This window comes from Carcharodon carcharias, chromosome 10 (assembly GCF_017639515.1).
Source record: "Carcharodon carcharias isolate sCarCar2 chromosome 10, sCarCar2.pri, whole genome shotgun sequence".
NCBI classification, from domain to species: Eukaryota; Metazoa; Chordata; class Chondrichthyes; order Lamniformes; family Lamnidae; genus Carcharodon; species Carcharodon carcharias.
The window spans coordinates 140,296,214-140,439,290 of NC_054476.1; the positions used below are offsets into that span (position 1 = coordinate 140,296,214).

General features: G+C 49.4%; 2 protein-coding genes across 5 annotated transcripts; one reads left to right on the forward strand and one right to left on the reverse strand.

Annotated features, from left to right (window-relative positions):
* Positions 1 to 37,674: 37,674 nt before the first annotated feature.
* LOC121283585 (cytospin-B-like) lies at positions 37,675 to 94,853 on the reverse strand. Of its 4 annotated transcripts, none has more exons than XM_041198336.1 (8): positions 94,406 to 94,853; positions 82,132 to 82,305; positions 77,755 to 77,890; positions 53,145 to 54,631; positions 50,900 to 51,107; positions 48,043 to 48,116; positions 41,952 to 42,127; positions 37,675 to 37,913 (listed from the first exon to the last, which is right to left on the reverse strand). In XM_041198336.1, the coding sequence occupies exons 2-8, from the start codon at positions 82,285 to 82,287 to the stop codon at positions 37,895 to 37,897; spliced, it is 2,256 nt and encodes a 751-aa protein (XP_041054270.1). In that variant the 5' UTR covers positions 82,288 to 82,305; positions 94,406 to 94,853; the 3' UTR covers positions 37,675 to 37,894. The 4 variants fall into 4 exon arrangements, with proteins under 4 accessions (XP_041054270.1, XP_041054269.1, XP_041054271.1 ...); XM_041198335.1 differs by lacking the exon at positions 37,675 to 37,913 and adding an exon at positions 38,214 to 38,610; XM_041198337.1 differs by lacking the exons at positions 37,675 to 37,913; positions 82,132 to 82,305 and adding an exon at positions 38,214 to 38,610.
* A 10,813-nt stretch (positions 94,854 to 105,666) lies between these two features.
* On the forward strand, positions 105,667 to 113,132 carry timm22 (translocase of inner mitochondrial membrane 22 homolog (yeast)). The gene is made up of 4 exons (XM_041197733.1): positions 105,667 to 105,931; positions 107,729 to 107,925; positions 112,567 to 112,639; positions 112,728 to 113,132. The coding sequence occupies exons 1-4, from the start codon at positions 105,703 to 105,705 to the stop codon at positions 112,802 to 112,804; spliced, it is 576 nt and encodes a 191-aa protein (XP_041053667.1). The 5' UTR covers positions 105,667 to 105,702; the 3' UTR covers positions 112,805 to 113,132.
* The last annotated feature ends 29,945 nt before the right edge of the window (positions 113,133 to 143,077 follow it).

Genomic DNA, 143,077 nt, shown 5'->3' on the forward strand with positions numbered 1-143,077 from the left:
AGTGTGAGAGGGAGCAGTGTGGGAATGAGTGCGAGTGGGAGCAGTGTGAGAGTGAGAGTGAGTGTGAGAGTGAGCAGTGTGTGAGTCAGTCTGAGAGTGAGCAGTGTGATAGTGTGTCAGAGAGGGAGCTGTGTGAGAGTGAGTGTGAGAGCGAGCAGTGTGAGAGTGAGTGTGAGAGTGAGTGTGAGAGGGACCAGTGTGATTGTGTGTCTGAGAATGAGCAGCGAGAGACATCCTTTGGGTTTGCAGCTGACCGATTGTGTTTTAACAAAAATATTCCGGAGATCACAGGAATGATCCTGAGTGATTAATTTTTGTTTATTTTTCTCTACTCTCTCTCTTATCAAGGCTATTCGTTCAATTTCTGAATTGTAAATTATTAATATTTAGTGAGTGGTAGTACATACGGACATACAAAATCGGAGCATGAGTAAGCCTTTGGGCCCCTCAAGTAAGATCATGGTTGATCTATTTGTTTTTGAATTGCACATTCCCTTCTACCCTCAATAATCTTAGATTCTAGTTAGTCAAGGGAATCTATCTACCTCTGCAACCCCTAATTTTAAAACAGTGCCCCCTCGTTCTGGACTCAGCCACAAGAGGAAACATCCTTTCCATGTCCACCTTATCAAGGCCATTCAGGACCTTGTATACTTCAGTCAAATCACCCCTCACTCTTCTAAGCTTCAATGGAAACAAGCCCAGTTTGCCCAACCTTTCCTCATGAGATAACCCACTCATTCCAGGCGCCAATCTAGTAAACCTCCTCTGAACCACCTCCAATGCATTTACATCCTTCCTTAAATAAGGAGACCAAAACTGCACACAGTACTCAAGATGTGATCTCACCAGTGCCCAGTATAACTTCCTCACTTTTATGTTTAATTCCTCTCCTGATAAAGATAGCAATCCATTAGCCACCTTAATTAATTGCACACTAACTCCTTGTGACTCATGTACTAGAACACCTAGATCCCTCTACACCTCAGAATTTTGCAGCTGTTCTCCATTTAAGTGATACTTACCTTTTTATTCTTCCTGCCAAAGTGAACAACTTCACATTTTCCTACATTAAACTCGATCTGCCAGATCTTTGCCCAATCACTGAAGCTATCTATATCCATCTGCATCCTCCTCATGTCCTCTTCACAACATACTTTCCTATCTTTGTGTCACCTGCAAATTTAGCTGCCATGTCTTCACTACCTCTGTCTGAGTCAATGATATAAATTGTAAAAGATTGAGGCCCCAGCACAGATGCCTGTGGGAGCCCACTCATCACATCCTGCCAATCAGAAAAAGACTCATTTATGCATACTCTGTTTTCTGCCAGCCAGCCAATCTTGTATCCAGGCCAATATGTTACCCCCTACACCATGAGCTTTTATTTTGATGTAGCACCTTATCAAATGCCTTCTGGAAATCAAAGTACAGCATGTCAGAAGTGTGAGGTGATGGATTTTGGCAGGAAGAACACGGACAGACAATACAAAATAAGGGGTGGAATTTTGAAGTGGATGCAGGAGCAGAAAGACCTGGGCGTTTATGTGCAGAGAGCATTGAAGGTGGCAGGACAGGTGGAGAGAGCAGTTAATAAAGCATATACTATCCTGGGCTCCATTAATAGGGGCATAGAGTACAAGAGCAAGGAGGTTATGCTGAATTTATATAAGACACTCGTTAGACCTTGGCTGGAGTATTGCATACAGTTCTGTGTGCCACATTATAGGAGGGAATACATTGGAGAGAGTGCAGGAGAGGTTTACAGGAATGGTTCCAGGGATGAGAAACTTCAGTTACGAAGATAGATTGGAGAGGTTGGGACTGTTCTCCTTGGAGAGGAGAAGGCTGAGAAGAGACTTGATAGAAGTTTTCAAAATCATGAGGGGGCTGGACAGAGTAGATAGGGAGAAGCTGGTCCCATTCATAAAGAATCGAAATCAAGAGGGTACAGATTTAAAGTGATTTGCAAAAGAAGCAAATGTGATGTGAGAAAAAACTTTTTCACACAACGAGTGGTTTGGGTCTGGAATGCACTGCCTGGAATTGTGGTGGAGGTAGGTTCAATCGAGACAATCAAGCGGATATAGTGTGCAGGGGTACAGGGAAAAGGCAGGGCAATGGCACTAGGTCATAATGCTCATTTGGAGAGCCAGTGAAGACATGATGGGCCAAATGGCCTCCTGTGCCACTAAGATTCTGTGATATTGGCTCCCCTTTATCCACTGCACATGTTACCCCTTCAAAGAACTCTAATAAATTGGTTAAACATGATTTCCTTTTCACAAAACCATGCTGACTCTTCCCAATTACCTTGAGTTTTTCTAAATGCCCAGCTTTGGGTGTTTGAATCAATCCTTAGTGATTGATCCAAGCACCTTCTAACACCTTCCCCACTCAGACATCAAGCTAACTGGCCTATAGGTTCCTGTTTCTGCCCACCTCCCTTCTTGAATAGAGGGGTTATATTTGCTACTTTGATGAAACCATTCCAGAATATAGCGAATTTTGAAAAATTAACACCAACGCATCTACTAACTCATTAACCACCTCTTTTAAGATCCTACAATGAAGTCCATCAGGACCTGGAGACTTGTCAGACACAGCTCCATCAGTTTACTCGGTACCGTTCCCTAGTGATTGTAATTTCACCAAGTTCCCCTCTCCTCCCTCCACCTCCTGATTTACAGCTATAACTGGAATGTTTTTGTATCCTCTATAGTGAAGACAGAAGCAAAATATTTCTTCATTTCACCTGCCATTTCCTTATTATCTGCTATTAACTCCCCACTGTCACTCTCTAGAGGACCAATACTCACTTTATCCACTCTTTTCCTTTTTAAATAACGGTAGAAACTCTTGTTATCAGTTTTTACATTTCTAGCTAGCTTCCTCTCATACTCTAATTTCTTTCTCCTGATTAACCTTTTAGTCATTCTTTGCTGTTCTTTATATTCTGACCAATCATCTGACCTGCCACTCATCTTTGTGCAATTATATGCTTTTTCCTTAAGTTTGAGGCTTTCGTTAACTTCTTTAGTTAACCATGGATGGTGGGTCCTCCCTTAGCATTTTTCTTACTCTGAGTATTTTGAAATATCCCCTTAAATGTCTGCCACTGCTTCTCTATTGATCTATCCCCTAAACTTGTATCCCATTTAACTTCAGATAGCTCAGCTTTCATCCCCACATAGTTGCCCTTATTTCAGTTTAAAATACTAGCCTTAGACCCACTCTTCTCCCTTTCAAACTGGATGTAAAATTCCATGATATTGTGGTCGCTGCTACCTAGGGTGCCTTCACTCTTAGGTCATTAATTAATCCTGTCACATTTTTTTTATTCATTCACACAATGTGGGCTTCGCTGACTGGTCCAGCATTTTATTGCCCTTCCCTAATTGCCCTTGAGAAGGTGGTGGTGAGCTGCCTTCTTAAACTGCTGCAGTCCATGTGGTGTAGGTACACCCACAGTGCTGTTAGGAAGGAAGTTCCAGGATTTTGACCCAGCGACAGTGAAGGAACAGCGATATATTTCCAAGTCAGGATGGTGAGTGACTTGGAGAGGAACTTCCAGATGGTGGTGTTCCCATTTATCTGCTGCCCTTGTCCTTCTAGATGGTAGTGGTCGTGGGTTTGGAAAGTGCTGTCGAAGGAGCTTTGGTGAATTCCTGCAGTGCATCTTGTAGGCGGTACATACTGCTACTGTACATCTGTGGTGGAGGGGGTGAATGTTTGTGGATGGGGTGCCAATCAAGTGGGGCTACTTTGTCCTGTATGGTGTCAAGCTTCTTAAGTGCTGTAGGAGCTGCACTCATCTAGGCAGGTGGGGAGTATTTCATCACACTCCTGACCTGTACCTTGTAAATGGTGGACAGGCTTTGGGGAGTCAGGAGGTGAGTTACTCAGTGCAGGATTCCTAGCCTCTGACCTGCTCCTGTAGCCATAGTATTTATATGGCTAGTCCAGTTCAGTTTCTGGTCAATGGTAACCCCCAGGATGTTGATAACGGGGGATTCAGTGATGATAATGCCATTGAACATCAAGGGGCGATGGTTGAATTCTCTCTTTTTGGAGATGGCCATTGCCTTGCACTTGTGTGGCACGAATACTACTTGCCACTTGTCACCCTAAGCCTGAATATTGTCCAGGTCTTGCTGCATTTGGACATGGACTGTTTCAGTATCTGAGGATTCACGAATGGTGCTGGACATTGTGCAATCATCAGTGAACATCCCCACTCCTGACGTTATGATGGAAGGTAGGTCAATGATGAAGCAGCTGAAGATGGTTGGGCCAAGGACACAATCCTGAGGAACTCCTGCAGTGATGTCCTGGAGCTGAGATGACTGACCTCCAACAACCACAACCATCTTCCTTTGCGCTAGGTATGACTCCAACCAGCCGAGAGTTTTCCTCCTGATTCCCATTCACTCCAATTTTGCTGGGGCTCCTTGATACCACACTCTGTCAAAGGCAGCCTTGATGTCAAGGGCAGTCACTCTCACCTCACCTCAGGAGTTCAGCTTTTTGTCCATGTTTGAACCAAGGCTGTAATGAGGTCAGGGGCTGAGCAACCCTGGCGAAACCCAAACTGAGCTTCAGTGAGCTGGTTATTGCTAGGCAAGTGGCGTTTGATAACACTGTTAATGACCCCTTCCATTACTTTACTGACGATGGACAGTAGACTGATGGGGCAGTAATTGGCGGGGTTGGATTTGTCCTGCTTTTTGTGTACAGGACATACCTGGGCAATTTTCCACATAGCCGGGTAGATGCCAGTGTTGGAGCTGTACTGGAACAGCTTGGCTAGGGGCACGACAAGTTCTGAAGCACAAGTCTTCAGTACTATTGCTGGACTATTGTCAGGGCCAATAGCCTTTGCAGTGTCCAGTGCCTTCAGCCATTTCTTGATATCACGTGGAGTGAATCCAATAGACTGAAGACTGGCATCTGTGATGTTGGGGACCTTTGGAAGAGACTGAGATGCATCAACCATCGGTGCATCTGGCTGAAGATTGTAGCAAATGCTTCAGCCGTATCTTTTGCACTGATGTGCTGGGCTCATCCATCACTGAGGATAAGGATATTTGTGGAGCCTCCTCCTCCAGTGAGCTGTTCAATTGTCCACCACCATTCACGACTGGATGTGGCAGGACTGCAGAGCTTAGGTCTGATCCATTGGTTGTGGGATCGCTTAGCCCTGCCTATTACTTGTTGCTTAAGCTGTTTGGCACACAAGTAATCCTGTGTTATAGCTTCCACCAGGTTGACACCTCATTTTTAGGTATGCTTGGTGCTGCTTCTGGCATGCCCTCCTGCACTCTCCATTGAACCAGGTTTGATCCCCTGGCTTGGTTGTAATGGCAAAGTTGGGGATATGCCGGGCCATGAGGTTACAGATTGTGTTTGAGTACAATTCTGCTGCTGCTGATGGCTCACTGTGCCTCATGGATGCCCAGTCTTGAGTTGCTAGATCTGTTTGAAATCTATCCCATTTAGCACGGTGGTAGTGCCACGCAATATGATGGAGGGGCTGCTGGAGTCGCTGTGGAGTATCAGGGAGGATATTGTGTTGTGTGGCATAACTACCATGCTAAATGGGATAGATTTCAAACAGATCTAGCAACTCAAGACTGGCAACCATGAGGCGCTGTGGGCCATCAGCGGCAGCAGAATTGTACTCAAACACAATCATCCCATCAGTCTACTCTTGTTCATCAGAAAGATGGTTGTAGTTGTTGGAGGTCAATCATCCCAGCTCCAGGACATCACTGCAGGAGTTCCTCAGGGTAGTGTCCTCGGTCCAACCATCTTCAGCTGCTTTATCAGTGACCTTCCTTCCATCATAAGGTCAAAAATGGGGATGTTCGCTGATGATTACACAATGTTCAGCACCACTCGCAACTCGTCCGATACTGAAGCAGTCCATGTCCAAATGCAGCAAGACCTGGACAATATTCAGGCTTGGGCTGACAAGTGGCAAGTAACATTTGTGCCACACAAGTGTCAGACAATGACCATCTCCAACAAGAATCTAACCATTGCCCCTTGATGTTCAATGGCATTACCATAACTGAATCTCCTACTATAAAAATCCTGGGGGTCACCATTGACCAGAACTGGACTAGCCATATATATACTGTGGCTACAAGAGCAGGTCAGATGCTAGGAGTCCTGCAGTGAGTAATTCACCTCCTGACTCCCCAAAGCCTGTTCACCATCTACAAGGCACAAGTCAGGAATGTGATGGAATACTCCCCACTTGCCTGGATGAGTGCAGCTCCAACAACACTCAAGAAGTTTGACACCATCCAGGATAAAGCAGCCCGAATGATTGGCACCCCATCCACAAACATTCACCCCCTCCACCACCGATGCACAGTGGCAGCAGTGTATACCATCTGCAAGGTGCACTGCAGGAATTCACCAAGTTGCCTTAGACAGCACCTTCCAAACCCACAACCACTACTATCTAGAAGGACAAGGGTAGCAGATACATGGGAACACCACCATCTGGAAGTTCCTCACCAAGTCATTCACCATCCTGACTTGGAAATATATCACTGTTCCTTCACTGTCACTGGGTCAAAATCCTGGAACTCTCTCCCTAACAGCACTGTGGGTGTACCTACACCACATAGACTGCAGCGGTTCAAGAAGGCAGCTCACCACCACCTTCTCAAGGGCAACTAGGGATGGGGAATAAATGCTGTCCTAGCCAGCAATGCTCACATCCCATAAATGAATTTTTAAAAAAAATGTAAATAAAAAATACCTGGAAGAGTAAGAAGAGTCAGGTAGTACAGGTGTCTTTGGGATGTATGCCACAGGTACCCACTATTAGCAGCTGCAGGTAATGATGATACCCTGAAGGAGTGCAATCCTGGCCATGTCATCATGGGAAAGGAACATACTGGAGGGAACAGCAATGCATAGAAATGATGTTGTTATAGGAGATTCTATAGCGAGGGGGTCAAACTGGCACTGCTGTAACCATCACTGTGAGTCTCGCATGCTGTGCAGGTGGTGTAAGTGTTTGTGAGGGAAGATTTAATGTCCAGGTCTGTTATTGGATGTATGCGAGGGCCCTTGAGAGGGTGCGGAGGTGATTTGCCAGAATGGGTCCAGGGATGAGGGATTTTAGCTATGAGGTTAGGTTGGAAAATCTGTGCTTGTTTTCCTTGGAGCAAAGGAGATTGAGGTGCAATTTGATGCAGGTGTACAAGATTGACAGGTTTAGATAAGGTAGACAAGGAAAAGCTCTTCCTCTTAGCTGATGGTACAGGGACTAGGGAACACATTGACGTTTTTGGGCAAGAGATAGAGGGAGGGTGTGAGGATACAGCGAATGCTAATGACCTGGTACTCACTGCCCATGAGGGTGGTGAAGCAGAAACAAACAATGAAATCAGAAGGAAATTGGATGGGCAGTAGAAGGAGATAAAGCTGCAGGGAGTGAGAGACCGAGTGGGGGAAATGGGACTGAGTGGATTGTACCGTGGAGAATAGGGTTGCCAACTGTGGTTAAATATATTCCTGGAGGTTTCATCATGTGAGTTGTCCCAGCATCCCAGCCATTCATCAGCCAACAATCCATCCTTGTGACACACTGCCTTCCTACGTCAATTGGAAAGCAAAAAGATTAATTACCCAATTGGATGAGTCAGCTAAACAGTTTTATTTCCCATTTTCAATATTTTTATACCTAGTAAAGGGAAATGTTCAAAGAAAATGACAAAAAAAATATTTTTTAATTCTTCTAAGGTTGTACATAGCAGTGTCCTCATCCTCAATTCTTGGAGTGTCCAGGACAATCCTGTAGAGTTGCCAACCATAGCAGAGAACCAGCGTGGAGTTGATGGGCTCAATGACTTCCCTCTGTGCTGTATATGACCCTTTGACTCTATTACATTTCCTGTATTTGAAAGAATGAACTTGCATCTATATAGCAATCCACGCTTCATTGAAATGTTCTAAAACTAGTGTGAGATTTTCAATTTGTGTATGGTGCCAAGTTTGAGCTCTTGATTGAAAACTTCTGTGGTTTGCTTGGGATTCTGGCTGGAAAAGATCAAGCAAATCTCAAGTATCTCTTTGTGAACTTTGACTGTTGCCCTTTTTAGGTCTTCTCCCCACCCCCCCCCCCCCCCCCCCCCCCCCCCCCCCCCCCCTTAAGTGAACAGAGTGAGCTCAGAAAGCAGAAGAGTACTGGAGGCTGTCCACTTTACGCTGGACAAGATATTCTGCATTGTGAACAGGAGATAATGAGAAAACATTCAAAACCCTGCACAATGTGTCTACATAAAGAACACGCAGCCTGACTATGAGGGAGAGCTGTGCCCCTCCAGTACTCACTAATGGATTGCAATGATCACAATCACACTCAATAACATTAACGTCAACCACCACAAAAACCAGACACTTCCTGAGATTTATATTGCGAAGCTAACCAGAAACTGACTAACAGGGTTATGAAGCAAGGAAACGGGTCATAAAGACTGAGCAGATGGAAGAGTTAGTGCTACCAAGAGAGCTCTGAGACCTCAGATTATCAAAAATGCAAAATAATGAAACAAGAATGAATTTGCATTATCATAAGATGGGAGTTGAACTGAAGGAATCCAAAACGAATTCACAGTTACAGAACTTGTGGGAAATAGCTGGGCATAACTGAGAGCAGAGCTTTTAATGGGGCAACAATCAGTCTGAGATCACAGGGAGAGGCAAACATCAGACTGATCGCATGATGTCAGCAGTGGTGGCATCAGCAATTAGAGTGAATGAGCATTGGAGAGTGTTGTGTGCATACAATCATTGGGCTTCTAACCAGCGATGATGGAACAACAGCCACATATATTTCTATGAGTGTCCCTGTTATCAGCTCTCAAGCCATCTCTCTCTATCTCACTGCAGCTGTGTAAGGTTCTCTTGGTCTTCATCCGTTCACATTTGACTCTGTTTATCTTTATTTTGTCCATCAATGACGCTCTATTTCCATCTCTATATCTATTTTGCTGGCTGATGCCTGTTCGTCTGCCAATCTAACTGTTTGTCTCTGTCTATCTATCTCTGTCTATATGCACTCTAGTCGGACCCAGTTCTATTTTTCCATTACTTCTTCAGTTTATCCAACATTCAGTCTTGAATGAGCCATAACTTCCCCCAGTGAAACAATAGGAAGACCAAAGCCATTGTCTCTGACCTCAGTCACAAACTCCATTCCCTATCCACTGATTCCATCCTAGTTTGGGCAGCAGCCTTCCGTCTCGTAAGATGGTTTGCACAGTGGCGGTCAACTCTGTGTTAACCATCAGCTGGTGTGGCTCAGGAACCCCATTCTGACATGGTAACCTCTGTCATATTTACTACAGAGGAAGATAGTGGGTTGAGAAGGTGCATGATTCACCGGCCTCTGTTTATCTGGGCTGTCTCTCGGCCGGCTAAACTTTTCATTTCTCCGCCCCTTCCAAAGTCCTTCCAAACATTCAGACTCTAGAAGTCATAGCCGTCAGTGGCTGTCTCCAGTTGTCATTGTCAGCATCTACCAACTTCATATCTCACTTGCAGATATCCTTGTAACAAAGGTATGGACATGCAGAAGGTAGTGACCCAGTGGCCAGTTCACCATACAGAAGATAATTGGATATACAGCCGTGATCTATCTGATCAACAAGGTTGAGCCAGTACAGATATCATTGACTTATTTGAGTGTATGCTGATGGTGTTAGCACGCTCCAGGACGTCTGAGTTGGTGACCTTGTCCTGCCAAGATATGCCTGAGATAGCCAAGGTGGAAACTATTCAGCCTTTTCTCCTGCCTAGCATATGTTATCCAGGTCTCACTGTTGTAGAGGAGTGCGCTGAGGACACAGGTTTGGTAGACTCACAGTTTGGTGATCTCAGTCAGGTTGCTGTTGTTCCACACCCTCTTACTCAGCTTAGACTTAACAGCTGCAGCTTTTGTCCTGCGTGTGTTGATTTCAGCATCAAGTGACTGATTGCTGGTGAACGGAGAACCTAGATATGGAAAACTATCAACAACCTCCAGCTTCACATTGTCAATGCTGATAGATAGCGGTATGACAACATCCTGGACCATGACATTTGTCTTCCTGACGCTGATGGTCAAATCAACTCTCTACATCTGTGTCTGTCCATTTGCTGTTGCAGGCGTTCCTCAGTATGGAATGTTAGTGCAGCATCATCAGCGAGAGAAAAGCTCTGATGCCAACTTGGCCTACTTTTGACTTGGATCTCAGGTGAGCAAGGCTGAGCAGCTTTCCATCAGTTCTGGTATGTAAGTAGAGACTCCCTGTAGATGACCTGAAGGAGTATGACAGTAGCAAAGGGAAGAATATGCCAAAGAGTGCCAGTGCCAGAACACAGACCTGTTTGACCCCACTGTGGATCTCAAAGGGTTAATGTTGTCCCGTCATGGCTGACCTTACCCATCATGTTGTCATGGAAAGAGGAGACCACACTGAGCAACTTGAGCAGGCAGCCAGTTTTCTCCAGCAGCTTAAAAAGACCATCTCTGCTCACAAGGGTTGAGTGCCTTGGTGAGATCAGTGAAAGTAACATATAGTGGTCTCCTTTGTTCACAGCATTGTTCTTGCAGCTTCAGGACTGAGAAGATCAGGTCAATTGTAGATCTTCCAGTTCTGAAACCACACGTTCAGCCAGGATCTGCAGTCTGACCAGGGCAACACAGGCAAATACATTTCCCCCAATGTTCAGCAGGGAGCTGCCTCGATAGTTGCTGCAATCTCTGTGGTTGCCCTTGTTCTTGTACAGGGTTAAAAACTTCACATCACTCATATCCTGAATACTGCCCCCTCCAGCAGAGGCAGAGAAGTTTATACTAATGCTGTAGGAGTGCTCGATGAGTTCAGGCAATAAGGTGTCAGCACATGGAGCTTTGCCAATGGTAAGTGAGTCAATAGCTTTGCTAAGCTCCTCCACTGTGGGTTTGACATCCAACTCTGCCCTATCAGCCAGGCTTTCTATGGTATCTAAAGCTACCTCTGAAAGTGTCCTCTGTACAAAACAACTTAAGGTAATGTTCCACCCATTTCTCCAACTGTTTATTGTGGTTGATGACACCCCTAGCCTTTATTTCAAACTGAGCCGATTTCTTTTTGATGGACCTATTGCGTGATGATCCTGATTCCATCACCCCTTGACATTCAATGGCATTACTATCACTAAATCCCCCATTATCATCTAGGGGTTACCATTGACCAAAAATTGAACTGGACCAGCCAAATAAATACTACAAGATCAGGTCAGAGGCTAGGAATCCTGCACTGAGTAACTCACCTCCTGACTCCCCAAAGCCTGTCCACCATCTCTAAGGCACAAGTCAGGAATGTGATGGAATACTCTCCACTTGCCTGGATGAATGCAGCTCCAACAACATTTTAGAAGCTTGATATCATCCATCAGCTACTTGATTGGCACCACATCCACCACCTTCAACATTTACAGAATCGCAGAATTGCTATGGTGTAGAAGGAGGCCATTTGGTCCATCATGTCTGCACCAGCCCTTTCAGCATTTTAACTTGGTACCAGTCAATCTCCTACCTTTTCCCCATAACCCTGCACATCGTTTCTATTTAGATAATCGCCCTCTTGAATGTCTCATTTGAACCTGTCTCCACCACACTTCCAGGCAATGCATTCCAGACCCTAACTACTCACTGCGTGAAAAAGATTTTCCCTCACCTCACATTTGCTTCTTCTGCAAAACACGTTAAATCTGTGCCCTCTGGTTCTCGATCCATATACAAGCGGGAACAGTTTCTCACCATCTACTCTGTCCAGACCGCTCATGATTTTGAAACTTTCTATCAAGTCTCCTCTTAGCCTTCTCCTCTCAAAGGAAAACAGTCCCAACTTCTCCAATTTTTCCTCATAACTGAGTGTCTCATCCCTGGAACCATTCTCGTAAATCTCTTCTGCACTCTCTCCAATGCGTTCACATCCTTCCTATAGTGTGGTGCCTAGAACTGTATGCAATATTCCAGCTATGGTTTAACCAGTATCTTATATAAGTTCATTGTAACCTCCATATGCACTATGCCACTATTAATGAAATCTAGAATACTGTATGCTTTAGAAACAGCTCTCTCTACCTGTCTTTCCACCTTTAATGACTTACATACATATACACCCAGGTCTCTCTGCTCCTGCACACTGTTTAGAATAGTATCCTTTATTTTATACTGTCTCTCCATGTTCTTTGTACCAAAGTGTATCACCCCACACGTCTCCACATTGAACTTCATCTGCCACCTACCTGCCCAATTCACCAATGTGTCAATGTCCTTTTGAAGTTCCACACTGTCCCCCTCACGGTTTACAATTCTCCCAAGATTTGTCTGCAAACTTTGAAATTGTCCCCTGCACACCAAGATCATTTATATATATATCAGGAAAAGCAAAAGTCCCAATACCGACGTCTGGGGAACTCCACTACAAACCTTCTTCCAGCCCGAAAAATACCCATTAACCAGTATTCTCTGTTTCCTATCCCTCAGCCAATTTTGTATCCATGTTGCTACTGTCCCTTTTATTTCATGACCTATAACTTTCCTCACAAGTCTGTTGTGTGGCACTGTATCAAACACCTTTTGGAAATCTACATACACCACATCAACAGCCTTGCCCTCATCAACCATCTCGGTTACCTCTTCACAAAACTCCAGCAAGTTAGTTAGACATGATTTTCCTTTAACAAATCCGTGCTGACTATTAATTCAATCCTAAATAATTGTTTCCAGAAGTTTCTCCATCATCAAAGTTAAACTGACTGGTTTGTAATTGCAGGGCAGATCTTTACAACCTTTTTTGAACAAGGGCATAATGTTTGCAATTCTCCAGTCCCCCAGCACCTCCCCTGAATCCAGGGAACATTGAAAGATTATTGCCAGTGCCTCTGCAATTTCCACTCTCACTTCCTTCAATATTCTTAGATGCATCTTGTCTGTTTCCGGTGACTTATCAACTTTAAGTACCGACAGCTTATCCAATACCTCCTCCTTATCAATGTTAAACCCCTCTAGTGACTGAATTTCCTCCTCTGTCAACATGGCCTGGGCAGCATCTACCTCGTAGGTAAAGACAGATGCAAAGTATTCATTTAACACCTCAGCCATGCCTCTTGCCTCTATGTGTAAATCCCCTTTTTGGTCCCTAATCGGCCCTACTCTTCCTTTTACCACCCTTTTACTATTGATGTGCTTATAGAATACTTTGGTATTTCCTTTTATGTTAGTTGCCAGTCTTTTCTCATAATCCCTCTTTGCTTCTTGTATTTGCTTTTTCACATCCCTTCTGTACCTTCTGTATTCAGCTTGGTTCTCAATTGTATTTTACTACCTGACACCTGCCATAAGCACACTTTTTCTTCTTTAACTTAATTTCTATCACCGTTGTCATCCAGGGAGCTCTGGATTTGTTTGTCTAACCCTTCCCTTTTGAGGGAACATACCGTGACTGTGCCCAAACCATCTCCTCTTTGAAGGTAGCGCATTGTTCAGCTACTGTTTTTCCCACCTACTGGGTTCCAGTCTATATGGCCCAGCTTCATTCTTGACCCATTGAAGTCCACTCTGTGCCAGTTGATTATTCTTACTGGATTGACCAATGTCATTTTCCACCATCATCCTAAACCTTATGATACAATGATCACTGTCTCCTAAATGTTCCCCCACTGTCACTTGATCTACTTGGTCCACTTCATTCCCAAGAAATAGGTCTAGCAGAATCACACAGTGCAGAAGAGGCCCTTCGGCCCATCGAGTCTGCACCGACACGTGAGAGACACCTGACCTACCTACCTAATCCCATTTACCAGCACTTGGCCCATAGCTTTGAATGTTATGACGTGCCAAGTGCTCATCCAGGTACTTTATAAAGGATGTGAGGCAACCTGCCTCCACCACCCCCCCAGGCAGTGCATTCCAGACCGTCACCACCCTCTGGGTAAAAAAGTTTTTCCTCACATCCCCCTAAACCTCCTGCCTCTCACCTTGAACTTATGACCTCTTGTGACAGATGCTTCAACTAAGGGGAACAGCTGCTCCCTATCCACCCTGTCCATGCCCCTCATAATCTTGTACACCTCGATCAGGATGCCCCTCAGTCTTCTCTGCTCCAACGAAAACAACCCAAGTGCCTCCTTTCTTGTTGGACTGGACACAATCTGTAGGGAATTCTCCTGAAGACAATCTGGGAACGCTTGTCCCTCATTGCCCCCTTACAATACAACTATCCCAGTCTATAAACAGGTAATTAAAGTCCCCCATTATAACTACTCTATGATGTTTACACCTCTCTGTAATTATCCTTCCTACTAGCTGGTGGTGTATATATTACACTGAGCAATATAATTGCACCCTTCTTATTCCTTAGCTCTAGCCAATTTGATTCTGTCTTTGAATCCTCTGACACATCCTTTTTCTCCAGTACTGCAATACTCTCCTTAACCATAAACGCCACCCCTCCTCCTGTTTTCCCTTTCCCATCTTTTCTGAACACCTTGTAACCAGGAATATTTAACACCCAGATCAGCCCTTCCTTAAGCCAGGTCTCATTATCGCCACAACAGCATAATTCCACAAGGCAATCTGTGCCTGTAACTCCCTAATTTTATTAACTATACTCTGTGCATTCACATATGTGCAGTATAACCCTGATTTAGACTTCATTACTTGCTCCCTTACTCTGACTCCATCTGTTAACTTACTATTCTCTATTTTAGTGCTATCTGCCTCTCCCAGCATTCTGTGCACCCTAGTATTACTTTCTAATATTCTCTCCTGGTTCCCACACCCCTGTTGAGTTAGATTAAAGTCTCCCCAACAGCACCAGCAAAACGACCCGCAAGGAACTCAGTCCCTGTTCTGTTCACATGCAATCCGTCCGGCTTGTGCAGGTGCCATCTCCCCCAGAGCCAGTCCCAGTGTCCCAGGAATCTAAAACCCTTCCTCCTTCGCCATATTTCCAGCCACACATTCATCTGTCTAATCTTCCTATTTCTGTACTTACTTGCACGTGGCACTAGGCGCAATCCAGAGATTATTAGTTTGGAGGTCCTGCTTGCTAATTTTCTACCTAGTTCCCTAAATTCAGATTGCAGGACCACATTCCCCTTCCTGCCTATGTTGTTAGAACCAATGTGGACCACAACCTCTGGCTGTTCGCCCTCCCCCACAGGAATGTCCTGCAGCCGTTCTGTGACATCCTTGACCCTAGCACGAGGGAGGCAACAAACCATCCTGGAGTCACATTGACAGCTGCAGAAATGTCTGTCTGCTCCCCTAACTAAAGAATCCCTTATCTGTTCTGCCCTTCTGCTCTTCTTCCTCCCCTCCTGTACAGCTGGGCCACACGTGGTACCATGGGCTTGACTCGTGCTGCACTCCCCCAAGGATCCATCACCCTCAACAATATTCAGAATGGAAAACCGGTTAGTGAGCGGGACCTCTGGAGACTCCTGCACTACCTGCCTGTTTCTCTTGGACTGCCTGGCGGTCCCTATCTATCCCATTCCCTATGTGCCTGCTTGCCCCTAACTTGTGGTGTGACCACCTCTCTGGATGTGCTATCCAGGTAGTTCTCTGCCTCACAGATGCAGCTCAGTGACTCCAGCCGCTGTTCAAGCTCTGAAACGCGGAGCAGCTGGTGACACTTCCTGTACATGGGCTCGTCTGGGTCACGAGAAGTGTCCACAACTCCCCACCTGTCACAGGATGGGCATTCTGCTTGGCTGAGCTGTCCTGCCATGCCTTAAGCTTAAACTTTTTAATCACTTTCTTACTTAAACTTTAGTTACTTTTACTTACTTTAACCTTACTCTTGGATTATCAACTATAAACTGCAGATTAGTAGAAACTAGAAATACTTCACCCTTACTCACAAATCAGCTTCCTCTCCTATCCCTATAAATTCTTACTTTCCATGTGCTTGTTTAGAAATTGACTTTTCTGTACTCGTGTGGATTTCAATCTCCTGACTGTCTCTCCACTCGCACGTTTTACCTCCTGAACTCTTGCTGTTTTATCTCCCAAACTCTCACTGTTTTATCTCCTGATCTCTCACTGTTTTATCCCCTGAACTCTCACTGTTTTATCTCCTGAACTCTCACTGTTTTATCTCCTGAACTCTCGCTGTTTTATTTCCTGAACTCTCACAGTTTTATCCCCTGAACTCTCACTGTTTTATCCCATGAACTCTCACTGTTCTATCCCCTGAGCTCTCACTGGTTTATCTCCCAAACTCTCGCTGTTTTATCTCCTAAACTCTCGCTGTTTTATCCCCTGAACTCTCGCTGTTTTATCCCCTGAACTCTCACTGTTTTATCTCCCAAACTCTCACTGTTTTATCTCCCAGACTCACGCTGTTTTATCTCCTGAACTCTCACTGATTTATCCCCTGAACTCTCACAGTTTTATCTTTGAACTCTCACAGTTTTATCTCCTGAACTTTCACTGTTTTATCTCTTGAACTCTCACTGTTTTATCTCCCAAACCATCACTGTTTTATCTCCTGAACACTCGCGGTTTTATCTGTGGAACCCCTGGTGTTTCATCTCCCAACCTCTCGCTGTTTTATCTGTGGAACTCTCGCTGTTTTACCTCCCAAACTCTCACTGTTTTATCTCCAGAACTCCCACTATTTTATCTCCTGAAGTCCCAGTGTTTTATCACACAAACTCTCCACCGCTCCACCACTGATGCATAGTGGCAGCAGTGTGCACCATCTACAAGATGCACTGTAATAATTCACCAAGGCTCTTTCTACAGCACCTTCCAAGCCTACAACCGCTCCCACCTGCAAAGACAGGGGCAACAGACATATAGGAACACCACCACCAGGTCGATCCCCTCCAAGCCCCACACTATCCTCACTTGGAAATATATCACCGTTCCTTCATTGTCGCAGCGAGAGGGTCAAAATTCTGGAACTCCCTTCCTAACCGCACCATGGGTATTACATCCCATGAAGAAATAAAAAAAAGATTTTATATCCCACTTGCAATAAAGGCCAACATTCCATTTGCCTGGCAAGTTACTTGCTGTATCTGCATGCTAACGTTTTGTGTACTAGTTCACCCAGATCCCTCTGTACCGAAGCTTCTGTACACTTTATGTGTTTAAATAATACAGTATTTCTATTTTTAATTCCTAACAAAGTGGACAACCTCACATTTTCCCACATTATAACTCATCTAGCAAAATTTTGCCCAGTCACTTAATCTATCTATATCACTTTTGCAGATTCTTTGTATCCTCTTCATAATTTACTTTCCTACCTATCTTTGAACTATCAGGAAATTTGGCTACCATACACTCGGTATGTTCACCTGAGTCTTTAATATAGATTGTAAATAGTTGAGGCCCCAGCACTGGTCCCTGTGACACTCCACTAGTTACAGCTTGCCAACCTGAAAATGACTCAATTTTCCTGACTCTCTGTTTCTTGTCAGTTAGCCAACCCTTTATCCATGCTAATATATCACCCCCAACACCATGACCTTTTATGTGGCACCTTATCAAATGTATTTTGGAAATCCAAATACACTACACATACTAGTTCCCCTTTACCCACCCTGCTTGTTGCATCCTCAAAGAACTCCAATAAATTTGTCAACCACAATTTCACTTTTATCAAAACCGTGTTGACTCTGCTTGAATGGATTATGATTTTCCAACTATCCTGCTACTAATTAAAATAATTATGATAACAATGAACCTCTTAGTCTAATATCTAATGAGGAGAAGTAAGCATAATTAACAAAGGAATTAAGCACTTAGAAAAATTGGAAGTGATTGTGCAAAGCCAATATGGATTTGGAAAAGGTAGCTCCTGTCTAACGAGCCAAATTGAATTTTTTGAAGTAACTGAAATAGAAGATAGGTTTCAGTCTTATCTATCCAGAGAATCACTGTCAATGACTTCTCTTGCCACTCCCACACCTGCTGTCTCCCAAGGATCTATCTTGGTCCCTCCCAATTTCTCATTTATATGCTGCACTTCATAAACATCATCTGAAAGCACAGGATTCATTTTCTTCTGTATGCTGATGGCTCCCAGCACTACCTCAAAACCACCTCTCTTGCCCCCGCCCCTCACAGTCACTAAATTATCAGATTGCTTACCTGATATCCAGTACTGGGTGAGCAAAAATTTCCTCCTACTAAACATTGGGAAGACTGAAATCATTGTCTACGATCCCTGTCACAAACTCTGTGCCCCAGCTCCTGACTCTATTCCTCACCTTGGCAATTGTCTGAGGCCATTCGCAACCTTGTTGTTGTATTTGATCCTGCAATGAGCTTCTGATCCCATTGTCTGAGTATCTCCACTCCTGCCTCAACTCATCTGCTGCTGAAACCCTCTTCTATGTCTTTGTTGTCTCTAGACTTGGTGATGAAAGGGTCAAATCAGATGCCAATTACATGCGGTCTGGTTCAGACTCAGACAATTGCCAAGGAAGGGGATTGTTTTTTATTTATCGTATCATGGGATGTGGATTTCACTGGCTAGGCCAGCATTTATTGTCCATCCCTAGTTGCCCTTGAGAAGGTGGTGATGAGCTGCCTTCTTGAATTGCTGCAGTCCATGTGGTGTAGGTACACCCACAGTGCTGTTAAGGAAGGGAGTTCCAGGATTTTGACTCAGTGAGGAAGAGAGTTCCAAAGACTCACGACCCTCTGGGAGAAAAATTTCTCCTCATCTCTGTCTTAAATGGGAGATCCCTTATTTTAAAACTGTGTCCCCTGGTTCTAGACTCTACCACATGGGGAAATATCCTTTCTGCATCCACCCTGTCCAGACCCCTCAGGATTTTATATGTTTCAATAAGATCACCTCTCATTCTTCTAAACTCCAATGGATACAGGCCAAAACAAGACACAGTATTCTACCTATATATAAATACCCTGTACAACTGTAGCAAAACATCCCTATAAATGCAATAAATGACAACATTCTATTGGCCTCCCTAATCACTTGCTCTCAGGCAATGGGGAGGGCCATCTTTGTGGGTCCCCTGTGTCAATCAGAGGCACACCTCCGAAGATCACACTTCCCCTTTTACCCTCCCCCGCCTCTCAAACTCGGACCCCTGCTCGCCTACCTGACCCAGGCAAATCTCCCACCCGACTGACCTTGGCGTCTGGCTCCAGCGATGACCTCCCTTGGGATTGTTGGCCAATACTCCTTGCCTGGCATGACTGGGACAGCAGAGATGCCAGCCTCTGATTGGCCTGCAGCTCTTTGAGGCAGTATATCCTGTCCCTGAGGGTCTGAAATCCTGCCTCCAGATTATTAACTGCCAACTGATCATTGAATAACAGTGGGGCAGCTGGTTGGCAAGCAACTGTTGTTAGGGACTGTCTTTAAACTGCTGTAAATTAGAAAAGTGCATTATTTTTAAAGAAATAGCTATACCTGGATTTAAGTGAGAAACACCAGGGATAAGGAACAGTAAAGGCTAGTATAATAAAGTAAGAAATAAACCAAAATAAAATAAAGTTAAGACATGGCAGGACAGCTTGGTCGAGTGGAATGTGTGCCTGGTAATATGTGGGAAGTCATTGACTCTACTAGTGCCCTAGGCAACCACTTGAACTCCGGGTTTCAGAGCTTGCGTGGTGGCTGGAGTCACTGTGGCACATCTGCAAGGCTGAGAGCTATGTGGATAGCATGTTCAGAAAGGTGGTCACACTGCAGCTTAGGAGCCTGGAGTCAGAAAGGGAATGGGTGACCACCAGGCAGTCCAAGTGAGGTAGGCAGGTAGTGCAGGAGTCTCTTGAGGTCCCGTTCACAAACCGGTTTTCTATTTTGGAAGCTGGTGAGGGCGTTGGTTCCTCAGAGGAGTGCAGTCAGAGTCAAGCTTGTGGCATCATGATCAGCTCAGCTGTACAGGAGGGGAGGAAGAAGAAAGGAAGAGAAACAGTGACAGGGGATTCATTAGTTAGGGGAACAGACAGGTGTTTCTGTGGCCATAGATGTGACTCCAGGATGGTATGTTGCCTCCTTGGTGCCGGGGTCAAGGATGTCACAGAGCAGCTCTAGGACATTCTGAAGGGGGAAGGTGATCAGCCAAGGGTCATGGTCCACATTGATACCAATAACTTAGGTGGAGAGGGGTGGTCCTGCGATCAGCATTTAGGGAGCTAGGTAGAAAATCAGCAAGCAGAATGTAATAATCTCCAGATTGCTACCAGTGCTACGTGCCAGTGAATACAGAAATAGGAGGATGAGGCAGATGAATGTGTGGCTGGAAAGATTGTGCAGGAGGGAGGGCTTTAAATTCCTGGGACACTGGGACTGGCTCTGGGGGAGATGAAACCTGTACAAGCCGGATAGGTTGCACCTGAACAGAGCTGGGACTGAGTGGTTCAGGTCTGGAGTGCACTGTCTGGGAACGAGTGGTTCGGGTCTGGAGTGCACTGTCTGGAAGTGTGGAGGCAGGTTCAATCGAAGCATTCAAGATGGCATTAGGTGATTATTTGAATAGAAACAATGTGCAAGGGATCAGGGAAAAGGCAGGGCAATGGTACTAGTCATAATGCTCATTTGTAGAGCCAGTGCAGACACAATGGGTCGAATGACCTCCTTCAGTGCTGTTAAGATTTTGTGATTCTTTGATTCTTCCCCTGGGCTGGCACCCCAGTGACATTTTAGCCGGGGGCGTAGGGACAAAGGTACTCTGTAAAACCCAACCCATTGAATATACTCAAGGCTGAGTTTGACAGTGATGAGGAACAGGCAGGGATGTAGAGTTGGGGTCAATATCAGGTCAGCCATGATCTTATTGAATGATGGAGCAGGCTCGAGGGGCTGAAATGCCTACTCCTGCTCCTGTTTATTATGTTCTTAGGATCCATTGTCTGTGGGCAGGATCTTTCAGTCAGTGTGCAGGGGCAGGCCTGACATGCCGATGTGTAAAATGATGCGCGATGATGTCGAGCGTGCATCCTGACCTCATCACGCTGTCTCACGATATTTCATGCGGTGGTCATGTACCGGAGCCGGCTGCGTGCCCGCCGATATTTAAACGGGCTATTGAGGCCATTGCGAAAGTAATTGATGCTATTGGTAACGCTGCGCGCCCAACCTTACGGTTGTCGGGCAGGTGAAAAGGCCAAGCAACTATCACGTTTTTTGAGGAAACCTCTTCCACCAGCGGGATGAGATTTTCTAAAGCTTTTATTAAATAAATAAAAGTTTGTTCCGAAATATCGAGACGTGTCCCATCTCATGTGTCACAGCCACACGAGGGGATATGTTTAAATAAATTTTCACACCGTTTAATTAATTATTTCGATATCCATTTAATCTCCCTGAGGCAGCTCCGTGCCTCAGGGAGATCGAGGCGCTGTATCTCGCTGGTGCGTGAAAGAGCGCTGGCCCCGACTCTCCCTCCACGGGGAGCGCTGTGGCTCGCATATTATGCTGGACGGGCCTGAATGGGCCTGTCTGCGTAAAATGGCGGCGCAGAGCAGATCGCGGGTGGTGATCGGCTCTGCCCCTTCCCCCGCCTGTTCCCGCTGAGCCCGCCCACCACCTGAAAAATTCAGTCCTATGACTTTTATAATTTCTCCTTTTTTAGCTCAGTATCCTGTCTTTCTTACACCTCTGAAATATTAATTCCCCCCCCTCCCCTCCCCCCCAGCTGATGGCGGGCATTGTCGCAGGCAGGATGGGAATATTTGGAGAGCCGTTAAAAGTCAACAGCTCTCCAAATTTTCCTGTCCTGCCCACGATGATGCCCACCACTGGCGGGACTGGAGAATCCGGCCGTTACTCTCCATCTCTCTCCTCTGCCTCTCCAGCTCTCTATCTTAACCCTGTATTTCTGCCTCAACTTGTCGCTGTATTTTGATCGCTTTTTCTGGTAACATTGCCAGCTGGTTGCCAGCAATAAATATGTCACGTGCGGATTAAAGCAGGAGAATTTCACGTTCAGTGTGTTTATGGGTTTGCGAGGGACATGCTGAGTCTTCCTGCAGGATAGGACCCACAATCGTATTTTAAAAACCATTGGACTGTTTTTAGGGACAGTTTTATACCAGAAACCAAGAAAGGCAACAGGAATGTGAGTCACAAAGCAACATAAGATCCCACGCCACAGGTAGCAGTAACAAAACAGACATCACAGATGTTGAACTCCACTCTTTCGCCAATATAATGTGGCGTTTAACATAAAATCAACAGGAATTCTGCTGGTTGTTTAATCGACAATGTACAGAGTGACCGTTGCCCCCAGATCTCTTGCTTTCTCCATGTGAGCCCCGGAGAGTACAAGGAAACTAGCAACTCCTTTGCTGCTGAAATACTTTTCATTTAATTCATTCACAGGATGTGGGCTTCGCTGGCTGGGCCAGCATTTATTGCCCATCCCTAGTTGCCCTTGAGAAGGTGGTGGTGAGCTGCCTTCTTGAACCGCTGCAGTCCATGTGCTGTAGGTACACCCACAGTGCTGTTAGGAAGGGAGTTCCAGGATTTTGACCCAGCGACAGTGAAGGAACGGTGATACATTCCCAAGTAAGGACGATGAGTGACTTGGAGGGGAACTTCCAGGTGGTTGTGTTCCCATCTACTTGATGCCCTTGTCCTTCTAGGCAGCAGAGCTCGCAGGTTTGGCAAGTGCTGGTGAAGGAGTCTTGGCGAGATGCTGCAGTGTATCATGTAGATGGTACACACTGCTGCTGCTGTGCGTCGGTGGCGGAGGGAGTGAATGTTTGTGGATGGGGTGCCAATCAAACGGACTGCTTTGTCCTGGATGGTGTCCAGCTTCTTGAGTGTTGTGGGAACTGTACCCTATAGAGTACAATATATGGTTACATCCAAATCATTTGAGTGATGAATCCCATAAATCTAGAACATTCACAATGAGGAGTCTCCTGACACATCCCAAATCTTCACCTCCTTTTTCTCACACCAAATGCTTCTGATTTTTCTTTTGTTCCAGACAGCTTGAATTTAATTCCATTGTTCAATCTGCTTCCCTGGCATTGAGTCATTGCAGTACCAGTCCCAATCATTAAAAAACCTCTTTCGCTATTAATATTCCCATAGCAATTTCCATTTGCTGACCTTTCCCCCTATAGCACAAGACCTGCACCTTTTCAGAACTCTGCATTTAGCAGAGATGCTAATCCACACGCAGTAATGTCCCCAGACCAGCCTTAGCTTTGTGCTGGGCTGCTAAACTATTGTGTACAGTATTCAAGCCAGAGCTGTCACAGATTGAAGCAGCTCAGACATTTGTTGATAATTAAATAGTGACAGGAAGTATTAAAAAAAGCAAACTGGAAAAATAATTATCCATCTGAAACTGCAGAAAGCAAATCAAAAAGGGGCCACTTCACAAGGGGTCAGTCCTTAAGGGGTCAGTTCATAAGAGGTCAGTCGATAAGGGGTCACTCCGCAAGGGGTCACTCTGCAAGGAATCAGTCCACAAAGGGTCACTACACAAGGGGTCACTCCACAAGGAATCAGTCCACAAGGGGTCACTACGCAAGGGGTCACTCCACAAGGGGTCGCTCTGCAAGGAATCAGTCCACAAGGGGTCGCTCTGCAAGGGGTCACTCTGGAAGGAATCAGTCCACAAGGGAGTCCATCCGCAGGGGGTCACTCCACAAGGAATTAGCCCATAAGGGGTCACTCCACAAGGGGTCACTCCATAATGGGTCACTCCACAAGGGGTCACTCTATAAGGGGTCACTCCACAAGGGGTCACTCTATAAGGGGTCACTCCACAAGGGGTCACTCTATGAGGGGTCATTCCGCAAGGGATCAGCCCATAAGGGGTCACTCCACAAGGGGTCACTCCATAAGAGGTCACTCCACATGGGGTCACTCTATAAGGGGTCATTCCGCAAGGAATCAACCCATAAGGGGTTGCTCAGCAAGGGGTCACTCCATAAGGAGTCACTCCACAAGGGGTCACTGCATAATGTGTCACTCCACAAAGAGTCAGCCCACAGTTAATCAGTCAATAAGAGGTCAGGGTCAGGGATCAGTCATGTGTGAGCATTGTTAAAATAATTTTGTTCCTGAACATCAAAATGCTTAGATCATAGTTGATTTCATTCAGAGGATGTGGGTAGCGTTCTTTTCTGGTAGGGCCTCCTGTGCAAAACTTTGTGCAACATGTGTTGTGAGTGATACTTCCTGTAAATGACAGTTACTCTCCATTCATCATCTACACATGGTCTAAACTGAACAGTGTCACAAAGTTCAGAAGACAAAAATATCCGAAGCAGACTGGCACTTATACAACAGTAAAAATTACGCACAAAATTCCAGAGGGGCTAGGGTAGGGGACAGAGGTCAGGGAGAGGGGAAGATGAAGGAGGGGGCAGGGGAAGGTGAGGGAGAGGGAGGGGAAAGGTGAGAGTGGGGGAAGGTGAGGGAGGGGGTGGGGGAAGGTGAGGGTGGGCGAAGGTGAGGGAGGGGGTGGGGGAAGGTGAGGGTGGGGGAAGGTGAGGGAGGGGGTGGGGGAAGGTGAGGGTGGGGGAAGGTGAGAGTGGGGGAATGTAAGGGAGGGGGAAGGTGAGAGTGGGGGAATGTAAGGGAGGGGGAAGGTGAGAGTGGGGGAAGGTGAGGGTGGGGGAAGGTGAGGGAGGGGGTGGGGGAAGGTGAGGGTGGGGGAAGGTGAGGGAGGGGGAAGGTGAGGGAGGGGGTGGGGGAAGGTGAGGGTGGGGGAAGGTGAGGGTGGGGGAAGGTGAGGGAGGAGGTGGGGGAAGGTGAGGGTGGGGGAAGGTGAGGGAGGGGGTGGGGGAAGGTGAGCGTGGGGGAAGGTGAGGGTGGGGGAAGGTGAGGGAGGGGGTGGGGGAAGGTGAGGGTGGGGGAAGGTGAGGGTGGGGGAAGGTGAGGGAGGGGGTGGGGGAAGGTGAGGATGGGGGAAGGTGAGGGAGGGGGTGGGGGAAGGTGAGAGTGGGGGAAGGTGAGGGAGGGGGTGGGGGAAGGTGAGGGTGGGGGTGGGGGTGGGGGAAGGTGGGGGTGGGGGTGGGGGTGGGGGAAGGTGAGGGTGGGGTTGGGGGTTGGGGGGTGGGGGAAGGTGAGGGTGAGGGAGGGGGTGGGGGAAGGTGAGGGAGGGGGTGGGGGAAGGTGAGGGTGGGGGTGGGGGAAGGTGAGGGAGGGGGTGGGGGAAGGTGAGGGTGGGGGTGGGGGAAGGTGAGGGTGGGGGTGGGGGAAGGTGAGGGAGGGGGTGGGGGAAGGTGAGGGAGGGGGTGGGGGAAGGTGAGGGTGGGAGTGGGGGAAGGTGAGGGAGGGGGTGGGGGAAGGTGAGGGTGGGGGTGGGGGAAGGTGAGGGAGGGGGTGGGGGAAGGTGAGGGAGGGGGTGGGGGAAGGTGAGGGAGGGGGTGGGGGAAGGTGAGGGTGGGAGTGGGGGTGGGGGTGGGGGAAGGTGAGGGTGAGGGAGGGGGTGGGGGTGGGGGTGGGGGTGGGGGTGGGGGTGGGGGAAGGTGAGGGAGGGGGTGGGGGTGGGGGTGGGGGAAGGTGAGGGAGGGGGTGGGGGTGGGGGTGGGGGAAGGTGAGGGAGGGGGTGGGGGTGGGGGTGGGGGTGGGGGAAGGTGAGGGAGGGGGTGGGGGTGGGGGTGGGGGAAGGTGAGGGAGGGGGTGGGGGTGGGGGTGGGGGTGGGGGAAGGTGAGGGAGGGGGGTGGGGGTGGGGGTGGGGGAAGGTGAGGGAGGGGGAGGGGGTGGGGGTGGGGGTGGGGGTGGGGGTGGGGGAAGGTGAGGGTGGGGGTGGGGTGGGGGAAGGTGAGGGAGGGAGTGGGGGAAGGTGAGGGTGAGGGTGGGGGTGGGGGAAGGTGAGGGAGGTGGTGGGGGTGGGGGTGGGGGAAGGTGAGGGAGGGGGTGGGGGTGGGGAAAGATGAGGGTGGGGGTGGGGGTGGGGGTGGGGGTGGGGGAAGGTGAGGGAGGGAGTGGGGGAAGGTGAGAGTGAGGGTGGGGGTGGGGGAAGGTGAGGGTGGGGGAAGATGAGGGTGGGGGAGGAGGTGAGGGGAGGTGAGTGTTGGCAAGGTGAGGGAGGGTGTGGGGAAAGGTGAGGGTGGGAAAGGGGAGGAGGTGAGGGTAGGTGAGGGTGGGGGAGGGTGAGGGTGAGGGAGGAGGTGGGGAAAGGTGAGAGTGGGGGAGGGTGAGGGTGAGGGAGGAGGTGAGGGAAGGTGAGGGTTGGGGAAGGTGAGGGAGGGGTGGGGAAAGGTGAGGGTGGGGGAGGGGAGGAGGTGAGGGAAGGTGAGGGTGGGGGAGGGTGAGGGTGAGGGAGGAGGTGAGGGGAGGTGAGGGTGGGGGAGGGTGAGGGTGAGGGAGGAGGTGAGGGGAGGTGAGGGTGGGGGAGGGGAGGAGGTGGGGAAAGGTGAGGGTGGGGGAGGGGAGGAGGTGAGGGGAGGTGAGGGTGTGGGAGGAGGTGAGGGAAGGTGAGGGTGGGGGAGGGGAGGAGGTGAGGGGAGGTGAGGGTGTGGGAGGAGGTGAGGGGAGGTGAGGGTTAGGGTGAGGGAGGGGTGGGGAAAGGTGAGGGTGGGGGAGGGGAGGAGGTGGGGAAAGGTGAGGGTGGGGGAGGGGAGGAGGTGAGGGGAGGTGAGGGTGGGGGAGGGGAGGAGGTGGGGAAAGGTGAGGGTGGGGGAGGGGAGGAGGTGAGGGGAGGTGAGGGTGAGGGTGTGGGAGGAGGTGAGGGAAGGTGAGGGTGGGGGAGGGGAGGAGGTGAGGAGAGGTGAGGGTGAGGGTGTGGGAGGAGGTGAGGGAAGGTGAGGGTGGAGGAGGGGAGGAGGTGAGGGAAGGTGAGGGTGGGGGAGGGGAGGAGGTGGGGAAAGGTGAGGGTGGGGGAGGGGAGGAGGTGAGGGGAGGTGAGGGTTAGGGTGAGGGAGGGGTGGGGAAAGGTGAGGGTGGGGGAAGGCGAGGGAGGGGAGGGGGTGGGGAAGATGGACAAACGGCTGGGCAGAGAGATGCCGCCCTGAAGAAGGTATTGAGAAAATGGGCAATAAGCTGTTGGCAGAGATAAGCTGTGAAGTGGATTCGGAAGATGGGGAGGGTGGATGAAACAAGTTGCTTCCAGCAACAAAACAATTTGATCTTTTAATCAAGAGGCATCACCTGAACTTTAAGCAAAAATAAGCAACGGAGGGATTTGGACCAGTCAGGGTTTCATCTATTTAATGTTCGATGAAAATATTCTCCATCTACGTTCTCCACGTTCTGTTTTGGAGTCTGGTAGCCACCTGCTCCCAGTTTTACACATGATGCTTTTCAGTTTCTCTGGCATATTTTCTCCTGCTTCTCTACTGCCCACTCTCTCCCCCTCTCTCATCATCCCCCTGCACAATGGGTTTTGGACATTCCCCATTGCAACATTCACCATCGGTGACAGGAGCAAACAGGAGCCAGACGTGAAGCGAGAGAGCGTGGGGAGCAGTTACAGTGGAGACACGGACAAAAGTGACTGAAATCTATGGAAATGACCTGAAACATAGACCTGAGTGAGATCATCCTGGAGATCTTTGGCAGAATTCCACATGTACTCACTCTGCCTGTTTGCTGACTCTTTCACATCAATATCTGTCCTCTGTACGTAACTGTTCCTAGGACTCAAGTATTTCCGGTACGTGGGACTTAGTTCAGATCCTTTCCCACGGTCTCACATTGTACTCTGGATGGACTGCATTGGGAACAGAGAGCCAGAGCTCCCTGATGTAACAATACTAACCTCTGAGACCAGCTTCCTCATCTGCTCCTGCACATCACAACAATGCTGACTGTAGCCGAATAAGGGACTTCTCCCCATGGATTAGGAGAGGCAGGTGGACACATGAAAGGCTCTGGATCATGGGAAAGCAACCTCGGGAAGTTAGTTAAAAACTACACACATCCACATGCACTCACACACACACTTATACACGCACACACACACACACACTCACACACACATACACACACAGAAGCTCACACACGCTCACTGACACTTACACACACTCATACACACACACTGACACTTACACACAGACTCACAAACACACACTCACATTCACACAGTCACACACACTCACTCATATACACTTACACAGTCACAGACACACACACTCACACAATCACACTCGCACACACACACTCACACTCACACACACAAACTCACACACTCACACACACTGACACACACACAGTCACACAAACACACACACATTCACACAGTCACATACTCATACACACTTATACAGTCACACACACTCACAGTCACACACATTCACTCACACACTCATTCACACATAGTTCCACACTCACACACTCTGACACTCACACACTCATACAAACTCACACAGTCACACACTCACACACACACACTCACACACACACACACACACTCACTCACATTCACACACTCACTCATACACAGTCACATAGTCACACACACTCACTCACACACACTCATTCACTCTCAGTCACATACACTCGCACAGTCACACACACTCACACTCACACAGTCACATACTCATACACTCACACAGTCACACACACTCACTCACACAGAGTTCCACACACACACACACTCATACACAGAGTCAAACAAACACACACACTCATGTTCACAGTCACACACACACTCATACACAATCACACACACACTCACACAGCCACACGCTCACACACGTTCATTCACACATAGCTCCACACTCACACAGTCACACACACTCATATGCTCACACAATCATTCACACAGAGTTCCACACATTCACACACAGTCACACACACACAGCTCCACATACTCACATACACACGCACTCACACTCACACAGTAACACACTCATTCACACACACTCATTTATATACAGTTCTACACACACACACACACACACACACACACACAGTCACACACACACAGTTCCACGTACACACATGCATTCACACAGTCACTCACTCACACAGTCATACACACTCACACTCTCATACTCACACAGTCACACACTCATTCACGCACACTCATTTACACACACTCGCACTGTCACACACACACTGTCTCACACACACACACATACTCACAAAGTCACGCACATTCACACTCACACACACTCATTCGCAAACACTCATTCACACATACAGTCACACACACACACACTCATACTCAAGCTCAGTCACTCACACTCACACACACACTCAGACACACATACACAAACACAAACACACAGGTACACACACACACAAACACACATATATACACACTCGAACACATTCACATACAAACAAACAGTTACACAAACACATCCGCACAGACACACACATGCATGCACATGCACATGCACAAATACAAACATGCACACGAACACACACAGAGACACAGACACACAAACACACATGAAGACACAATCAAACACAGAAGACATACACACACAGACATGCAGACCCACAAACACAGACATACGCACACAAACATGCAAACAAATAAGCAACGGTACACAATCACATACATGGTTCGCACAGTTCCCTTGACACTGGGACACAGCCCTCCCTGCTGGCCAGCAAGCCACATTTTACTGTTCTGTCAATATGAAATAGTAATCTGCACTTTTTGTTTTGGCACAGAGAGGTCTGTTAGCCTAACAGTGCCTTGTCTCATGCGATTACTGAATATAAATAATTAGTGATCCATAGATCCTATAAGAAGCTTTTAATTATTGCTGAGTACATTACAAGGCGATATCTTGAATAAACAGATGGCTCAGGTTAATAATTCATTCCTGTATGTGTGACACTGTGATTAAACATATTAAACCTGAAATATATCTGTTTTCTGTCAATTAAGATGAAATGATTAACAAATACTGGGACTGCCGACACACCCTGCTTCTGTACAGTCACTGTTTAATCAGAGTAAGGATCACTCACTGTGTAACTGTACAGAGTCACTGTTTAATCAGAGTAAGGATCACTCACTGTGTAACTGTACAGAGTCACAGTTTATTCAGGGTAAAAGTCTCACAATGTGTAACTCTACAGAGTCACTGTTTATTCAGGGTAAGCATCACTCGCTGTGACTGTAGAGAGTCACTGTTTATTCAGGATAAGGATCACTCACTTTGTTAATGTACAGAGTCACAGTTTATTCAGGTTAAGGATCACTCACTGTGTAACTGTAAAGAGTCACAGTTTATTCAGGGTAAGGATCACTCACAGTGTAACTGTACAGAGCCTCAGTTTATTCAGGGTAAGGGTCACTCATTGTGCAACTGTACCGAGTCAGTGTTTATTCAGGGTAAGGGTCACTCACTGTGTAACTGTACAGAGTCACAGTTTATTCGGGCAAGGGTCTCTCACTGTGTTAATGTACAGAGTCACTGATTATCCAGGGTACGGATCATTCACTGTGTACCTGTACAGAGTGAATGTTTATTCAGAGTAAGGATGACTCACTATGTAACTGTCCAGAGTCAATGTTGATTCAACAGGGTAAGGATCACTCACTGTGTAACTGTACAGAGTGACTTTATTCAGGGTAAGGATCACTCACTGTGTAAGTGTACAGAGTCACTGTTTATTCAGTAGGGTGCCTGGGAGGGTGGTGGAGGCAGGTTGCCTCAGATCTTTTAAAAAGTACCTGGATGAGCATTTGGCACGTCATAACATTCAAGGCTATGGGCCAAGTGCCGGTAAATGGGATTAGGTAGGTAGGTCAGGTATTTCTCACGTGTCGGTGCAGACTCTCTGGGCTGAAGGGCCTCTTCTGCACTATTTCTGTGACTCTGTGTAATAAGCATGACTCTCTGTGTAACTGTATAGAGTGATTGTTTATTCAGGGTAAAGGTCGCTCACACTGTAACTCTACAGAGTCACTGTTTATTCAAGGTAACGATCATTCACTGTGTAAGTATACAGAGTGACTGTTTATTCAGGATAAGGGTCACTCACTGTGTAACTGTACAGAGTCACTGTTTATTCAGGATAAGGATCACTCACTGTGTAACTGTACAGAGTCACTGTTTATTCAGGGTAAGGATCACTCACTGTGTAACTGTACAGAGTCACTGTTTATTCAGGGTAATGATCACTCACTGTGTTACTGTACAGAGTCACTGTTTATTCAGAGTTAGGATCACTCACTGTGTAACTGTACAGAGTCACTGTTTATTCAGAGTTAGGATCACTCACTGTGTAACTGTACAGAGTCACTGTTTATTCAGGATAAAGATCACTCACTGTGCAACTGTACAGAGTTACTGTTTATGCAGGGTAAGGGTCACTCACTGTGTAACTGTACAGAGTCACTGTTTGTTCAGCCAGGTTTGGGTGACTGCAGTTAACGTGATTCGCAAAGTGTGTTAGCCCAGTGGGCAGTACATAGTGGTTAGTTTGCTTTTCACATCTTGTTTTCAGTGTCACTGTTCATTCAGGGTAAATGTTATAGGAGCCAGGGATCTGCTCCACCATTCCAACAGATCAAGGCTGATCATCTCCCTCTACTCTCATTTCCCCCACTATCCCCATATCCTTGATGTCATTAGTATCCAGAAATCTATTGATTTCTGTCTTCAACATGTCAATGACTGAATTTGTGCAGCCCTCTGGGGTAGAGATTTTCAAAGATTCAGACCCTGAGTGAAGAAATTCCTTCTCATCTCAGTCCTAAATGGCCTGCCCCTTGTTCTGAGACTGTGTCCCCTGCTTCTAGACTCACCAGCCAGGGTAAACTGGTAATCCACATCTACCCTGTCACACCCTTTAAGAATTCTGTAAGTTTCAATGAGATCACCTCTCGTTCTTCGAACTCCCACTATATCGCTTTTAGAAATCAACACTTCCCGACTTCTCACCATTTAAGAAATACTCTGCCTTTCTGTTTGTTTTTCTACCAGAGTAGATAACTTCACACATATTCACATTATATTCCATCTGCCATGTTCTTGCCCATTCACTCAGCCTGTGCAAATCCTCTCGAAGCCTCTCCTGTGCATCCTCCTCACAACTCACATTTCCATCTAGTTTTGTGTCATCAGCAAATTTGGAAGTATTCCATTTGGTCGCCACATCCAAATCATTTATATAGATTATTAACAGCTGTGGCTCAAGCACTAATCCTTGTGGTACCCCAATAGTAACAGCCTGCCATCCTGAGAATGACTGGTTGATTCCTATTCTCGGTTTTCTATCTGCTGACCAAATCTCAATCCTCAGCAGTATATTCCCCCCAATCCCATGTGCTTTGATTTTGTTTACTAACCTCCTGTGTGGTACCTTATCAAAAGCTTTCTGAAAATTCAAATACACCACATTCACTGGTTCCCCTTTATCTATGCTACAAGTAACATCCTCAAAAAAACTCCAACAGGTTTGTCAAGCATGAGTTCCTTTTCATAAATCCATGTTGATTTTGCCCAGTCATACCATTATTTTCTAAGTGTTCAGTTATCACATCCTTTATAATATATTCTAACATTTCCCCTACTACTGACATCAAACTAACAGCTCTGTAGTTCTCTGTGTTCTCTCTCCCCCTCCCCCCACTTTAAATAATGGGATTACATTTGCTATATATGGTGACTACTGATTCTATCCCGAAGAATTGTCCCTAGAATCTTGCCCACCAAGACTGTTCTATAATTGCTGGGCTTATCCTTACAACATGCCTGATTCTGTTAGGCTGCCTGACAGTCACCCATTCACTCTCTTCCTGCAAGTTCCTAACCTGTAGTGTGACCACCTCAATAAACATGCTATCCATGTAGCTCTACTTCACACAATATACGCAATGACTTCAGACACTGATCGAGTTCCAAAACCCAGAGCTTAAGCATCAGCAGATGGTGACACTTCCTGCAGATGTGTTTATCTAGGGCACATGGTGTGTCCATGATTTCCCACATAGCACAGGAGGCATATTCTACTTGGCTAAGCTGCCATGCTTAATCTTAACTTTACAAAGCATATTGTAAGTAGAATAACTGACCAGTTACTCACCAATCAGCTTCTTCTGCTGCACTGATGAAAGAAACAAACACTGGAGGCTAAAATAGGTAGAAGAAGAAAGGATTCCTTTCTCCCTTCATCAAACCCCCTCTCTCATCAAACTCCTAGCTTCTCACTCAGTTCAAGCCACATTCTGTTTTCAAGGGTCACTCACTGTGTAAATGTACAGAGTAATGTTTATTCAGCAGGGTAAGGATCACTCACTGTGTAACTGTACAGAGTCACTGTTTATTCAGCAGGGTAAGGATCACTCACTGTGTAAATGTACAGAGTCACTGTTTATTCAGGGTAAGGATCACTCACTGTGTAACTGTACAGGGTCACTGTTTATTCAGGGTAAGGATCACTCACTGTGTAACTGTACAGAGTCACTGTTTATTCAGGGTAAGGATCACTCACTGTGTAACTGTACAGGGTCACTGTTTATTCAGGGTAAGGATCACTCACTGTGCAACTGTACAGAGTCACTGTTTATTCAGGGTAAGGATCACTCACTGTGTAACTGTACAGGGTCACTGTTTATTCAGGGTAAGGATCACTCACTGTGTAACTGTACAGGGTCACTGTTTATTCAGGGTAAGGATCACTCACTGTGTAACTGTACAGAGTCACTGTTTATTCAGGGTAAGGATTACTCACTGTGTAACTGTACAGAGTCACTGTTTATTCAGGGTAAGGATTACTCACTGTGTAACTGTACAGAGTCACTGTTTATTCAGGGTAAGGGTCACTCACTGTGTAACTGTACAGAGTCACTGTTTATTCAGAGTAAGGGTCATTCACTGTGTAACTGTACAGAGTCACTGTTTATTTAGGGTAAGGATTACTCACTGTGTAACTGTACAGAGTCACTGTTTATTCAGGGTAAGGATCACTCACTGTGTAACTGTACAGAGTCACTGTTTATTCAGGGTAAGGATCACTCACTGTGTAACTGTACAGAGTCACTGTTTATTCAGGGTAAGGATCACTCACTGTGTAACTGTACAGAGTCACTGTTTATTCAGGGTAAGGATTACTCACTGTGTAACTGTACAGAGTTACTGTTTATTCAGGGTAACGATCACTCACTGTGTTACTGTACAGAGTCACTGTTTATTCAGGGTAAAGATCACTCACTGTGTAACTGTACAGAGTCACTGTTTATTCAGGGTATGGGTCACTCACTGTGTAACTGTACAGAGTCACTGTTTATTCAGGGCATTTCAAGATTTTATTAAAAATAGAACTTTTAGTTCAAAGCCAAAGGCTCATATATTGTGAGGAAGAGAGAGAGAGAGGAGGGAGGAGAGTGAGGAAGAGAGAGAGAGGGGGGAGGATAGCGAGATAGAGAGAGATGGGGGGAGGAGAGTGAGGTAGAGAGAGATATAGTTATATTGTGAGGAAGAGAGAGAGAGAGGGCAGGAGAGTGAGATAGAGAGAGATATAGTTATATTGTGAGGAAGAGAGAGAGGGGGGGAGGAAAGTGAGGTAGAGAGAGATATAGTTATATTGTGAGGAAGAGAGAGAGAGGGGGAGGAAAGTGAGGTAGAGAGAGATATAATTATATTGTGAGGAAGAGAGAGAGAGGGGGATGAAAATGAGGTAGAGAGAGATATAGTTATATTGTGAGGAAGAGAGAGAGAGGGGGATGAAAGTGAGGTAGAGAGAGATATAGTTATATTGTGAGGAAGAGAGAGAGAGGGGGTGGAGAGTGAGGTAGAGAGAGATGTAGTTATATTGTGAGGAAGAGAGAGAGAGGGGGATGAAAGTGAGGTAGAGAGAGATATAGTTATATTGTGAGGAAGAGAGAGAGAGGGGGTGGAGAGTGAGGTAGAGAGAGATATAGTTAAGCTTTTCCCTCTGCACAGTTTGAAGATATTTAATCTGTCAATGACAATGACACTTTCCCAATAGTTTCAGCCGACTATAATGTAAGGGAAGATGTTTCCTGGGGTCAGGTTTCCTGTTGTTTATCAGTTACTGGGAGCAGGCTGGAGAAACATTGTGTCGATTTTTATTTAAAGCTCAGATATAATTTAAAAGGAAATGTGTATTTGTTGATAAATACTGAATAAAGCAGAGAGGCAGGCAGGATAATTCAGGAGGGGACTTGACCTTTATTTCAGTCTGTGGTCCACAACCTCTCAGTAATTATAACAATGCTCTATCATCATCCTGTCCAGAGCTGAGAAACTAGATCTGGACTTGGCCACATCTGGATCCTGGACCCAGTGGGGCTACATCTGAATCTGTAAGGGGAAGGGGTGGGTGGGATCAGACTAAACTTGGCTATGCCTAGTTCCGGGACAAGCCCAGTCTTGGCTACATCTGGACCCAGGCTTGGCCACATCTGGACCCAGGATCGTCCACATCTGGATCCAACACAGGCCAGGCCTGGCCACATCTGGACCCAGACTTGGCCACATCTGGATCCACTGTAGCAAGCAGTCACTTGTTTCCAGTCTGTTTGCAGCTGCTAATTCGTTGTTTTGGCTGGAGTCTAATCCTCTGCCTCCAGAAACTGTAAGCACATCAAACAGGCCTGCGTACACTCTGTTATTCACATATCCCACTCGTGCCGAACAGAGCAAAGGGGTTCACTAAATATAAATTATAAATAAAATTCTGGTTTGACTCCAACAGAGTTGTAATAAAATCAGCATAGCAGATCATTTTCACTGCACTGAGTATCATTCAGGATCAGGAGCAAATTCATTACCTGGTTTCTCAGGAATGATCCACATGTCAACACCCAGATGTTGTATCTCCACTGCTTTCATTTAAAGTTACTCAAAAACCTCAGATCAAGCAATTTACAGGAAGGCACAATTTTACATAAAAACATTGTTCATTAAAACACGGAGGTCCCAGGAGATTCTCACTCTTTGGCTTCGAGTCTTGCCTCCTGTGTAAGAGCAGCAAACGAATTACAGCAAAGAGTACCCAAAACAAACCAGGAAATGTACCAAATCTTACAATCCAGCCTCTCAAAACCCTTTAGACTGAATAAACTCAGATCTGCAGCCTTTCACCTGTCAGTTAGCAGAAGATTGTCTCCTGATGGAGATCTGAAGCTTGGTTTGGCAGGCAGCAGTTCCTCACACGTGACATTGTGAATTGTATTGCTTATTATCAGTTGTACAAAAGGCACTGTTCCCATCGTTCCAATCACAGCATTTACACACCTGCACCGCTGGATAATGCTTCAGCCAGTTGAAGTCCAGGTGTAGCTGCACCCCCAGTAATATTCGGCACACCCAGAATATTTGAGCATTATGTAACATAATAGTCCCCAGCAGAGTTGGCTGAGGGCTGTTGGTGCATTCTTCAGGTATTTAGGACAGTCTTTGATTGACCACAAGAGGATAATAGGTGATTAGAAGGGTTTAAAATTATCTGATACGTTGGGACACAGTGGATAGAAATAAACTGTCCAATGATTGAGAGTTATTGAGGACTGAAATGTAAGATAGAGTAGAGTGTGCAATTAACTTTTTACTTACACTGTCCGTTGTGAGTTTGTGATTGAAGCAAAGATCATGTCAATATTTAACAGAGTTTAATAGGGATTAAGGGGAATGAAGCAATTTAGAAACATGGATTTGGGATTCTGCTTGTGGGGAGATAAACAGCAACATAGCTCTGAAGAAGAGTCATATGGACTCAAAATGTTAACTCTATTTCTCTCACTACAGACACTGTCAGACCTGCTGAGTTTTTCCAGCATTTTCTGTTTTTGTTGTTGACCAACATAGACTAGTTGGATTGGATGGTGTTTCTATGATATAACTTCTATCTAATTCTTACAATCTGTTAAAAGAACCTAAACAGGTCATCTTCAGACATGAGACTGCCCAGTGCAGTGTCATATACTAGGCATTGGATGTTTCATTTAGGTCCTTGTGTGAGGGAACATGACTGTGCTGATCTGACACTCTCTCCCTCCAGCATTCTCAGCGACAGGCTAGTGTCAGCCCAATCTCCTTCCTTTGTGCAACTTTCTGTTTAAAACCTATCACTCGGTTCCAGCCAATCTCTCAAACAGGGGTCAGAGAATGGACATAGCACCTCCAAGTGCCTGTAGGTGGTACCACTGTGGCCTGGCTGCAGTACTGCTGGGTGCCTGTAGATGGGGCCTCAGTTCAACAGTAAATAAACCAGTAAATAGCGAATTAAATTGTGATGAAATTCCCATGAAGGTTTTCAAATAAATCCTCCAAATTATTAAGACATTCTTAACTCCTGTGTAATAACAGATTATGTGTTAAAAAGGATTGTGTTCTCTCGTGGCATTGACCACTATGGTACTGAGCCCCAAACAGCACAGGAAGATCCCAAGCTCGATCCTGGACTGTGCTGAGCTGATCTCACCTGGGACATCTGTCGATGCTGTCATTGCATCAGCGAAAAATTAAAATGAAAACCTAAAACTAAGCTGGAAAGTGAGTCTCAGCTGCTAAACAAAAACAAAATTACCTGGAAAAACTCAGCAGGTCTGGCAGCGTTGGCGGAGAAGAAAAGAGTTGACGTTTCGAGTCCTCATGACCCTTCGACAGAACTAGGTGAATCCAAGGAAGGGGTGAAATATAAGCTGGTTTAAGGTGTGTGTGTGTGTGTGTGTGTGTGTGTGTGTGTGTGTGTGTGTGTGTGTGTGTGGGGGGTGGGGGTGTGGGGGGGGAGGTGGGCAGGGGTTGGGTGGGGGGAGAGAATTGGAGGGGGGTTGTGGTTGTAGGGACAAGCAAGCAGTGAGCAGTCTCAGCTGCTGCCTGATTACACAACATTTCCAACAGTCCTAACCCATCAGGATTGTGATACCCCCACCCCCATCGTTGTAATGATGCAGTAACTGAGATCAGCTAACCACAGCTGGGAACTGAAACCATCATCCTCGTGCACTGTATGTGTCAGTTCCACGTCAATTAGATCACTTACAGTGGAGTCATCAGATCAAAGCCCAGAGTCTGAAATTTAAAGCAAAGAATCAGACCATTAATCCAATTGGCCTGTGCCAGGGTTTAAGCATTGCAAAAGTCTCTATCCAACCAAATTCACCTCAGCCTAACATTGTGTATCCAAAAGAGTCTAAATCTTGCATTAATTAACAACGTCCAAGGGAGCAGTGGACAGCTGACTGGACACAAGGAAAGGGCACAAAGGAAGTTAATTATGACACCAGGCATCAATTAGAGTAACAGAGATACCACCGGACTCTGAACGGCAGTGGGTCAGAAACATCTCTACAAGGTTGGAGGAATCAGGTGTTAAGATTGTATCTACATTCTAGTTTATTATAGGATCATATAGCAAGGAGGAGGCCATTCAGCCCATCATGCCCATGCCTGCTCTTTGAAAGAGCTATCCAATTAGACCCACACCCTCCTTCTTTCCTTTAGTAATGCAAATTTCTCCCCCCAACTATTTCTCCAATTCCCTTTGGAAAGTTCCAATTGAATGTGCTTCCACTGCCCGCCTCGCTGTGTGAAATCCTCGTTCACACAGACAGGGCTCAGGTTCCCCTTTCAGCAGCTTAATGAAACTTGTGGCCCGTATCCAGGCAGACAGACTTTCTCCTGAGTTCTACCCCTGATCCAGGAGCTGTTCCTGTGTCACGGTCACCGGCTTGGAGGCTTTTTGCTTCACGCCTGGGAGAGATCAGACCTGTGGAGGAATGAGTGAAATGGTCTCAGAGGAAGTCCGATTGGGCAAAGGCTAAAGTGGAGAGTCCGAGAGAGCGGCTGGAGTGGACAGTCCGAGACAACGGCTGGAGCGGAGAGTCCGAGAGCGCGCCTGAAGCGGAGAATACGAGAGAACGGCTGGAGCGGAGAGTACGAGAGAGCGGCTGGAGCGGAGAGTCCGAGAGAGCGGCTGGAGTAGAGAGTCCGAGAGAGCGGCTGGAGTAGAGAGTCCAGGAGAGCGGCTGGAGCGGAGAGTCCGAGAGAGCGGCTGGAGCGGAGAGTACGAGAGAGCGGCTGGAGTGGAGAATACGAGAGCGCGGCTGGAGCGGAGAGTCCGAGAGAGCGGCTGGAGCGGAGAGTATGAGAGAGCGGCTGGAGCGGAGAATACGAGAGAGCAGCTGGAGCGGAGAGTCCGAGAGAGCGGCTGGAGCGGAGAGTCCGAGAGAGCGGCTGGAGCGGAGAGTCCGAGAGAGCGGCTGGAGCGGAGAGTCCGAGAGAGCGGCTGGAGCGGAGAGTCCAGGAGAGCGGCTGGAGCGGAGAGTCCAGGAGAGCGGCTGGAGCGGAGAGTCTGAGAGAGCGGCTGGAGCGGAGAGTCTGAGAGAGCGGCTGGAGCGGAGAGTACGAGAGAGCGGCTGGAGCGGAGAATACGAGAGAGTGCCTGGAGCGGAGAGTTTGAGAGAGCGGCTGGAGCGGAGAGTACGAGAGAGTGGCTGGAGCAGAGAGTACGAGAGCGCGGTTAGAGCGGAGAGTACGAGAGAGTGGCTGGAGCAGAGAGTACAAGAGCGCGGCTGGAGCAGAGAGTCCGAGGGAGCGGTTAGAGTGGAGAGTTTGAGAGAGCGGCTGGAGCGGAGAGTCCAAGAGAGCGGCTGGAGCAGCAAGTCTGAGAAAGCGGCTGGAGCAGAGAATCCCAGAGAGCGGCTGGAGCAGAGAATACGAGAGAGCGGCTGGAGCAGAGAATACGAGAGAGCGGCTGGAGCAGAGAATACGAGAGAGCGGCTGGAGCAGAGAATACGAGAGAGCGGCTGGAGCAGAGAGTACGAGAGAGCGGCTGGAGCAGAGAGTACGAGAGAGCGGCTGGAGCAGAGAGTCCGAGAGAATGGCTGAAGTGGAGAGTCCGAGAGAGCAGAAATCTCGCTAAATGAGCCCTTGTGGTGTTTCTGTGCTGAAGAACAAGACCAGGGTTGCATTCACTCGTTTCCTCTGCTAAGTCCTAATGACTCCTTGCTCTGCCAGATGTGCTCCCCAACCTGAGGCAGGGGGTCCCGGGGCCTGGGAACACCTGGGCATTGACAGCCGACAGGCTGGACTTCCTGGGATGGGGAAAGTGGATTCTGATGGTGATTCCAGACTTTCTGCGTCAACATGAGAGGGGTAAATGTGGGTCCTGACTGGGGTCATGAGTGCGTGACTGTTGTGCTGTTTCTCAATGTCACACTCACAGTTCATATCCAGATTAATGAAGCCTTTTCACCATTTACCCTGGGATGAGTGACCCAGTCAAATCTCCTGGCCACGAGCAGTGAAATCAGCAGAAGGTCAAAGCTCCTTTGGATGGATTAGATTACAGAATACATCAGAAATGAGGTAGCAAAAGGGGAGGAAGAAAGGGGGGAAGGAGAGAGAGAGAGGGTCAAGGGGAGAGAGGGAGAGTGGACAAGCGGAAATGGAGAGAGGGGACAAGGCAGGGAGGGAGACGGCAGACGGGGCGAGAGAGGGAGAGAGACAGGCAGATGGGGCGAGAGAGAGACAGGCAGCGGGAGGGAGAGAGAGAGATAAGCAGTGGAAGGGTGGGAGGGAGAGAGAGAGAGGCAGACGGAGGGAGAGATAGGCATGGGAAGGAGAGACACACAGGAGGTGGGAGGGAGGGAGAGACAGACAGTGGGAGGGATAGAGCGAGAAACAGGCAATGGGAGGGAGGGAGAGAGAGAGAGACAGGTAGCAGGAGGGAGAGAGAGACAGGCAGGGGGTGGGAGAGGGAGAGAGACATGTGGAGAGAGGAAGGGAGAGAGAAAGAGACAGGGAGAGAGAGATAAGGAGTGAGAGAGACAGGGAGAGAGAGAGAGAGACAGGGAGATAGAAAGAGAGAGAGACAGGTAGAGAGAGAGACAGTGAGAGAGAGACAGGGCGGGAGGGAGAGAAAGGGAGAGAGACAGGGAGGGGGAGAGAGAGGGAGAGAGACAGGGATGGAGAGAGAGAGAGAGACAGGGAGGGGGAAAGAGAGAAAGACGGAGAGAGAGAGAGACAGGGAGAGAGTGAGAGAGAGACAGGGAGAGAGAGAGACAGGGAGGGAGAGAGATGGAGAGAGAGGCAGGGAGAAAGAGAGAGAGAGAGAGAGGGAAAGAGAGAGAAAGAGAGACAGGGAAAGAGAGAGACAGGGAGAGAGAGACCGGGAGAGAGTGTGAGAGACAGGGAGAGAGAGAGAGAGAGACAGGGATGGAGAGAGAGAGAGAGACACAGGGAGGGGGAAAGAGAGAAAGACGGAGAGAGAGAGAGACAGGGAGAGAGTGAGAGAGAGACAGGGAGAGAGAGAGACAGGGAGGGAGAGAGAGAGACAGGGAGGGAGAGAGATGGAGAGAGAGGCAGGGAGAAAGAGAGAGAGAGAGAGAGGGAAAGAGAGAGAAAGAGAGACAGGGAAAGAGAGAGACAGGGAGAGAGAGACCGGGAGAGAGTGTGAGAGACAGGGAGAGAGAGAGAGAGAGACAGGGAGAGAGAGAGATGGAGAGAGAGAGAGAGACAGGGAGGGAGAGAGAGGGAGAGAGGCAACAGGAGAGAGAGAGTGAAACAGCAGGAGGGAGGGAGAGAGATAGCAGGAGGGAAAGAGCACGATAGAGAGAGACAGGAGGAAAGAGAGTGACAGACAGACAGGGAGAGAGGGTCAGAGAGAAGTGTGTCATTCAACGCTTCTACTTTTCCCGGCTGTCTGACTTGTGCAGGCTGTCACTATATCATCCTGACCCCCAGACCGCTTCTCTAGGAGCTGGGGTAATATCTCTGCCCATCTCTTTAGAGGCCATCACAGCCTCCCCAAGGGGCAGCCCCCACACAATGGCCTGCGCCAATATAGTGAGCACTCTGTCACTAGATAGTTCTGTAGGTGATGGAGCTCCACTGGCCTCCCTCTGTGGGATTTGAAGTACCCCAAACTATTGTGAATATTTAGACAAATGAAAGTCTACTTCGGTCTTCCAGATGAGGCATTTTTTGTGAGGGAGTGAATCAGCAGCTTCTGTGTTAGCTTGCTCCAGGATAGTGCAATTAAGCCACATGCATCAGCTGGTTAAATGGCAGAGAGTGACAGCTCACTGGCGCCTCCAGGTGACTAACCTGTGACCCTTCAGGCTCTCCAGCTCTTTCTGCAGTCGTTCAGTTCTCTCTTCTGCCTCCTGCAGCTTCTTCTTGAGGACGCGGATCTCCAGCTGCGCCTCACACTTGATATCATTGGCCACGACCACAGCGGTCTGCAGGTCTGCCTGAAAGTGATGCCATTCCTCTGCTGCCTCCTGCCCAGAATGGAGAACAGATTGATCAGATTGCCTGGAACTTTACCACAGAGTTCATCCCTTGGGAGCTGAATCTAACATTGTCATAACATAAATTAATTCAAATCTGACACAAGGTGACAGTCCCAAAAATGGGTTTAATTAGCAGGATTTGCATATCAGTGGTAAGGTCAGCATGTGATTCCCATCCATCATTGTCCCTTATGAACATGGTGGTGAGCTACTTCTTGAATATACTGGGCCACCTTCTAGATCATTTCAGAGGGCAGTTAAGAGGCAACCACATTGCTGTGGGTCTGGAGTCACACGTAGGCCAGACCAGGTAAGGATGGCAGATTTCCTTCCCTAAAGGACATTAGTGAACCAGATGGGTTTTTTACAACAATCTGGTTGTTTCATGGTCAACATTCACTGAAACTAGCTTTATATCCCAAACGTATTTAATTAATTGTATATAAATTCCCCAGCTGCTGTGGTGGGATATTTCCTGGATCACTGGTCCAAGCCTCTGGGTTTACTAGTTCATTAATATAGCTACCATGCTACAATAGCAACAAGACATCCGGAATGGTGAGTGTGCACAACATGAACAGCACAAGTGCGCAAACTTGAGATCATCCAAAACTCTGTTGCCTGCATCTTAACTCGAGCCAAGTCCTGTTCCCCTGTCACCACCTATGTCCACTGACCTGCACCGAGTCTCGGTCAAGCAATCTCTTGATTTGAAATTCTCATCCTTGTTTTCACATCTCTCGATGGCTTTGCCCCTCCCTATCTCTGTAATCTTCTCCAGCCCTGCAGCCCTCTGAGATATATGCGCTCCCCTAATTCTGGCTTCATGTGCATCCCCAATTTCAAACACTCCACCATCGATGGCTGTGCCTGCAGTTGTCTGGGATCAAAGTTCTGGAATTCTCTCCCTACACCTCTCCACTTCTCCGCCTTGCTTTTCTCCTTTAAGGCACTCCTTAACACCTCCCTCATTGACCAAGTTTTTGGTCATCTGACCTTATGTGACTTGGTGTCATGTTTCATTTTATAATGCTCCTGTGAAACGCCTTGCGATGCTTTATTACACTAAGAATTATTGTTGATGACAAAAGATATCGAGAGTCTCAGTGACTTACTCAAAAAAAATCTACACCCTCAGTCATTGCCCAATAGAGTTAGAGCGGTCTGTCCCAATCAGCCATAGACAACAACAACAACTTATATTTATATAGCACCTTTAACTTAATGAAATGTTCCAAGGCGCTTCACAGGGGCTTTATAAAACCGTATGAAACTGAGCGATTTCAGAGATCAAGTTGATGGCCAAAAGCTTGGTCAAATAATTAGGTTTGAAGCAGTGTCTTAAAGGAGGAAAGTGATGTGGAGAGGCAGAGGGAGGGTATTCCAGAGCTTGGAGCCTAGGCAACTGAAAGAGCAGCCACCAATAGTGGAGCAATAAAAATCAGGGATGCACAGAAGGCCAGAATTAGAGGAGTGCACAGATCTTGGAGACTGTAGGGATGGAGGAGATTTCAGAGATAGGGAGGGAAGAGGCCATGGAGGGATTGTAAAGCAAGGATGAGAATTTTAAAATTAAGGTGCAGTTTCAAAGTGAGCAGCAGTAGCTGTAATACACAAAGGACCATCGGCATCTCCCTCCATTAGAGAGATACAATTGGTTATATATAGCTTGAGGAGCACCACTCCACAAGCATGGGACAAGGCAAGGACACATGCCCATTCACCCAGTATGCACTGTGTACAGAACTATGAACCGTATAATGAAAATGGCAATTGTTGAAATGCTGAGAAAACAAAAGACCCATTCAGAAATCTGCTTCAAAAAATAGCTGTTCCTACAACATAATAACAATGTCAATCTGACAGGGCAATTATAGTCTCATTAATAGAAGTTGTAACCACTTCACACCTCAATCAAGCAATGTAAACATTCTGCTCAGTTGTCAGAACAGGAGCCTTGCATTCAGCCAAGCATTCATAATAAGCATAGGTGGAGAATCCAGATGTCTGGCCATCTGCTTCTACTGAAAAGTTCCCAGATGGCCTCATTATGAATGCTTGGCTGAGCTCCAACCCACAATTGTAGTAGTTGCTCAGTTGGGGTTCTGTTTTGAAAACTGAATGGAGTGTTTACTTTGCTTGATTGACATCCTTATGTGGTTATAATAAGTTATTTTTCCCATGATCTCTTTTGTCAGTGTCTGAATGTTTATTTTGACAAGATTAATAGATATGAAGTGGTTAAATCTTTTGTTACTGATACTATAATTACTCTGTCAGTTAGACATTTTTGTAACTTTGCATGAACAGTAGTTTTTAAAAGAAGATTTCCAAATGGGTGTTTTTTTCTCAGCATTTCTACACTTGCCATTGTTATTATATGGCTTGCTGGCTCTGTACATGGTGCATACTGGTTGTGTGGGCATGGGGGCAGCATGAGGAGCATGGGTAAGAACTTTTGAACTTACTTTTCAAAAGGTTCTCAAATCCAGACTATGCCTCATGACTCCTCTGAGTGGCGGTGAACCACCACTCATGGAGAAGCTGTCCTGGCTCCATGAAAATTGGCTGAGGGCTACCAGATTCCTACCCTCACAATGGAGCCAGCCAGGTCGGGAGTGACAGGCACACTACCCTCACTCCTACCCCACACTGGCAAAAATAGTAGGCGCCTGGGCTGGGAGTGGGAATCCTGGCAGCGGGTCCTGTCTGCCATTTCTAAATGGTACTGAGGCTGGCCCAATTCCACGAAAATCCAGGGGCAGAGTTTTATTTCCCCTGGGCAGGTGAGCGCCCAACCCGATTGGGAGTACAATAGTGTGCGATGATGTCGAGCGAGCGTCCCAACTTGCGGTGTTTTGGTTTGCAGGCATGCGCGAGAGTTGGCAATCTGCCAATTAAGAGACCAATTAAGGCCATTAAACCAGCAATTCACTTGTATTTTTCACTGCCCGTCCAACCTTATGGTTGGCAGGTGAGCAAATCGACCAGGCAGCCCTTGTATTTTTTAGAAACCTCGTCCACGGGCCATTTGAGGTTTCCAATGGTAATTTAAAAAAAAATTAAAATTTTAAACACCGTTTTTAATATGTCCCTGTTCATGTGGCTGAGTCACATGTGGGAACGTTTCCCTTATTTTTAAAATCCTTGTTTTTCGTTGTAAAATTCTCCAGCTCCCTGAGGCAGTTCCGTGTCTTCAGGGAGCTTTCAGTGAGCCCTGCCCCACGCATGCGCAGACTTTAGCGCTCACTCTCCTCCCACCCCTAACCCAGCAGCGCTGAGGCTCCCAGAGCACATTTCACGCTGCCTGCCCATCAATTGGCCAGTCACCGGGAAGTCACGGTCAGGGCCTGACCGTGGGTGGCCGTCTGTTTCACGGCTGCTCCCAGGCCCACCCGCCGCACCCACCCATCGAAGTGGAAAATCCTGCCCCAGGTCTCCATAAGACCATAAGACGTAGGAGCAGAAGTAGGCCATTCGGCCCATCGAGTCTGCTCCGCCATTCAATGAGATCGTGGCTGATCTGATAATGCTCAACTCCACTTTTCTGCCTTTTCCCCAGAACCCTTGATTCCCTTACTGATTAAAAAAGTGCCTATTTCAGCCTTGAATATACTTAACAACCCAGCCTCTACATCCCTCTGCGGTAAAGAATTCCACAGATTCACTACCCTCTGAGAGAAGAAATTCCTCCTCATCTCTGTCTTAAATGGGTGACCCCTAACTCTGAGAATATGCCCCCTGATCCTAGACTCTCCCACAAGGGGAAACAACCTCTCAGCATCTACTCTGTCAAGCCCCCTAAGAATCTTTTAATAAAGTCGCCTCTCATTTTTCTACACTGCAATGAGTACAGGCCCAACCTACTCAACCTCTCCTAATAAGAAACCCTTTCCATATCTGGGATCAACCCAGTGAACCTTCTCTGGACTGCCTCCAATGTCAGTATATCTTTCCTTAGATAAGGGAAACAAAACTATTCACAGTATTCTAGGTGTGGTCTAACTAGTGCCTTGTATAGTTTTAGCAAGACTCCCCTATTTTTATACTCCATTCCCTTTGAAATAGAGACCAACATTCCATTTACCTTCCTTATTACCTGCTGAACTTGTATGCTAGCTTTTTGTGATTCATGCACGAGGACCCCCAAATCCCTCTGTGCTGCCGCTTTCTGCAGTCTTTCTCCATTTAAATAATATTCAGCTCCTCTATTCTCCCTGCCAAAGTGCATAACCTCACATTTTCCGACATTATATTCCACCTGCTAAGCTTTTGCCTACTCACTTAACCTGTCTATATCTCTCTGTACACTCCTTGTATCATCCTCAGCACTTGCCTTCCCACTTATTTTTGTGTCATTTGCAAACTTGGCGATAGTACATCCACTTCCCTTACCTAAGTCATTCATATATATTGTAAATAATTGAGGCCCCAGCACCGATCCCTGTGGCACTCCACTAGGTACATGTTGCCATCCCGAAAGTGCCCCCCTTATCCCAACCCGCTGTCTTCTATTAGTTAGCCAATCCTCTATCCATGCTAATACACTACCCCCAACACCAGGGGCCCTTATCTTAGTAAGTAGCCTTATGTGCAATACCTTATCGAACACCTTTTGGAAATCCAAATATATTACATATTCTGGTTTCCCTTTATCTATCCTGCTTGTTACCACCTCAAAGAATTCTAATAAATTTGTCAGGCATGATTTCCCCTTCATGAAGCCATGCTGACTTTGCTTGATTAGATTGCGTATTTCTAAATGCTCTGCTATTACATCCTTTATAACAGACTCCAACATTTTCCCAGTGACAGATGTTACGCTAACTGGCCTTTAGTTACCTGTTTTTTGTCTCCCTCCCTTTTTGAATAAGGGTGTTACATTAGCAGTTTTCCAATCCTCTGGGACTTTTCCAGAATCTAAGGATCCTTGGAAGATTACTACCGGTGCATCCACTATCTTTGTAGCAGCTACTTTTAATATCCTAGGATGCAACCCATCAGGTCCAGGGGACTTCTCGGCCTTTCGCCCCATTAGTTTCCCTAGTACTTTTTCTCTAGTGATCATTGTTATATTTATTTCCTCCCCTCCCCCCCACCCCCACACCCCACCCCCCACCTTTTGCCCCTTGATTGTTTAGTATTTTTGGAATGCTATTAGTGTTTTCTACCATGAGGATTGATGCAAAGTATTTATTCAACTCTTCTGCCATTTCCTGGTTCCCAATTATTATTTCCCCAGCCTCATTCTTTAAGGGGCCTATGTTCACTTTGGCCTCTCTCTTCCTTTTCATATATTTAAATAAGATCTTACTGTCTGCTTTTATATTACTTGCTAGTTTACCCTCAAAGATTTTTTCCTCCCTCTTTATTATTTTTTTGGTCATCTTTTGTTGGTTTTTAAAACATTCCCAATCCTCTGGCTTACCACTAATCTTTGCCACATTGTATGTTTTTTCTTTCAATCTGATACTATCCTTAACTTCCTTGGTTAACCATGGTTGGTTTATCCCCTTCCTAAAATCCTTCTTCCTCTTTGTTGTGAGCCATGAACTATTTTCTTAAATGTCTGCCATTGTTCATCAACCATCATTTCTGCTAAGCTCCTTTCCCAGTCCACTCCAGCCAACTCTACCCTCACTCATTTGTAATTATCCCTTATTTAAGTTTACCACAGTTGTTTCCGACCCAAGTTTCTTACTCTGAAACTTGAATGCTAAATTCTACATGTTATGGTCACTGTTTCCTCTCCATCAGCCAATACACGTAAGTGTAGTCTCTCTAACATCCACTCTTGGCCACTCCAGTTTGGCATTCAGCTGTTGTGCTATAAGGTGTTGGATCTTAAAGAGGCTGTTTAAAGCTGATTCGGACATGGAATGTTGCAGCACAGTTTTACTGACCTTCATTTTCTTGTTGGACATCTTGAGCTGTTTCTCCAGTTCCAGTTTCTGGTGTCCTAAAGTCATCACTTTATCTGAAGAAGAGGAATTAATCAATTGTCATGACTCAGTGGGGATAGTGCACTGTAACATCAAGCCCCATTGTTCCCTGGCTGTGAAAAGTGTGACTAAACCACCAGATTGCCCACACACACACACACACACACACAGACACAGAGTTGGGGTAAAACTCACACACACACACACACACACACACACACACACACACACACACACACACAGTGTTGGGGTAAAACACACACACACACACACTCAGCCACACACACACACACACACACACACACACACACACACACAGAGTTGGGATAAAACACACACACATGCACACACCCACACACACACTCACCCACACACACACACACACACACACTCACCCACACACACTCACCCACACACACACACACACACACACACATACACACACACTCACCCACACACACTCACCCACACATACACACACTCACCCACACACACTCACCCACACACACTCACCCACACACACTCACCCACACACACTCACCCACACACACTCACCCACACACACACACACACACACAAACACATACTCACACACACACATACTCACACACACACATACTCACACACACACACACACACACACAAACACACATACACGCAGTTGGGATAAAACAATTCAAGAGCACTAATCCAGAGTACAGGATTCGATAGGTTGATTTTGATCAATGTCTTCTAAATTTCTTTCAGTTCTTGTTGATGACATGAATGGTATTCCAGCACTCCCAGTATTTAGTTCACTGGTTGAGAACTTGCTTTTCAATGTCTCTAACAGTGGTTTTCCCCTTTTTCTTTTACAGGGGTTTCCTCAGAGAGTGAGCGGGTTATAGAGATATGAGGAAAAAAGATTTTAGATTTTTTCTCTTTGCAGGCCAGGAGCTTTCTGCTGCATTGCTATCACACAAAACCCTGGTCACTTGGTCAGGAGCCAACTAAAATGCTGTTGTCAGGCAACTCCCTTGGTCCAGGACTCCTTTCTGGCACCATTCTGTCTTTCATGATACACTCTGTTCCAGGACTGCAACATTGTACATATCTCTCATCCTGTTCCAGTGGACACAATTTTCAACCTGCAATCATTGTAATTTTAAGCCAACAAAAAATAAAAAGACATGTTCTTTACAACAGTCCAGCAGAAATAAAAAGATATGTTCCTTACACAATGAAATAATCCATCCTTGTCCAGCCAAGAACAGATGCAGGGCTGCCAGTACACTCCACGGTCTAAATACATTTCATAGTTTCCTATTTTAAATGTTAATCTGAGTTTCTGATTTGGATACAGAAACATATGCATATTCCTTAAATTTATGGGCAATAGTAAGATAGGGAATTCTTTATGGATTTATTGAATCCATAAATGAAATTTGAAAAGTGAACCAAATATTGCATATTGGAATCAGCAATACAGGCATGGAAAAATAGCAATAAAGTTAACACAGGAAGTTAGAAAAGGACTGGGAGTGACTATTTTTGTCACCTTCAATGTCAAGACATTGTGGAGAAACAATTGTAGCAATGGAATATTGGGATACAGCTGGAAATGTGGGTGCAAGTAAGAGAGGCTATGTGTGGCTTTACAATGGAGTGAGCAAACTTTACTTCAAAGTATATGCATTGGCGAGAGGGCAGAGAGGAGCAGCCAGATTAATTCCAAGTGACAATGGAATTATCTTTGAGGAAAGTTTAGAGAAGCGCAGGATTGGGGCAGATACAAGGTGAAGCCAGGAGGGCATTATAGCAAGAAAAGAAACATTTAAATTAACAAAGGCCAAATTTAATTCAGATCTTGGATAGTAAATTCTTTGCTCAAAGACTGATAACTGTGAGAAATGGTGAGATAGAAACAGGAGTGTGGAGAGTTCAAGATGGTGCAGTATGTTCAGCTGAGTGGCTGGGATTGCTTTTATTCTTTCATGGGATGTGGGCTTTGCTGGCTAGACCAGCATTTATTGCCCATCCCCAATTGCCCTTGAGAAGGTGGTGGTGAGCTGCCTTCTTGAACCGCTGCAGTCCATGCGGTGTAGGTACACCCACAGTGCTGTTAGGGAAGGAGTTCCAGGATTTTGACCCAGTGACAGTGAAGGAACGACGATATATTTCCAAGTCAGGATGCTGAGTGACTTGGAGGGGAACTTCCAGGTGGTGGTGTTCCCATCTATCTGCTGCCCTTGTCCTTCTAGATGGTAGTGGTCATGGGTTTGGAAGGTGCTGTCCAAGGATCCTTGGTGAATTCCTGCAGTGCATCTTGTAGATGGTACACACTGCTGCTACTGTGTGTCAGTGGTGGAGGGAGTGAATGTTTGTGGATGTGGTGCCAATCAAGTGGGCTGCTCTGTCCTGGATGGTGTCCAGCTTCTTGAGTGTTGTAGGAGCTGTACTCATCCAGATAAGTGGAGAGTATTCCATCACACTCCTGACTTGTGCCTTGTAGATGGTGGACAGGCTTTGGGGAGTCAGGAGGTGAGTTACTCGCTGCAGGGTTCCTGCCTCTGACCTGCTCTTGTAGCTACAATATTTACATGGCTAGTCCAGTTAAGCTTTTGTCAGGCTGGTGGGTGTCAGGATGGAGGATGGGGCTTTGGGGTGTTGTTGTGTGAGGTTGGGGATGTCAGTGTGGAGGGTGGGGTGTCAGGCAGAGGTGAACTTGGATGGGCTGAATCATCTTTTCCTTTTGTTTTGTTGAGAGTGGGTCTCTGTCACCCTCTCACCCCCGCTCTGAGCCCAGTCATGACTCTGTGTGATGGAAATATCGACTTACCCTCCAGCTCTAGGATGATCCTGTTGTCATGCAGTTTAACCACTTGATGCTGTTCCACCTGGTCCTGCAGTTCGAAGATGGTCTCCTTCATATCTTTGATTTCTGATTCTTTGTCTCTTACCTCATCTGGTAGCGTGTGTGCTGATAGCCTCGAGTCATCAAGCTTTCTCTCGTCCTCACTCTTTCTTACTTCCAGCTCATGCTGCACCTAGAATCAGAGACTTACCCAGTCAGTGCATTGCACCATAACCATGCTAAACAACAACCTTTTTTGGTGACAAACTAAGATCAGCCGTCTGATGGTTTATTATAAATCTAGTGAAACCTTTTCTCATGGAAGGTCAAAGGAGGCATTGTTTGCAAAGACATATTCAGCATAAGAAGTGAACACTGCATTAATCTGCTCTGAAGACACAAGTGTGCATTTCAACAATGTTGCAAGTTCAGTTGATAGGAAAACATCAGGTGAGCACATTGGAGGATCAATGTCTATTTTGGTCGCAGGTGAGAACCTTGGCTTTAGGATAATGTGATTTTGGGATTTTCTGTTACTTTTCTTTGTTTCTTTGAACATTTACAATGACATATTTGAAATGTTCAAATGCATCATGGTTTCATCAGAAGAGGAAGCTGTCCCCCAGTGAGAGTCAGCACCTTCAGGAACTGCCCCCCAGTGAGAGTCAGCACCTTCAGGAACTGTCCCCCAGTGAGAGTCAGCACCTTCAGGAACTGTCCCCCCGTGAGATTCAGCACCTTCAGGAACTGTCCCCCAGTGAGAGTCAGCACCTTCAGGAACTGTCCCCCCGTGAGATTCAGCACCTTCAGGAACTGTCCCCCAGTGAGAGTCAGCAACTTCAGGAACTGTCCCCCAGTGAGAGTCAGCATCTTCAGGAACTGTCCCCCAGTGAGAGTTAGCACCGTCAGGAACTGTCCCCCAGTGAGAGTCAACACCTTCAGGAACTGTCCCCCAGTGAGAGTCAGCACCTTCAGGAACTGCCCCCCAGTGAGAGTCAGCACCTTCAGGAACTGTCTCCCAGTGAGAGTCAGCACCTTCAGGAACTGCCCCCCAGTGAGAGTCAGCACCTTCAGGAACTGTCCCTCAGTGAGAGTCAGCACCTTCAGGAACTATGCCCCAGTGAGAGTCAGTACCTTCAGGAACTGTCCTTCAGTGAGAGTCAGCACCTTCAGGAACTGTGCCCCAGTGAGAGTCAATACCTTCAGTAACTCCCCCGCAGTGAGAGTCAGCATCTTCAGGAACTGTCCCCCAGTGAGAGTCAGCACCTTCAGGAACTGTCCCCCAGTGAGAGTCAGCACCTTCAGGAACTGTCTCCCAGTGAGAGTCAGCACCTTCAGGGACTGTCCCCCAGTGAGAGTCAGCTCCTTCAGGAACTGTCCCTCAGTGAGAGTCAGCACCTTCAGGAACTGTCCCCCAGTGAGAGTCAGCACCTTCAGGAACTGTCCCCCAGTGAGAGTCAGCACCTTCAGGAACTGTCCCCCAGTGAGAGTCAGCACCTTCAGGAACTGTCCCCCAGTGAGAGTCAGCACCTTCAGGAACTGTCTCCCAGTGAGAGTCCGCACCTTCAGGAACTGTCCCCCAGTGAGAGTCAGCACCTTCAGGAACTGTCTCCCAGTGAGAGTCAGCACCTTCAGGAACTGTCTCCCAGTGAGAGTCAGCACCTTCAGGAACTGTCCCCCAGTGAGAGTCAGCACCTTCAGGAACTGTCTCCCAGTGAGAGTCCGCACCTTCAGGAACTGTCCCCCAGTGAGAGTCAGCACCTTCAAGTGAATAGTTGAGAAAATATTTGGAAAATGAATCCAGAATATTGATTCAGTGTGCATGTCAGATTATGCTGTTCTGTGCAAACATGTTCCCAAAACGTTTCTTGGATCCTTGCAGGATTTAAATGGATGAGGATGGGTTTTGTTATTGAGTTTACTGGTTGTGAGCCTGAATTTGCCACAAGACATGGCTCTGCAGTGGTGCACAGTTTGTTGCCACTGTTCAGACATCACTAGGGTGCTGCTGCATTGCTGCCTAAGCCGGCTGTTGTTGCTGTGCTGTGAATGCAATGTTGCTGCATTGCTGCAGGCACAAAGTGTTGTATTCAGGTGCTGCTGCATTAGTGCTTGTGCTGGCTGTTGTTGCAATGTTCAGATTCACACAAAAAACATTTTATCTCCATGCTCTTCCCAAAGGCTCTGCCCACACATCCACAGCAAACCACTTTACCCAATGTACACTCACCTTTACTAAGAGGCTGTGCAGGCGAGTGATTTCATTGCTTGCTTGTAGGGATGTCTCCCTCAGTGCTGAACACTCCACTTCTAATCGCTTTTTCTCAGATTGAGTTGCCCGTAAGAGCTCCTGGAACTCACAGGTCTCAGCTGCACCTTCCCCTAGTTTCAGCTCTGCTTGTTTCAGTTTCTTCGGCTCCAGCTGATTTCTCAGCCCACTGTTTTCAGCCTGGTAACCGGCCAGTGTCTCTGTGACTGAAGCATTCTGCTCTTGTTCCACCTTCAGCAGCGTCTGCAGATTGCTGACCTCATCTCTCAGGCTTTTCACTAGGACATCAGCTCCTGGCTGTCCTTTCTCTGGACACCAGCAATTACTGACTGGCTGTTGCGATATGAACACTTTCTCCTGATCAGGTCCTGCACTGTCCTCCAGCTCTGGCCCCCTGTTCACTCTCTGACCATCCTGTAGGGTTGACACCAGTTGCTCCTTCTCACTGACTAGTTGCTGCAGCCTCTCCTGTTGCTGCTGGAAGGAGCTCTCCAGTATACTTTTCTCTTCCATCAGCTTCTCGTTCTCTGCTGTCAGCTCCTGAATCACTTGCTGTTGGTCAGACAGTTCCTGTAGTGTTGCCTGCAGTTCCTCGGCAGTGGAATGCTGGTTCTCCTCCATCTGCCGAATCCTCTCAGCCAGAAAAGCTTCTGAGGTGCTGGTGTTCTTCAGGGATCCCTCACTGGGCATGTCTAAGGAACTGGTGTTGGTGCGGAAACCATCACTGCTCATAGAAGAGGGGGGAAAAGCTCTGTCAAAATCCACGGAATCTGGGGAGGGGGTCACACTGCTCACGTTTGAGATCGAGCTGTGAGATTGCGTCCCATTGATAGCCAGGGGGGCCTTGTTGAACGTTTCTGTGGTTTGATTCCTGGTGCTGTCCAGTGAGGATGGAGTACGGAGGCTGCTGCTGAGGTCACTGTTGAGGGAAATCTCCAAACTCAGAGAGTTGCCCTGGGTCACAGACTCTGCACCTTCCCTGAGCTGCTCCAGGGTGAGGAGCCGTTCCTGTAGGATCCGTTTCTCTGTCCGCAGCTCCTCGATCTTCTGTTGGAAAATCCGGTTTCTTTCCTCCAGCTTCCTTAGCTGTGACTCGAGGTTGACAGGAGAACCCAAAAACTCTTCAGGATCATTCTTTTTGTGCTTGTCCTGTTGATGTTTCAGCGCACACCTTAATTTACTAATTTCAAACTCCTTAGCCTTGGCTTCTGCCAGTAGTTCTTTAATCTGAGTCTCGAACCTCACGCGGTCAGTCCCTTCACTCTCTGCTCTGGTTTTGGATACTGTCTGAACTTGTCGTGTAGGGGCCACAGTATCACAGCCAACAGGACCAGCTGGTTTCTTGCTGGGCAGCGTGCGAGAACGCTCTCGGACAGGCTTGTCTTTGGCAAGTGTTGTTGAGTCTCTTGCAGTAGGAATAGCAGAGCGTCGAGTTGAGGAGCTCACTCCTGTGACAGAAACAAACAACATTAGTGGTATAAAAGTAAAATACTGCGGATGCTGGAAATCGGAAACAAAAACAGAAAACACTGGAAAATCTCTGTAAGCCTGACAGCATCTGTAGAGAGAGAAACAGAAGAAGGGTCATATGGACTCGAATCGTTAACTCTGTTTCTCTCACCACAGATGCTGTCAGGCCTGCTGAGTTTTTCCAGCATTTTCAGTTTTTGTTTCAACATTAGTGGTATCTCATTACTGACCCTCAACATGTGTATTACCAGCAGTTAGCTAGCTAAGCTGCAGGACACAGAAAAACCCCAACCCCCTCACACCCACTCCCACACCCACTACAGCCAGTGGGACCCAGTAGATGCTGTGATTAGAGGTGATATATAGTCAGGGCTGTGTTATAGAATGGGAGGCTCGTGAAGGAGGTTGGTGTGGTCAACATCCTGAGGAAATGATGCTCCCCATCAGCCACTGGTTACAATGCAGAGATCATGTCTCACATTTTGTTTTATAAAGTAGTTACAGCACAGAAATAGGCCATTTGGCCCAACTGCTCTGTGCCAGTGTTTATGCTGCACATGAGCCACCTCCCACCCTATCCCCATATCCTTCCATCCCTTTCTCCCTCATGTTTATCCAGCTTCCCCTTAAATATATCCTATATCTTTATTATTCACCTCAACGTCTCCCTGTGGTCGCAAGTTCCACATTCTCACCACTCCTTGGGTAAAGAGATTTGTCCTGAATTCCTGATTGGATTTATTAATGACTATTTCATATTGATAACCTCACGTTCTAGTCTCCCCCACAGGTCTCTATGTTTCTCTTTTATAAGCTTTCTATTAGGTAACCTTCAAGTCCTGTTTTCCAGAGAAACTGCCCCAGCCTGTTCAATCTTTCCTGATAGTAGGATGGAGAGACTGTATATATCAGTCAAGTAAATCTGTGTCATACCATCTCTGGGACCTCTTATAGCAAGAGGTGTCTGAACATCAGGGAGAAAAACTCAACAATACCCCAACAGTGAACTTTGCCCTCCAGTTATAGAGGATACTGCAGTAAATTGCCAAACATTTGTTAATATCTGTGGACACAAAAGCATCTTAAAATGTGACATCCCTTGAGTGAATTGCTCGTGTCTCACTGTCCTTGACAGGAGCGGGTTTGTGTACAGCAGTTTCCAGTAGGTTCTGGATGCTATGTGTGACTGTGACAGCTGATTCTCAATGAAGCAGATGGTGAACAATGAGCTTCCTCTGTAGAGAATCAGTAGTGTACCATAACTCCCTGCCTGAACTCTTCCCACCCCTGCCTCTGCCAGTCCTACCCTGCACACTGACCTCTCACATTTACAATCACTGAAGGATAAACAATGGCAGCAGTGTCAGGAGAGAGAAGGGAACAACACGACTGTTGTGTGAAGCATTCCATCCGCCACTCCCCTCCCATGATCTGCGCTAAGGCACACAGCCGCTTATTTTTATTTATTCACGGGACATGGGCATTGATGGCAAGTCCAGCATTTAACACCCATCCCTAAATGCCCTTGAGAAAATGCTGGTAAGCCACCTTCTTGAATATAACTGAGTGGCTTGCTAGGCCATTTCAGACGGCAGTTAAGAGTCAACCACATTGCTGTGAGTTTGGAGTCACATGTAGGCCAGACCAGGTAAGGACAGCAGATTTCATTCCCTAAAGGACATAAGTGAACCAGATGGGTTTTTAAGATAATCGATGATAATTTGATGATCATCATTACTGACACTATCTTTTCAATTCAATCAAGAAGCTTGACACCGTCCAGGACAAAGTAGCCGCTTGATTGGCACCACATCCACAAACATTCACTCCCTCCACCACCAATGCATAGTAGCAGCAGTGTGTACCATCTACAAGATGCACTGTAGGAACTCACCAAGGCTCCAGAGACAGCACCTTCCAAACCCATGACCACTACCATCTAGAAGGACAAGGGCAGCAGATAAATGGGAACACCACCCATTGGAAGTTCCCCTCCAAGTTACTAACCATCCTGACTTGGAAATATGTCGCCGTTCCTTCGCTGTCACTGGGTCAAAATCCTGGAACTCCTTCCCTAACAGCACTGTGGATGTACCTATACCACAGGGACTGCAGCAGTTCAAGGCAGCAGCTCACCACCACCTTCTCAAGGGCAATTAGGGATGGGCAATAAATGCTGACCTAGCCAGCAATGCCAAAATCCCCTAAATGTATAAAAGTTACAAGTAGTTCATAAAGACTTGCTGTTAACATATAGAAGACTTCCTTAACAGATATGTTCTGTAGCCAACACCATTACTACATGGTGGCAGCTCAGGATCACAACCTCACAAGAATGCTGAAAAGCTAAGAAAAGGAAAATCTTCAATGGATTCTAAACTAAAAGAATCTCCCAAATGAAGCTGAGAAAATTTGCCAGAAAAAGCTCCAGAGAGTATAGCCTGGAAGCTAAAGGCAGAAGTTGTATTGCAGCAGAAGACTCCATAGAATCTCCCTCGGAAGTCCAGCCTCAGCACATAGAGCCCATAGCCTGCAAGGGTGAGCTAAATCCTTTTAACTTCCAGGATGCAGCCTGAGATGCCCTTTTACTAATTCTGTCAGAAGCGCGGCTGAACGAAACCTGTCGCTAATCCCGATCCTGACTCCGAGTCTCAATGTGTGGCCTCCGAGTTGAACAGAAGAAAAGTAAAATTAATAATTAACTTCCTCAACTTTTGGGAACCTTGTGACTGATTCCTTAAACAGCAAGTCTGCGGTTAATTTAAATACCTCGCTACTCACAGCGCTACATCGCTGGACAAATCAAATCAGCAGACAGCTGACCCATGAGGCCATTGTTAAACATTCTTCTTCCAGAAGCTTGCAACCGCCATTTAGCGAAGCCCGCCAACACAGCAAATGTGGGAAATCCATTGTTGTGCAGTGAACGGTGACGCCATCTTGAAAGCCTGTGAGCTCTTAAAGTTGTAGCCGCACTTTTAAAATCTTCAACATGAATCAAAATTCCAAACTTCCAATTCCACTGGGACTCACTCCAGGCCCAGACCAGTCACAGGAAAAGATTTTTAAGATACGGCATTTCTTCAGGTTTAAATAAAAAAATCAAGAAGAATGAGTAAACACACTTCTTTACTCAATAGGGTCAATTACAATGACATCATTGCACGACAGGGTATCAATCAGTCACTTGCCAAATGTTAGGTGGTTTTAAAGTTCTTTGACATTCATTTCAGCTTGAGATTCAGCAAGATATCGGAAAGAACTGAACTCAGTCAGAGACTCCAACTGCCCAGGGAACCTGTCGATTCCTTTATTAATCATCTCTACAGGCTGGCAGAGGAATAAGAAAATTTAAAGCCTGAACCCATCAGAGACAGAACCGTGGTGGGTGTTGCAGATGATTCACTCTCTGGCCTCCTACAAATTAAAGATGATCCAACCCTGGGCAAGGCAATCCAGCGAGTTAGAGTGTCTGAGCTACTTGAACAACACAGGACAATCCTAAGGGCAAAGAATACAAAATGAGGCAGAAGCCAGCCCTCAGCCCAGCTTAGCAGGTCACAAAGACGCAGGGACAATCCAAATATACATATATATAGTTAAAAGTAGTTAATAAAGGCTTGATGTTAACAAACAAAAGACTACAAAGACTTCCTTAACAGATATGTACTGTAACCAACACCATTATAACACACTGCAGTGCTTGTCCCATGACATAGCCGCTGTGCTATAGCACCCATCTATGTAGGTTAGTGCTGGAATGATAGCTGGGACCATGCCTGATCTGTAGGAGAACTGTTCATGGGTTTCAGCCAAGACTTATCCAGACTGCGATTGGAGGGTAGGGATTGCAGAGTGACCGAGAGATCTTCCTAAATGTGAATAATCTGAGCCTCCTTGAAAGACTCCCACTGCCCAGAATGATGTTGCTGAGGGTTGTCATTATATGCACTGTGGCTGCTGTCCAAGGGTCCTCAGGGTGGATATTGTAGTGCTTCTCAGGCAGTGCATTTACACTAGGAACCAGTAGAAGTGCTGCAATGGTTGTTCACCTACTATCAATAAAGTGCTAGTTAAACTGGCAGAGGGGATGGCATGTGTTGGCAGATAAATACTGGATAAAACTCCCCTTCATCCAAAAGTGGCCATAGGATCAATTACATCCACTTGAGAGGGGTGATGAGGCCACTGTTTAATGTCTTATCCAACAGTGCAACACTCCCTCAGTGCTGACTCTCCAACAGGGCGGCACTTCCTCAGTACTGACCCTCCGACAGTGCAGCACTCCCTCAGTACTGACCCTCCGACAGTGCAGCACTCCCTCAGTACTGACCCTGTGACAGTCGGCCTGGATTATGTGTTCAAGCCTCTGAAGTGGGAGGTGTTGCGTTTGGAGGGAGGTTGAGATCGGAGGGTAAAGTGGGGAATAGGAAGGGGGCAAAAATCCTTTTTCTTTCTCCTGAATCCCCGCCTCACTCCAGAAGCTGTCTACCTAGAGACGATTTTCTACTTTAGCGAGCAAGCAGTACTATGCATGGCCCCTTTAAGATCAAAGCTGTAGCTCAACTCATCAGTCGGAAGGACAGTTACAGGATGCACAGCATTTTCCACAACATTGCCTTGCTATTTGTTCCATACTTTCACCCTGGTGGAGACAATGGAGAATCACAGGCCAACAATGCCTGCTCTGGTGCATTCCAGAACTGTGACAGCACCATTGTCACTGAGTGCCAATTCAGCCTGGTACTGCCTGTGGGAGAGACTGCCCCATCGAAACATCACATCCCTGCACAACAGCTCAGAAACTGAGCACTTACACACTCCCTAAAATACACAAGCAGCTGCTTTCACACTGCTCCCTGCACCTCACTCCACACTGAACATCCCACAGCGGACATCCCTGCCCACAACCTGGACATCCCCCACCAGATGGGGTATCACACCCACAGCGGAAGCGGCTCTCCTCCTCCCGAGGCTCAGTCAAGTTTTAGAAAATGGTCTCCTCTCACTCCACATTATTCCCACACCTAGAACCGCTACAGAGACGAGGTGTGGGGTTATTTCCAAGCAACAGAGTAACCCTGGAGTCTTTGGAGCTGTCACTGGTCTTTCTGCTGGTGTAGCTGAGACATGGACGCTGACCCATAAAGATGGGTGTTTCAGTCAGGTCCAGAGATGTGTGGGATCAAATCGATGCTAAATCCCCTTAACACAGGACAGTAAAGTTTGGTCTGGGTCATCGGAGAGACAGGTTATTAATGTTGGAGCCTGCAGTCTCACTGAGAACCCACAGCAGCTGTTGTTTCTCGGCAGCTGCATTTTCACAAAGATCACTGATCACTGAGAGAAAGCTTGTATTTTGCAGACATCCAATTTACACAATTCAGAAAATGCTAAGTCTATGATACTTTTATTCCTGCCATTTCCAATAATTTCTGATCATTTCACCCCGACAGTAGAACTCACTGTTACTCTGTCTCACTGTTACTCTCACTCCGTCACATATTCCCGGCATTGTTACTTCAAACAAAAACTCAGGTCAGAATCCCAAACCTTGTTCCTGATCCTCTGCCTTTACAGGTTGGTTTCCCATTTTCCCAACTGTCCTGGGCAGTGTTCCTTGCTCTGGGAGATGGGATGTGAAGCTTCCTCATGTGGCCATGTGTTAGGAGAAGATGCAGAACTATCCCAGACACATTCTACAGTCGGACAGGCTGAGGGCAGGAGTTGCATCTGATGCCTTCCAAGCGACGCTTTCCAAAGCAGTGAGAGGCTGCAGAAGGAGCTGGCCAAAACTGAAAGACTCTCAGAAGCATTCAGCCTTTTAATTCAGCTGCTTCTCATTCTCAACACTCATGCTAAACTCAACTCAGTCATTGTTTTTTGATTGAATTTTAATTCTGCTCCCCACTCCCTCAAGCTTTCTAATTGGTTATTGTGAGGCACTGGATTGGGCATCATCCTGTTATTCGAATATATTATTAAAGGACTCACTGTTGGCGGAGTCTGTATTTTTGGACATAAAGGTAAAAGCTGCAGTTTATATAATGGGTGCAGTTTATATAAAGGGTGCAGTTGATATATTGGGTGGAATTTTGCCCGATTTGCACCATGTGCAGTAGACGATGGGTAAAATGATGTTTTACCTGTTGGCCGCGATAGTGGGTTTTCACGCCGTATCATCCCAAACCTGCCTCATTATTTATGCATTCCTGGGAAACACGCTGTTTCCATGGCGGGCGGGCTCCTCATTCACCCGCCCGCCGCCACCCTTCCACCACATCACGCCGGGCGCCATGTTTAAAGTCCAGCAGCAAGCAGATATCTCGGTGTTTCCAGCTCAGCACTGCCGCCCGGGAGACAAGGTTCTGAAACTGAAGAAGACTACAGTCCCTGCTTTGATGACGGGTCTGTCGAGCGACTGCTGGATGCACTGGAGGCTGCCGGGATGTCCTGTACCCCTGCTCTGGCCACAGGATGGGCATCAACGTAACCAATTCGGCTTCGGAGGTGGTGGCGGTGGTGATCAGTGTCAATACCCTGCAAAAGAGGGCAGCCACCCGGTGCCACAAGAGGATGAATGGTCTCCTCCGTTCTGCCAGGGTAAATCACTCATCTCATCACTCTCAACTCACACACTCACAAACCCAGCACACACCCACAGGGCCCTCACTCACTGCCAGTTCAAGGGACATCACCATTCACGTTCTCACACTCACCGTCATTGTCCTCATCCCATCCATGGGAACACTCACCACCCACAAAGGCCAGGCATACTTATCATCTCGCCCAGCAGGAATCCAGCTTACGCTTTCCGCATCTCTATTCATGCAGGACAAGCTGGCTCACAACAAGAGGGAGAGGTCGCAGACTGGTGGAGGAATGTCTGAAATCAAAGTCCTCAATGACATTGAAATCAGAGCCATCCAGCTGGCCGGTGATGACTGGGACCGGTCCTGTGCTAATGGTGAGGTCAGTGCTGCTCTACCAAGTGAGGATCCAGCGGTGCAACATCCATCAGACAACCTGTGAGTGATGTGTCCTCTTTCACAGCCCACTGCCATGCACTAATTATCTCCCCTCACTTTCGCTGGCACATCTGGGGAACAGCTGACAGAGTCCACGGCCCAGGGCCTCCAATCAAGCCCTGAAGAAACCTTTGAAGAGGGTTCTGAAGGCACCCTCCCTGAAATCCCGTCACTGCGCTCACCCACACCCTCCACCAGCGCAGAGAGACACACCTTGGTGGGACCTAGCTTTAGAGTAGCCTCGAGGTCACATCTCTCTTTCTGATCCACAGCAGGCGGAGGCAGGGACTTCCCAGGTCCCCGGCACTCGGAGGACTGCTGGAGGCCAGAACGTTGCTGAGTCTGAGTCAGATGACGAGACTCTGGATTTGGACATATCACAGTTGCTGGAGCTGCAAAGGCAAGCTCGGGAACATCAGGAAGGGATGTCCACAACCCTCAGGTTGCAAGGCACAATGGATGGAGCTGAGGTGATAGCGCCGGCATGCCAACGCACCAAGGTCAACACTGGCAGGATGGCGGCCGCCATGGAGACCTTGGTCCAGGACATCGCTCCTGCACTGCTGCACAGGCTTAACTCCATCGCCATAGTTGGCTTCCAACAGCGTGCATGCGAGAGGGGTGCTGAGTAGCTCAAATTACTCCAGCTTCCCTTTCTCCACATGGAGTCAACCAGGGGCCCTCAGGCACCCATAAGGAGGAGGATCAGCAGGTGCACATCCCGAGGACATCCACCCCGGTGACTCCAGGGGTGTCCAGCCCATCCGAATCCCCTCTTCCTGTGACCTCAGCAGCTCCAGCTCCACAGGCTGAGGAGGGTACCACTGCCAAAGAGCAGGACCTCGAAAGCAGGCCGGGGCCCTCCAGGTCTCGGTCCTCCAGAGGATGCCTGCCAAAGTCATCACAGACAGGGTGTCACAGTCAGCAGGCTGCCTCCACCTCCGCCATGGATGTCCAGGGAGCACCAAGACCTAGCAGCAGGGTTAGTTAAGGAGAGTTAGTTGCACAGCCTGGGCACGAGTGTTAATCACTTGTACATAATGTTCACTATTGTCAATAAACTCCCAAGACTGTCTCCTTGCCGGTGGCTCCTTGTTCTGATGAGCAGTGTTCTTGTCACTCAGATGTGAAACCTTTCTGCACAAGATAAAGGCAGGTGTCCCAGTCCAGGGCCTCTTCCCTGTGCTCTGTGCAGCCTTCAGGCCACAGTGATGGTCCAGCCTCACACTCCCTGGAAACATTACTGATGCCTGCACCTCGGCGGTGCTGGTCATTGCTGCCAGAATGTAGTGGGCAGGCACCACAGAGTTCCGTCATTCTCTCTGTGTGCTCTCAGCATCTTTCAGGTGGGGCTGGTCCCCATCACACCAGCATCTGTGACCGGTGATGCTGTGCACCAGCTCCTGAAGGGCTGAGGTGCTGAAAGCAGACACAGCATCAAAACTTCTAAAGTTTCATGGCTGCAGAACTTGGTGACACTTTGATGCCTCTGCGTTACTTGAGTGGGGCAGATAAGCTCAGAGCACGAGCCAATCATATCAATGGCTGCTCTTGAACTATCTCAGCTGTGGAGGAATGGTCACTTTCTACAGGTTTCCCTAATGTGTCGCCCACCTTACCCCACCACCCCCCCCCCGCCCCCCCCACCCCCCTCCCCCCAACACTGAATGCTTGTGCACTATATTCAATGGCAGGGCTGAACTTGCCCCCTGATTTCCGCCCCCCCCACCACAAGTCAGACAGAGCAACACTTAACCCTGGCACCCGGCCCCCGAAGGCTGCAAAGCAGCAGGCGGCTCTGGTGAGCTGTGGAGAATGTTGCTGCTCACTCACCTCCAGCTCCCCCAGAGTGAAGGTGGCCAAGTGCATGTTGCCTGGGTGCTGTTGTCAAAACCTCGACCTGCTTCCCCGCTGACAGGGACGGGCAGTCCAGGGGGCACGGAACATTCCGCCCCATGGGTTACAGTTTATATGAAGGCAGCAGCTTATATAATGGGCAGGATGTTCCGTGCCTGCCGGCAGCGGGTGTGATAGGTGGCGGGCATGGACAATATGGGGCTACCAATTCCACGACAGCGGGAAGGCAGGTCACGATTGCCCGCTCGGCCCATCAACAGCAGGCTATGTTTCCTGCCAACGGCCCTCAGGGAGCTCGTTGGAATACGTCAGCATCTCTTCAAAAGGCCATCCCGAGAGGCTCCTGGTTCCCCCCCCTGGACTGCCCGTCCCTATCAGCGGGGAAGCAGGTCGATGGGTTTCACAACAGCACCCAGGCAACATGCACTTGGCCACCTTCACTCTGGGGGAGCTGGAGGTGAGTGAGCAGCAACATTCTCCACAGCTCACCAGAGCCGCCTGCTGCTTTGCAGGTTTCAGGGGGCCGGGGGTGGTCGGGGGACTTGGGGGGGTGGGGCCAGGAGGCCAGGGGGCCGGGGGGCTGGGGGACTGGGGGGGGCAAAGGGGCCGGGGACACGGGGGGCCAGGGTGAAGTGCCGCCCAGCCTCGGAGGCAAATGTTGTCAGGATGGCAGGGGGGTGGGGGTCAAGTGCTGCCCTGGCGCTGCATCCCTCGCACAGGCAATTGAGGTGGGGGTCAGAGTGAGTGAGGGAAGTGGCCACACATTAGGGACACCCCCTGTATAAACTGTCTCAGTTGCAGGGGCCTGGTCAGATCAGGAGCAGCCAGAGTGATATGATTGGGGTCGGGCTCCTAGCCTGCTTGCCTATGCAAGCATCATGGAGGCAGCAAAGGGCCACCAAGCGCTCCAGAGCTTACTCCACCCCTGCCGCTGACCCCACGCCCCCAGCACAGACTGCAAGTCTACCACCACTTTATTGGACCGTGGAGCAGTTGGACTGCACACGTTGTACAATCTCCTCACCAACACTGGCCATGTAGCATCACTGCTGGATTCACAGCCCCTTGCAATCTCAGCATCCCATTGGACCAGTGTCCCCTGTGTCACAGGTGGACAGGGCAGCCATGCAGCGCACTCATCTCTGGCCACCCGAGAGGTGACCAGCACCCTCCGGGAAGCATTAAGGGGCAGTCACACAGGGCCAGGAAAGGTGCTAAATACAGTCGTGATAACCATGTCTCTCTCTCTCTCATGCTGCAGGAGGACCACATCAGGATCATAGATCCTGGTGACCTAGCTGTATGCCCGATGGCCTACAGAGAGCACAGAAGGCGGAGGAGAGAGTGACTGAGGCTTCTGGCTGCACAAAGGCAGCAGCAGCAACCTTAGGAAGAAGGGGCAGCAGGAGCTCCTGCACACGCTGCCCAGGAGCGACAGCGAACCCTGGCTGGTTGGTGCCTAGCAACACCCAGGGTCTGTAGATGCCACCTGCCATTCTTGCAGATGACTGAGAACTGGTGTTACCATCGACTGCACATGTCTAGGGACCTGGTGGCTCATATCTGCCACTCACTGCAGGACTTGGCACCAAGGGGACATGGAGGGCATCCACTGCCAGTGGCTGTGAAAGTGACTGCGGCACTCAATTTCTATGCCAGTGGCTCCTTTCAGGGCTCCACAGGTGACCTCTGTGACATTTCACAATCTGCCACCCACAAATGCATCCATGAGGTTACAGATGCCATCTTCTCCATGGCACACAGCTTTGTGCATTTCACCCAGGACTGGGACAGCCAGGATGCAAGGGCCATTGGATTTGCCCTGATCTCAGGATTCCCACAGGTGCAGGGTGCGATTGACTGCACCTCATGTGGCGCTCAGGTCTCCATTGCTACACTCAGTGGACTTCATCAACCGCAAGGGCTTCCACTCACTGAACGTACAGCTGGTGTGCGACCACCAGAAACACATCCTGCAGGTTTGCACACGGTTTCCAGGGAGTGTGCACGACACCTACACCCTGAGTCGCTTGCAGATCCCTGCAGTCTTCCAGAGTCCACAGAGGCTGCAGGGATGTCTCCTTGGGGACAAGGGCTACCCACAGAGGCCATAGCTGATGACACCCATGTGGTGGCCTCAGACAGCAGCAGAGCGATGTTATAATGAGGCCATGCAGCAGCTCGCAACTTGGTGGAGCAGACCATCGGGATACTGAAGATGATGTTCCGGTGCCTGGACGGGTCTGGTGGAGCCCTGCAATACAGTCCGCAGAGGGTGTCACACATTATCATCGTCTGCTGCGCCCTTTACAACCTGGTGCTGCAAAGGGGAGATGAGCTGGCTGAGGAGGAGATGGTGGAGCTGCACTTCCCCTCGGATCAGGAGGACACTGACAGGGATGAGGGTGAAGGGGTCCTCAATGGTGAAGATGACGGGAATGGGGCTCTCGTAATGGCTAGACGAGGCAGGCACACTCGGGAGGCCCTCATAGCTGCCAGATTTGTGGAGGATGATGACAACATGCAGTGAGGAGACCCCACAGATCCACCTCACATCACAGTTGTGAACGTTTAACTCCAGTCTGGCTTTTGGCAGTGCGAATACCCTCTGAGGATGCTCTTGTCATGGAGATGCAGTGGAGGCCCTAATAGTCGCTCGATCGCAGGAGGATGATGGCAGCATGCAGTGAGGACACTCCATAGATCTTCACACAGCTTCTGAGAACGTCTGACTCCTGTCTGGCCGAGGGCAGCTCGCTTAAGCTCTGCGATCAGGGCCATCTCAGAGACGCAGCCATGAAACTTTAGAAGTTTTGATGCTGTGCCCGCCTTCAGCACCTCAGCCCTTCAGGAGCTGGTGCACAGCATCACTGGTCACAGATGCTGGTGTGATGGGGGCCAGCCCCACCTGAAAGGTGCTGAGAGCACACAGAGAGTATGATGGAACTCTGTGGTGCCTGCCCACTACATTCTGGCAGCAATGACCAGCACCGCCAAGGTGCAGGCATCAGTTATGTGTCCAGGGAGTGTGAGGCTGGACCATCACTGTGGTCTGAAGGCTGCACAGAGCACAGGGAAGAGGCCCTGGACTGGGACATCTGCCTTTATCTTGTGTGAAAAGTTTCATATCTGAGTGACACGAACACTGCTCATCAGAACAAGGGGTCACAGGCAGGGAGACATTCTTGGGAGTTTATTGACAATAGTGAACATTATGTACAAGTGTTTAACACACTTGCCCAGGCTGTGGAACTACTTTTAGCTAACTTTCCTAACCCTGCCGCTAGGTCTTAGTGCTCCCCGGATACCCACAGCAGCGGTGGAGGCAGCCTGCTGACTGCTATACCCTGTCTGTTATGACTTTGGCAGGCATCCACTGGAGGGTCGAGACCTGGAGGGCCCCAGCCTGCTTTCAGGATCTCCTCGGCCAGTGGAGCTGGAGCTGCTGGTGTCACAGGAAGAGGGGATTCGGATGGGCCGGACAATCCCAGAGTCCCCTGGGTGGATGACCCCTGAGTATGCACCTGCTGATCCTCCTCCCTTTGGGTGCCTGAGGGTCCCAGGCTGACTCCCTGAGGAGCCAGGGTAGCTGGAGTTAGATCGAGATACTCGGCACCCCTCTCGCATACACACTGTTGGAAGCCAACTATGGTGATGGAGTTAAGCCCGTATAGCAGTGCAGGAGCGATGTCCTGGTACAAGGTCTCCATGGCGGCTGCCATCCTGCCAGTGTTGACCTCGGTGCATTGCAATGCCGGCGCTATCACCTCAGCCTGAAGATGGACAGACTCCTCCATCGTGCCTTGCAACCTGAGGGTAGGGGACATCCCTTCCTGATGTTCCCGAGCTTGCCTTTGCAGCTCCAGCAACTGTGACATGACCAAGTCCAGAGGCTCATCATCTGGCACGGACTCAGCAACTTCTGGCCTCCAGCAGTCCTCTGAGTGCCAGGGACCTGGGAAGTCCCTGCCTCCACCTGCTGTGGATTAGACAGTGCAATGTGCTCACCAGATTGTGATCCCAAGGCTACTCTAAAGCTAGTTCCCAGCGAGGTGTGTGTCTCTGTGCTGGTGGAGGGTGTGGGTGAGCGCTGTGACGGGATTTCAGGGAAGGTTACAGCAGATTCCTCTTCAGAGGTTTCTTCAGGGCTTGATTGGAGGCCCTGGGCCGTGGACTCTGTCTGCTGCTTCCCAGATGTGCCTGCGAAAGTGAGGGGAGATAATTAGTACACGGCAGTGGGCTGTGAAAGAGGACACATCACTCACAGGTTGTCTGATGGATGTTGCACTGCTGGATCCTCACTTGGTAGAGCAGCACCGACCTCACCATTAGCACAGGACCAGTCCCAGTCATCACCGGCCAGCTGGATGGCTCTGTTTTCAAAGTCCATGAGGACCTTGATTTCAGACATTCCTCCACCAGTCTGCGACCTCTCCCTCTTGTTGTGTGCCAGCTTGTCCTGCATGAATAGAGATGCGGAGAGTGTATCAGGATGCCTGCCAGGCCAGATGATAAGTATGCCTGGCCTGTGTGGGTGGTGAGTGTTCCCATGGATGGGATGAGGACAATGACGGTGAGTGTGAGAGAGTGAACGGTGATGTCCCTTGAACTGGCAGTGAGTGAGGGCCCTGTGGATGTGTGATGGGTTTGTGAGTGTGTGAGTTGAGAGTGATGAGATGAGTGACTTACCCTGGTGGAAAGGAGGAGACCATTCATCCTCTTATGGCATTGGGTGGCAGCCTTCCTCTGAAGGGCGTTGGCACTGACCACCACTGCCACCGCCTCCCAAGCCGGATTGGTAACGTTGATGCCCATCCTGCGGCCAGAGCGTGAGTCCAGGACATCCTGGCAGCCTCCATGGCATCCAGCTGTTGCTCCAGGGACCCGTCATTGAAGTGAGGGAGGGGGCCAGTTCTGTGGTCGCTCAATAGACTGGCCTTGTCTCCCGGGCGGCAGTGCTGAGCTGGAAACACCGAGATATCTGCTTGCTACTGGACTTTAAACATGGCGCCCGGCGTGATGTGGTGGAAGGGTGGCGGCGGGCGGGTGAATGAGGAGCCCACCCGCCATGGAAACAGCGTGTTTCCTGGGAATGCATAAATAATGAGGTGGGTTTGGATGATACGGCGTGAAAACCCACCATCGCGGCCAACAGGTAAAACATCATTATACCCATCGTCTACTGCACGTGGTGCAAATCGGGCAAAATTCCACCCGATGGGGGCAGTTTATATGAAAGCTGCAGTTTGTAAAATGCATACAGTTGATATAATGGGTGTTGTGTATATAATGGCTGCAGTTTATATAAAGGTTGCAGTTTATATAAAGGCTGCAGTTTATCAAAAGAGTGCATTTATAGAATGGGTGCAGTTTATATCAGGCTGAGGTTTATATAATGGGTGCAGTTTTAACCCAGGGAGCTAAGTAGCAGATTTAAAAGCAGGAGTTCAAAGGTTGTAATCTCTGGATTACTCCCTGTACCACGGGCTGGTGAGTATAGGAATAGGAGGATAGAGAGGATGAGTGCGTGGCTGAAGAGATGATGCAGGAAGAAGTTTCCTGGATCACTGGGTCTGGTTCTGGTGAAGGTGGGGCCTGTACAAGTCGGAGGGTTGCACCTGAACTGGAATGGGACTAACGTCCTTGCGGGGAGGTTTGCTAGTGCTGTTGCGGGGGGTGGGGTTTAAAGTAATTTGGCAGGGGGATGGGATACTGAGAGGAGGTACAGTAAGGGGTGATGCACAGCCAAATATAGAGGAAAAACTAAGTCAGTCTGGAAGGCAGAGCAAATATAGACCAGTTAAGGCACAGGCTCGATTGCATCTATTTTAATGCAAGGAGTCTTACAAGAAAGACAGACGAATCGAAGGCGTTGATTAACACATGGGGTAGAATCTTACCTATGGCGGGTGGGCTGGGTGGGAGCGGGCAGGGGCGGGCATGGAGCCGATTAGGCACGCCCAACGTAATGTGCGGCCGGTAGCGCTCAGTGCCACCTGTGCAGGCGGGGGGTTGGGGTGGGGGGGGGGGTAGTGGTGGTGGGGGGGGGCAGTGCGGGGGTTGGGGGGGGGTGCGGGGGGGCAGTGCGGGGGTGGGCCCCGCTCGCCGAAGTGTAAAATGACGCGCGGTGACATCGGGCAGGTGTCCCGACCTCACCACCCCTCATTCCCATCTTCAGTTTGGCGGGTGCGCAGCCAAACTGTCAAAGGCCTATTAGGGCCATTATTGAACTAATTGAAGTGGTTGTCTGGGCTGCCAGTCCGACCTCAAAGTTGGGGGGCAAGTGAAGAGCCCAAGTGGCCTTCACATTTATCATCAAACATCATCCACGCGCGGGATGAGGTTTCATGAAGTGTTTATAAATCCAATAATATTTTTTATTAAAATTCATTGACATGTCCCAGCTCATGTGACACTGTCACATGAGGGGGCGTGTCTATTTTTCAAATTTTCAGTGCCAGACTTAATCTCCCTGAGGCAGCTCTATGCCTCAGGAAGATTTCTGAGCTCTTCTGCACGCATGCGCAAAAGTGCGCAGACCCCGACTCTCCCTCCTCCACCCGCCCACACAGGGAGCACTCAGCGCTTCCGGGTGCGCGTCACACTGGGCGGGCCTTAATTGGCCCGCCCACATAAAATGGCGGCATGCAGCCAATCGTGGGCAGCGATCAACTTTGCGCCTGCTCCCACTCAGCATCCCTGACAGGGAGAAAATTCTCCCCATGATATTGTTGCTATCACAGAAACATGGTTGAGGGAAGGGCAGGACTGGCAGCTCAATAGTCCAGGGTATAGAATCTTGACAGGGTATAGAAGCGTGACAGAGAGGGATATAAAAGAGGAGGTGGTATCGCACTATTGATCAAGGTGTCAATTACAGCAGTAAGGAGGGATGGTATCTTAGAAGGTTCCTCAAATGAGGCCATATGGGTGGAACTTAAAAACAAAAAGAGGGCAATCACTTTGCTGGGAGTGTACTATAGGCCTCCAAACAGTCAGGGGCAGATAGGAGCAGATACGAAGGTAAGTCTCAGAGAAGTGTAAAAATAATAGGGTAATAATAGTAGGGGATTTCAACTTCCCCAATATTAACTGGGATAGTCTTAGTGTGAAAGACTTAGCGGGGGCAGAATTCTTTAAGTGCATCCAGGGGAGCTTTTTGAGCCAGCACATAGAAAGTCCTACAAGAGAAGGGGTGGTGCTGGACCTAATCTTAAAGAATGAAGTCAGGCAAGTGGTAGAAGTGTCAGTGGGGGAGCATTTCGTGGATAGTGACCATAACTCTGTAAGATTTAAGATAGTTATGACAAAGGACAAAGATGGACCAGAAATAAAGGTCCTGAATTGGTGGAATTTCAATATGATAAGGCAGGATCTGGCCAAAGTGGACTGGAAGCAGCTACCTACAAGAAAGTCTACATCAGACCAGTGGGAGTCATTCAAAAAGGAAATAGTGAGAGTTTAGGGCCAATGTGTTCCCATAAAGGTGAAGGGTAGGACCAACAAGTCCTGGGAACCCTGGATGTCAAGGGATATAGAGGATTGGATAAGGCAAAAAAAGGCTTATGGTAGACACAAAGGGCTGAAATTAGAGGAATCCCTAAAGGAGTTTAGAAGGTGTAGGGGTATAATTAAAAGAGTAACTAGGAGAGTGAAAAGGGAGCATGAAGAAACACTGATGGGCAAGATAAAGAAAAATTCCAAGGCATTTTTATAAATATATTAGGGGCAAGAGGATAACCAGAAGTAGGGGCCATGAGGAACCAAAGTGGCAATCTGTGCATCGAGCCGGGAAACGTAGGCGAGGTTTTAAATGATTACTTTTCACCTATGTTCAGTATGGAGAAGGACAATATAGGTGTAGAAATCAGGGAGGGGGGACTGTGATATATTTGAACAAATTAGCACTGAGGGGGAGGAGGTATTAGCGGTTTTAGCTGGCTTAAAACTGGATAAATCCCGAGGCCCAGATGAGGTGTATCCCAGGCTGCTATGTGAGGCAAGGGAGAAGATTGCAGGGGCTCTGACACTATTTTTCAAATCCTCTCTGGCCACAGGAGAGGAGCCAGAGGACTGGAGGACAGTGAGTGTGTTACCATTATTCAAGAAGGGTAGTAGGGATAAACCAGGTAATTACAGGCCTGTGAGTCTAACATCAGTAGTAGGGAAACTATTGGAAAAAATTGTGAGGGACAGAATTAATCTCCACTTGGAGAGGCAGGGATTAATCAGGGATAGTCAGCATGGCTTTGTCAGGGGGAGATCATGTCCAACAAATTTAATTGAATTTTTCGAGGAGGTGACCAGGTGTGTAGATGAGGGTAGTGTAGTTGATGTAGTCTACGTGGACTTCAGTAAGGTTTTTGACAAGGTCTCACAAGGGAGAATGGTCAAGAAGGTAAGAGCCCAAGGGATCCAGGGCAATTTGTAAAATTGGATCCAAAAGTGTCTTAGTGGCAGGAGGCAGAGGGCGATGGTTGAAGGTTGTTTTTGTGATTGGAAGCCTGTGACAAGTGGTGTACCGCAGGGATCGATGCTGGGACCTTTGCTGTTTGTAGTGTACATTAATGATTTAGATGTGAATGTAGGAAATATGATCAGTAAGTTCGCAGATAACACAAAAATTGGTGGTGTCGTAAATAGTGAAGAGGAAAACCTTAGATTACAGGATGATACGGATGGCTGGTAAGATGGGCAGAGCAGTAGTAAATGGAATTTAATCCTGAGAAGTGTGAGGTGATGCATTTTGGGAGGACTAACACGGCAAGGGAATACACAATGAATGGTAGGACTCTAGGAAATACAGAGGATCAGAGGGACCTTGGTGTACATGTCCGTAGATCCCTGAAGGCAGCAGCACAGGTAGATAAGGTGGTTAAGAAGGCATATGGGATACTTGCCTTTATCAGCTGAGGCATACAATATAAGAGCAGGAAAGTTATGATGGAGCTGTATAAAACACTAGTTATACCACAGCTGGAGTGCTGTGTGCAGTTCTGGTCACCACGCTATAAGAAGGATGTGATTACACTGGAGAGGATGCAGAGGAGATGCACCAGGTTGTTGCCTGGGCTGGAGCGTTTCAGCTATGAAGAGAGACTGGATAGGTGAGGGCTGTTTTCCTTAGAGCAGAGAAGGCTGAGGGGGGACCTGATAGAGGTATACAAAATTATGAGGGGATAGATAGGCTAGATAGGAAAAAACTTTTCCCCTTAGCGGAGGTGTCAATAACCAGGGGGCATAGATTTACGGTAAGGGGCAGGAAGTTTAAAGGGGATTTGAGGAAACTTTTTTCACTCAGAGGGTGGTTGGAATCTGGAACTCGCTGCCTAAGGGGGTGGTAGAAGCAGGAACCCTCACAACATTTAAGAAGTATTTAGATGAGCACTTGAAATGCCATAGCATACAGGGCTACGGGCCAAATGCTGGAAAATGGGATTAGATAGGTACTTGATGGCCAGCATGGGCACGATGGGCTAAAGGGCCTGTTTCTGTGCTGCATAACTCTGACTCTATGATTCAGTTTATATAAAGGCCGCAGTTTATATAAAGGGTGCAGTTTATATATTGGGTGCAGTTTATATAAAGGTTGCAGTTTATGTAAAGTGTGCAGTTTATACATTGAGTGCAGTTTATATAAAGGTTGCAGTTTATGTAAAGTGTGCAGTTTATATATTGGGTGCAGTTTATCTAAAGGCTGTAATATATGTAAAGTGTGCAGTTTATATAATGGGTACAGTTTATATAAAGGCTGCAGTTTATGTAATGCGTGCAGTTTATATAATGGATGCAGTACATATAAAGGTTGCAGTTTACATAAAGGGTGCAGTTTATATAAAGGCAGCAATATATATCATGGGTGCAGTTTATACAACGGGTGCAGTTTATATAAAGGCTGCAGTTTATATAAAGGGTGCAGTTTATATAAAGACTGCATATATATAATGGGTGCTGTTTATATAATGGGTGCAGTTTATATAAAGGTAGCAATATATATAATGGGTGCAGTTTATATAAAGGCTGCAGTTTATATAAAGGGTGCAGTTTATATAATATGTGCAGTACATATATATAAAGGTTGCAGTTTATATAATGGCTGCAGTTTATTTAATGGGTGCAGTTTATATAATGGGTGCAGTTTATTTAATGGGTGCAGTTTATATAATGGCTGCAGTTTTTTTAATGGGTGCAGTTTATATAATGGGTGCAGTTTATTTGACGGGGGCAGTTTACACTTAACAATTTCTCCTTAAACTCCTCTCACTTCCTCCAAATAAAAGTTGTGGCTATGGGTACCCTCATGGGCCCCAGCTATGCTTGTCTCTTTATGGGGTATGTGGAACATTCCTTGTTCCAGTCCTACTCCGGCCCCCTCCACAACTCTTTCTCTGGTACATCGATAATTACTTCGGTGCTGCTTCGTGCTCCCGTCTGGACCTGGAAAAATTAATTAATTTTGCTTCCAATTTCCACCCCTCCATCATTTTCACATGGTCCATCTCTGACACTTCCCTTCCCATCCTTGACCTCTCTGTCTCAATCTCTGGTGATAGACTGTCCACCAATATCTATTACAAGCCTACCGACTCCCACAGCTACCTCAACTACAGATCCTCACACCCCGCTTCCTGTAAGGACTTTATCCCATTCTCTCAGTTCCTTCACCTTCGTCGCATCTGTTCCAATGATGCTACCTTCAAAAACAGTTCCTCTGACATGTCTTCCTTCTTCCTTAACTGAGGTTTTCCACCCACAGTGGTTGACAGGTCCCTCAACTGTGTCCAGCCCATCTCCTGTGCATCTGCCCTCACACCTTCCTCTCCCTCCCAGAAACATGATAGGATCCCCCTTGTCCTCACTTATCACCCCACCAGCCTCTGCATTCAAAGGATCATCCTCCGCCATTTCCGCCAACTCCAGCATGATGCCACTACCAAACACATCTTCCTTTCACCCCCCCTGGTGGCATTCCGCAGGGATTGTTCCCTCTGGGACACTCTGGTCCACTCCTCCATCACCCCCTACACCTCAACCCCCTCACACAGCACCTTCCCATGCAACCGCAGAAGGTGCAACCACCTGCCCCTTCACTTCCCCTCTCCTCACCGTCCAAGGGCCCAAACACTCCTTTCAAGTGAAGCAGCATTTCACTTGCGCTTCCCTCAATTTAGTCTTCTTCATTCGTTTCTCCCAATCCAGTTTCCCAAACATTGGAGAGACCAAACGCAGACTGGGTGACCTCTTTGCAGAACACCTTCGGTCTGTCCGCAAGCATGACCCTGACCTCCCTGTCGCTTGCCATTTCAATACACCACCCTGCTCTCATGCCCACATGTCCATCCTTGGCTTGCTGCAATGTTCCAGTGAAGCTCAACACAAACTGGAGGAACAGCACCTCATCTTCCGATTAGGCACTTTACAGCCTTCTGGACTGAATATTAAGTTCAACAATTTTAGATCATGAACTCTCTCCTCCAGCCCCACCCCCTTTCTGATCCCCCCTTTTTTATCCAGTAATTTATATAGATTTTTCTTTTCCCACCTATTTCCATTATTTTTAAATGTATTTCCATCCATTGTTTTATCTCTACCTTTTAGCCTATTTCGATCCCTTCCTTTCATCCCACCCCACCCCCACTAGGGCTATCTGTACCTTGCTTGTGCTGCTTTCTACCCTTAATTAGCACATTCCTTAGATAATATCACCACCTTCAACACCTCTTTGTCCTTTTGTCTGTGACATCTTTTGGTTATCTCCATCTATCACTTGCTCTACTTGTCCCCCCACCCGCCCCCCCCCCCAAACCAACTTATATTTCACCTCTCTTCTATTTTTCCTTAGATCTGTTGAAGGGTCAATCGGACTCGAAACGTTAACTGTGTTCCTCTCCGCAGATGCTGAAGGACCTGCTGAGTTTTTTCAGGTATTTTTGTTTTTGTTTTGGATTTCCAGCATCCGGAGTTTTTTGCTTTTATCTTAGCAGTTTATTTAATGGCTGCAGTTTATATAAAGGCTGCAGTTTATATAACAGGTGCAGTTTATTTAATGGGTGCAGTTTATATAACGTTTGCAGTTTATATAATGGGTGCAGTTTATATAATGTTTGCAGTTTATATAATGGGTGCAGTTTATATAATGTTTGCGGTTTATTTAATGGGTGCAGTTTATATAATGTTTGCAGTTTATATAATGGGTGCAGTTTATATAATGGCTGCAGTCTATGGCTGGAATTTTTCCCTTGTCGGATGGGCTTGGCGGGGCGTTCGGGAGGCGGACTGCCGCCTGCGATCAGCTCCGCTCCGTGATTTCACGCGGGTGGGTCAATTAAGGCCTGCCCTACGTGGATTGTGAGTGGCAGCGCTGAGCGCTCCCTGTGCGGGTGGGGGGGGGGGGGAGCGGGCCTGGTGTGCAGTTCCCTCATGCGCGAGAAAGAGTGCTTCAATCTCCCTGAGGCACAGAGCTGCCCACTCGTGGATGAGGTTTCCTAAAAAATGTAAAGGCCACTTGACCTTTTCGCCTGCCCGCTAACCATTAGGTTGGACTGGCAGCGTAAATTTGAATTTAATTAGCTTGTTAATGGCCTTAACAGACGTTTCAGTTATCAGTGGGTGCGCAGCTGACTCTGGCACCTGCCCGCTAAACAAAACATTGAGAGACTGCCCAATGTCATCGCGTGTCATTTCACGCTTGGGTGTGTCGGGCACACACCCGCTCGCCCAGCGTAATATTCTGGCCTATATAATGTTCAGGGCAGCAGGGTCAAATCTGGCCAACTTGTTCACTGAGGTCGCTGTCTGCACCACAGCCAGAAGTAGAAGGAAGGCGGGGGCACTAAGATTTGGGGGGTGTCAAAGCTTCAGGGGGATCACATCCTGGGGTGAGGCGGGGTCACTACCCAGAGGTTACATGATTGGACAGGGCAGGCTGTTATTGCCCCCACAGGGATCGCTGTATTTAAAATGACATTGCAATCATTGGCATTCCCAACCCCAGAGTATTGTGGATCCTCCACCATTGATTTTATTCAAGATGGAAATTTGACAGATTTTTGGTTCCTCGGGGAATGATGTGGGGAGCCGGTGGCAAAGTGGAGTTGAGATCAAAGATCAGCTGTGACCAGTTCCGCTCCTCAATCCGGTATCCCACTCCCTCTAATCTGGAAGCGATGTTCCCCTCCCTCCACCCAAACCCAGGAAGCAGCTGGGTGCCTGCCTCCAAGCAGTTGGCAGCTTCCCCCTGTGGCTACCCTGGAAAATGACCCTCAACTTGACCTATAATTGGGTAAGTTGGCCCCAGCCTCTGTGCAGCCAAACTCCTGCCACCCCACGGCTGGGAAAAGGACCTGTCAGCAGGACCGTTCACCGGCATTTTACCAGCACCCGTCTTCCTCGCCCATCAACTGGGCACCAGTCAAATCTCCCCTGAGGAGTCAGGCCCAGGCACACAAAGGGTGGAGTTTAATGCCCTCCCCGGGGCGGGTTTATTGGCTGGGGCAGGGCAGTTAATCAGGTGGGAGGGTGACAGGCGTGAGGAGCTCACCATCTTCATGCCTCCACCCTGATTAAGTAAGTGACAGGTAGGCCCGTGGAGAGCCGAGCCACACCACTGCCAACTGAGGCCATTAAGTGGGTGATTACTGCCCTGCTTAGGGGCCTCATCCCATGGCCTCTGACATTGACCCAGTGACCCAGTGGCAGGCGAGAGTGAGGATGACATGCAAACCCGTGTGGAGTTGCTTGAGTGCCTGGTTGAGAGACCGGGCTTTGGGACGGGTGAGGGAACACAGAGGGCCTTCTCCCTGCCCTTGCTGCTGACTGCCTTCCCCCATGACCCCCACCCTGGGACCTCCCCCCGTCTTCCATCATTGATCTGTGGCCTAGGATCTAGGGATGTTGCTACCATTCAATAGTCCTCCATTGGCCAGCAGCCCTTGGCAGACAGGACTTTCGCCCCTGGGGTCCTTGAACCAGGGGAAGGCCTGCTGCTGTCCAGTTAAGTGGCACATAACATGGTGGCCCTTTCCAAAAAGGTAAGGCTCCTGCTGTTGGTCAAGACCTCCATCACCTCCATTAAATCCAGTCCAAACAGTCACAGATGGTTCCTGGCGAGGCAGACAGTGCGGCCTGTAATGTATTCCCCAATCCCTCACCTCAGGCGCAGTCTCCATTTGGTACAATGCCTGGCATTGAACTCCCCTGACCTTGTGACCTCCTACCTGATCTGTTCTTTGCCCTGTCCTCAGTGAGCTCATCAATGGTTCCCATGGTAATTGTTTTCTTTAGTCTCGATGAGCTTGAGGTCAGGCTGCCACTGGACTTTGACAATAAATCATTGCTGCTTTTACTCTTCACCTGAGGGAAGAGATTGGAAATTAGTGGCAGAATGGTGACTGTCTCACTGCAGCTCACTGACAGCTCATTACTGTAGAGTATTAAATGCAGTCCCACCTTGTGTGAACCATCACAACACACACCCACACACACACACACACACAAATCCATCACAGACTCAGGAACATAGGAATATGAGGAGGCCGTTCAGTCGCTTGAGCTTGTGCCAACATTCAGTTGCATCACGGCTGATACATAAGAGCATACATACGAATGTATGAATTAGGAGCAGGAGTAGGCCACTCGGCCCCTCGAGCCTGCTCTGCCATTCAATAAGATCATGGCTGATCTGATTGTTGCCTTAACCCCACATTCCTGCCGACCCCCAATAACCTTTCACCCCCTTGTTAACCAAGAATCTATCTTGGTCTGCCTTAAAAATATTCAAAGGCTCTGCTTCCACCGCCTTTTAAGGAAGAGAGTTCCAAAGGCTCACAATCCTCTGAGAGAAAAAATTTCTCCTCATCTCTGTTTTAAATGAGCGACCCCTTATTTTTAAACAGTGACCCCTAGTTCTAGATGCTCCCACAAGAGGAAACGTCCTCTCCACATCCACCCTGTCAAACCCCTCAGGATCTTAAAGATTTCAATTAAGTTGCCTCTTACTAAATTCCACTGGTTACAAGCCGAACCTGTCCAGCCTTTCCTCATAAGACAACCCACCCATTCCTGGTATTAGCTGAGTAAACCTTCTCTGAACAGCTTCTAACGCATTTACATCTTTCCTTAAATAAGGAGACCAATGCTGTACACAGTACTTGTGCCCTCACCAGTGCCCTGTCCAACTGAAGCATAACCTCCCTACTTTTATATTCAATTCCCCTCGCAATAAATGATGACATTCAATTAGCTTTCCTAATTACTTGCTGTACCTGCATACTAGCCTTTTGTAATTCATGCACTAGGACACCCAGATCCCTCTGTACCTCAGAGCTCTGCAACCCCTCACCATTTAGATAATAAGCTTCTTTTTTATTCTTCCTCCCAAAATGGACAATTTCACATTCGCCCACATTCTACCCCATTTGCCAGATCTTTGCCATGTTCTTAACCTTTCTATGTCCCTTTGTAACCTCCTTACATCCTTTTCACAATTTACTTCCCTAACGATCTTTGCATCATCATCAAATTTAGCCACCATACCTTCAGCCCCCTTCATCCAAGTCATTTATATAAATTGTAAAATGTTGAAACCCCAGCACTGATCTGTAACTTAGTTCCATTTACCCATCTGTGCCCCATATCTGTCAATCCCAGCGTTGAAATTTTCAACCATCACCAGGGGCAGGATTTTTCCCTTGGTGGGGGTGCTCACTATCACATGAGCTGGGACATGTTTTTAATTGAAAAATGAAGTTTTTATTTGATGTTTATTTGCTTTAGGAAACCTCATCCCGCTCGTGGAAGAGGTTTCCTAAAAAATGTAAAGGCCGCTCGGCCTTTTTGCCTGCCCGACAACGGTAAGGTTGGACGGGCAGCTTAAACTTGAATTTAATTAGATTGTTAAGGGCCTTAATAGGTCTTCCAATTATTGGCGGGCACACAGCCGACTCCGGTGTCTGCCCGCCAAACGAAATATCACGAGACTGCGCGATGATGTGGGAATGCACGCCCGAGGTCATCGCACGTTATTTTACACTCAGGTACGTGCCCGCCACCAAGCGTAATATTGTGCCCCAGCATTCACAGTTGTTTGGAGGAGAGAGTTCCAGATTTCCACTCCCCTTTGAGTGAAAAAGTGCTTCCTGAACAACCTGGCTCGAATTTGAAGTTTCAGCCCCCTTGTTCTGGACAGCCCTCACCAGAGGAATTAGTTTCTCTCTATCAACCCTATTGAGTCACTTAATCATCTTAAGCACCTCAATTAGATCACCCGTTAATCTTCTAAACTCGAGATCCAAGTCCAGTCTATTCGAACTGTTCTCATAATTTGACCCTTTTAGCTCAGGGATCATTTTGGTGAATTTCCAAGGCTGCTATCTCCTCTCTGAGGTGTGCTTCCCGGATCTAAATGCAGTTATAATCCACATGGCGCCTAAGCAAAGCTTTGTGCAACTGAAGCATCTCTCCCAGCTCCCAGTGCACCAGCTCCCTTGAGGAAAAGGCCAACATTCCACTCGCCTTTCTGATTACATTTGATATCCGTTAGCTAGATTTTAATGGTTTGTGTACATGCAGACTCAAATCCAAATATTCAGCTTTAATTTTCAAAAATGCAATGTGGTTGACATCACACTTCACACAGTGAACACCATCAGCTGTAGTTATGACCACTGAGTATGTGTTTTCTGTTTCCATACATATAGATTACGTAATTAAACCAAAAATGCTGAAAATACACAACACATTAATCAGCCTCAGTAAGAGAAAGACCAATTCATGTTTACTAAGGTCAAATTCTGGAGAAGAACATAAACTGTAACACAGACAGAGACTGGAAGCACACAGTCTTATGTACGGCCATGGGTAAACCATACGGGTTCCAAGCCACATGCTACTGACATGCCGCACCTCACCCACACACCACACATCTCCCCACACTAATCTCTCCACAAACACCCCATCTCCACCCACACACCTTCCCACACACACCTCTCCCCACACGCACCTTTCCCCACACACACCTCTCCACACACACACCTCTCCCCACACACTGCATCTCTCCCAACACACACCTCTCCCCACACACATATCTCCCCACACACATATCTCCCCACACACCGCAAACTTTCCTGCACACTGCATCTCTCCCCACGCACTGCACTTGTCTCCAAAACTGCTTCTCTCCCCACACACTGCACCACTCCCCAAACATCACATCTCCCCCATACCTCTCCCCACACACACCTCTCCCTACACACATCTCTGATTACACACTGCACCTCTCCCCACATACAACTCTCCGCACACTCTGCACCTCTTCCCCACTCACCTCTCCCCACACACTGCAAACTCTCCCTACACACTGCACCTCTCTCCACAACTGCACCTCTCCCCACACACACCTTTCCCCACACACTGCCTCTCTCCCCAAACACACCTCTCCCTACATACATCTCCCCCTACATACTGCACCTCTCCCCACACACCGTACCTCTCCCCAGCACACTGCACCTTTCCCCAGCACACCATACCTCATCCCACACACAGCACCTCTCCCCACACACACCTTACCCCACACACTGCACCTCTCCCCTGCACACCGTACCTCTCCCCAGCACACCGTACCTCTTCCCAGCACTCTGTACCTCTCCCACACACCGCACATCTCCCCAGCACACTGTACCCTTCCAAACACACTGTACCTCTCTCCACACACTGTACCTGTCCCCACACACTGTATTCTTCCACACACACTGCACCACTCCCCACACACTGTACCTCTCCCAACACACCGCACCTCTCCCCAGCACACCGTACCTCTCCCCAGTACACTGTACCTCTCCCCAGCACACTGTACCTCTCCCCAGCACACTGTACCCTTCCACACACACCGTACCTCTCCCCACACACTGTACCTCTCCCCACACACTGTACCTGTCCCCACACACTGTACCCTTCTGCACACACTGCATCTCTCCCCACACACTGTACCTCTCACCACACATCGCTACTCTCCCCAGTACACTGTACCTCTCCCCAGCACACTGTACCCTTCCACACACACCGTACCTCTCCCCACACACCGTACCTGTCCCCACACACTGTACCTGTCCCCACACACTGTACCCTTCTGCACACACTGCACCTCACCCCACACACTGTACCTCTCATCACACATCGCTACTCTCCCCAGCACACTGTACCTCTCCCCAGCACACTGTACCCTTCCTCACACACCATACCTCTCCCCAGCACACCGCACCTATCCCCAGCACACCGTACCCTTCCGCACACACTGCACCTCTCCCTACACACCATATCTCTCCCCCCACACCACAGCTCTCCCTGGCACACTGCACCTCTCCCCACATGTCGCATCTCTCCCTGGCATGCTTCATCTCTAAATGGCACCCAGCACACCGCACACCCTCTCCCTGCTACACCACAGGCATCATGTGAGGATGGAGGAATTAGGTGGACTGAATAGTTCTGAAGGATATACATGGGAATGTATCACAACGTAAGCACCAGGGGAGAAAGTCCATCACCCAGTTGCTCCCTGGACTGTGCCATCCCACACCAGCGGGGCTGTGTCATACCTTGGTGAGCTGGGAGTGGGTGGGTAAGGAGGACGCATAGTTTGAGGACTTTGTTCCAGATGATGTGAGACTGGCAGCTCTTGGCCGCTCCATGCTGCGGCTCCCCTGTTTGCTCGCTGGAGTCACAGGCTTATTCACTGCGCCCTTCATTTCCATTCATCAGGGTAAGTCTGACTGAAAGAGATCACAGAGCAGACCCACGAATTAGAGCAGACAACAGACACTGAGGAACTATGAGAGTCCCTGACTTGTATCCTAACTCAAAACAAGGCTACATCGGCTCCTGATCCATTAATGGCTCAATTTTAAAATTCTTATCATTGTTTTCAAATCTCCCCATGGTCATTGTCCCTCTATTATGCTTCCCTCCTCCAGCTTCTGCCATCGCTACGCTCCTCCCATTCTGACCTGTTGAACATCCTCGATTTTAATCACTTCACCGTTGAAGGTTCTGCCTTCACCCTTCGATTAGGCACTTTACAACATCCCAGACTCAACACTGAGTTCAACAATTTCAGTGCATAAACTCTGCCCCTCCATTTTGTTTCCTTCTTCTTTGCCCATTTCGATTTTAACCTTGTTTATCTCGCTTTGCTTTCAGAATGGCAGCTGTTCATCATCCTTCCATTCACACCTCTTCCGAACACATTTCTTTTCTCTTTTCTTTTCCTTTACTTGTCCCATTACCACCAACTCTTATCTTATTTAATCCCTCCTGTCTTCTGCCCTATGGAAGATCTTCCCTTTTTTCCCCCACCCTTCCACCGCCCCCAACCTTTGACCCTGCTTAAAACCTATTACATTTTTAACTGTTCCCAGTTCTGATGTAAGGTCATTGCTCTGAAGCATTATCTATCTTTCTCTCTCCACAGATGCTGGCAGATTGCTGAGTATTTCCAGCATTTGCTGTTTTTATTTAGAATTTAACAGGTTGTTTTCTTTGTGGAATTTTTGAGCCAATCCAGAAGGTGTGTTTAGGAATTTGGTTTTAAAGCAATTGTGGTTTTTATGTTTTTTGTTTTAAGCCTTGAGGCAGTGATAGAGTTACTCCATTAAAATGTGAAGTTTGCTATCTCTTTAAATCTGGCAGAACCGACTGCTCCAAACTGAGCTCACAATGCTTTTCACACTAGGGACATGGGATAGCTCACCTATCCTTGCCCTCCCCTAACCCATTGTCTTCACCTCACTCACACAAGGATGAAATCAGTAGTGAGAAATGATCTATGCTCAGAAGATCAAGGGGCAGGATTTTCCGGTTCCACCAGCAGTGGGCATCGCTGTGGGCGGGACAGGAAAACTTGGAGAGCGGCCAAAAGTCAATTGACTTTTGGTCACTCTCCAAATTTTACCATCCTGCCTGTGATAATGCCAGCGGGAGTGGAAAATCCCAGCCAAGGTGTGGAATCAGTTTTGGGTGGAGATAAGAAACAGCAAGGGGTAAATGACACTGGTGGGTCTAATTTATGGGGCCCCCCCAATAGTAGCCACACTGTAGGATGAAGTATACATCAAGCAATAATGGGGGCTTGTAAGAAAGTTATTGAAATAATTGTGAGAGGTTTTAACCTTTATATAGATTGGACAAATCAAACTGGCAAAGGTAGCCTGGAGGATGAGTTCATTGAGTGTCTCCTGGACAGTTTCTCAGAACAAAACTTTTTTTTTCTTTTATGCATTCACAGGATGTGGGCTTTGCTGGCTGGGCCAGCATTTATTGTCCATCCCTAGTTGCCCTTGAAAAGGTGGTGGTGAGCTGCCTTCTTGAACCGCTGCAGTCCATGAGGTGTAGGTACACCCACAGTGCTGTTAGGGAGTTCCAGGATTTTGACCCAGCAACAGTGAAGGAACGGCAATATATTTACATGTCAGGATGGTGAGTGGCTTGGAGGGGAACCCATGCGGTGGTGTTCCCATGTGTCTGCTGCCCTTGTCCTTCTATTTTAGATCTGGGAATGTGTAAAGAGACAGGATTAATTAATGATCCCTTTGTAAAGGATCCTCTAGGGAAGAGTGATCATAAAAAGGTGGAATTTCATATTCAGATTCAGGGTGAGAAATTTGAGTCTCAAACTAGTACCTTAAACTTAAATAAAGGCAACTACAGAAGTATGAAAACAGAGTTGGTTAAAGTGGAATGGGAAAATAGGTTAAGAGGTAAGATGCTCACAAGAGAGCGGCAGATATTTAAGGAAATATATCATAACTCTCAACAAAGATATATGAAGGAAAGACTCTATGAGAAAGATGGGCCATCATGGCTAACTAAGGAAGTTAAGTTAAATTGAAAGAAAAGTTGTGCAATGCTATGATTAATGGTAGATCAGAAGGTTGAGAAAATTTCAGAAACCAGCAAAGAATGACTAAGCAATAAAGAGGAAGAAATTAGAATATGAGAGCAAACTGGCAAGAAATATAAAAACAGATATTAAGAGTTTCAATAAGTATTTAAAAAGGAAAAGGGTAACTAAAGTGAGTGTGGGTCCTCTATCCAGTAAATCTGGGGAATTAGCAACGGGAAATAAGGAAATGACGGAAGTGTTGAACAGATAGCTTGTGTCTGTTTTCACTGTAAAAATGACAAATACCATCCCCTTGTAACTCCAGAGTTGAAAGGGAGAGAGAACGCTAAAACAATTACAATCACCAAGGAAAGAGTAGTGAGAAAACTATGGGCTGGATCCTGCCCATGGATGAGGTTTCATAAAAAATACAAAGGCCGTCTGGCCTATTCGTCAGTCCATCAACCGGACAGTTGAGCAGGCAGTGAAAAATGCAAATTAATTACTTGTTTAAGGGCCTTAATAGGTCTCTTAATTGTTCACCTCTTGCACAAGCCCGCCGACTGAAAGATCGCGAGAGTGCACGATGATTTCGGGATCTCACCTGACATTGTCACACAAGATTTCACCCCCATTTGATGAAAAATTCTGCCCAGTGAGTTTAGAGGCTTTTGGATCTCTTGGGGAGAGATGAGGGTTGGGTGAGAAGCATCAAGTGAATGCTCAGGAATTCACTAGAAGAAAACCATTTGCAATTGTGCCAGGTTTGTGTCAAGCTAGTGGTAACTCTTCACTGGTTTATGTGTCCGTAAAGGTATTGCTGGGATAAAGGAATAGCAGGAATTTGAATCATCTTCTTGTGTTTGTATTGAGATCTTTCCAACCTTTTTGTTTGGTGAAATATAGTTCATTTTTCTTGTTTTAGTTAATATTTTATTCTTTGCATTAAAAATTCATCAGCAGACTCTTGTGAAATTGTTCAGTAACTTATTTTCATGATTTCTAAAAAAAAATTGTTAGGATCTATCAAGCCAGGTTTCACTCTAGGGTCTGACTTGCCCAGTTTTAACATCAGCTGGGAACAAAGTGGGGGCTCACCCCAGGATCAAAAATCCTCAGATTTAAGTAGGATATGTGAATCCAGTAGAAGGGAGCTGTTCCGGTAAGATGGACTTCACTTGAACCATGCTGGGACCAGTATCCTGACAAATCAAATAACTAGGGTTGCAGGGAGGGCAGAGGGTTCTGGAGAGGGAATAGGTAATGATACCCAGAGTGTGCCAGGAAAGGAAAGAGTGTGCAAACATAAAAAAACAGCAACAAATAGTCAAAGGAGGAAAAAATGGTAAAAAGGCACAATTAATGGCACTTTACTTAAATGCATGTAGTATTCGGAACAAAATTAATGAATAAATGGCACAAATAGAGATTAATGGGTGTGATCTTATAGCCATTACAGAGATATGGTTACACAGAGATCAAAGCTGGGAACTAAATATTCAGGGGTATGTGACTTTTTGAAAGGACAGGCAGGAAGGAAAGGGTGGTGGTAGCTTTGCTAGTACAAAATGGAACAAGTATGATAGCCAGAAATGATCTTGGATCAGAAGATGTGGAATCCATATGGGTGGAGGTAAGAAATGACAAGGGAAAGGAGACACTGGTGTGAGTGGTCTATAGGCCCCCTAAGAGTAGCCATGCTGTTGGACAGAGAATAAATCAGGAAATAATGAGGGCATGTAAAAAAGACAGCATATTAATCATGGGTGAATTTAATCTCCATGTAGATTGGGAAAATCAACTTGGCAGAGGCAGCCATGAGCAAGAATTCATTGAGTCCATTTGGGACATTTTCCTAGAACAATATGTTGTGGATCAAACCAGGGATCAGGGTATTTTCGATCTGGTAATGTGTAATGAGGCAGATTTAACAAATTATCTCAGAGTAAAAGATCCCCTAGGAAACAATGACCATAACATGGTACAATTTAGCATTCAGTTTGAGAGTGAGAAGCTTAGTTTAGAAACATCTGTGCTAAACTTATGTAAGGGTAGTTACAATGGGATGAGGGCAGAATTGGCTGCAGTGGACTGGGAAAGGAGTTTAGCAGAAAACACAGTTGATGAACAATGGCAGACATTGGAGAAAATAGTTCATGACTCACAACAAAGATATATCCCAGTGAGGAAGAAGGGTTGCAGGAAGGAGATAAACCAACAATGGTGAACCAAGGAAGTTAAGGATTGTATCAAAGTGAAAGAAAAAACATCCAATGTAGCAAAGATTAGTGGTAAGCCAGAGGATTGGGAAAGTTTTAAAAACCAACAGAAGATGACCAAAAAAAAGTGGGAGAAAATAAACTTTGAGAGTAAACTAGCAAATAATATAAAAACAGACAGTAAGAGCTTCTTTAAACATATAAAAAGGAAAAGAGAGGCCAAAGGGAAAGGCCCCTTAGAGAATGAGGCTGGGGAAATAATAATGGGAAACCAGGAAATGGCACAGGGGTTGAATAAATACTTTGCATCAATCTTCATAATACAGTACACCTACCTAAAACCAGAAGTGAGAGTCAATATCTTTTAAAGTTATGGATGGTTTGACAAGATTTCCTGATATGGTGCTTTTGAGGAAAATTACAGCAAAAGTGAGAATAGAGAAGTTAGTTCAATTTTTTTTACAAGATATGGATTACCTAAGGAAATACAATCAGATAAAGGCTCAAATTTTAAGTCACAAGTATTCAAAGAAATAATGAGTAGTTTGGGAATAAAATAATTTAATTCTTCAGCTTATCATCCGCAGTCACAAAGAGCATTCAAAAGATGGCATCAAACTTTAAAGACCATGAGTAAAGTCTATTATCAGGAATGTCCCAATGATTGGGATAAAGGAATTCCATTTATACTGTTTTCTATTAGGGATGCTGCTAATGAATCAACAGGATTCAGTACTTATGAACTGATATATGTGCGTGAGGTGAGAGGATCTTTTAAATTAATTAAGGAAAAATTTATAAATCAAAGCTCAGAGCTCACTTTTAACCGGTGTGTCAGATTTCTGGGAAAGATTAACCAAAGCGTGTGAGTTGGCCGAAGAGCATTCGAAAACCACTCAACAAATAATGAAAGTTAAAGCAGATAAAAATGCCAACGCTTGAAATGTTGTTGCTGGAGACGAGGTGTTTGTATTATTTCCCTGTCTCTAGTGAATTGTTCAAAATGAGGCTTACTGGAACTTATCAAATCAAAAAGAAATGCAACCCAAGTAAATTTATATAGTGAATACTCCAGACAGGAGGAAAAGTTAGTGAGTGTGTCACATTAATATGTTAAAGCAATGTTATGACAGGGAAGATAGTTCGGAGTGTATTTATGGTGGTAAAACAAGTAGGGAGTGAAATAAAAATAGCAGAACACTCGGAGAATGAATCAGAAGTCAAAAATTCTAACCTTCAGTCATCAGATTGGATAATAAAGAGGTGCTTAAAAATTTGGATGTAATATTAAGCTATTTTCCAGAAAACTGTCACGAATACTTATGAAAGTTTGTACAAACTCATGGATCAATTTATGTAAATAGGCCAGGGAAAACATATTTGGCTATACATGATGTTAATGTAGGGGACACGTTGCCCATTAAGCAACATCCTTACAGACTCAATCCAGAGAATTTAGCCCATGTGATGCAAAAGATCAAGTCCATAATGGAAAATGACATTATTGAACTGAGTTAAGTAGCTGGAGATCACCCAAAACCAGATGGGATACAGCCATTATGTATTGATTATCGCAAAGTTAATACAGGAAGAAAGGTAGATTCAAATCCAATTCCACGGTTAGAAGGCTAATGAAATGATTTGACAGGCAATGATCGTTACAAAAATTGATTTACTGGACAAGCTCCATTGACTGATGCAGCCAAAAAAATATCAGCTTTTGTAACCCCAGATGGACTTTATCAAGGCAAAGTCATGTTTTTCAAAATGAAAAATGCACCAGCAAATTTTAAAAGATTAACCAACAAGGCCATTGAAGGATTATGCAACTGTGTATTTTTGATTCATGCATAGGATGTGGGCTTTGCTGGCTAGGCCAGCATTTTTTGCCCATACCTAGTTGGCCTTGAGAAGGTGGTGGTGAGCTGCCTTCTTGAACCGCTGCAGTCCATGTGGTGTAGGTGCACCCATAGTGCTGTTAGGGAGGGAGCTCCAGGATTTTGACCCAGCGACAGTGGAGGAACAGCGATATATTTCCAAGTCAGTTTGGTGAGTGGCTTGGAGGGGAACTTCTAGATGGTGGCGTTCCCATCTATCTGCTGCCCTTGTCTTTCTAGATGGTTGTGGTCGTGGATTTGGAAGGTGCTATCTATGGATCCTTGGTGAATTCCTGCAGTGCATCTTGTAGATGATACACACTGCTGCTACTGTGTGTTGGTGGTGGAGGGAATGAATGTTTGTGAATGAGGTGCCAATCAAACAGGCTGCTTTGTCCTGGATGGTGTCAAGCTTCTTGAGTGTTGTTGGAGCTGCACTCATCAGTCAAAAGGAGAGTATTCCATCACATTCCTGACTTGTGCCTTGCAGATGGTGGACAGGCTTTGGGGAATCAGGAGGTGAGTTACTCACTGAAGCATTCCTAGCCACTGACCTGCTCTTGTAGCTACAGTATTCATTTGACTAGTCCAGTTCAGTTTCTGGTCAATGGTAAGCCCCCAGGATGTTGATTGTGGGGGATTCAGCGATGGTAATGCCATTGAACGTCAAGGGGTGATGGTTAGATTCTGTCTTGTTGTAGATGGTCATTGCCTGGCACTTGTGTGATGCAAATGTTACTTGCCACTTGTCAGCCCAAGCCTGGATATAGTCCAGGTCTTGCTGCATTTGGACATGGACTGCTTCACTATCTGAGGAGTCACGAATGGTGCTGAACATTGTGCAATCAACAGCAAACATCCCACTTCTGACCTTATGATGGAAGGAAAGTCATTGATAAATCAGCTGAATATGGTTGGGCCTCAGAGTAGGAATAAATGAGTAATTTTCAGGTTGGCAAGCTGTTACCAGTGGAGTGCCACAGGGATCAGTGCTGGGGCCTCAACCATTTACAATTTATAACACTGACTTGGATGAAGGCACCGAATGTATGGTAGCTAAAGTTGCTGATGAGGCAAAGATAGCTGGGAAAGTAAATTGTGAGGAGGACGTAAGAAGATTACAAAGGGATTTTGACAGGTTAAGTGAGTGGGCAAAAAATTGGCAGATGGAGTTTAACGTGGGAAATGTGAACTTGTCCACTTCGGAGGAAGAATAGGAAAGCAGTTCATTTTTTAAATGGTGAGAGATTGCAAAACCCTGCAGTACAGAGGGTTCTGGGTGTCCTGGTAGATGAATCACAAGAAGTTAGTACACAGGTACAGCAAGTGATTAGGAAAGCAAATGGAATGTTGGTGTTTATTGCGACAGGAATGGAATATAAAAGTAGGAAAGAGTTGCTACAGTTGTACAGGGCATTGATAAGACCGCATCTGGAAAGCTGTGTACAGTTTTGATCTCCTTATTTAAGAAAGGATACATTACTGTTGGAGCAGTCCCAAGAAGGTTCACTGGATGATTCCTGCAATGAGGGGCTTATCTTCTGAGGAACGGGTGGACAGACTGGGCCTATATGCATTGGAGTTTTCAGTTTAAAAATAAGGGGTCTGCCATTTAAGACAGAGATGAGGAGAATTTTTTTTTCTATGAGGGTCTTTCATCTGTGGAATTCTCTTCCTCAGAGAGCAATGGAGGCTGGGTCATTGAATACTTTTAAGGCTGAGTTAGATAGATTCTTGACTGACAAGGGAGTCAAAGGGTTACAGGAGGTAGACAGGAAAGTAGAGTTGAGGCCACAATCAGATCAGCCATGATCTTATCAAATGGCAGAGCAGGCTCAATGGGTCAAAAGTCCTTCTCCTGCTCCTAAGTTGTTTGTTCATATGTATCTTATTGAAACATTTAAGATTCTGAGGGGGCTTGACAGGGTTGATACTGAGGATGTTTCTCCTCAAGGTGGAATCTACAACTAGGGAAGAGAAGAAGTCTTCCATTTAATTCAGAGATGAGGAATTTCTTCTCACAGAGGGTTGTTAACTTTGGAATTCTCTTTCCCAGAGAGCAGTGGAGACTGAGTCATTGAATATATTCAAGGCTGATTTAGACAGATTTTTGATCTACACGGGAGCTGAAGGTTATGGGGAGCGGACAGGAAAGTGGAGTTAAGGCCACAACAGACCACCCAAAATCTCTTTGAATAGCAGAACAGGCTCAAGAGGCTGTATGGCTACTCCTGCTCCCATTTCTTATATAACCAAGAGACCCCACACTGCTTACCACAGACCCTATCTGACAGGGGGGAGGGGAGGTTCTCAAGATTGAGTAATTCCTCTCCAATCCTGGTGATAATTCAGATTCGTGATGCAGTTCCCACTGTGTTGGCACCAGGGAGGAGTCGGTGTTGCCTGTTCCCCTCCTGGAGAAGCTCACTGCACAGAACGTTTACAACTTTGTTTGTTTTCAAGCTCCTTGTGGGTCAGGACGAGCAGGAGAATTCCCCCTCAGCCTCCACCCCTACTACACCCCACCTCCGCCCAGCCCCTGGAACCCCATACCCAGCTCCAGATTTAACCTGAGCTCCCAACCTCTCCCACCCATCCCCCAGCCTCAGCCCTAACCTTTGTTGCCCACACCCCCGTCCCCAAATCCCACACTCACCCCAAATGCACACGGACACTGACGGCAGCACTGTCCCATTGAAACTTCAGCTAAGCTCCTCAAGACATTACAGATCAGACAGGGAGCCAGTGGCCAGCAGATCAGTGACTGATGGGTCAGAGGTCACCGTTAAAATATCACAGGCCCAGTCGGCCCAGTGTAGGAGCCTGCAGCTTCAGGTCACATCTCTCAGCTTTCCCAGTACCAAGGCAGAGGGAAGGAGGGTCACTGCTATGAAGGTGGAGTGTGGGGGGACTGGACACACTTTGGGAGCCAGTATAATGTTAGAGGGGGGGGAAGGGCCTGGGTTGGCATTCAAGGTTTGAGAAGACGTAAGGGACTGGCACTGAGTACCTCTGGGATGATCGGGTTACTCTAGCTGTACTCGTGTCTACTTTCAGGATTCTTATTTATAGCTCACGGATCTTGTTTCTCTGGAGACTTGACATTTATAAACAGGACAGCGCATGACTAAAGCTAGACCCTTATCTCATCCCATGGGGTCTCCAATTAACTGCAGCCTGAGGATGACCCCATACGTCCCAGCACAACCCCCTCAACCAGATCAACTTAGCACGGGTCATTTGTAATCAGACAAACCTCGTGCAGTTTAACACGTCGGCCAGTCAGTGACTGAATCAGTCACCAGGAGCCTTCAAACCTCATTCGCCAAGACTCTATATATTGATCCTAAACCAGGACTTAGAACTCAAATCCCAACCCCACTCCAGCTGTACCCTCAGGCCATGGTCCTGACCCCAAACATTGACACTAAATCAAGGTCCTGACCCTAAGCATTGACACTAAATCAAGGTCCTGACCCCAAGCATTGACACTAAATCAGGGTGCTGACCCCAAACATTGACACTAAATCAGGGTGCTACCCCAAGCATTGACACTAAATCAGAGTGCTACCCCAAGCATCGACACTAAATCAGGGTGCTGACCCCAAGCATTGACACTAAATCAGGGTGCTGACCCCAAGCATTGACACTAAATCAGGGTGCAGACACCAAGCATTGACACTAAATCAGGGTGTGACCCCAAGCATTGACACTAAATCAGGGTGCTATCATTAGCATTGACACTAAATCAGGGTGCTGAACCCAAGCATTGACACTAAATCAGTGTGCTGACCCCAAACATTGACACTAAATCAGGGTGCTACCCTTAGCATTGACACTAAATCAGGGTGCGGACCTCAAGCATTGACACTAAATCAGGGTGCTGACCCAAAGCATTGACACTAAATCAGGGCGCTGACCCCAAGCATTGACACTGAATCAGGGTGCTGACACCAAGCATTGACACTAAATCAGGGTGCTGACCCCAAGCACTGACACTAAATCAGGGTGCTGACTCCAAGCATTGACACTAAATCAAGGTGCTGACCCCAAGCATTGACACTAAATCAAGGTGCTGACCCCAAGCATTGACACTAAATCAGGGTGCTGACCCCAAGCATTGACACTAAATCAGGGTGCTGACCCCAAGCATTGACACTAAATCAAGGTGCTGACCCCAAGCATTGACACTAAATCAAGGTGCTACCTCAAGCATTGACACTAAATCAGGGTGCTGACCCCAAGCATTGACACTAAATCAGGGTGCTACCTCAAGCATTGACACTAAATCAGGGTGCTGACCCCAAGCATTGACACTAAATCAGGGTGCTACCTCAAGCATTGACACTAAATCAGGGTGCTGACCCCAAGCATTGACACTAAATCATGGTGTTACCTCAAGCATTGACATTAAATCAGGGTGCTACCCCAAGCATTGACACTAAATCAGTGTGCTGACCCCAAGCATTGACACTAAATCAGGGTGCTACCCCAAGCATTGACACTAAATCAGGGTGCTACCTCAAGCATTGACACTAAATCAGGGTGCTGACCCCAAGCATTGACACTAAATCAGGGTGCTACCTCAAGCATTGACACTAAATCAGGATGCTGACCCCAAGCATTGACACTAAATCATGGTGTTACCTCAAGCATTGATATTAAATCAGGGTGCTACCCCAAGCATTGACACTAAATCAGGGTGCTACCCCAAGCATTGACACTAAATCAGGGTGCTGACCCCAAGCATTGACACTAAATCAGGGTGCTACCCCAAGCATTGACACTAAATCAGGGTGCTGACCCCTAGCATTGACACTAAATCAGGGTGCTGACCCCAAGCATTGACACGAAATCAGGGTGCTACCCCAAGCATTGACACTAAATCAGGGTGCTGACCCCAAGCATTGACATTAAATCAGGGTGCTGACCCCAAACATTGACACTAAATCAGGGTGCTGACCCCAAGCATTGACACTAAATCAGGGCGCAGACCCCAAGCATTGACACTAAATCAGGGTGCTGATCCCAAGCATTGACACTAAATCAGGGTGCTGACCCCAAGCATTGACACTAAATCAGGGCGCTGACCCCAAGCATTGACACTAAATCAGGGTGCTACCCCAAGCATTGACACTAAATCAGGGTGCTGACCCCAAGCCTTGACACTAAATCAGGGTGCTGAGCCCAAGCACTGACACTAAATCAGGGTGCTACCCCAAGCACTGACACTAAATCAGGGTGCTACCCCAAGCATTGACACTAAATCAGAGTGCTGACCCCAAGCATTGACACTAAATCAGGGTGCTGACACCAAGCATTGACACTAAATCAGGGTGCTACCCCAAGCACTGACACTAAATCAGGGAGCTAACCCCAAACATTGACACTAAATCAGGGTGCTGACCCCAAGCATTGACACTAAATCAGGGTGCTGATCCCAAGCATTGACACTAAATCAGGATGCTGACCCCAAGCATTGACACTAAATTAGGGTGCTGACCCCAAGCATTGACACTAAATCGGGGTGCTGATCCCAATGACTAACCCCCCTCCATGGAACTAGTTATTGGTTTTGATCTGCTCGCCCAATAGAATTTCAAATATGCGAAGCATGTGGAGTGAGTTTGGAAGCAGTCATCAGTCGATGTGGCAATTTCAGGCCATTGTCGACACACGGGTCTAATCCTACATACCACAATCTTTGTGTGGGTGTAGTGAGAATGAATGAACTCCCAACACAACAATGGTTCTTCTTTGAATAATCTTGAACAAATTTTTCAATAAACTCATCAGAGATGGTCACTCGTAGGAACTTCACACACACACACATACACACGAGTTACACAATCATATACACACACACATGGGGCAGTACAGGGCACACGCTACTCACCTCACGTGGTCCAGATCACAACTGATGGTCAGAGTCAGTGTCTGACTCAAGCTCTCACAAGATGACCCTTGTTCAGTGTAAATTCTGTGTCCCAGAGAGAAAAATCACAAATGTGAGCAAGACATCAAGAGCAGCCGCTATCCAGGAGCAGAAGGAAGTACTGTCCCAGCCTCAAGCACACACGCTGCACTGGGAGTAAACACCAATACCAGCTTCAATTCCGCAAATTCAGCACTGCTAAATTAACCCTTTAAGGGTCTCTGCAACATCTTTGTCCAAAAACAGCAGTGACAGAGAATTGCTCTCCACAAGTACAGCAGTGTAGAAGCTTCAGATTCCCAGCACCTCATTCACAAAATCTCCCAGCTTGTTCCAATCAGCAATTGTACAAAGTGACAGAGCAGAAAAGAGACAGAGGTAAGAGCAAGAGGAAGTCACAAACCTCCACAATTAGTCAGCGTGTAACAAGTCTACTGACAGTTTCAGCTCAGCCACATCCTCTTTGCTGTACAGCAATGACTGAAACTGCCTCTGCTTCACAATATTGAGGAAGCTCCAAGTCTCAGCTCTGGAAATACTAACCTCAGTGTCAGGTTGTTTTCAGGCTGGAAATCAGTCCTGCACTAAGATTAAAATAAGGCAGTGCTTATTATAACAACAAAAACAACAACCTGCATTTATTTTGCACCTTTCACATAATTGAATATCCCAAAGCTCGTCACAGGAACATAATCAAAACAAAACTTGACGCTGACCTAGATAAGGAGATAGGACAGGTGGACCAAAAGCTTGCTCAGAGACGTAGGATTAAAGGAGCATCTTAAAGGAGGAAAGAGAGGCAGAGAGGCTTAAGGAGTGAATTTGGGAGCTTGGGGCCCAGGCAGCTGAAAGCACGGCCGCCAATGGTGGAGTGATTAAAATTGGGGATGCTTGAGAGGCCAGAATTGGAGAAGCACAAGGATTTCAGAGAAAGGGAGGGACGAGGCCATGGAGGGATTTGAAAACATGGAAGAGAATTTTAAAATGGAAGCTTTGCCATTGGTCTGCTGGCACAAGGGGTGATAGTTTAATGGGACCTAGGAACATAGCATGAGACTTTGATGAGTTAGGATACAGGCAGCAGAGTTTGGACTAAGGCCAGGATATGTAGAATGTTCAGCACAGAAACAGGCCATTTGTCCCAACCAGTCCACATTGGTGTTTATGCTTCACATGAGCCTCCTTCTTCATCTAATTCAATCAGCATAAACTTCAATTCCTTTCTCCCTTATCTGTTTATCTAGCTTCCTCTTAAATGCATCTATACTACTCAACTCAACTGCTCCTGTGGTAGCAAGTTCCACATTCTCACAACTGAGGACGTTTCTCCTGAATTCCCTGTTGGATTTCTTGGTGACATCTTATATTGAGGGCCTGTAGTTTTCCTCTTCCCCACAGGTGTATCCAATTGATCAAAGCCTTCAATGAGAGAAGTGGCCCAGCCTGTTCATCCTTTCCCAATAGGTATAAGCTCACAGTTCCGGTATTGTCCTTTAGATCTTTTTTGCACCTTCTCGGGCCCTTGATAATCTTTTTATAATAATATAATGGTAAGAGTTGTACATTGTACTTCTTATGTGTTGTTTAACTAAGTTTCGATTCAAGTCCAGCAAACTTTTTTACTTTCCAATTTTATTCCTCTATAGATAAATTCAGGCGCTCATAGTCGAGTACATCAATTTCCAAGTTGCTGGTTATTGTGTCTCACGTATTCCAACTATTTTGGACAAAAACAAGATGTAGTGATGAACTTAAAAAAAGATTTCCCTTAGCTGGTGACAACAGATTACAGCAAACACTGCAAAACTCTGCAAACCAAAATCAGATTAACAGGAGTTTCTGTCATAGCGGCAATGTTATCTCGGGTTCTGACCAACCAGTAGTCACTACGGTGTGAGAATACCCCCATCTTCCTCAAACAACTTATGACAATTGGCAGTAGCAATCAGGAGAAAAGGGCTGTCACTTAATAAAATCAAACCTGCATCCACCACATCACATAATTCAGGCAAATCACATTGGCACAATCTTGTCACTAGACATGGTGACATTGCACAGGACAACAAGGAATCACTTTAGATTGAACCTCAGCTCCAACCAAAGCTTGATCTCCACTGTAAAGGCAAACCCTACACACATAAATCACACACTCGACGTCCACAGCCTTACATCTGAAAGGACCAAACCAGATCTTCAATACTTCATCTAACCAGTGCCTTGTTGGAAGAGTTTTTCTGTTGGCTGTTGTTGAAGCTTGGGTAAATAGAGCACAATTCACTTCAGACTAATAAAAGCAGGTAGTACGAGAGCCTATCTAGCTTCACTTCAGCCTTCCCTCCAGTGTCCAAGGTATTTGCCTGCCCTCCAGGCGCCCAGTGCCCAGGGATAATGCCTGCCCTTCAGGGACCCAGTGCCCAGGTACACTGCCTACCCTCCAGGGACCCAGTGCCCAGGGAAACTGCCTACTGTCTAGGGATCCAGTGCCCAGGGACAATGCCTGCCCTCCAGGGACACAGTTTCCAGGGACACTGCCTACCCTCCAGGGATCCAGTGCCCAGGGACACTGCTTACCTTTCAGGGGCCCAGTGCCCAGGGAGATGCCTATCCTCCAGGGTCACAGTTTCCAGGGACACTGCCTGCCCTCCAGGGACCCGGTACCCAGGGACACTGTCAACACTCCAGAGACCCAGGGCCCAGGAACTCTGCCTGTCCTCCAGGGACCCAGTGCCCATGGAGACATTCTAGCTCACAGGGACCCAGTTTCCAGGGACGCTGACTACCCTCCAGGAAACCAGTGTTCAGGGAGACATTCTAGCTCCCAGGGGCCCAGTGGCCAGTGGCACTGCCTACCCTCCAGGGAGCCTGTGCCCAGGGACACTGGCTGCCCCCCAGGGACTCAGTGCCCAGGGATACTGCCTATCCTCAAGGGGACCCAGTTTCAAGGGACAGTGCCTGCTTTCCACGGACACTGCCTGCCCTTCAGGGACCCAGTGCCCAAGGACACTGCCTGCCCTCCAGGGACCCAGTGCCCAAGTACACTGCCTGCCCTCCAGAGATCAATCCCTGACTCTGGTCTCAGAGAATAACACTTACAAAGTAGGAATCTGACACTGACTATTGTAAGGTTACCCTTAAACATCTATCATCACTTAGAATTATTAATTTGATTAAATTGTCTGTAAGTAATCACCCGGATTCTTAATATCCTGAATAACTGATTATGTAGAAATGATCACCTAGCAACACCTTGAAACCAAATATGCTCAAATATTGATAGTTTAATCACTCCAACTGAGCCATGTCCAGTCACTTTGGATTATCCCGAACCAGTTGCCTGAGGTTATCAGAATCTTTCACTGCTGACCTCCAGTGTCCAGCCAGATTCTTCTATCAGCATTTCAGGGAAGATTTCACCCTCTCCCTGTTTGTACTCCAGTTGAGGACCATGGAAAATAGGGACAGTGACAGCATGGATATGAAGTTGGTTGTGTGACAGGAAACAGAGAGTAATGATAATTAGTTGTTTTACAGAATGAACATAAGAACATAACATAAGAACTAGGACAAAAACAGAATTACCTGGAAAAACTCAGCAGGTCTGGCAGCATCGGCGGAGAAGAAAAGAGTTGACGTTTCGAGTCCTCATGACCCTTCGACAGAACAAGTTCTGTCGAAGGGTCATGAGGACTCGAAACGTCAACTCTTTTCTTCTCCGCCGATGCTGCCAGACCTGCTGAGTTTTTCCAGGTAATTCTGTTTTTGTTTTGGATTTTCAGCATCCGCAGTTTTTTTGTTTTTATAAGAACTAGGAGCAGGAGTAGGCAAATCAACCCCTCGAGCCTGCCCCGCCATTCAATACGATCATGGCTGATCTCATTTCGGCCTCAACTCCAATTTCCCGCCCTCTCCCCATAACCTTTCAACCCGTTACTAATTAAAAATCTATCTCCTCCTTATATTTATTCAGCATCCCTGCATCCACTGCACTCTGAGGTAGTGAATTTCACAGATTCACGACCCTTTGAGAAAAGTCATTCCTCCTCATCTCTGATTTAAACCTATCACCCCTTAGCCTAAAACTATGGCCTCTCATTCTAGAATGCCCCGCAAGGGGGAATATCCGCTCCACATCTACTTTGTCCATCCCCTTTAGCATCTTATATACCTCAATTAGATCTCCTCTCATCATTCTAAACTCTAACGAGTGTTGGCCTAAGCTGCTCAATCTCTCCTCGCATTTCTGGAATCAATCTAGTGAACCTCCTCTGAACCGCCTCCAGTGCAACTACATCCTTCCTCAAGTAAGGGGACCAAAACTGTGCACTGTACTCCAGGTGCGGTCTCACCAATGACTTATACAGTTGCAACAACACTTCCCTATTTTTATACTCTATTTGTTTAGCAATAAATGCAAAAATTCCATTTGCCTTCCTTATTACCTGCTGTAGCTTTCAGCAAAGTAAGATTTATAATGGAGTTTCCCCAGGAGTCAATGTCAGGAACCAGTTTCTCTTGACCGGTCTTAATAACTTAGGCAGGGGTGTGCAGGGCACAATTTTAAAGTTTTCAAATGACACAAAATTTGGAAGTATTTTGATCAGTGCGAAGAAGAATGATAGACTTCAAGGGGGCATAGGCAGGCAGGTGGAATGGGTGGACACGTAGCAGATAACATTAAATACAGAGAAGTGTGAAATAATTCATTTTGGTAGGAAGAACAAGGGGGACAATATAAAATAAAGGGTACAATTCTAAAGTGGGGCAGGAGCAGAAACACCTGGGGGTATATGTACACAAATCATATAAGGTGGCAGGACAGGTTGAGAGAGTGGTTAGTAAAGCATATAGGATCTTGGGTTTTATAAGTTGAGGCAAAGAGTACAAAAGAAATGGCAAAGTTTGAAAAAACATTGGGTCAGTCTCAACTCACTTTAGGGAGGACATGAAAGCTTCAGGGAAGGTGCAGAAAAGGTTCACCACAATTGTTCAGTGATAAGGAACTCCAGTTACGGAGATAGATTGGAGAAGTTATGACTACTTCCTTGGAGAAGGTTGAGAGGAGATTTGATGGGGTGTTCAAAATCATGAGGTGTCTGGTCAGAGTAGATAGGGAGAAGCTGTTCCCATTTGCTGAAGGGTCGAGAATTAGAGGGCACAGATTTACAGTGATTGACAAATAAACCAAAGGCGATATGAGGAAAACCGTTTTTTACAAAGCGAGTGATTAGGATCTGGAATACACTGCCTGAGAGTGTGGTGGAATGAAGAGCAGACAGGACTGTGCCAGTCACTTCCAGGAACTCAAGGTGAGAGCTTTTCCACCAGTTAAAATCCCAACACTCACACCGATATCTGTGGCCTGCACTAATGGTAAGCACTACTCCACCTGCATGCAAGTTTCAGTAAATTTGATCCTGTGAAGGCTGAACCCATTTATACACAAGTAATGTCTTAAACATTAAAACATTTTCAACAACTCACCAGCATGTTTGTCCTTACTTCCCTGTATATGCTAACTCTCACTGGGGCACAGTTCCTGAAGGTGCTGACTCTCACTGGGGGACAGTTCCTGAAGGAGCTGACTCTCACTGGGGGACAGCTCCTGAAGGTGCTGACTCTCACTGGGGGACAGTTCCTGAAGGTGCTGACTCTCACTGGGGGACAGTTCCTGAAGGTGCTGACTTCTCACTGGGGGACAGTTGCTGAAGGTGCTGACTCTCACTGGGAGACAGTTCCTGAAGGTGCTGACTCTCGCTGGGGGACAGTTCCTGAAGGTGCTGACTCTCACTGGGGGGCAGTTGCTGAAGGTGCTGACTCTCACTGGCGGGCAGTTGCTGAAGGTGCTGACTCTCACTGGGGGACAGTTGCTGAAGGTGCTGACTCTCACTGGGGGAACAGTCCCTTAAGGTGCTGACTCTCACTGGGGGACAGTCCCTGAAGGTGCTGACTCTCACTGGGGGACAGTCCCTGAAGGTGCTGACTCTTACTGGGGGACAATCCCTGAAGGTGCTGACTCTCACTGGAGGACAGTCCCTGAAGGTGCTGACTCTCACTGGGGGACAGTCCCTGAAGGTGCTGACTCTCACTGGGGCACAGTCCCTGCAGGTGCAGACTCTCACTGCTTTGGCTGACCGTCATTGATGCAAACCATTGTGACCAGAATCAGAGGGTTTTTAAGGGGTCAAATGGCTGGTTTCTGTGCACACTTTGGAGAAATTCCTGTTACTGTGTCACTGAGATTGAAATCAGTGCATGGTCTCAATTTACCTGTAGATGATTCTGGGCCCAAACAACTGTCGTGGTCAGAATTGAATGTGATGGATCCATGTGAACACTGAGTAAGCTCAATGAAAAACTTTCTGTAAAACATTGTGATACCAGAACAATTCAAGGGGAGAAAATGTGTGTCTGTGATACAATGTGCAGTTCAGAATGAAATCTAGAACAGATATTTTAAGAAATGGGATTTTACAGCATGACATGTCAACCCAAATAGGTCATTTCACCAAACACAAGACTGAAACAATGCAGCAAGATGGAAAATGGAGACAGAATTGAAATGTGCGGGAGTTAGGCTACCAGAAAATACTCAAAGTAGTTACAGGTCCAAAACCAACGGTGACCCCACTCCACCTAACACTCTCCCCATAAAGAGTAACACAGAAAGTGCGCCCTACCATTACCGTGCCCTCTAACAACTCAACTCAACTGACTGCATCCTCCAAATGGGCCAGCTGAGCTTCACAGCAGCACGCACCCCCAACCCCACCCAAAGCTCGCTCAACTCACATCCATAGAGCTGACAAACAGGCCAAAAGATGCTACCCATGTCATCACATTATTACCCGCTATAAGGTCATTACTGTCTATTTTATAATTTAGCAGTTGCTGTTATGCTGTAATAGTGTTTATTATTTATGCTGTTATTACTCTTTGTTCCTTGTTTTATGTTCCACATGATGTAATGTCTATATTAGTTATATTACTTTATATTATTCATCTATTATACACAATAAACCTTGTTGTTTTAGACTTCTGTGTTTATTACCATTGCTTGTCGAGCAACAGATTCCCTGACCTCTGTTCGGATGCGGCAACTCACTCAGTGAGACATAAAAGAGCATTCATGCTGACTGTGGCCCTGCAGGTACAAGTACAGTGTAGATAGCTTTGACATATCTGTGTAATTGATAGTTTGACCTGCCCCCAGTAAATGTCACAGGAATCAGCCCACAACGAAAAATTCACAGTGCTCCATTATAGTTGCTGCAGAATACGTCACCCAAAGGCCGGGATTTTCCCAAATTTGCACTAAGTGCGGTAGCAGGCATCGTATCATCCCAAACCTGCCTCATTATTTATGCATTCCTGGGAAACACACTGTTTCCATGGCGGGCGGGCTCCTCATTCACCCGCCCGCCGCCACCCTTCCACCACATCACGCCGGGCGCCATGTTTAAAGTCCAGCAGCAAGCAGATATCTCAGTGTTTCCAGCTCAGCACTGCCGCCTGGGAGACAAGGTTCTGAAACTGAAGAAGACTACAGTCCCTGCTTTGATGACGGGTCTGTCGAGCGACTGCTGGATGCACTGGAGGCTGCCGGGATGTCCTGTACCCCTGCTCTGGCCACAGGATGGGCATCAACGTAACCAATTCGGCTTGGGAGGCGGTGGCGGTGGTGGTCAGTGTCAATACCCTGCAAAAGAGGGCAGCCACCCAATGCCACAAGAGGATGAATGGTCTCCTCCGTTCCGCCAGGGTAAATCACTCATCTCATCACTCACAACTCACACACTCACAAACCCATCACACACCCACAGGGCCCTCACTCACTGCCAGTTCAAGGGACATCACCATTCATTCTCTCACACTCACCGTTACTGTCTTCATTCCATCCATGGGAACACTCACCACCCACACAAGCCAGGCATATTTATCATCTGGCCCAGCAGGAATCCAGCTTATGCTTTCCCCGTCTCTATTCATGCAGGACAAGCTGACACACAACAAGAGGGAGAGGTCGCAGACTGGTGGAGGAATGTCTGAAATCAGGTTCCTCACGGACTTTGAAAACAGAGCCATCCAGCTGGCCGGTGATGACCAGGACTGGTACTTTGCTGATGGTGAGGTCGGAGCTGCTCTACCAAGTGAGAATCCAGCAGTGCAACATCCATCAGACTCCCATGCTGTGAGTGATGTGAACTGTTTCACAGGCCAGTGCAATGCACTAATTATGTCCCCTCGCTTTCACAGGCACATCTGGGAAGCAGCAGACAGAGTCCATGACTCAGGGCCTCCAAGCAAGCTCCGAAGAGGAATCTGAAGGCACCCTCCCTGAAATCCCATCACAGCGCTCACCCACACTCTCCACGAGCACAGACACACACACTTCGGTGGGTCCTAACTTTAGAGTAGCCTCGGGATCACAATCTGGTGAGCACATTGCACTATCTGATCCACAGCAGGTGGAGGCAGGGATTTCCCAGGTCCCCGGCACTCGGAGGACTGCTGGAGGCCAGAACGTTGCTGAGTCTGAGTCAGATGATGAGCCTCTGCACTCAGTCATGTCACAGTTGCTGGAGCTGCAACGGCAAGCTCGGGAACATCAGGAAGAGCTGTCCGCTGCACTCAGAGTGCAAGGCACGATGGAGGAGTCTGTCCATCTTCAGGCTGGGGTGATAGCGCTGGCATTGCAACGCATCAAGGTCAACACTGGCAGGATGGCGGCCGCCATCGAGACCTTGTTCCAGAACACCATTCCTGCACTGCTGCACAGGCTTAACTCCATCACTGATGCCATAGTTGGCCTCCAACAGTGTGTACGCAAGAGGGGTGCTGGGCAGCTCGATCTCACTCCAGCTACTCCTGCTCCTCAAGGAGTCAGCCTGGGGTGCCCGGGCACTTATAGGGAGGAGGATCAGCAGATGCACACTCCAGGGCCATCCACCCAGGGCACTCCAAGAGTGTCAGGCCCATCTGAATCTCCTCTTCCTGTGACCTCAGCAGGTCCAGCTCCACAGGCCGAGGAGGGTGCCACTGCCACAGAGCAGGACCCCAAAAGCAGGCCAGGGCCCTCCAGGTCTCGGCCCTCCAGAGAACATCCACCAAAGTCATCACAGACAGGGTGTCACAGTCAGCAGGCTGCCTCCACTACCACTGTGGATGTCCAGGGTGCATCAAGACATAGCGGCAGGGTTAGGACAGTTAAGGAGAGTTAACTCTTTCAGAGTCAACCAAATAAACTAAATTAACAAAATCAGGGACGAAATAAACACAGCCCCTAAATTAGGGAACTGTAAAACTAAAGACAAAATTTAAAAGGAAACTTACAAACATCAAATCAAAATGTGATTAAGAGGGTCGATAAAGTACCCCAGCCCCCGCTGTGTTAGTTGCACAGCCTGGGCACGGGTGTTAATCACTTGTACATAATTTTCGCTATTGTCAATAAACTCCCACGAATGTCTCCCTGCCTATGTCTCCTTGTTCTGATGAACAGTGTTCGTGTCACTCAGGTGTGAAACTTTTCTGCACAAGATAAAGGCAGGTGTCCCAGTCCAGGGCCTCTTCCATGTGCTCTGTGCAGCCTTCAGACCACAGTGATGGTCCGGCCTCACACTCCCTGGAAACGTTACTGATGCCTGCATCTTAGCAGTGTTGGTCATTGCTGCCAGAATGTCGTGGGCAGGCGCCACAGAATTCTCCCAAACTCTCTGTGTGCTCTCAGCACCTTTCAGGTGGGTCTGGGCCCCATCACACCAGCATCTGCGACCAGTGATGCTGTACACCAGCTCCTGAAGGGCTCCGGTGCTAAAGGTGGACACAGCATCAGATGCTTCTAAAGTTTCATGGCTGCATCTCAATGATATGACCCTGATCACAGAGTGCAAGCAAGCTGCTCTCAGCCGGACAGGAGTCTGAAATTCTCAGAGGCTATGTGAAGATCTATGGAGTGTCCTCACTGCATGTCGTCATCATCCTCCTGTAGTCAAGTGACTATTAGAGCCTCCACTGCACCTCCATGACAGGAGCCTTATCACAGAGGGTATTTGCTCTCCCTGTCTTTCTATTCTCTCTCTCGCTATTCTCTCTCTCCTTTTCTCAATTCTCCCCCTCTCTATTCTCTCTCTCTATTCTCTCCCTCCCACCATTCTCTCTCTCTTTTATCTGTCTCTATTCTCTCTCTTTTCTTTCTTTCTATTCTCTCTCTCTCCATTCTGTTTCTCTCTATTTTCCCTCTCTCTACTCTCTCTGTCTCTCTCTAGTTGCCCTCTTTCTGTTCTCTCTCTATTCTTTCCCTCTCTCTATTCTCTCGCTCCTTTTGCGCTCTCTAGTCTCTCTATTCTCTCCCTCTCTCTCTATTCTCTCCCTCTTCTCTCCCTCTATTCTCTCTTTTTTCTCTCGATTCCCTCTTTTCTCTCTGTCTTTCTATTCTCTCTCTCTCTATTCTCTTTCTCTGTATTTTCCCTCTCTCTCTGTATTCTCTCTAGTTACCCTCTCTCTTTTCTCACTCTGTCTATTCTCTCTCTCTCCCTCACTCTATTCTCTCTCTCACTCTATTCTCTCTCTCTCTCTATCCATTTTCCTATCAGCTTTATTCCCTTTTCACACCAGCTGTTGGGAGTGTGCCTGTGCCTAGTTGTGCTGCCTGCCGGCTCCCCTTTACCCGACAGGCAGTGGGCGTGGCATGAATGGGCGGGGCTAGATGACTGATTGCCTATTTGGCCAATCAGTAATGTCAGCCGTTATTAAACTGTCCAATGAGCGTTAAGTAGATGCAAGTGCCGAAATATCGTACTAGTGCGCACGCTCGCCCAACATCAGCACGCGCTATTTGACACTGGAGGTGTGCACCCGCCCACCCAACAAAGATTTCTGCCCAGCGCCTGGGTCAGGGTCAGTGCCTGGGTCTGTGTCTGGGCGGGTGCGGCCAGTTTTCCGAGACAAAAACAGGAAATGTTGGAAAAGCTCAGCAGGTCTGACAGTGTCTGAGAGACAGAGACAACGTTTCCAGCCTGTCTGACCCTTCAGAGCGCGGCTTTGACCTGTTTCCCGGGGGCGTGGCATCGATACGGGGGTGGGGCCAGTTTCCGGGGCCGTGGCTATGAAAAATGGGCGGTGCCAGTTTCTAGCGGGCGTGGTTATACCACGGGGCAGTGCCAGTTTCCCGGGGGCGTGGCTACAACACGGAGGCGGGACCATTTTACCAGGGGCGGGGTCAGGCGCGGTGACGCACGCGCTGATATAATGACGCAGTGATGGCGGCTCCTCGCGGTGCTGGCGCCGCTTCCCCGCGGCCCGATCCTGATTCCGGCCTCATTTACTCCCAGCTCCTGCAGCACCTGGTGGGGGAGCACCGGCAGCCGCGCCCCCTGAGCCCCACCGCGCTCGGAGCATTCCCTGCACCTGTTAAATCAGAGGAGCAGAAAATGGTGGAGCGGGCGATGGAGAGCTGCGGGTTCAAGGCGACACTGGCCTGTGTGGGAGGTGAGGGGTCAGAGGGAGAAGTGAAGGGTCAGACGGGGTGGTGAGGGGTCAGACGGGGTGGTGAGGGGTCGGAGGGGGTGGTGAGGGGTCGGAGGGAGAGGTGACGGGTCGGAGGTTGTGGGGTCAAGGGGAGGGTTGAGGGGTCAGAAGATGGGTGTGAGGCACTGGGGTTGAGGGATCAGAGGGGGGTGAACTGGCGAAGGCTCAGGCAGTGGTGAGGGGTCAGGAAGTGAAAGCTGGTGAACGTCCCAATTTGGATTTCATTCAGAAATTATCTAATTGTGGTGCTGGGTGTCGCTGGCCTGAGAGTTTGGATTATTTTAATTGTTCATTTTTCAGATTATTACAAATGAATGTGAGCAAATCATGTAACAGAATCATGTTGTACTGGGGAACGAGTGTGTCTGGTTAGTACAGGATTGTCGGGAAGATACAATAATTATCATAATGTTATTGGAATTTATAGTAAAATGGTGGTATCTGTGTGTCTATGTGTGTGAGACTTAATTGGATTAAAAGCTGCTGGTCTGAAGGCTTTGATGCGGTTGAAGGTTAGCTGGGTTTGAAATGTGAAGTAGGTAAACATTGTTGTCAAGGGGCCATTTACATTTTTAAATAAACCAAACTAGATTTTTTTCAAAAGACGGAGTGAAATGTGTCACCTAGCCAGGTGAGGTTTGCAAACAGTGTGTTTATTTTTCCCAAAGATTACTGATAAAATTTAGTACTATGAGAGATTTTTATTATCAGAAAGGTAAAGTCCAAAAACATAGTGAAACAATGGGAATTTGCATTCAAAGTGGAAAATATGTATAAAGGAGCGAAGGCTGTGTGTAAGGGTAGGCATTTTTAAGATGTAACAAGCGTGAAAAGCCTTCAGCCTCTATGCCTGAAGCTGCTGTTTTCAAAGGATTGAAGTTAAGAAAACTCACTTTGAATTTGACTAGTTCAGGGTATTGTGTGTCACCTTGCCTGGGTCTTTTAACATCTGTTTCTTACTGTTGCCATAATGAAAGTGTAACTGGGAGTCAGATTAAGTAGGGGTTTAGAAGTTATCATAGTGGTAATTTGGAGATCTGTGTATGTGCTTAAAGTCATATCTCTTATTAATAAATGTTTAATCTAGTTTTGTAAAAAAAACCTATAAGACTTGGTGGTCTTAATACTACTGAATTCAAGGCATGCATCTGGAAATTTATACAAATTGCAAAACAAGTTGTGCTAGTTGTTTCAAGTTTCCCATTGAGGTTTGAACAACTCAGCACTCACCATCGGCTATGCCATACCAAGGATGCTTTAACTAGCCAGACTGAAAACCTGAGTTTGATCTCGGCCTATACTCTGTTATTCATCAGTGATATTTGGGTATCAGTGCCTTGGACAAGGAGAATGGAGATATCAACCATAGCTCCACCCCTCTGTGGATATTAGGGAGGAAACAAGATGTTGTGTTATGATACTCTCCACATTTGAAAATGTTGCCAATACCCTCACCAGACTCAGCACAGTGAGGAGAGGTAGTGAAGCACAGTGCAGGAGATAGCTTAATGAAAGGTGACAGGAGAATCCCTGGCTATTTTGAGGGAAAAGGAAAGGGTTGTGACAGAGTCTAGGACTCAGCCTACATCACCACAGATAATAGATCTGTAAAAGTATTGGCCTATGTTGCCCTCATGATTCTAATCTCAATAGGCCCAGCGCTGGTGTCAGCACTCTGAAGTCTGTTCCTCCCAATCTCTTCGAGACTGAGTGACTGTTGGCATTCTCTCTCTGAACTCTCTTATCTCTCCCTCTTAGGCTTCGTGTTAGGTGGGGCATTTGGTATCTTCACAGCTGGTATTGATACCAATGTTGGCTTCGATCCGAAGGATCCTTTGCGGACACCAACAGCCAAGGAAGTTCTGAAAGACATGGGCCAGCGTGGAATGTCGTACGCAAAGAACTTTGCTATTGTCGGTGCCATGTTTTCTTGTACAGAATGCATCATTGAATCGGTGGGTCTGCTTTCCATCCATTCAGTTAGTTAGTTGTGGCATAGCAACAACAACTTGCATTCAGATAGTACCTAAACATCCCAAGGTGCTTCAGAGATTGATAACGCAACAAATACCGATGTAAAATAAAAGCAAAATACTGCAGATGCTGGAAATCTGAAACAAAAATAGAAAATGCTGGAAAAACTCAGCAGGTCTGATAGCATCTGTGGAGAGAGAAACAGAGTTAATGTTTCGAGTCTGTATGACCCTTCTTCAGAGCTAAAGAGAAGTAGAAATGTGATGAAATTTATACTGTTTAAGGCGGGGTGGAGCAGGTGAAGCTGGATAGAAGGCCAGTGGTAGGTGGGGGCTAAGGAGAGATTGACAATGATGCCATGAACAGAAGGACAAAGGGACTGTTAATAGTAGTGGTAAGGGCTAAAGAAGGTGCTGATAGTGGCAAAGGTAAGAAAGCTGAATGTGTTAATAGCAAAATAAAGGTAAACTCTGGTGTGTATTCACCATACCCCCTGACCTTCCCCTCTCTGATGCTGAATGTTCAGTACTCAGCAAAGGACTCAGTTTCATACCCTTACGCCCTCACCTCAATGAATTCCAGGCTCGGCACAATGCTGAACTCTTTTTCCACCGCCTTCGTCTCCATGCTCACTTCTTTGGGCAGGAGAACCCCCCCCTGTTCAACGGATCCTTTCTCCCGCCTCCAGTATTCTCCCTCCACCTGGACCCCTCCCTCTGGATTCTTACCTGCTCTTGATTTTTTCATTGAGGACTGTCGGCGTGACATTGGCCATCTTAATTTCTCTGCTCCTCTCACCCACTCCAACCTGTCTCCTTCTGACTTGCCGCACTCTGTTCTCTCAGGTCCAACCCTGACTTTGTTATCAAACCCACCAACAAGGGTGGCGCTTTTGTTGTCTGGCATACTGACCTCTACCTTGCAGCGGCTGAGAGTCAACTCTCAGTCACTTCCTCCTACCTCCCCCTGCCTCGTGGAACTCATTTCTTCCTTTCTTAACTCTGCTCTCTTTCCCTTTGTCCAGTGTCTTCCCACCTACATCTGTGATTCCTCTGATGCCCCATGTCATATCAACAATTTCCAGTTCCCTGGCCCTAATTGTCTCCTCTTCACCATGGACGTCCAATCTCTCTACACCTCCGTCCCCCACCGGGATGGTCTGAGGGCCCTCTGCTTCTTCCTCAAACAGAGGCCCAAACAATCCCTATCCACCACCACTCTCCTCCGTCTGGCTGAACTTGTTCTCTCACTGAACAATTTCTCCTTAAACTTGTCTCACTTCCTCCAAATAAAAGTTGTGACTATGTTATACCCGCATGGACTCCAGTCATGCCTGTCTCTTTATGGGATATGTGGAATATTCCTTGTTCCAGTCCTACTCGGGCCCCCTCCCACAACTCTCTGTCCGGTACATCATTGACTGTTTCGGTGCCGCTTCATGCCCTTGCCTGGACCTGGAAAAATGTATCAGTTTTGCTCCCAATTTCCATCCCTCTATCACCTTCACATGGTCCATTTCCAACACTTCCCTTCCCTTCTTTGACCTCTCTGTCTTCATTTCTGGTGATAGACTGTCCATCAGTATTCATTACAAGCCTACCGACTCCCACAGCTACTTCGACTACAGCTCCTCATACCCTGCTTCCTGTAAGGACTCCATCCCATTCTCTCAGTTCCTTCACCTCCGTCGTATCTGTTCCGATGATGCCACTTTCTAAAACAGCTCAGAAGGTGCAGCACCTGCCCCTTTAGCTGCTTCCTCCTCACTGTCCAAGGGCCCAAATTCTCCTTTCAGGTGAAGCAGCGCTTCACTTGCACCTCCCTCAATTTAGTCTACTGCATTCGCTGCTCCCAATGCGGTTTCCTCTACATTGGAGAGACCAAACACAGACTGGGTAACCGCTTTGCAGAACAGGTTCTGTCTGTCCACAAGCTTTACCCAGAACTTCCTGTCACTTGCCGTTTCAATACACCACCCTGCTCTCATGCCCACATGTCCGTTCTTGGCCTGCTGCATTGTCCAGTGAAGCTCAATGCAAACCGGAGGAACAGCACCTCATCTTCCGATTAGGCACTTTACAGCCTTCCGGACTTAACATTGAGTTCAACAACTTCAGACCATGAACACTCTCCTCCATCCTCACCCCTTTTTAGTCCTTTTTATCAAAATTCATTTTTATTTTTTATCCACTTTTAAAAATTTTTTATTCATTTATTCATTGTTTTATCCCCTCTTTTTTAAATGTCCCTTTTTTCCCCAACCACCGCCCCCTCCCCCCACCCCACCCCCACAAGAGCCATCTGGTACTTGTGCATGTTGTTCTTTTCAGAGTGCTTACCCTTGTCCTGCTATTATCACCACCTGCTTTCTTACCTTTATGCCACTATCAGCACCTTCTTTAGTCCCTACCACTACCATTAACACGCCCTTTGTTTTTTTGTTCATGACATCTTCATCAATCTCTCCTTTGCCTCCACCTATCGCTGGCCTTCTTTCCAACAAATATGATTTGAAAAGATAGAATTGAAAGAAAGCTTTTTCTAGATCCTCAATCGTTCATGGAATATGAATCGAGCTTTTAAAATTATGAGTGGATAAAACTGGGTAGATGAAGGCAGGTGGTTTCCAGTAATTGAGAGTCAAGATCAAGGTGCCAGACATAAAAGATTAAATTTAAGAGATTTAGGACCAAGGGCAGGAGAAACCTCTTCATTCAGAGAGTTGTGAGGTTGTGGGATTCATTTCCAGGGTTAGTGCTAGAGGATAGAAACGATGTCCACATTCATTGTACAAGGCAGATTGTGCTTGACTAATTTATCACAGTATCTTTACAGTGCAGAAGGAGGCCATTCAGCCCATCGAGTCTGCACTGGCTCTCTGAAAGAGCATTCCACCTAGTCCCACTCCCTTGCCTTAGCCCGTAACCTTGCACATTCTCTCTTTTCAGGTAGCAGTCCAATTCCTTTTTGAATACCTTGATCAAACCTGCCTCCACCACCCTCTCAGGAAGTTTGTTCCAAAAAAAATTTTCCTCATCACATTTATTCCTTTTGCCAATTATTTTGAATCTGTGCCCTCTAATTCTTGATCTTTTGATTTGATTGAATTTTTGATGAAGTACTAGAGAAGGTTGTTGAAGGGAGTACAGTAGATGTTGTCTATATGGATTTTAAGAAAGTGTTTGACAAGGTACCACATAAAAAAAAAAACTGGTTAACAACATTGAGGCTCATGCAATAGGAGGATCAGTGTCAGCTTCGATTTAAAAAAAAAAAAATGCTTAAGGACAGAAAACAGCAACTCGTACATAAACAGTTGTTTTTCAGACTAGAGGACAGTAGACAGTGGGGTTCCCCACGGCTGGTGCTGGATCCACCTGTTTTTTTGATATATGTAAATAACTTGGATTACCTAGAAAAACTCAGCAGGTCTGCCAGCATCAGCGGAGAAGAAAAGAGTCGACGCTTCGAGTCCTCATGACCCCACCACAGAACTGAGTGAATATTAGAAGAGGGGTCCCCTCTTCCAAGAGTAAAATTTCAAAATTTGCCCACGATTCAAAACTTGGGGAGCGGCAAACAGCGAGAATGATACCAATCGACTGCAATAAGACATGGATGGACTAGCAGAATGGACAGACAAGTGGCAGATGGAATTTAATACAGAGAAGTGTGTGGTGATGCATTTTGGCAGAAGGGATAGGGAGAGGCAATATAGACTTGATGGCAAAGTCTAAAGCATGTGCAGGGACAGAGGGTCCTTGGAGTGTATGTGTATCGATCTTTGAAGGTGGCAGGACGTATTAAGAGAGCAGTTAGCAAAGTTTATGGGATCCTGATCTTCAAAAGAAGAAGCATTGAGTACAAAAGCAGGGAAATTATGCTGAACCTTTATAAAACCACATGTATGGTTAGGCCACAACTAAAATATTGAGTCCAGTTCTGCTCTCCACACTTTAGGAAGGATGTGAGGGCCCTTGAGAGGGTGCAGAGGAGATTTACCAGAATGGTTCCGGGGTGAGTGCTTTTAGCTACAAGGTTAGGTTTGGAGAAGCTGGGGTTGTCCTCCTTGGAACAAAAGAGATTGAGGGGAGATTTGATAGTGGTGTACTAGATTGACAGGTTTGGATAATGGAGACAAGGAAAAACCATTCCCGTTAGCTGATGCTACAAGGACTAGAGGACATGGATTTAAAGTTTTGGATAAGAGATGTGGGGATGAACATCTTTATGCAGTGAGTGGAAATGACCTGGAACTTTCTGTCTAGGAGGGTGATGGAAGCAGGGATGATAAATAATGTTGAAAGGAAATTGGATAGGTTTGGAGGAAATAACTTGCAGGGCTATTGGGAAAGAGCAGAGAAATGGGACTGACTGTCCTACTCTGCAGATGGGCCAGCATGGATTCAATGGACTGAATGGCCTCCTTCATGCTGTAATTACTCTATGCCTGTGGATTAGGAGTATTTGTTTGTGTGGAGGCTATAGGCCAACATAGACGGGCAGAAGCAAATGGCCTGTTGCTGTGTGTAACTCTTTTGTGATTCTGTAAATGGGAGAGAGGTCAAGAGACATGGCTGGAGTTTAAATTTGTGTGACCCTTTTTCTTTGATATTTCAAAGTACCGTGGGAAGTCAGATTGGAAGAACAGTGTGCTCAGTGGCTGTGTGACAGGAGGAGCAATCGGTTTCCGGGGTGAGTGACAGGATATTCCTCGAGTGCCTGGATTTAGAACATCAGCTTTTGTGTCGATGTTTCTAACCTCTTTTCTCCCCCTCTGCAGCTGGTCTAAAGGCAGGAGCCATTGGGTGTGGTGGGTTTGCAGCCTTTTCTGCAGTCATCGATTACTACTTAAGATGATGTGAATTCAGAGCTACCTTGCTGCAAGTGGGATGGAACTATAGGCTGTCACATCCCCCTCCACAATGAGTGAGCTGGATTGGACTCGTGTATAGTGAGCACATGAGCTGTAAGTGTGAACAAACGGAATGAGGCTGCAGCCATTTCCACCCGACATGTATCACACACTCATGCTGCAGACCTAACACAATTATTGAAATAAAGTGACAGGACTGAACAAAGAACTTGAATCACAGGAAAAGGGATTTGGATTTTCATCTCTTGGTCTGTCCTATGTTGTAAATAATTTATCAACTGAATGGCGTTTAATAAAATATATTATACTGTGTAACTGTACAGAATCACTGTTTATTCAGCAGGGTAAGGGTCACTCACTGTAACTGTGCAGAGTCATTGTTTATTCAGTGTAAGGGTCACTCACTGTAACTGTGCAGAATCACTGTTTATTCAGGCTAAGGGTCACTCACTGTGTAACTGTACAGAGTCACTGTTTATTCAGTGTAAGGGTCACTCACTGTAACTGTACAGAGTCACTGTTTATTCAGTGTAAGGGTCACTCACTGTAACTGTACAGAGTCACTGTTTATTCAGGGTAAGGGTCACTCACTGTAACTGTACAGAGTCACTGTTTATTCAGGGTAAGGGTCACTCACTAACTGTACAGAGTCACTGTTTATTCAGGGTAAGGGTCACTCACTGTAACTGTACAGAGTCACTGTTTATTCAGTGTAAGGGTCACTCACTGTAACTGTACAGAGTCACTGTTTATTCAGGGTAAGGGTCACACTGTGTAACTGTACAGAGTCACTGTTTATTCAGGGTAAGGGTCACTCACTGTAACTGTACAGAGTCACTGTTTATTCAGTGTAAGGGTCACTCACTGTAACTGTACAGAGTCACTGTTTATTCAGGGTAAGGGTCACTCACTGTGTAACTGTACAGAGTCACTGTTTATTCAGGGTAAGGGTCACTCACTGTGTAACTGTACAGAGTCACTGTTTATTCAGGGTAAGGGTCACTCACTGTGTAACTGTACAGAGTCACTGTTTATTCAGGGTAAGGGTCACTCACTGTATAACTGTACAGAGTCACTTTTTTCAGGGTAAGGGTCACTCACTGTGTAACTGTACAGTCACTTTATTCAGCAGGGTAAGGATCACTCTGTAGCTGTACAGAGTCACTGTTTATTCAGGGTAAGGGTCACTCACTGTGTAACTGTACAGAGTCACTGTTTATTCAGGGTAAGGGTCACTCACTGTATAACTGTACAGAGTCACTTTTTTCAGGGTAAGGGTCACTCACTGTGTAACTGTACAGTCACTTTATTCAGCAGGGTAAGGATCACTCTGTAGCTGTACAGAGTCACTGTTTATTCAGGGCGAGGATCACTCACTGTGTAACTACAGAGTCACTGTTTATTCAGAGTAAGAACATAAGAACTAGGAGCAGGATTAGGCAATTCAGCCCCTCGAGCCTGCCCCGCCATTCAATACAATCATGGCTGATCTCACTTCGGCCTCAACTCCAATTTCCCACCCTCTCCCCATAATCTTTCAACCCGTTACTAATTAAAAATCTATCTCCTCCTCAAATTTATTCAGCATCCCAGCATCCACTGCACTCTGAGGTAGTGAATTCCACAGATTCATGACACTTTGAGAAAAGTAATTCCTCCTCATCTCTGATTTAAATCTACAACCCCTTAGCCTAAAACTATGGCCTCTTGTTCTAGAATGCCCCAGAAGGGGGAACATCTGCTCCACGTCTACTTTGTCTATTCTCTTTAGTATCTTATATACCTCAATTAGATCTCCTCTCATCCTTCTAAACTCTAGTGAGTATAGGCCTAATTTGCTCAATCTCTCCTCATAAGACAAGCCCCACATCTCTGGAATCAGTCTAGTGAACCTCCTCTGAACCGCCTCCAGTGCAACTACATCCTTTCTCAAGTAAGGGGACCAAAATTGTGCACAGTACTCCAGGTGCGGTCTCACCAATGCCTTGTATAGTTGCAACAACACTTCCCTATTTTTATACTCTATTCCTTTCGCAATAAATGCTAAAATTCCATTTGCCTTCCTTATTACCTGGTGTACCTGTATACTAGCTTTCAGTGATTCATGCACAAGGACACCCAGATCACTCTGCACTGAAACATTCTGAAGTTTCTCTCCATTTAAAAATAAGTTGCCTTTTTATTCTTCTGACCAAAATGGAATATTACTACCAATACATCCACTATCTCTGCTGCTTCTTCCTTTAAGACCCTGGGATGTAGGCCATCAGGTACTGGGGACTTGTCACCCTTTAATCCCAATAGTTTGCTCAGTACTTTTTCTCTAGTGGTGGTGGTTGTTCTAAGTTCCTCCTCTATACTCTCTGCACTACTTGTTACTATTGGGGTGGTACTAGTGTCCTGCACTGTGAAAACTGAGGCAAAATATTGATTAAGCGTCTCTGCCATTTCTGCATTCCCCACTATTAACTCCCCAGTCTCATCCTCCAATGAACCAACATTCACTTTAGCTACTCTCTTTCCTTTTACATACTTGTAGAAGCTTTTGCTATCAGTTTTTACATTTTGTAAGGATCACTCACTGTGTTAACTGTACAGAGTCACAGTTTATTCAGGGTAAAGATCACTCACTGTGTAACTGTAAAGAATCACAGAATGGTTCCAGCACAGGAGGAGGCCATTTAGCTTGTCACATCTGTGCTAGTTCCTTGAAAGAACAATTCTCCTGCTGCACACGCTTTAGAATTGTCCCCTGTGTTTTGTATTGCCTCTGCATTGTTTCTACCAAAATGAATCATTTCACACTTTTCTGCATTAACAACATTGTAGGTGTACTTACACCTTATGGACAGCAGTGGTTCAAAAAGTTGGCTCATCACCACCTTCTCAAGGGCAATTAGGGATGGGCAGCAACTGCTGCCCTAGCCAGCGACGCCTACATCTTATGAAAGAATTTTTAAAAAACATATGCCACTTGTTTGCCTGTTCCAGCAACCTGTTCATGTCCTTTTGATGTTCTACACTATCCTCCTCTCAGTTCACAATACTTCCAAGGTTTGTATTGTCTGCAAATTTTGAAATTGTGCCCTGTGCACCAAGGTCTAGGTCAATACATGTCAGGAAAAGCAATGAACACCAATCCCTGTGGAACTCCGCTATTCGGCCTGAAAAGCGACCATTAACCGCTATTCTCTGTTGCCTATCACTTAACTAACCTTGTATCCATGTTGCTACTGTCCCTTTTATTCCATAAGCTACAACTTGTTCACAAGTCTGTTGTGTGTTACTTTATCTGATGCCTTTTTAAAGTCCATGTACACCACACCTACAGCCTTACTTTATCAACCTCAGTGTTACCTCATCAAAAAACTAGCAAGTTGGTTAAGCACAATTTGCTCCTAACAAATCCATGCTGGCTTTCAATTCAATTAACTCTTGTCCATACAAATATTACATATGAATGATAAAAGAAATTACCCTATCACAGAGATCTAAATTAAAATATGTATTAAAAGCCATTCGGATACAGTAGAATAATTAATCAGTCCCATCCTGAGTGCATACCCTCATCCATACATCAAACTCCTGTTAAAAGTTCTTACGGAGAAGGGCACAAATAGATTAGGAACCGATTTTTCCTGCATCTGAGGGATTGTAGCCTTTTCCTTCAATGCATGCAGCAGTAATACTGAAACAAGGGGTGATTCTCATTGTTCCTTGGTTCCTTCATTCCATCATTCCTTACTTAATCTGCATTTTTCCACGTGACTATTAATTTTGTCCCGAATTACTGTTTCTAGAAGCTCCTCCCACCTTTAAAGTTAAATTGACTCGCCTGTAGTTGCTGGGCTTTATCTTTACACCCGAGCAATTAAGGAGGATTGTTTCAGGAATGTCAGTCTGGTTGAGGATTCTGTTGGGCATGTCGAGTGATTAAGGAGGACTGGTACACGTTGCTGAATGTCACCAGTTGTGTCACCATTAACTCTGCCGTAATGGCTTCTCTCTGTGTCTTGTTGCAGATTATATGAATACAGTCAGTGCACTGAGTGAGACTCTGATATTTAATATACAACTTGCTAACTACAAGAGCTCGAACCCCATGATATTGACTCCAGAAAAACTGCTGGATGCTTTAATTTTTCGAGTGTTTGGAACTGTTTTACACCTCAAACATTTGTTTCAAAGGTAGAGGCTGAGTCATTGAATATTTTTAAGGCAGAAGTAGATAGATTCTTGACTAACAAAGGAATCTAAGGATATTGGGGGTAGGCAGGATAGTGGAGTGGACACCACAATTGAATGTGGGGCAGGCTCGAGGGGCTGAATGGCCTACTCCTACTCCAAATCCCTGTGTTTTGTAAAGTACAGCTTTTATTTTTTCTTTGAAGTTGTTTAGAATACTTTTGCTGAGTGAAGAGTAGGAGCAGAGTTTCTGCTCTCTCCCAGCAGAGAGCACTGTGGGTCAGTGCTTTTATCCAGAGCCCAATGACTGAACCACTGTTCATTTTACACTCAGGCAGACTTCTGATACAAGATCAATCAGCCAACAGTCCACATCCTGTCCCAGTCCTGTGGCTGCTTGGCTGTAGATGGTTCTCCATGATAGCTCAGCAGTAAGAGAGACAGCAGCTTCACTCAAACATCAACACAACTTGTTCAATTCAGGCAATGGGGATCTCTGTGGTCAGGAGCTCTTGTGGTGGGGGATGGAGGCGGGGTGGAGAGTTAATTGAGAGGAGAAGGGAGATGATTAAGAAGGGGAGAGGGTAGATTAAGAACATAAGAAATCAGAGCAGGAGTAGACATTTTGGCCTTTTGAGTCTGCTCTGCCATTCAATACAATCATGGCTGATCTTTGGCTTCAACTCCATTTTTAAGCCTCCATTAGATATGGGGGCCAAAACTACGCACAGTACTCCAGATGTGGTCTCAAGAAAGCCCATTGCAACTGTAGCAAAATGTCCTTAATCTTGTACTCCAATCCTCTTGCAATAAAGGTCAGCTTGCCATTTGTTTTTTTAATTGCTTGCTGTGCCTACATGCTAACTTTGTGTTCCTTGTACGAGTACACCCAAGTCTCTCTGAACTTCAACATTTAAAAGTAAAAAATATTCTGCTTTTCTATTCTTACTATCAAAGTGAATAACCTCACACTTCCCCACATTATACTCCATCTGCCACCTCGTTATCCACACACTGAACCCGTCTGTATCTCTTTGCAGCCACATTGTGTCCCCCTCACAACTTACACTAGCTTTGTACTGTCAACAAGCTTTGATACGCTACTCTCTGCCTCTTTATCTAAATCATTGATATGGATTATAGATAGCTGAGGCCCCAACTCTGATCTTTTTATTCATTCACAGGATGTGGGCTTCGCTGACTGGTCCAACATTTATTGCCCATCTCTAATTGCCCTTGAGAAGGTGGTGGTGAGCTGCCTTCTTGAACCACTGCAGTCCATGTGGTGTAGGTATATCCACAGTGCTGTTAGGAAGGGAGTTCTAGGATTTTTACCCAGCGACAGTGAAGGAACAGTGATATATACCCAAGTCAGGATGGTGAGTGACTTGGAGGAGAACTTGCAGGTGGTGGTGTTCCCATCTATCTGCTGCCCTTGTCCTTCTAGATGGCAGTGGTTGTGGGTTTGGAAGATGCTGTCTAAGGAGTTTTGGTGAATTCCTGCAGTGCATCTTGTAGACGGTACATTCTGTTGCTGCTGTGTGTCGGTGTTGGAGGGAGTGAATGTTTGTGGATGTGGTGCCAATCAAGCGGTCTGCTTTGTCCTGGATGGTGTCAAGCTTCTTGAATGTTGTTGGAGCTGCACTTATACAGGCAAGTGGGGCGTATTCCATCACACTCCTGACTTGTGCCTTGTAGATGGCGGACAGGCTTTGGGGAGTCAGGAGGTGAGTTACTCATCACACTATTCCTAGCCTCTGATCTGCTCTTGTAGCCACAGTATTTATATGACTAGTCCAGTTCAGTTTCTGGTCTATAGTAACCCCCAGGATGTTGATAGTGGGGGATTCAGCAATGGTAATGCCACTGAACGTCAAGGGGAGATTGTTAGATTCTCTCTTATTGGAAATGTTCATTGCTTGGCACTTGTGTGGTGCGAATGTTACCTGCCATTTGTCAGCCCAAGCCACGATATTGTCCAGGTCTTGCTGTATTTGGACATGGACTGCTTCAGTATCTGAGGAGTCATGAATGGTGTTGAACATTGTGCAATCATCAGCGAACATCCCCACTTCTGACCTTATGATGGAACTTGTGGCCCTCCACTTGTTACAACTCACCAACTGGGGAGATGGTGCATGGTGATAATGTTGCTGGACTAGTAGTCCAGAAGCCCAGGCTAATACTCTGGGAACAGGAGTTCAAATCCCACCACAGCAACTGGTGGAATTTAAATTTAACTAATTGATCTGGAATTGAAAGCTAGTCTCAGTGATGGTGACAATGAAATTATCATCGATTGTTGTAAAAACTGATCGGATTCATTAACGTCCTTTAGGGAGGGAAATCTGTCGTTCTTACCTGGTCTGGCCTACATGTGACTCCAGACACACAGCAATGTGGTTGCCTCTGAACTGGTCTTGCAAGCCACTCAGTTCAAGGGCAGTTAGGGATGGGCAGCAAATGCTGAACTTGCCAGTGATGCCCATATCCCATGAAAGAATAAAGGGAAAAAATATGAAAATACCATTTTTTAAAAATTATTCATTTACAGGATGTGAGCTGGTGGTGTTCGTGAGCTGCTGCCTTGAACTGCTGCAGTCCATGTGGTGTAGGTACACCCACAGTGCTATTAGAAAGGGAGTTCCAGGATTTTGACCCAGCGACAGTGAAGGAATGGCGATATATTTCCAAGTCAGGATGGTGAGCGGCTTGGAGGGGAACTTACATTGCTACCCTCTGCTTCTTGTCTGTTAACCAATCCTCCATGCTAAAATATCACCCCCAACCATGAGCCCTTATGTTGTGTATTAACCTATTTTTGTGGCACCTTATTGAATACCTTTTGGAAATCCAACTATACTACATCTTCTGGTTCCCCTTAATCTACCCTAATTGTTACATGCTCAAAAAACGCAAATAAATTTGTGAAATATTTTTTCCCTTTTGAAAAACTATGTTGACTTTCAGCATACTATGCTTTTCTAAGCGTATTGTTAAGACTTCCTTTCTAATAGATTCCAGCATTTTCCCAATGACTGATGTCAGGCCAGCTTGCCTGTGGTTCCTGTGTTCTCTCTCCTTCCCTGAATAGCAGTGTCACATTTGCCAACTTCCAATCTGCTGGAACCGTTCCAGAATCTAGGGAAACCAGTGCATCCACTATCTCTGCAGCTTCCTCTTTGAGAACCCTAGCATGTAAACCATTAGGTCCTTGGTATTTCTTGGCTTTTAGCCCCTGAAATCTCTCCAACACTTTTTCTCTGCTGATATTAATTATGTTAATTTCCTGACTCTTGGGAAGGAGGGAGTAGATTGGGAAATGCACTTTCAGGCTGTGTACACTGCACTGTATTTGGTGCTGAAGTGGATACTGATTATGATTTTCTACTGAATGATTTGTTTCAGATTTGCTGCTGAGAGTGGTTGGATGCAAGAACAGTCCCATGTTGACCCTTTCAGAAGCACTTAAAGGATTGATTTTCATTTTCCAGCAGTCCTGGTTTGCCTGTTGTTTCTGGGCAGGTCCTGAAGCCATCTCCAAACTGAATTAATAATAAAGTGTGAAAGTTGTGGAAATGGCTTTTATTTAACTCTGGGCAAGAGTCCAAATCCACCCACTTTTTCATTATTCTGCAAGATCTATTCCCTTGAAGTACAGTACGGCTAATTTATGACAGTTCATAAATTCCCAGCTGTCCCATGAGATCTGGGATCTCACTCGCCACACAGTTCAACTCAAACCTACTTGAGAACTGTGCCCAGTTCTAGTCAGATCTGTCTTGAACGCAGGGTCCAGGTCTGAAACTGAGACACGAGGGACATTTCAATTACTGGAGGCAGTGTAGAGAGGACCCACCTTAGGGACATCCAAATTAGGAGCAGGAATAGGCCACTCAGCCCCTCGCGCCTGCTCCGCCATTGAAAACAATCATGGCTGATCTGCTCGTAATCTCCGCCCCACATTCCTGCTGACCCCAATAACCTTTCACCCCCTTGCTTATCAAGAATCTATCTAGCTCTGCCTGAAAAATATTCAAAGACTCTGCTTCCACTGCCTTTTGAGGGAGGGAATTCTAAAGACTCTCAACCCTCTTTGGGGGTGGAGGGGGGTGGTGGTGGAGGGGTTGGGGGTAGAGAGGGTGGGGGGTGTGAGAGGGTGGTGGGAGGGGGTGAGAGGGTGGTGGGGGGGGTGAGAGGTTGGTCGGGGGGGTGAGGGTGGAGGGGTTGGGGGTAGAGAGGGTGGGGGGTGTGAGAGGGTGGTGGGGGGGTGTGAGAGGGTGGTGGGCGTGGGGGTGAGAGGGTGGTGGGGGGTGAGAGGGTGGTGGGGGGGGTGAGAGGGTGGTGGGGGGGTGAGAGGGTGGTGGGGGGGTGAGAGGCTGGGGGCGGGGCTGAGAGGGTGGGGAGGGAGTTGGAGAGGGTGGGGGGGGAGTTGGAGAGGGTGGGGGGGAGTTGGAGAGGGTGGGGGGGGAGTTGGAGAGGGTGGGGGCGGGATATGGGGGTGGGGGGGCGATATGGGGGTGGGGGGGTGGAGAGGTTGGGGGTTGAGGGGTTGGTGGAGAGGGTGGGGGTGGAGTGGTGTGGGGGCTTGAGGGGGTTGGGGGTGGAGAGGTGTGGGGGCTTGAGGGGGTTGGGGGTGGAGAGGGTGGGTGGGGGGGGTTGGGGGTGGTTGGGGTGGAGAGGGTGGGTGGGGGGGCTGTTGGGGGTGGAGAGGGTGGGTTGGGGGTGGAGAGGGTGGGTTGGGGGGGTTGGGGGTGGAGAGGGTGGGAGGTGGGTGGGGGGTTGGGTGTGGAGAGGGTGGGAGGTGGGTTGGGTGTGGAGAGGGGTGGAGAGAGTGGGAGGGGGTGGGGGTGGAGAGGGTGGGAGGGGGATGGGGGTGGAGAGGGTGGTGGGGGTGGGGGTGGTTAGGGTGGAGAGAGTGGTGGGGGTTGGGGGAGTTGGGGTAGGGGTGGAGGGGGTGGAGTGTGTGGTTGTTGAGGATTGGCGGGTTGGGGTGTGGGGGGTGGAGGTGATTGGGGAGGGGCCTGGGAGGGGGTGGGGGTTTGGATAACACGGGTAGAGTACTGGCGGGGACAGATCTGTCACTGTATAACACTGGGGTACAGTACTGGTGGGGTTTCGGGGAGGGGGGTTGGGGCATTAAGGGGGCAGGGAGTTAGGGGACGGGGTTTGGGGCAGGGGGGGTTTGGAGGAGGGGAGATGGGGGTTTGGAGGAGGGGAGATGGGGGTTTGGGGGAGGGGAGTTGGGGAAGGGGGAGAGGTGGGGAAGGGGGATAGGTGGGGTTAGGGGGATTGGGGTGGGGATAAGGGGCTGGGGGTGGGGATGGTGGTGTGGAGATAGGAGTGTTGGGGGTGCATGGCGGGTTCAGGGTGTGGGGATGGGGGGTTCGGGGGGTGGGGATGGGGCTGTTCGGGGGGTGGGGATGGAGGGGTTGGGGATAGGGTAGTTGGGGATAGGGTAGTTGGGGATAGGGTAGTTGGGGATGGGGGGATGAGGAGGTGGGAAGGGAGGGATAGGGATGGGGATAGGGGGTGTTTGGGATAGGAGGGATGGGGGGTTGGGGACAGGGGGTGTGTAAGGGAGGGATGGGGATATGGGGTGTTTGGAATAAGGGGATGGGGGATAGGGGGTGTTTGGGATAGGGGGGTGGGGATGGTGGGGTGGGGATTGGGGGGGATGGGGGGATATAGGGATTGGGGATGCAGGGGGTGGGGATGGGGGGATGCGGGGGGGGAATGGGATGGGGGTATGCGGGGGATGAGGATAGGCGGGGTTGGGGGTGCTGGGGGATTTGGTGTGATGAGCGGGATGGGTGGGTAAGGGGGTTGGAGATAGGGGGGAAAGGGGTTTCCGGGGGATGGGGTGGTTGAGGGGGGATGGGGGTGTTGGGGTGGATAGAGGGGATTTGGGGGTGTTGGGGTGGATAGAGGGGATTTGGGTGGGATGGGGGGTTTAGGAGGTGAGATTAGGGGGTGAGGGTAGGAGGGGTTGGGGGGGTTAGGGTACGGGGGGGGGGGTTGGGAGTTGTTAGGGTGGGGGGCGTGGGGGGGTTAGAGTAGGGCGTTGGTGGGGTTGGGTTGGGGGTGGTGAGGATAGGGTGGGTTGGGGGTGTTAGGGTAAGGGGGTTGGGAGATGAGGGTAGGGGTCTTGGGGTGGGTTGGGGCTGGGGGTGGTGGTTGAGATGGGGGGGCTGGGTATAGGAGATGTTTGGGATAGGGGGATGGGGGGGTGATATGGTGGGGGTTGAGGTGTGAGGGTAGTGGTTGTTGGGGTGTAAGGGCAGTGGGATTGGGGGAGCTGAGGGTAGGTGGGGTTGGGGATGGTGAGGATGGAGGGGTTTGGGGAGGTGAGGGTAGAGGAGTGAAGGTTGGTGGGGTGAAGGTAGGGAGGGTTGGGGGGTGAGGGTAGGGAGGGTTGGGGGTGAGGGTAGGGAAGGTTGGGAGTGAGGGTAGGGGGTTAGTGTTAGGAGTTGAGGGTAGGGGGTTTGAGGGTAGGAGGATGAAGGTTGGAGGGTGAGAGGGATAGGCGGGGTGATGGTAGGGGGGTTAGGGTAGGGGGAGTTGTGGGGGTTAGTGTAGGGGGGGTTGGCGGAGTTAGGGTAGGGGGAGTAAGGATAGGGGGTTGGGGGGGTTAGGGTAGGGGGGTTGGTGGTGTTAGGGTAGGGGGGTTGGTGGTGTTAGGGTAGGGGGGTTGGTGGTGTTAGGGTAGGGGGGTTGGTGGGGGTAAGCATAGGGAGGGTTGGGGGAGTGAGGGTAGGGGGTGTTGTGAGGGTGAGGGCAGGGGTTGTTGTGGGGGCGAGGGCAGGGGGGTTGTGGGGGTGAGGGTAGAGGGGTTGTGGGGGTGAGGGTAGGGGGGGTTTGGGTAGGGGCATTTGGGGGGATTAGGGTGAGGGGGTTGGGGGGTTTAGGCTGGGAGGGTTGGGGGGGTTAGGGTAGGGGGGTTGGGGGGGAAGTGTAGGGGGTGTTGGGGGGTTTAGGGTCTGGGGAGTTGTGCGGTGTTAGGGTAGGAGGGTTGGGTGGTTAGGGTAGGGGGTTTGGGGGGTTTAGGGTAGGGGGGTTACGGAGGTGAGGGTAGGGTGGTTGGGGATTGCACAATGATGGTAGGGGGTTGAGGGTACGGGGGGTGGGGATAGGGGGCTTTGGAGATTTTGGGGGGTGATGGGGGGGTTGGGGGTGACATTAGGGGTCGAGGGTAGGAGGGGTTGGGGGGTTAGGGTACGGGGGGGTTGGTGGTTGTTAGGTTGTGGGGTGTGGGGGGGTTAGAGTAGGGGGTTGCGGAGGTTGGCGGTTTTGGGGTTGGGGGTGAGGGTAGGGGGGGTTAGGGTCGGGGTCTTGGGGTGGGTTGGGGATGGGTATAGTGGGTGTTTGGGATAGGAGGAGATGGGGATGGGGAGATGGGGGGTGGGATAGAGGGGATGGGGGGTGGGATATGGGGGATGGGGGTTCGGATAGTGGGATGAGGGTGGGTATTTGAGGTGTGAGGGAATGGGTGTTGGGGTGTGAGGGCAGGGTGAATGGTGGGGCTGAGGAAAGGGGGAGTTGGGGATGGCGAGGATGAAGGCTGTTGGGGAGGTGAGGGTAATGGGGAGAGGGTAGGGAAGGTTGGGTGGATGAGGGTAGGGAGGGTTGGGGGTGAGGGTAGGGAAGATTGGGGGTGAGGGTAGGGAAGGTTGGGGTTGAGGGTAGGGGGGTTAGTGTTGGGGGTGAGGGTAGGAGGATGAGGGTTGGGGGGTTGGGGGGAGTGAGGGATAGGCGGGGTGAGGGTGGGGGGGTTAGGGTAGGGGGATTGGAGGGGTTAGGATCGGGGAGTTCGGATTGGAGTGTTGGTGGGGGTAAGTGTAGGGTGGTTGGGGGGTTTAGAGTAGGGGGTTTGTGGGGGTGAGGGTAGAGGGGGTGTGGGGGTGAGTGTAGATGGGTTGTGGGGGTGAGGGAAGGGGGGTTAGGCTGGGGGGGGTTACGGGGGTTAGGGTAGGGGGTTGGGGGTGATAGAGTAGGCAGGTTGGGGATGTAAGGATAGGGAGTTTGGGGGGGTTAGGGTAGGGAGTTAGGGGGGTTGTGGGGGTAGGGGCGGTTGTGAGGGTGGGGGTGGGGGTAGGGGAGTTTGGGTAGGGGCAGTTGGGGGGATTAGGGGGTTTAGGCTTGGGGTGGTTAGGATAGGAGGGTTGGGGGTGTGTAGGGGGGTTGGGGGGGTGTGTGGGGGGGTTGGGGGGTTTTGGGGTATGGGGAGTTGTGTGGTGTTATGGAGGTGAGGGTAGGGGGGTTAGGGTGTGAGAGTAGGGGGGTTTGTGGGGTGAGGGTAAGGGGTTGTGGGGGTGAGGGTAGGGGATTGTGGGGGTGAGGGTAGGGGGGTTGTGGGGTGTGGGTAGGGTGGTTGGGGATTGCATGATGAGGGTAGGGGGTTGAGGGGTGAGGGTATGGGTGTGGGGATAGGGGGGGTTGGAGATTTTGGGGGGGTGATGGGGGGGTTGGGGGTGACATTAGGTGGTGAGGGTAGGAGGGTTTGGGGGGTTTAGGGTACGGGGGGGTTGGTGGTTGTTAGGTTGTAGGGCGTGGCGGGGTTAGACTAGGGGGTTGCGGGGGTTGGCGGTGTTGGGGATGGGGGGGTGAGGGTAGGGGGGTTGTGGGGTGAGTGTCGGGGTATTGGGGTGGGTTGGGGATGGGTATAGGGGGTGTTTGGGATAGGGGGAGATGGGGATAGGGGGATGGGTGGTGGGATATGGGGGTTCGGATAGGGGATGAGGGTGGGTATTTGAGGTGTGAGGGTATAGGTGTTGGGGTGTGAGGGCAGGGAGATTGGTGGGGCTGAGGGTAGGGGGAGTTGGGGATGGCGAGGATGGAGGCTGTTGGGGAGGTGATGGTAGTGGTGTGAGGGTAGGGAGGGTTAGGTGGATGAGGGTAGGGAGGGGTGGGGGATTAGGGAAGAGAGGGTTGGGGGTGAGGGTAGGAGGATGAGGGTTGGGGGTGAGGGGGAGTGAGGGATAGGCGGGGTGAGGGTGGGGGGGTTAGGGTAGAGGGGTTGGGGTGGTTAGAGTAGGGGGGTTAGGGTAGGGGGATTGGGGGTTATGGTAGGGGGTTTGGGGGGGGTTAGGGTAGGGGGAGTTTGGCGTGTTAGGATTGGAGTGTTGGGGGGGTAAGTGTAGGGTGGTTGGGGGGTTTTGGTTAGGGGGTTTGGCGGGGGTAAGGGTAGGGGGGTTGGGGGAGTGAGGGTAGGGGGGGTTGGGGGAGTGAGGGTAGGGGGGGTTGTGGGGGTGAGGGTAGAGGGGTTGTGGGGGTGATGGTAGGGTGGTTGTGGGGGTGAGGGTAGGGGTTGCGGGGGTGAGGCTTGGGGGGGTGACGGTTGGGGGGTTGGGTGGGTGAGGGTAGGGGGGTTGGGTGTTGAGGGTAGGGGGTTGTTGGGGTGAGGGTAGTGGGCTGTTGGGGTGAGGGTAGTGGGCTGTTGGGGTGAGGGTAGGGTGGTTGTGGGTGTGAGGGTAGGCAGGTCGGGGGTGTAAGGATAGGGGAGTTGGGGGGGTTAGGGTAGTTGAGTTGGTGGGGGAAAGCGTGGGGAGGGTTGGGGGAGTGAGGGTAGGGGGGTTATGAGGATAGGGGGGTTATGAGGTTACGGGAGGTTTGTGGGTGAGGGTAGGGTGGGTTGTGGGGGTGATGGTAGGGTGGGTTGTGGGGGTGAGAGTGGGGGGGTTGTGGGGGTGAGAGTAGAGGGGGTTGTGGGGGTGAGGGTTGGGTGGGGTTTGGGTAAGGGCAGTTGGGGGGGGTTAGGGTGGGGGTTTAGGCTAGTGGGGTTGGAGGGGTTAGGGTAGGCAGCTTGGGGGTGTTAAGGATGGGGGGGTTAGGGTAGGGAGTTAGCGGGACCAAGGGTAGGGAGGGATGTTGGGGTGAGGGTAGGGGGGTTGTGGGAGTGAGGGTAGGGGGGTTGTGGGAGTGAGGGTAGGGGGGTTGTGGGAGTGAGGGTAGGGGAGATGTGGGGGTGAGGGTAGGGGGGTTGGGGGGTGAGGGTAGGGGGGTTGGGGGGTGAGGGTAGGGGGGTTGGGGGGTGAGGATAGGGGGGTTGGGGGGTGAGGGTAGGGGGGTTTGAATAGGGGCAGTTGGGGGGATTAGGGTGAGGTGGTTGGGGGTGTAAGTGTAGGGGGGGTTAGGGGGTTTAGGGTATGGGGAGTTGTGCGGTGTTAGGGTAGGAGGGTTGGGTGGTTAGGGTAGGGAGGTTGGGGGGGCTTGGGGTAGGGGGTTTTGGGGGGTTAGGGTAGGGGGGTTACGGAGGTGAGGGTAGGGGGTTTACTGTGTGAGAGTAGGGGAGGTTGTGGGCAGGAGGGTTGTAGGGTGAGGGTAGGGGATTGTGGGGGTGTTGGTAGGGTGGTGGGGGATTGCACGATGAGGGTAGAGGGTTGGGGGTGAGGGTATGGGGGTGGGGGTTTGGAGATTTTGGGAGGTGATGGGGGGGTTGGGGGGTACATTAAGGGGTGAAGGTTGGGGGGTTAGGGTACAGGGGGTTTGGGGGGGATAGGCTAGAGGGATTGTGGGGGCTGATTGTAAGCGGGGGTTGAGCGATGAGGGTAGGGGGGTTGGGGGGATGAGGTTAGTGGGGTTGGGCGGTGAGGGTAGTGGAGGTTGGGGGGAGTGAGGGATAGGGGGATGTGGATTGTGGGTGTTGGGGGTAGGGGGCGATACGGTGGGTGGGGATAGGGGATTGGAGTTGGGGATGGGGGTTGGGGGTGAGAGTAGGGTGTGAGGGTAGGGAGGGTTGTGGGAGTGAGGGTAGGTGTGATTGTGGGGGTGAGGGCAGGGGGATTGTGGGGGTGAGGGTAGGGGAATTATGGGGGTGAGGGTAGAGGGGTTGTGGGGGTGAGGGTAGAGGGGGTTGTAGGGGTGAGGGTAGAGGGGGTTGTAGGGGTGAGGGTAGGGGAGATGTGGGGGTAAGGGTAGGGGGGGTTGTGGGGTTGAGGCTAGGGGGTGGGGGAGGTGAGGGTAGGGGGATTGCGCGATGAGGGTAGGGGGATTGGGGGGTGAGGGTATGGGGGGTGGGAATAGGTGGGTTTGGGGAGTTTGAGGGGTGATGGGGGGCTGGGGGTGACATTAGGTTGGTGAGGGTATGAGGGGTTGGGGGTGTTAGGGTACGGGGGGGTTGTGGGTTGTTAGGTTGTGGGCTGTGGGGTTGGCAGTGTTGGGGTTCGGGGGGTGAGGGTAGGGTGGGTTGCGGGTGTGAGGGTAGGGGGTTTGGGTTGTGAGGGTCGGGGTCTTGGGGTGGGTTGGGGATGAGGGGGGTTGGGATGGGGGTGGGTACAGGGGGTGTTTGGGATAGGGGAGATGGGGATGGGGGGGTGGAGGTTGGGATATGGGGGATGGGCATTCAGATAGGGGGATGAGGGTGGGGGGTTTGAGGTGTGAGGGAATGGGTGTTGGGGTGTGAGGGCAGGGAGATTGGGGGGCTGAGGATAGGGAGGGTTGGGGATGGTGAGGATGGAGGGTGTTGGGGAGGTGAGGGTAGTGGAGTAAGGGTAGGGAGGGTTGGGTGGATGAGGGTAGGGAGGGTTGGGTGGATGAGGGTAGCGAGGGTTGGGTGGATGAGGGTAGTGAGGGTTGGGTGGATGAGGGTAGCGAGGGTTGGGGGATGAGGGTAGGGAGGGTTGCGGGATGAGGGTAGAGGGGTTAGTGTTGGGGGTTAGGGTAGGAGGATGAGGGTTGGGGGAGTGAGGGATGGGCGGGGTGAGGGTGGGGGGATTAGGGTAGGGGAGGTTGGGGTAGGGGGATTGGGGGGTTTAGGGTTGGAGTGTTGGGGGATAAGTGTAGGGTGGTTGGGGGGTTTAGGGTAAGGGGGTTGGCGGGGGTAACTAGGGAGGGTTGGCGGGGGTAAGTGTAGGGAGGGTTGGGGGAGTGAGGGTAGGGAGGGTTGGGGGAGTGAGGGTAGGGAGGGTTGGGGGAGTGAGGGTAGGGAGGGTTGGGGGAGTAAGGGTAGGGAGCGTTGGGGGAGTGAAGGTAGGGAGAGTTGGGGGAGTGAGGGTAGGGAGGATTGGGGGAGTGAGGGTAGGGAGGATTGGGAGTGAGGGTAGGGGGTTTGTGGGGGGTGAGGGTAGGGGGTTTGTGGGGGTGAGGGTAGAGGGGTTGTGGGGATGAGGGTAGAGGTGTTGTGGGCGTGAGGGTAGGGTGGTTGTGGGCGTGAGGGTAGGCTGTTGTGGCGTGAGGGTAGGGGGTTTGGGGGTGTGAGGTTTGGGGGGTGTAGCTAGGGGTGTTGGGTGAGGGTAGGGGGGTGGGGGTAGGGGGTTGTTGGGGTGAGGGTAGGGGGTTGGGGGTAGGGGGTTGTTGGGGTGAGGGTAGGGTGGTTGTGGTTGAGGGGGTGAGGGTAGGAGGGTTGCGGGGGTGAGGGTAGGGGGTTGGGGGGGTGAGGGTGGGGGTTGGGGGGTGAGAGTAGGGCGGGATCCGGGGGTTGGGGTGTAGGGTAGAGGGATTGTAGGCGTGAGGGTAAGGGGGGGTTGAGCGATGAGGGTAGGGGGTTTGGGGGAATGAGGTTAGTGGGGTTGGGCGGTGAGGGTAGTGGAGGTTGGGGGGAGTGAGGGATAGGGGGATGTGGATTGTGGGTGTTGGGGATAGGGGGTGATACGGTGGGTGGGGATGGGGATTGGAGTTGGTTGGGGGGGTTAAGGGTACGGGGGTGTTGGGTGGGTTAGGGTAGGGGAGTTTAGGGGTTTAGAGAAGGTGGGTTTGTGGGGGTTATGGTAGGGGGGTTGGGGGAGTTAGTGTAGGTGGGGTTAGGGGGTGGTAGGGTAGGAGGGTTGGGGTGTTACTGTAGGGGGGGAGTGTTGGGGGAGTGAGGGTAGGGGGTTGTGGGGTGAGGGTAGGGGGTTGTGGGGGTGAGTGTAGGGGGTTGTGGGGGTGAGGGTAGGACGTTGTGGGGGTGAAGGTAGGGGGATTGGGGTGTGAGAGTAGGGGGGGTTGCGGGGGCAGGTTAGGTGGGTTTGGTGGCAAGGGTGGGGTGTGAGGGTAGGGGGGTTGGGGGAGTGAGGGTAGGGAGGATTGGAGGAGTGAGGGTAGGGAGGATTGGGGGAGTGAGGGTAGGGGGTTTGTGGGGGGTGAGGGTAGGGAGTTTGTGGGGGTGAGGGTAGAGGGGTTTGTGGGGGTGAGGGTAGAGGGGTTGTGGGGGTGAGGGTAGAGAGGTTGTGGGCGTGAGGGTAGGGTGGTTGTGGGTGTGAGGGTAGGGTGTTGTGGGCGTGAGGGTAGGGGGTTTGGGGGGGTGAGGTTTGGGGGGTGTGGCTAGGGGGGTTGGGTGAGGGTAAGGGGGTGGGGATAGGGGGTTGTTGGGGTGAGGGTAGGGGGGTGGGGATAGGGGGTTGTTGGGGTGAGGGTAGGGTGGTTGTGGTTGCGGGGGTGAGGGTGGGGGTTGGGGGGGTGAGAGTAGGGCGGGTTCCGGGGATTGGGGGGTAGGGTAGAGGGATTGTGGGCGTGAGGGTAAGGGGGGTTGAGCGATGAGGGTAGGGGGTTTGGGGGAATGAGGTTAGTGGGGTTGGGCGGTGAGGGTAGTGGAGGTTGGGGGGAGTGAGGGATAGGGGGATGTGGATTGTGGGTGTTGGGGATAGGGGGTGATACGGTGGGTGGGGATAGGGGGATGTGGATTGGAGTTGGTTGGGGGGGTTAAGGGTACGGGGGGGTGTTGGGTGGGTTAGGGTAGGGGAGTTTAGGGGTTTAGAGAAGGTGGGTTTGTGGGGGTTATGGTAGGGGGTTGGGGGAGTTAGTGTAGGTGGGGTTGGGGGGTGGTAGGGTAGGAGGGTTGGGGTGTTACTGTAGGGGGGGAGTGTTGGGGGAGTGAGGGTAGGGGGGATGTGGGGGTGAGGGTAGGGGGTTGGGGGGTGAGGGTAGGGGGTTGTGGGGGTGAGGGTAGGTGTTTGGGGGGTGAGGGTAGGGGTGTTGGGGGGTGAGGGTAGGGGTGTTGGGGGGTGAGGGTAGGGGGTTGGGGGTGAGGGTAGGACGTTGTGGGGGTGAGGGTAGGGGGATTGGGGTGTGAGAGTAGGGGGGGTTGCGGGGCAGGTTAGGTGGGTTTGGTGGCAAGGGTGGGGGGTGAGGGTGGGGGGGTTGGGGAAGTGAGGGTAGGGAGGATTGGGGGAGTGAGGGTAGGGAGGATTGGGGGAGTGAGGGTAGGGGGTTTGTGGGGGGTGAGGGTAGGGGGTTTGTGGGGGTGAGGGTAGAGGGGTTTGTGGGCGTGAGGGTAGGGTGGTTGTGGGTGTGAGGGTAGGGTGGTTGTGGGTGTGAGGGTAGGGTGGTTGTGGGTGTGAGGGTAGGGGGTTTGGGGGTGTGAGGTTTGGGGGGTGTGGCTAGGGGGGTTGGGTGAGGGTAGGGGGGTGGGGATAGGGGGTTGTTGGGGTGAGGGTAGGGTGGTTGTGGTTACGGGGGTGAGGGTAGGAGGGTTGCAGGGGTGAGGGTAGGGGTTGGGGGTGAGGGTGGGGGTTGGGGGTGTGAGAGTAGGGCAGGATCCGGGGGTCGGGGGTAGGGTAGAGGGATTGTGGGCGTGAGGGTAAGGGGGGTTGAGTGATGAGGGTAGGGGGTTTGGGGGAATGAGGTTAGTGGGGTTGGGCGGTGAAGGTAGTGGAGGTTGGGGGGAGTGAGGGATAGGGGGATGTGGATTGTGGGTGTTGGGGATAGGGGGTGATACGGTGGGTGGGGATAGGGGGATGTGGATTGGAGTTGGTTGGGGGGGTTAAGGGTACGGGGGGGGGGTTGGGTGGGTTAGGGTAGGTGAGTTTAGGGGTTTAGAGAAGGTGGGTTTGTGGGGGTTATGGTAGGGGGGTTGGGGGAGTTAGTGTAGGTGGGGTTGGGGGGTGGTAGGGTAGGAGGGTTGGGGCGTTACTGTAGGGGGGGACTGTTGGGGGAGTGAGGATAGTGGGGATGTGGGGGTGAGGGTAGGGGTGTTGGGGGGTGAGGGTAGGGGGTTTGGGGGTGAGGGTAGGGCGTTGGGGGTGAGGGTAGGATGTTGTGGGGGTGAGGGTAGGGGGATTGGGGTGTGAGAGTAGGGGGGGTTGCGGGGGCAGGTTAGGTGGGTTTGGTGGCAAGGGTGGGGGGTGAGGGTAGGGGGGGTTGGGGGGAGTGAGGGATAGGGGGATGTGGATTGTGGGGGTTGGGGACAGGGAGCGACGGGTGGGGATAGGAGGGTGGGGATTGGAGTTGGGGATAGGGTGATTTGGGGTATTGGGGAGTGATGGGGGGGTTGGGGAGTGAGAGTATGGGGTGAGGGTAGGAGGGGTTGAGGGAGTTAGGGTATGGGGGCTTGGGTGGTGTGGGGGGGGTTAGAGTAGGGGGTTGCGGGTGTTGGTGGGGTTAGGGTTGATGTTAGGGTAGGGTGTTTGGCGGGGTAAGGGTAGGGAGGTTTGGGGGAGTGAGGGTAGGGGGGTTGTGGGGGTGAGGGTAGGGGGGTTGTGGAGGTGAGGGTAGGAGGTTGGTGGGGTGAGGGTAGGGGTGTTTTGGGGGGTTAGTGTAGGAGGGTTTGGGGGTTTAGGATAGGGGGTTTTGGGGGTTTAGGTAGGGGGCTTGGGAGGGTTAGGGTCGGGTGGTAGGTGTGTGTTAGGGTAGGATGGTTGGGGGTTTAGGGTAGGGAGGTTGGGGGGTTAGGATAGGGGGGGTTAAGATAGGGAGGTTGGCAGGGGCAAGAGTAGGGAGGTTTGGGGGAGTGAGAGTGGGGGGGTTGTGGGGGTGAGGGTAGGGGGGTTGTGGTGATCAGCGTACAGGAGTGTGGGGGTGAGCGTAGGGGGCTTGTGGGAGTGAGGGCAGGGGCGTTGAGGGTACGGAAGTTGGGGTGTGAGAGTAGGGGGTGTTGCGAGGGTTGGGTGGGTAGGGTACGCTGGTTGGGGGCGTGAGGATAGAGGGGGTTGCGCGATGAGGGAAGGGGGGTTGGGGGGTGAGGGTAGTTGGGGTGGGCAGTGAGGGTATTGGAGGTTGGAGGGAGTGAGGGACAGGGGGTTCTGGATTGTGGGAGTTGGGGACAGGGAGCGACACGGTGGGTGGGAATAGGGGGTGGGGATTGGAGTTGGGGATAGGGGGGGTTTGGGGTTTCGGTGGGTGATAGGGGGTGTTGGGGAGTGAGAGTAGGGGGTGAGGGTAGGAGGGGTTGGGAGGGTTAGGGTACGGGGGGTTGGGGTGTGTGGGGGGTTAGAGTAGGGAGTAGGGGGTTGCGGGGGTTGGCGGCGTTAGGGTTGAGGTTAGGGGTCTTGGGGTGGGTTGGGGATGAGGGGGTTTGGGACGGAGGCTGGGCATAGGGGGTGTTTGGGATAGGGGTAGTTGGGGGTGGGGATAGGGTTGATGGGGGTGGGATGGGGGGATGGGGTTGGGATAGGTGGATGAGGGTGTGAGGGGGTTGAGTTGTGAGGGTAGGGGGTGTTGGGGGTTGAGGGTAGGGAGGGTTGGGGGTGAGGGTAGGGAAGGTTGGGGGTTAGGGTAGGGGGTTTAGTGTTGCGGGGTGAGGGTAGGAGGATGAGGGTTGGGTTGGGGGGAGTGAGGTTAGGCAGGTGAGGGTACGGGGTGTTATGGTAGGGCGGGTTTGCGGGTTTGGGGGGTTAGGGTGGGGGATTGGGGGTTAGGGTAAGGGGGTTGGGGTGTTAGGTTAAGGGGGTTGGGGTGGTGGGTGGGGGGTGGGGTTGGGGGTTAGGGTAGGGGGGATTGGGTGGGGTTAGGGTACAGGGCTGGGGGGTTTAGGGTAGGGGGGTTGGTAGGTGTTAGTGTAGGAGGGTTGGGGGGTGTGGGTAGGGGCTCGTGGGGATGAGGGTAGGGAGGGTTGGGGATGAGAGCAGGGAAAGTTGGGGGTGAGGACGGGGGGGGGTTGGTGTTGGGGTTGAGGGTAGGGGGGTTGTGACGTGAGGGCAGGGGGGTTGTGGGGGTGAGGGTAGGGGGGTTGTGGGGTTGAGGGTAGGGGGGTTGGGGGGTGAGAGTAGGGAGGTTGAGGGGTGAGGGTAGGGGGGTTGGCGGGTGTTAGGGTAGAGGGGTTGGCGGGTGTTAGGGTAGGGGGGTTGGTGGAAGTTAGGGTAGGGATGGTTGGGGATGAGGGTAGGGAGGGTTGGGGGTGATGATAGGGAAGGTTGGGGGTGATGGTAGGGGGGATTATTGTTGAGGGGTGAGAGTAGGGTTGTTGTGGGGGTGAGGGTAGGGGGGTTGTGGGGGTGAGGTTGGGGGGTTGTGGTGATGTGGGTAGGGGGTTGTGGGGGTGAGGGTTGGGGTTGTGGGGGTGAGGGTAGGGGGTTGGGGGTGAGGAGGGGGAGGTTTGGGCGGTTAGGTGAGGTTGGTGGGGTTAGGGTAGGAGAGTTGGGGGGGTTGGGGGTTTAGGGTAGGGGGATTGGGGGTGTTAGGGTAGTGGGGGTTGGGGGGGTTAGTGTAGGGGACCTTGGGGTGTTTAGGTTAGGGGGATTGTGTGGTTAGGGTAAGGGTGGTGGGAGGGTTGGGGGGTGTCAGGGTAGAAGGGTTGGGGGGGTAGGGAAGGTTGGCGGTGAGGGTAGGGAAGGTTGGGGGTGGTGAGGGTAGGGAAGGTTGGGGGTGGTGAGGGTAGGGAAGGTTGGGGGCGGTGAGGGTAGGGAAGGTTGGGGGTGGTGAGGGTAGGGGGATTTGTGAGGGTAAGGGTAGGGGGATTTGTGAGGGTGAGGGTAGGGGGTTTGGGGGGTGAGGGTAGAGGGTGTTGGGGTTTAGGATAGGGTGGTTGGGGGGTAGGGTAGGGGGATTTGGAGGGTTAGGGCGGGGGGTTTGGGGGGTTAGGGTAGGGGATTTGGGGGGTTAGGGTAGGGGGGTTGGGGCAGTTAGGGTAGGAGGGTTGGGGGGGTTAGGGTAGGGAGGGTTGGGGGGGTTAGGGTAGGGAGGGTTGGGGGGTGTTAGGAGGGTTGGAGGGGCTAGGGTAGGGGGATTGGCGGGGATAAGAGTAGGGAGGGTTGGGGGAGTGAGGGTAGGGGGGCTTGGGGGAGTGGGGGTAGGCGGTGTTGGGGGAGTGAGGGTAGGGGTTGTTGTGGGGGTGAGGGTAGGGGAATGTGGGGTGAGGGTAGGGGATTGTGGGGTGAGGGTAGGGGACTGTGGGGGTGAGGGTAGGGGGTTGTGGGGGTGAGGGTAGGGGAATGTGGGGTGAGGGTAGGGGATTGTGGGGTGAGGGTAGGGGACTGTGGGGGTGAGGGTAGGGGGTTGTGGGGGTGAGGGTAGGGGAATTGTGGGTGAGGCCATGGGGGTTGTGGGGGTGAGGGTAGTGGGTTGGGGGAGTGAGGGTAGTGGGTTGGGGGAGTGAGGGTAGGGGGTTGGCAGGTTAAGATAGGGGTTTTGGGGGGTTAGGGTAGGGGGGTTGTGGCGTGTTAGGGTAGGAGGGTTGGGGGTGGGGGTAGGGAGGGTTGGTGTGGGGGTAGGGAGGGTTGGGGGTGAGGGTAGGGAGGGTTGGGGGTGAGGGTAGGGAAGGTTGGGGGTGAGGGTAGGGGGATGGTGAGGATGTAGGGGGTTGGTGAGGTGAGGGTAGGGTGGTGACGGTTGTGTGGGTGAGGGTAGGGGTGTTGTGGGGGTGCTGGTAGGGGGTGGTGGGGGTGAGGGTATGGGGGTTGCGGGTGTGAGGGTCGGGGGGTTGGTGGGGTGAGGGATGGGGGATTGGTGGGTTAGGGTAGGGGATTTGGGGGAGTTAGGATATGGGGGTTGGTGGGGTTGGGTAGGGGGGGTCAGGGGGGTTAGGGTGGGGGGGTCAAGGGGTTAGGGTAGGGGGGTGTCAGTGGGTGTAGGGTAGGGGAGGATGGAGGGGTTAGGGTTGGGTGGGTCGGGGGGTTTGGGTAGGGGGGTCAGGGGGGCTAAGTTTAGGGAGGGTTGGGAGAGTGAGGGTAAGGGGGGTTATGGATTTGAGGGTGGGGGGGGTTGTGGGGGTGAGAATAGGGGGGTTCTGGGGATGAGGGTAGGGGATTGGGGGGTTGAAGGTAGGGAAATTGGGGTGTGAGGGTAGGGGGGTTGGGGGTGAGGGTAGGGGGTGTGGGTTTGAGGGGTGTGAGGGTTGGGGGGTGAGGGTAGGGGGGTTGGGTGTTAGGGTAGAAAGGTTGGGGTGTGAGGGTAGCGAGGTTGGATTGGGTTAGGGTAGCGGCGGTTGAGCGGGTTAGGGTATGTGGGTTAGGGTAGTGGGGTTGGGAGGGGGCAAGGGTACAGGGTTGCGGGGGTTGAGGATAGAGAGAGTAGGGGGAGCTGAGGTAGGGGGAGGGTTTGGTGAGGTGAAGTGGGGTGGTGAGGGTTGTGGGGGTGAGGATATGGATGTTGTGTGGGTGAGGGTAGGGGAGTGAAGGTAGGGGGGTTTGGGGGGTTAGGGTAAAGGGGGTTTGGTGGGTCAAGGTAGGGGGCATTGGGGGAGTTAGCGTAGGCGAGGTTGGGGGGGTTAGTCTAGGAGCGTTTGGCGAGAATAGTGTAGGAGGGTAGGGGGTGAGGGTAGAGGGTATTGGGGGGTGAGGGTAGAGGGTGTTAGGGGGTTAGGGTAGAGGGTGTTAGGGGGTTAGGGTAGAGGGTGTTGTGGGTTAGGGCAGAGGGTGTTGGGGGGGTTAGGGTACAGGGAGTTGGCGGGGGTTAGGGTGGGAGGGTTTGGGTAGGTAGGGTTGGGGGGGATAGGCTGGGGGGCTTTGGGGGGGTTAGGGTAAGGGGGTAGGGGGCTTGGTGGGGTTAGAGTAGGGGACTTGGTGGGGTTAGGGTAGGGGGCTTGGTGGGGTTAGGGTAGGGGGCTTGGTGGGGTTAGGGTAGGGGGGTTGGTGGGGTTAGGGTAGGGGGCTTGGTGGGGTTAGGGTAGGGGTGTTGAGGGGCTGAGAGTAGAAGGTTTGGGGGTGAGAGTAGGGGGTTGTGGGTTTGAGGGGTGTGAGGGTTGGGGGTGAGGATGGGGGGTTGGGGTGTGAGGGTAGGGGATTTGGGGTGTGAGGGTAGCGGTGCTGGAGGGGGTTAGGGTAGCGGAGGTTGAGGGGGTTAGGGTAGGGGGTTAGGGTAGTGGGGTTGGGGGGGCGAGTGTAGGGTCTGGAGGACTGAGGATAGGGAGGGTTGGGGAATCAGAGTAGTGGGTGTTGGGGATGGTGAGGATGGAGGGGTTTGGGGAGGTGAGGGTAGATGTGGTGAGGGTTGGGGGGTGAGGGGTGAGGGTAGGGATGGTTGGGTGTGAGGGTAGGAGGGGTTAGTGTTGGGGGTGTGGGTAGGTGAGTGTAGGAGGATGAGGTTTGTGGGGTTGGGGGAGCTGAGGGTAGGGGGTTGGGGATGGTGAGGATCGGGGGGTGAGGGTAGGGAGTGTTGGGGGTGTGGGTAGGGAAGGTTGAGAGTGAGGGTAGGGGGGTTAGTGTTGGGGGTGAGGGTAGGGGGTGAGGGGCTGAGAATAGGGAGGGTTGGGGAAGCTGAGGTTAGGGGGGTTGGGGATGGTGAGGGTAGGGAGGCTGAGGGTTGGGGGTGAGGGTAGTGAGGGTTGAGGGGTGAGAGTAGGGAAGATTGGGGGTGAGGGTAGTGAAGGTTGGGGGTGAGGGTGGGGGCTTAGTGTTGGGGGTGTGGGTCGGGAGGATGAGGGTAGGAAGATGAGGGTTGGGGTGAGTGAGTGTTAGGCGGGGTGAGGGTAGGGAGGTTTGGGGAAGTGAGGGTAGGGAAGATTAGGGGTGAGGGTAGGGGTGGTTAGTGTTGAGGGGTGTGGGCAGGGGGAGTGAGTGTAGGAGGTTGGGGGGAGTGAGAGTTCGGCGGGATGAGGGTAGGGGTGGTCAGGGGGGTTAGGGTAGGTGGGGTTGAGGGTTTAGGGTATGGGGGGTAGGGGAGGTTAGGGTAGAAGGGTGACGGGGGGATAAGGTAGGGGGTCGGGGATGTTATGGTAGGGTGGGTCGGTGTGGTTAGGGTAGGGGGGTCAGTGGGGTTAGGGTAGGGGGGTCGGTGGGGTTAGGGTAAGTGGGGTCGGGGGTGTTAGGTTATGCAGGCTACGGGGTGTTAGGGTAGAGGGGTGGTTGGGGGGGTTAGGGTAGGGGGGTCGGTGGGGTTAGGGTAGGGGGGTCGGGGGGTTAGGGTAGGGCGGTCGGGGGGTTAGGGTAGGGTGGTCGGGGGGTTAGGGTAGGGGGGTCGGGGGTTTAGGGTAGGGCGGTTGGGGGGTTAGGGTAGGGGAGTCGGGTGGTTAGGTTAGGGGGGTCGGGGGGTTAGGGTAGGGCGGTCGGGGGGTTAGGGTAGGGGGAGTCGGGTGGTGTTAGGATAGGAGGGTACTGGGAATTAGTGTTGGTGGGTGAGGGTAGGGGGTGAGGGACTGAGGATAGGGAGGGTTGGGGATGCTGAGGGTGGGGGGTTTGGGGATGGTGAGGATAGGGGGGTTGTGGGAGTGAGGCCGGGGGGGGTTGTGGTGGTGAGGGTAAGGGGGTTGTGGGGGTGAGGGTAAGGGGGATTGGGGTGTGAGGGTAGAGGGATTGGGGTGTGAGGGTTGGGGGTTGAGGGTAGGGGGGTTGGGTGTTAGGGTAGGAAGGTTGGGGTGTGAGGGTAGCGGGGTTGGATTGGGTTAGGGTAGCAGAGGTTGAGGGGGTTAGGGTAGTGGGGTTGGGGGGGGCGAGGGCAGGGGGTTGAGGATAGGGAGGGTTGGGGGAGCTGAGGTAGTGGGAGGGTTTGGTGAGGTGAAGGTAGGGTGGTGAGGGTTGTGGGGGTGAGGATATGGGTGTTGTGTGGGTGAGGGTAGGGGGAGTGGGGTGAGGGTAGGGGGAGGGGGTTGGTGAGGTGAAGGTAGGGTGGTGAGGGTTGTGGGGGTGAGGGTAGGGATGTCGTGTGTGAGGGTAGGGGGGTGAAGGTAGGAGGGTTTGGGGAGTTAGGGTAAGGGGGTTTGGTGGGTCAAGGTAGGGGGCATTGGGGGAGTTAGCGTAGGCGAGGTTGGGGGGGTTAGTCTAGGAGGGTTTGGCGAGAATAGTGTAGGAGGGTAGTGGGTGTGGGTAGAGGGTGTTAGGGGGTGAGGGCAGAGGGTGTTGGGGGGTTAGGGCAGAGGGTGTTGGGGGGGTTAGGGTACAGGGAGTTGGCGGGGGTTAGGGTGGGAGGGTTTGGGTAGGTAGGGTTGGGGGGGATAGGCTGGGGGGCTTTGGGGGGGTTAGGGTAAGGGGTAGGGGGGTTGGTGGGGTTAGGGTAGGGGACTTGGTGGGGTTAGGGTAGGGGGGTTGAGGGGCTGAGAGTAGAGGGTTTGGGGGTGAGAGTAGGGGGCTTGTGGGTTTGAGGGGTGTGAGGGTTGGGGTGAGGATAGGTGGGTCGGGGTGTGAGGGTAGGAAGGTTGGGGTTTGAGGGTAGTGGTGCTGGAGGGGGTTAGGATAGCGGAGGTTGAGGCGGTTAGGGTAGCGGAGGTTGAGGGGGTTAGGGTAGCGGGGTGAGGGTAGTGGGGTTGGGGGGGCGAGGGTAGGGTCTGGAGGGCTGAGGATAGGGAGGGTTGGGGGATCTGAGAGTAGTGGGTGTTGGGGATGGTGAGGATGGAGGGGTTTGGGGAGGTGAGGGTAGATGTGGTGAGGGTTGGGGGGTGAGGGGTGAGGGTAGGGATGGTTGGGTGTGAGGGTAGGAGGGGTTAGTGTTGGGGGTGTGGGTAGGTGAGTGTAGGAGGATGAGGTTTGTGGGTTTGGGGGAGCTGAGGGTAGGGGGGTTGGGGATGGTGAGGATGGATGGGGTTGGGGAGGTGAGGGTAGGGAGTGTTGAGGGGTGAGAGTAGGGAAGATTGGGGGTGAGGGTAGTGAAGGTTGGGGGTGAGGGTGGGGGCTTAGTGTTGGGGGTGTGGGTCGGGAGGATGAGGGTAGGAAGATGAGGGTTGGGGTGAGTGAGTGTTAGGCAGGGTGAGGGTAGGGAGGGTTGGGGGTTGAGGGTAGGGGGGATTAGTGTTGGTGGGTGAGGGTGGGGGGTGAGGGGCTGAGGGTAGGGAGGGTTGGGAAGCTGAGTGTAGGGGGAGTTGGGGATGGTGAGGATGGAGGGGTTTGGGGAGGTGAGGGTGGAGGGGTGAGAGTAGGGAAGATTGGGGGTGAGGGTAGTGAAGGTTGGGGGTGAGGGTAGTGAAGGTTGGGGGTGAGGGTAGTGAAGGTTGGGGGTGAGGGTAGTGAAGGTTGGGGGTGAGGGTGGGGGCTTAGTGTTGGGGGTGTGGGTCGGGAGGATGAGGGTAGGAAGATGAGGGTTGGGGTGAGTGAGTGTTAGGCGGGGTGAGGGTAGGGAAGATTAGGGGTGAGGGTAGGGGTGGTTAGTGTTGAGGGGTGTGGGCAGGGGGAGTGAGTGTAGGAGGTTGGGGGGAGTGAGAGTTCGGTGGGATGAGGGTAGGGGTGGTCAGGGGGGTTAGGGTAGGTGGGGTTGAGGGTTTAGGGTATGGGGGGTAGGGGAGGTTAGGGTAGAAGGGTGACGGGGGGATAAGGTAGGGGGTCGGGGATGTTATGGTAGGGTGGGTCGGTGGGGTTAGGGTAGGGGGGTCGGTGGGGTTAGGGTAAGTGGGGTCGGGGGTGTTAGGTTATGCAGGCTACGGGGTGTTAGGGTAGAGGGGTGGTTGGGGGGGTTAGGGTAGGGCGGTCGGGGGGTTAGGGTAGGGGGGTCGGGGGGTTAGGGTAGGGCAGTTGGGAGGTTAGGGTAGGGGGAGTCGGGGGGTTAGGGTAGGGCGGTCGGGGGGTTAGGGTAGCGGAGGTTGAGGGGGTTAGGGTAGGGGGTTAGGGTAGTGGGGTTGGGGGGGCGAGTGTAGGGTCTGGAGGACTGAGGATAGGGAGGGTTGGGGAATCAGAGTAGTGGGTGTTGGGGATGGTGAGGATGGAGGGGTTTGGGGAGGTGAGGGTAGATGTGGTGAGGGTTGGGGGGTGAGGGGTGAGGGTAGGGAAGGTTGGGTGTGAGGGTAGGAGGGGTTAGTGTTGGGGGTGTGGGTAGGTGAGTGTAGGAGGATGAGGTTTGTGGGGTTGGGGGAGCTGAGGGTAGGGGGTTGGGGATGGTGAGGATCGGGGGGTGAGGGTAGGGAGTGTTGGGGGTGTGGGTAGGGAAGGTTGAGAGTGAGGGTAGGGGGGTTAGTGTTGGGGGTGAGGGTAGGGGGTGAGGGGCTGAGAATAGGGAGGGTTGGGGAAGCTGAGGTTAGGGGGGTTGGGGATGGTGAGGGTAGGGAGGCTGAGGGTTGGGGGTGAGGGTAGTGAGGGTTGAGGGGTGAGAGTAGGGAAGATTGGGGGTGAGGGTAGTGAAGGTTGGGGGTGAGGGTGGGGGCTTAGTGTTGGGGGTGTGGGTCGGGAGGATGAGGGTAGGAAGATGAGGGTTGGGGTGAGTGAGTGTTAGGCGGGGTGAGGGTAGGGAGGTTTGGGGAAGTGAGGGTAGGGAAGATTAGGGGTGAGGGTAGGGGTGGTTAGTGTTGAGGGGTGTGGGCAGGGGGAGTGAGTGTAGGAGGTTGGGGGGAGTGAGAGTTCGGCGGGATGAGGGTAGGGGTGGTCAGGGGGGTTAGGGTAGGTGGGGTTGAGGGTTTAGGGTATGGGGGGTAGGGGAGGTTAGGGTAGAAGGGTGACGGGGGGATAAGGTAGGGGGTCGGGGATGTTATGGTAGGGTGGGTCGGTGTGGTTAGGGTAGGGGGGTCAGTGGGGTTAGGGTAGGGGGGTCGGTGGGGTTAGGGTAAGTGGGGTCGGGGGTGTTAGGTTATGCAGGCTACGGGGTGTTAGGGTAGAGGGGTGGTTGGGGGGGTTAGGGTAGGGGGGTCGGTGGGGTTAGGGTAGGGGGTCGGGGGGTTAGGGTAGGGCGGTCGGGGGGTTAGGGTAGGGTGGTCGGGGGGTTAGGGTAGGGGGGTCGGGGGTTTAGGGTAGGGCGGTTGGGGGGTTAGGGTAGGGGAGTCGGGTGGTTAGGTTAGGGGGGTCGGGGGGTTAGGGTAGGGCGGTCGGGGGGTTAGGGTAGGGGGAGTCGGGTGGTGTTAGGATAGGAGGGTACTGGGAATTAGTGTTGGTGGGTGAGGGTAGGGGGTGAGGGACTGAGGATAGGGAGGGTTGGGGATGCTGAGGGTGGGGGGTTTGGGGATGGTGAGGATAGGGGGGTTGTGGGAGTGAGGCCGGGGGGGGTTGTGGTGGTGAGGGTAAGGGGGTTGTGGGGGTGAGGGTAAGGGGGATTGGGGTGTGAGGGTAGAGGGATTGGGGTGTGAGGGTTGGGGGTTGAGGGTAGGGGGGTTGGGTGTTAGGGTAGGAAGGTTGGGGTGTGAGGGTAGCGGGGTTGGATTGGGTTAGGGTAGCAGAGGTTGAGGGGGTTAGGGTAGTGGGGTTGGGGGGGGCGAGGGCAGGGGGTTGAGGATAGGGAGGGTTGGGGGAGCTGAGGTAGTGGGAGGGTTTGGTGAGGTGAAGGTAGGGTGGTGAGGGTTGTGGGGGTGAGGATATGGGTGTTGTGTGGGTGAGGGTAGGGGGAGTGGGGTGAGGGTAGGGGGAGGGGGTTGGTGAGGTGAAGGTAGGGTGGTGAGGGTTGTGGGGGTGAGGGTAGGGATGTCGTGTGTGAGGGTAGGGGGGTGAAGGTAGGAGGGTTTGGGGAGTTAGGGTAAGGGGGTTTGGTGGGTCAAGGTAGGGGGCATTGGGGGAGTTAGCGTAGGCGAGGTTGGGGGGGTTAGTCTAGGAGGGTTTGGCGAGAATAGTGTAGGAGGGTAGTGGGTGTGGGTAGAGGGTGTTAGGGGGTGAGGGCAGAGGGTGTTAGGGGGTTAGGGTAGAGGGTGTTGGGGGGTTAGGGCAGAGGGTGTTGGGGGGGTTAGGGTACAGGGAGTTGGCGGGGGTTAGGGTGGGAGGGTTTGGGTAGGTAGGGTTGGGGGGGATAGGCTGGGGGGCTTTGGGGGGGTTAGGGTAAGGGGTAGGGGGGTTGGTGGGGTTAGGGTAGGGGACTTGGTGGGGTTAGGGTAGGGGGGTTGAGGGGCTGAGAGTAGAGGGTTTGGGGGTGAGAGTAGGGGGCTTGTGGGTTTGTGGGGTGTGAGGGTTGGGGTGAGGATAGGTGGGTCGGGGTGTGAGGGTAGGAAGGTTGGGGTTTGAGGGTAGTGGTGCTGGAGGGGGTTAGGATAGCGGAGGTTGAGGCGGTTAGGGTAGCGGAGGTTGAGGGGGTTAGGGTAGCGGGGTGAGGGTAGTGGGGTTGGGGGGGCGAGGGTAGGGTCTGGAGGGCTGAGGATAGGGAGGGTTGGGGGATCTGAGAGTAGTGGGTGT

Bases quoted from the DNA above. Each gene is read 5' to 3' on its own strand.
- LOC121283585 (XM_041198335.1), bottom strand. From the start codon at position 82,287: ATGGAAATGAAGGGCGCAGTGAATAAGCCTGTGACTCCAGCGAGCAAA. The intron at 54,632-77,754 runs GTAGGAGGTCAC...TTTCTGTCACAG, and splicing joins CAGGGCAAAGAACAGATCAG to GAGTGAGCTCCTCAACTCGA. The intron at 51,108-53,144 runs GTGAGTGTACAT...CTCTGATTCTAG, and splicing joins TGCACAGCCTCTTAGTAAAG to GTGCAGCATGAGCTGGAAGT.
- timm22 (XM_041197733.1), top strand. From the start codon at position 105,703: ATGGCGGCTCCTCGCGGTGCTGGCGCCGCTTCCCCGCGGCCCGATCCT. The intron at 105,932-107,728 runs GTGAGGGGTCAG...TCTCCCTCTTAG, and splicing joins GACACTGGCCTGTGTGGGAG to GCTTCGTGTTAGGTGGGGCA. The intron at 112,640-112,727 runs GTGAGTGACAGG...CCCCCTCTGCAG, and splicing joins AGGAGCAATCGGTTTCCGGG to CTGGTCTAAAGGCAGGAGCC.